Genomic DNA, 144,179 nt, shown 5'->3' with positions numbered 1-144,179 from the left:
GTATGTTTTGACTTGGTTATTTGTCAGCTGGATAGATTTAAAAAGAAGAGAAAAGAAACAATTAAAAGAAGTCCCTTATTTTGAGTGAACTTAAAGGTTGTATGTTTTAGGTATGCAGTGGTGGGGAGTTTCAAATACTAAATATTAACTAAATATTACAGAATATTTAAAGGAAATGAGAAGAGGGCAATAAATATGTTTTAATCTACTTTAGAGTTTACATGCACCATAGCCATCTAGCACACACCTGCGAGCTGTCCTGATATTTCTATAGTCCCATGGCCGGCAAACTGCGACTCTCGAGCCACATGCGGCTCTTTGGCCCCTTCAGTGTGGCTCTTCCACAAAATACCATGGCCTGGGCGAGTCTATTTTGAGGAAGTGGCATTAGAAGAAGTTTAAGTTTAAAATATTTGGCTCTCAAAAGAAATTTCAATCATGGTACTGTTGATATTTGGCTCTGTTGAATAATGAGTGTGCCGACCACTGCATTAATCCATTCCAAAAGGACTGACAGAACTCACAGACTTTCACTTTGGCCCCTGACTTTCTTTTTATTTGGGGGCCTAAAAACAAGTGGCAAGTGCCTCCACTACCAGGGATCCTGCTTTCAGAGGTCTGACCTTCCAAAGGCAGGAGGGTCTGCCTCTCCTTCCCAAAGCCATCTGTCTTGACTTCAGCTTCTGGCCTGTAAAGCACACCACAACCAGGTGACTGAAGCCAGAGCTAACATCAACCTTCAGGTGAGAGGAGCGTGAATGGGCAACAGCATCTGTCATCTCATTGATTGTCAGGGTGGTACTGCTGATCTAGCTGATAAGGTTATCATCTTCCCCATGGCTGCTCACCAAGCTTTCCAAAGCTGTGCACTCAAACAAAATTTAGATGCAAGGGCTTAACAGGGTAACCAGGTCTTAACTGGCATCACAGGTAACCCTGGCAGAGCAGTAATTCATCCCGTGTTTCCCAAACTTGTTTCATAATAAGAATCACTGGGAACGTTTGTTAAAATCCAGTTTGGCAGGCCCCTTGCCTGGAACTACTGTTTTAGGAGCTCAGACACGGTAGGCAATATGCCCAGGTCATGCACTGGCAAATGGCAGAGCCAGGACTCCAGACTGCAAACCTCACTCTTCTATAGTTTTATACCCCAAATTATTAACAATATACAGCAGGGGAAGTCACTTGATTACAATAACTACCACTGGCAGAGGGCTTTACTGTTTATGAAACAATTTCACACACGTTATTATTTAATTCTTACTACCCCATGAAGTTGATAAATTTACTCCCATCTTATAAAGACTCAGATAAGTAAAGTAATTGGCAAAGACGGGGATCACACATTCAAATGCCTCCTAAAACCAGGCAGCATCAGCCTTTTTTTCAATCATTCATTCATCTGTTTAACAAGTAAGCATTGATTCATTCATTATTATTTAACACTGATGACCAAGTACACAGCAGTGAACTGGATACAAACCCTTCTCTTATGGAGCTCATAGAAGGAAAGACAAACAGTAAGCACGTAAAGAATGAATAAAAAAGATAATTTTAGATGATGAGAAGTGCTATGAGAGTAATAATGCAGGCCTTGTGAGTAGGAGGGTACCACTTTGCCTGGGGCTGTCCAATATGGTAGCCTCTAGCCTTCCTGAGCCTTCTGAGTGAGATATGGCTGGTCCACATTGCAATGAGTCTTAGATGTAAAATACAGACTGGATTTTTGAAGACTTAATACAAAAAAGATGTAAAACATCACAATCGTAATTTTGATATTGATTACATCTTGAACTACTTTGGACATTTTGGGTGAAATAAAATATATTATCGAAGTCAGTTCCACCTGTTTCTTGATGGGATTTTTTGAAACTGAAGACCTTATCAGAGATTTGCCAAGAAATGGAAAAGCCTAAATAATTTTCGAGTGATATAAGAAATTCTTGGAAATCTATTTTAGACCAGCGCTTCTCAGTGCTGCCTGCATATGAGAAATGCTTAGAGAACTCTTTGAAATTCTGATAAATAGCACAACCCCTTAAAAAGAGACTAAGTAATATCTTTAAAAATGGCATACGGCTTTTGATGAAGCAATCCCACTTCCAGAATTCAATCTAAAAGATATGATGAAAAAAATTGCCAAAAGAAGGTGAGCACACGGTTAATAATTGCTGCCCTATTTCCATGAGTAAAAACCCAAAACAATCTAAATGTGCGAAGATGAAGGGATTAACGTGCCCAGGCCCGGTCCCTGCAGGCTAGTCTCCCAGACAAGGAGTGGACCTCCTGTGGATCTCCTAGGAAACCACTGAGGCCTTGCGTTGAAGGCAGTCAACTGTAGTCAGCTTAGATGCCAGCATCCCCCTCATCCTGATGATGCCAGGGCTGGGGTAGGGCTGTAACTTCTCAGTGCTGAGCACTCCCATGGAAAATGCTGCCACCAGCACGCCACCTCAATGAGCTGTAACTGCAAGGCTTGGTCTCCAGCTGCCTGAGCACATTCTGAGAGGCCTCAGGAGTCTCCTAACCTGGAAAAAGAACTGCTGTGGCACCCAGTCCTGATGGCAGGAAAGGGGCCAGTACTTCCATCTTTTAGCTTAAATGCCCCCTCATCACTGAAAGAAGGAGTCTGGTGTTCTGCTCCCCCTAGGATCAGATCAATCCTGTGTTCATGAGCTTTTCCTCGTGCAGTGGTCGGCAAACTCATTAGTCAAAAAGCCAAATATCAACAGTACAAGGATTGAAATTTCTTTTGAGAGCTAAATTTTTTAAACTTAAACTTCTTCTAACTCCACTTCTTCGAAATAGACTCGCCAGGCTGTGGTATTTAGTGGAAGAGCCACACTCAAGGGGCCAAAGAGCCGCAGTTTACTGGCCATGTTCCTAGTGAATACTGTGCTAAAAGACCTGCTATCCACACTACTTCCATTTGCCCATATTTACATTCAACTGTGCAGTGAGCAGAGCATCTGGCCAGGCAATCATCATAATTTTCTGGAAGATGATCAACATATTAGGGACCATAGAGAGTAGGACAAATCCCCTTAAGGAAGTATGGCTAATTGTTGAGATGGTTAATTGCTAATTGCTCAGAGGAAACCCATGAAGTCTCAGCAACAGGAGACCTATGGAATAAACCTCCTGAATAGAATTTCTCGGTTGGAAAAAGAGTTTCCCAGGAAGGGAGGGCTCCACTGAAAGAAGGCTGAGTAGCATTGCTGATACTTCCCAGTAATCAATGAAGAATGTGCACCCTCAGCCTGACCACTAGGCCTGGCATAAGGCTAGTCCCAGAAGTATACTCCCTCCTAAATAGGCAACACAAAAGACTTAACTTTGTGCTTTGCCTAGATCCATTATTTCATTGGGAGTTGCAAAATGGTGATAGTCTAATTCTTTTTTCCTTTTTCAATTATTAGATTTTTTTCATAAAAAACTTTTCTTCACCTGTTCCTTGTTTGTCTTGATGTTCCTATAGGAAAGCAAGAACATTCCAGGCTCACTTCATATATTTCCTGCCCCAGACCTGACCCATGTAATTCTCCAATGAGTTTTGGTATTATACTTTTTAATGAGAAATGATGTTTATAAACTATAATATGGGCCCATTGCTCCTAAAATGTTTTTTTTTTTCTTAAACACATTTTAATGTTGAAATTATCATCACCTGACAAATATTCTTGCTAAAAATCCCAGCCTGAATTTGGAATAGATCTAAGTATTGGTTTTCATGAAATCAGGCAACAAAGGAACATGATAGGACTATGTAGTTGCAGTGAGCAAAATCCAAAACATGAGAAACTCTACAGGACAAATGACCAGGTTTATTCAAAAATGAGTGGCAAAGCCGAGACTGGTTTGGCTCAATGGATAGAGCATCGGCTTGGGGACTAAAGTGTCCCGGGTTCGATTCCGGTCAAGGGCATGTACCTTGGTTGCGGGCATATCCCCAGTAGGGGGTGTGCAAGAGGCAGCTGGTTGATGACTCTCTCTCATCGATGTTTCTAACTCTCTATCTCTCTCCCTTCCTCTCTGTACAAAATCAATAAAAATATATTTTAATCTCTCTCTCAAAAATATATTTTAAAAAAAAAAGTGGCAAAAAGGAGGCAAAAGATTGAGGAGGAACTTATAAATTAAAATAAATGTAAGAGGTATATTAACCAAATACAATGTGTAAACATTGCTTGTATTCTAATTCAAACAAACCAACTGCAAAAAGTTGCTTATGAGACAATTGGAAAAATTTAACAACTGAATGGATATTTGATGACATTAAGAAAAGTTATTTGTTGTTTTAGGTGTGATCAGATATTATGTATCTCTAAAATTATTTATAAAGCACATCAAAATAATCAAAGATGAGCTGACAGATAGAATTTTATAGAAAAATTCAGGAGATTTTTCTATAAAATGATCCAATAGTGAGAAGATGTAGGGGAGGTTATGGAAGATAAGATTGACCATTTGTTGATCTGGGTGATACATACTAGTACATGGGGGAAGGGCATCATTATTATTACTCTTGATATCTGTATTTATATGATAGATAAAGTTTTATCTTTAACATTTCCATAATAAAAAGGTTTAAAAAAACACAACTTGATGACCAAACTCTACCTCAAAGACTCTGATGCAATTGGTCCAGGGTTGTGAAATATGGTAGCAATCATACTTGGGTAAAAACTGCTGTTTGAATTTTAACCTTGCTATCTGACTTCGACCTTCGATTACTTGCTTAAACAATAGGGTAGTTACAGGAGATTGACTCCCACTGACTCAGTAGCTTCAGGGGTAGAAACTATAGATAACCTTTAGAGATTAACCTCTGAGTTATGCTTTTGTATTATGGGCAAGATAGGGCCACATTCCAATGTCCAGCAGGGTGTGACTGGGAACCAACCCTGCAGGCTGTCCCCAGTCTTTAGAATTTAGTCTTTAGGATTTAGGAACAGATAAGGACGGCCAGTCCTTTGTCCTGAGGGGCCAATCAGGGTTTGCCGAGGCAGTGACATCACCACCGACCTGAGTAAAACCCCTGGACTGGGCGAAATTCGCTCTCTTCCGCCATGCTGCCGGTGTGAGTGGGACAGAACCCATGCTAGCATGGAAAAGTCTCTTTTGTTTATTGCATCGGACTCGGCTCCCTGGTGGTCCTTGGGGATCACGAATTCGTCTGGGATCCCCAGCCAGGACCATGAGGGACCCCGATCCGGAGAGTCTGACTGGCCACGGTAGATGTGTGTTTGTCTGTGTTTTTGTGTGAGCGCTCTGGAGGGACTGCCCCTCCATTGGGGCTCTTACCTGGGTGTTTGCGGCTGCTGCGTCAGCCACGGTTTGAGCCCGGATTCAAATCTGTAATAAATTCTTGCTGGCTTAATCAAATTCGCTTCGGTAGTCCATCTCTTGGGGACTAGCTCCGTAACAGGTTGGACACTGGGTTATTTTTAAAGTTCCAATTAGTTCTAGCACTGCCTAGAACAGAGTGGCTAGCACTGAGAACTGCTGTTGCACGCTGAATTTTAAGGACAAGAGCTGTGTCATGGCCATTTTTAAACCCCAAGTACATAAAACAGTACCTGGCACACAGCACAGTCTCAGTAAACTTGAATGTTTAATAAAATGATAAGGCTAGCACTCTTTATTGTTATCTGACCTGGGGAGGATAAGGAAAAAACTGAAGAAACATTGAAACCGCAAATGAAGGCAGATAAGACAAATGGATAAACGCATGCCCTGCCCCGCAGGCCACATGCCTCATTCATTTGGCCTGTGTTTGCCTTTGAGTTTGAGCTTGAGATGCTTGATCTACAGCTTGCCTAATGGCCCTGTGCACCAACTTCACTCCCCCCTCCCTCTAGCAACCCAATTTCCTCCTCCAAGAAAAGGGAAAATGGTCTTCATTTTAGGTCCACTATCTTCATCTTCCATGTAGGCTAGATAAACATAATAGACAAGTCTGCCAGGGACAAAAAGTACCAGAAAAAAAGGTTTGTTATGGGAAAAGAGGTTTTAAATTTAGAACCTTTTCTAAGGTCAAAGTTACCAGGTTCGTCCATGAAATTCACTCTTAACTAGCCAACACATCTGCCATTTTGCAGGTGTAGACTGGAGAGCTAGGATGCTGCTGCCAAGGTTAAATCTCATAGAAAGGCTTAGAGCAAATTATCTCCTTCACTTTTTACCCATTCATTGAGGGCTATCCCTGACTGCCACTTGGCACCTTGGAGGGACAGCCAGAGGTAGGTAATTGATGGCCATTACCCAGGACACCTGGAGGGAGGCCCTTTCCTGTTCATATATTTATATCCAGCTGCCTGCTGAACATCCCACAAACACCTACCACTCATCCAAAAGTAAATTCATTATTTTTTCTACCAAGTCTGACCCTCCTCACAGATTCTCCAGCTTTAATGATGGTACCTCTATACACATAATCTAGAATCATATTATCCCTGCTCTCCCTCTTCCTCAAACAGGACAGGTCCTGATGATTTTATTGCCTCTATATTTCCCACCCCCATGCCCATCTCTGTCCTAGTTCAGGTTTTCTACTATGGCAGAAATCTCCTCAAATCCTTCTGCTCATTGTTACTAGAATAATCTACGAAAAAGATAGTATGTCCATGTTACTCCCTGACATGGGAACCATCATCAATAGACCTCATTCATTTTCTAGATTAAGTCCAAAGTCCATAACTGGGTAGACAAGGCCCTCTATGATCTGGACTTTGTCTACTTACACAGTCTCATCTCTCACCATCCTCATTGGACACCCAATGTACTAGCAATATAAAAATGTTCTTCCTTGTTCCTGTGCTTTTGCCAGGAAGACTCCTCAGCCTGAAATGTCCCTTCTCCCTAATCTCTCATCCCCTCATCAATTGTAACAACCTTACCTGCACCATCCTTCTCTAAGTCCCAGCCAAGTCATCTCCTTACAAAAGCCTTCATTAATCAACACACACACACACACACACCACCACCACCACCACCACCACCACCACCACCACCACCTAAACTGGGTTCTGTGCCCTTCTCAATACTGGTATAATGCCCTGCATATATTTCTATCACTACAATTACCAAATGGTCCTCTTGTTCTGAAGTTCATAGTTTACATTTTTTTCAATCTATTCATACTCAGAACAAAACTGCCTGCATTTGATATGAGCTACATATGAGTACATGAAAAGGGTCCATACTACATACCACAATGTATTATACACGATCAGGATTATTACCAGTTAAAAGCTTAAACATATTCTAAACTACTCTTTAAAATTTCCGCTGAACCTTCAAGGAGCTTAGAGTCTAATAATAGTTTGGTCACCTCCATTCTCCTCTTCTTCCATTGTAATACATTGTAATTGGGCACACAGCTGCCCCCAGCTAGACTACATTTCCCAGCCTCACTTGCAACTAACATGACCTAGAAGTGATGTGTCCCACTTCTGAAACTGGCCCAGGATAATCAGTACCCCCTTCCCTGGACCTCTTCTTAAGCTGAAGCATGGAGATGTCCATGACACAACTTCAGCCATGCAAATGAAGACAGTGCCCTACAGAAAGACAGGACAAGATAGAAAGACCTGAACCCCTGAGTGACTATGTGGAACAGAGCCACCATGTTGACTAGAACTGCTCAACTTGAACCTAGTCTCTCAGCCATTTTTTTTAATACAAGGATTGATCAAATTAAGACATGTTCTTCATGGCACAGGTACATGAAATGATAATTCAGCATGGTATGAGAACAAAGATATGCTGTTGGCAACAGAAGGCAAATGATAATTCTTTGACTGGATCTTAATTGGCTTAGCATTAAATGTGTTGCTATTCTATGAGGAAGTGAAGTAACTTCCTACTACACATATACTATAGTCAAATGGCTTTGACTAAGGACACTAAAGCAATTCAATGGAGAAAGGAAAATATTTGGAATAAATATTTAGACATAGTACCTTCTATTGTGTGAAGTGATTGCTTCACACAATAGAAGGTACTATGTCTAAACTGTGCTTTAGTTTTAGGAAATAAAAATGTGATTACCTACAAATATCAAAGACCATTGTTAAAGAGGATGATTGTGATTGGGGAAATACTTATCCCAATTTGTCTGCAAGACTTTTGTTTCCCTTTGCAAACCAATATTGGTACTGGTGTGAAACAAACATTCTGGAGGTATTGCATGTTTAAAGAGAGAGAGAGCGTGAATGGCTGGTAATGAGTGTTCTGTATTTTATTCAACAGTGATCCCTTTTCCATGTTTTTAAGTCAACTTCTGTCTATACTAAATTTTGGGCCTGGTCAGAGAGGGGTATTAAAACATTAAAATGTCTTCATTAAATTTATATTTTCTGTGTAATATTGGTGTTCTGATGTAATGAGATCAATGGCTACTCATTAAGATTACCTACAGGCCATTTAACATATTCCATTGAGAAAGCAAGGAGCTTGAAGGTAGAACCCCCAAAACATTCCCATATCCCTCAAAAAGTTCAGACCTTATCAGCTGCTTCATTCTGCACTTCTACAATCTTTTTCCATACATATATTTCTCCACCTCTCCACTATCTTCCTTTTACTTTTACCCTGGAGCCACTGAAAGGATTAAATGTCACATTTGAGCAAAAACTGGAGTTTAGTCATATAGCCACAGTTCTTCAGACTTAGGAATTAAAATCAAGAACAACTTAACATAGCAGTCTTTAAATATCTCTAAGGAGGGTGAATTTTAATTTTTAAATCTATCAAAACATCATGCCTTTTTTTTTTTTTTTTTTTTTAGATAGTGATACTCTGAGTCTAAAAGTTATACAGAAATGCAAAGGACCTAGGATAGCTGAAATAATCTTGAAAAAAGAGATGCATTTAAAGGAATTATACCATCTGACTTTAAGACTTGTCATAAAGATAGAGTAGTCAAGATACTGCAGTATTAGCCAAAGGGATGGTAATTAGCTCAATAGGACAGAGTCAAATCCAGATATAGAGCTACACATATAGTATAGTCAAATGGCTTTGACTAAGGACACTAAAACAATTCAATGGAGAAAGGAAAACCTTTGGAATAAATATGTATCCAGCATAGAGGGGAAACCCTTAGTCTCTGTCTCACATGATATATAAAAATTATTTCAGGATATATTATAATCACAAGTGTAAGAGCTAAACCTTTAAAGCTTCTGGAACAAAATATAGAAGAATATCTTCACAACGTTTGATAGGCAATATTTATTTTTACAGAGATGACAGAAAACATTAACCATAAAAAGAACTGATAAAATTGGGACTTTATCAAATTTAAAAGCTTCTGCTCATCAAAAGATACCATTTAAAAAATGAATAGACAACCCAAAGACAGGGAGAAAGTATTCATATGAAACTGACAAAGGACTTTTAGCCAGAATAAAGAACTCCTAGGATACAATAATAAAATAACCTATTTTTTTTAAATGGGCAAAAGATGTGAACAAACACTTCCCAAAGAACACATGTGAGTTCTAATAAGTACATAAGAAGGTGCTCAAGGTTATTCAGTTGCTAGAAAAATACAAATCAAAACTAGACGGTTAAAATTTAGAAGATTGAAAACCAAATGTTAGTAAGCATGTTGTGCACGCAAAACTTTTGGCATGGCCGGTGGAAATATAAAATGGTATAACCATGTGACCACTTTGAGAAATTGCTTTGAAGTTTCTTAAAGAATTAAACACATCTAATCTTGACTACTTATGACCCAGTAGTGCCAATCCTAGTGTTTATCCAAAAGAAATGAAAGCATACGTTCACAAAAAGCCTTGTACAAGAATGTTCATAGCAGCTTGATTTATAATCCAAAACTGGAAACAGCCCAGCTGTCCCATCAGTTGAATAAACAAACTGGCATATTCATACAATGAAATATTATTTACAAATAAAGTGATGAGCTACTGATACATGCAACAATATGAATGAATCTCAAAAACTTACTACTGAGTGAGAGAAGCCACACAAAAGGTATATTAAATTCTGTAGCAGAAAAAAAAAATTATGATGCAATTAGGACAGTAATTATTTCTAATAGTGCAGATTGGGAAAGGGTGTGAAGGAACTTTCCGGTTAATGGGAATACATCTCCATCTTGATTATCTTGATAGGGGTGTGAGTTATATGGATATATGCATTTCTCAAAACTGATTCAACTGAATACTTAAGATTTGTGCATTTCACTGTCTGTAAATTATATCTAAATTGAAAACATTTAGGTCCGTTGCCCACTTTTTTTAATTGGATCATTTATCTTCCTTTTATTAAGTTGTATAAGTTTCCTGTAGATGTTGGAGATTAAACCTTTATCAGTGATAACATTTGCAAATACACTCTTCTATAGTGTGGGCTTTCTTGTTGTTTTGTTGATGGTTTCTTTTGCTGTGAAAAAGCTTTTTATTTTTATGTAGTCCCATTTGTTTATTTTCTTTAGCTTCCATTGCCCTAGGAGTGGTATTGGTGAAGAAATTGTGTCTGAGATTTCTCTGCCTGTGGATTCCTCTAGTATTTTTATAGTTTCCATCTTATGTTTAAGTCCTGTATATCCATTTTGAGTTAATTTTTGTCTATGCTGTAAGTTGGTGGTCTAGTTTCATTTTCAAAAGATAGAAGGCCAAGAGACATGAAAACATGCTCAAAGTCACTAATTATCCGAGAGATGCAAATTAAAATGACAATAAGGTACCACCTCACACCTGTCAGAATGGCAACTATCAACAAATCAACAAATGACAAGTACTAGAGAGGATGCAGAGGAAAGGGAACCCTCATGCACTATTGGTGGGAATGCAGACTGGTGCAGCCACCGTGAACAGTATGGAGTTCCCTCAATAAACTAAAAATGGAAATCCCATTTGACCCAGTAATACCACTCCTAGGAATATAGCCTAAGAAACTAGAAACACTAATCAGAAAGGATATATGCACCCCTATGTTCATAGCAGCACAATTCACCATAGCTAAGATTTAGAAACAGCCTAAATGCCCATCAGCAGATGAGTGGATTAGAAAACTGTGGTACATCTACACAATGGAATACTATGCTGCTGTAAAAAAGAAGGAATTCTTACCATTTGCAGCAGCATGGATAGACCTGGAGAGCATTATGTTAAGTAACATAAGCCAGGCAATGAAAAAAAAAATTATCTCACTCATTTATGTAAAACAAAGAACATTATAGCCTGATGAATAAAAAGATACAGAGGCAATAAAGCACCCAACAGACTGTCAAATTACAGCGGGAAGGCTGGGGAGTGTTGGGAAGGGAGGGAAATAGATCAGCCAAAGGACTTGTATGCATGCATATAAGCACACCAATGGACACAAAACACTGGGGAGGTGGGATGAGGGCATGCAACAGGGGACAGGAGAGGCTGGGGGAAGGTCTATGGGGGGAAAAGGAGATATATGTACTAATATATGTAATATTTTAAACAATAGAAATATAAAAAATAAAATAAAAAGGTATTTAATTTTTAAAAATCCACTTCTGGACCTAACCAGTTTGGCTCAGTGAATAAGAATGTCGGCCTACAGACTGAAAGGTCCCAGGTTCGATTCCAGTCAATGGCAGGTACCTTGTTTGCAGGCACATTCCCAGTTGGAGGTGTGCAAGAGGCAGCTGATCGATGTTTCTAACTCTCTTTCCCTCTCCCTTTCTCTCTGCAAAAAATCAATAAAACATATTTTTTAAAATAAATAAATAAATTGAAAAACAGTCCTAACCTATTTGGCTCAGTGGCTAGAGTGTCGGCCTGTGGGCTGAAAGGTCCCAGATTCAATTCCGGTTAAGGGCATGTACCTTGGTTGCAGGCACATCCCCAGTAGGGAGTGTGCAGGAGACAGCTGATCGATGTTTCTCTCTCATCGATGTTTCTAACTCTCTATCCCTCTCCCTTCCTCTCTGTAAAAAATCAATATAATATATTTTAAAAAATAAATTAAAAAACAACTCATTTTCTGCAAATAACCACGTTATGCATTCTCTAGCCCTTTAATCCTTACACTTTCAATAAAGAGTATGTTAAGTTTAAAGTCTACTCCCACACACGTTCACCTCATCTTTTAGCCTTTTGGACCATGATGGAAAGAGTTATGAATATGGTGTGAGAAAATAGGGGTCACTATGTCACTAGTCATAAACCACGGTGGACCAGAATATCAAGTAAAGTAAGCTGAATCACCAATTTCAAATAGAAAGAGGTATAAAATAAGAAGGGAACAGCTCTGCCTGGTGCTGCTCAGTGGTTAGTGTGTTAGCCTGAGCTTAAGGGTTCAGGTTTGATTTCTGGTTAAGGGCATGTACCTGGGTTGCAGGTTTGATCCCTGGCACTGGTTGGGGCAGTTGCAGGAGACAATCAATGAGAGAGAGAGAGAGGGAGGGAGGGAGGGGGGGAGGGAGGGGGACTTACCCTCCTTCCATTCCTCCTCCCTCCTTTTTACTCTCTCTAAAAATCAATAGAAAAAAATATGTTCAGGTGAAGATTAATAAAAAATAAAAAAAATAAGAAGGGAACATTGTACATTTACAAAATTCACATAATAAAGGCTAATGAACTAATATTTAATTGTTGTTAAATGATAAAGCTAGGCATTAGAAAGAAGAGGTCACTTTCCTTTAGTTCTAAGGGAACAGTGTTTTAAATAACAAATCAGTCTGCATGACTATTTCTGTGCTTCATTAGGATCTAGTTCATAGTGTGCAAGATATTTAAACTAAAATACAACTCACAATACTTATTTTTGTTTACCCTAAAAGGGCAGATAAGGATGAAGTAAATGGTTTTTGTGCTTGGATTTTAGCAGTGCACATTATGGACAATATACCTAGTTTTTAGTGGTTAGAATTTTCAGTAGGCAATGTAATTAAAATTACCCTTTATGTGGTTTCTCTATCATTTTCCTCTCTTTGTCTCACAATTTTCTATTGAGATAAGAGTAGACATTTTTTACTTGTTCTTGGTTTTCTTGACCTATTGACAATATTCTCTCCTCAACTAAACTCTAGCCAGGCTTCCATGAGCCGCCCTCTCCATTAGGCCGCAATCTTGGCAAGTCAAGGCTTGAACAAACATTAACATAATTTCTAACAGCTCAAGGCCAAATATCTAGGATGACCGCAGCTCTTATTTAAAGTATCTGTCTGAGAAAACTCAAGGCTGCCCAAAGAATTGGCTGTTTGTTCCAACCAACACCTGAAGATAAGGCAGGCCCTGTGTCCCAATCTCTATTGGAGAGTAGAACCATGACTTCAATAAGTGCCAGTTTGCCTGTAGATGGGATTGGAAATTGCTGCTGCCACTAAGGAAAACAGTCCAGAGGGTCCTCAAAAAATTAACAGAATTACCATATGGATAGTGAGTTATATAGATATATGCATTTTTAAAACTGATTCAACTGTATACGTAAGATTTGTGCAATCTCACTTTTGGGCACTATCTAAAGAAATCCAAAACACTAATCCAAAAAGATACATGCATCCCTATGTTTATTACAGAATTATTTACAACCAGCGGGGTGTGGGGGAGGAGAGGGATGTCCCTCAGCTAGGCCTGTGCCCTCTGTAGTCCTGGAGCCCTCAGGGGATGTCCAACTGCCAGATTAGGCCCGTTCCCCACAGAGAGCAGGCCTAAGCTGGCAGTCAGACATCCTTAGCACTGCTCAGAGGAGGGAGAGGCTCCCACCATTGCTGCTGCACTTGCCAGCCGTGAACCTGGCTTCTGACTGAACAGCGCTCCCCCTGTAGGAGTGCAAAGACCACCAGGGGACAGCTCCTGTGTTAAGCGTTTGCCCCCTGGTGGTCAGTGCCCATTATAGTGGCTGGTCATTCTGCTGTTTGGTCAATTTGCATATTAGCCTTTTATTATATAGGATAGCTGAGATATGAGAACAACCTAAGTGCCTATCGATAGATGAGTGGATAAAAAAGTTGTGGGGCATATATACAATGAATATTACTTGGCCATAAAAAAGAATAAAATGTTCTCATTAAGGACAACATTGAAGAACGAAAGGGCTTCTGTGAGACCCCTTCTCCATAAGGTCCCAATCTTGCTAGGTGAAGGAAGACAGAGAAACACAACTACCACATGATTTTATGTGTGGAATCTAAAAACCAAAATAAATGAACAAAACAGAAACAAACTCATAGACACAGAGAACAAACTGATGGTTGCCAGGTGGAAAAGGGTTGGAGGGCTTGGTGAAAAAGGGGAAGGGATTAAGAAGTACAAACTGGGCCCGGCTGGGATGGCTCAGTGGTTGAACATCAACCTAAGAACAAGGAGGTCATGGTTTGATACCTAGTCAGGCACATGCCCATGTTACAGGTTGATCCTCAGTGAGGGGCATGTAGGAGGCAGCCAATCAATGATTCTGTCACCATTGATATATCTGAAATCAATAAAAATATCTATCTCCCTTCCTCTCTGAAATCAATAAAAATATATTTCTTAAAATTAAAAAAAAATAATAATTTTTTTTAAAGATGTACAAATTGGCCCTGGCCAGTGTGGCTCAATTGGTTGAATATTGTCCCAGGCATGCTGGAAGGGGGCATATAGGAGACAGCCAATCCATGTTTCTCTCTCTCACTTTCCCTCCCTCTCACTCTCTAAAATAAATAAAAACACTTAAAAAAAAAAAAAAAAAAAAAAAAAAAAAAAAAAAAAAAGATGTACAGATTGGCAGTTACAAAATAGTCATGGGATGTAAAGTACAGCACAGGGAATATAAGCAATAATATTGTAATAACTATGTATGAGTCACATGGGTACAAGATTTATTGGGATAGTCATTTAGTAAGTTATATGACGTCTAATCACTGGGTTGTACACCTGAAACTAATATAATATTGTATGTCAACTGTAATTGAAAACTTAAAAAAAAAAAATTAAGTGCCAGTTAGCAAACCCAGATGGGTTTCACAGGGACCATCCCCTTTTCCCACCACTTTTTGTAAGTTTTCATTTTCCTGATTCTATGGGACCCCCACTCACCCTCCTCTGCATCCCTCATTCTCTCTTTAAAACACCCAGTCTCGTCTGTACAAATCACAGTTGAGCTCAGTTCACGCTGTACTCTTTCTACTATTGCAATAGTACCACACTGATTAAAATCTGCCCTTTGCACTTTAACTAGTGTCCAATTTTGTCTGCGTTTGACACTCCTTACTGTCACCAAAAAGAGGTTGATCAGAGAAGAGCTTACAAGGGGCTTATAATCAACTCACAGAGACAGAACACTCTTATAGTAAAAGTAAACACAGTTACTACAGGGCACTGACAAAGAAGGAGGTCAAAGATTGTGTAGTAATGACCGAATTTGATCAAGAATTTTTTTTTTTTTTTGATAGGAGAAATCTTGAGAAAACAACAAGAGGATCTGTATAAGGCGTCCCCAAGAAATGTATACACACACTTTGAATGATTATAAAGGCAGTGTTTATTAAAATACATTTCATTTTCAAAATGGAACTATCAGCTGTAAAAGTGTGTGTACATTTGGGGGGGTCACCCTGTCTGGTTTAGAAAAGAGTAAACAGCACATCCAGCCCAATACAGTCTTGTCGGGATGGAAACCAATGGCGTGCATGGATGTTTCTGAATGACAGGAGCGTGAGAGCGGAGGGGCGAGGGTCAATGGAGCATCCTGCAATAGTGAAGCTGCAACAGCCACTTTTCCAGCCTCCCCAAGGATAGGATCTGCCCTTTCAACAGACCGATTGTGCATGAATGGGAAAAGCTTTCCTGCCTCAGGCAGAGACTAGTCAGAGCACCTTCTGAGAAGGAAAAGGGGGTTGGAGGAGAGGGGAGGAGGGCTCAGGGAAGCATTTCAATGGGCAGTTTTTGTGTTGGGACTCAGAACACAAACATCTTGAGCTACTTGGGGTTGAGGTGAACGCAAGAGATTTACTTGTTTACTTCTTATTATTTTTATTTGTTTGTTTGCTCCTCCCCTAGTGGCTAAGACCACAACCTGAACACCTAGAGCAAGCATGTCAAACTCGCAGCCCAAACAAATATTTTTGTAGCCCAGCCAATATAACGGTATTAAGAAACATTTTAATAAAAATTTTGTAACTGAAGTTTTACAATATCCTATTATACATAATTATTAATAACGAACTACAACATTCGCTAATGACTTATTACTATAATCGTGTTGCATTCATTTCCCTTACGCACCTTACAAGCAGGCGCACAATTTCTCTCCACTAATACTAGCAGTGAATATTTTAGCAGCTGATTGCCACATCATTCGTCTTGTACTGACTTGTTTGGTGTGTGCAACAGGAAAGTTTTCGCTTTCAGAGAACAAGAAAAATAGATTTATTTGCATTATGCTTAATAATTTGTGCAATTATTCAATGCCTGTTAAGTTAATGTTCGAGAAAAAAATATTAATTTTTATTAAAATGTTCTATTATTTTATGTTGATGATGACTCATTTATTTCAGCCCTTTATATTCAGCATGTCTCTATCAAAATAAACCTATGAAAACTGAAGCTTTTGTTTTTTTTGCGGCCCACATAAACTTAAACCTTGTTTATTTGGCCCATGTTAGCCTTTGAGTTTGATATGCTTGACCTAGAGACTCTCCTGACCTTATAGCACAGTTTGCATTTATCTCACCTATAAATCCTCCCAGGATTCTTGTAACTTTTCAAGTCCTTCCACTGGATTTACCTCCAACGCCTCTAAAGCCATCTCTACATCATTTCCAAGGATTCCCTAACTCAGATCTCCACTAACTCATGCTGTAATAATCAACTGCAGAAATTTCTTACATCATTGTTTTTATTTCTCCTCTTCACCTCCTCAGTCCTCTAGACACAGATTCTATCTTGTCACATCCCTGCTGAAAACCCTCAGTGTCTCCCCGTTACCTGACTGATAATGTCCAAACCCTCAGCACAGAGGCACAGTCTGGCCCAAGACCCTCTCCGCCTCACCACCCATCACTCCTCCCCTCTCTGGCCAGCCCTCATCACCTGTATCCCTCTCCTGTGTCTTCTAAAGTGCAGGAGAGTTACTATTTTAAATCAGCCAAGCACTTTCATTTCTCCATACCTTTACTGCCATAGTTCCCTCTGCTTCTAATGCCTTCGTCCCTAGCCGACCCCTGCCACCACCTCTGACAAGCATGTTTTACATACCCTCCAACACCATCTTAAATATTCCTTCCTCCAAGAAACCATCTCGACTTTTTCAAACAAAACAAGTCCGTCCTTCCAGTCTGCTCCCAAAGTTCATTTCCCTGTTGCAATCTTCATTGCTTCTCTCTTTACTCAACGCCGTAAATATATCACTTGTTTAGTCTTTTACGAGATTGTAAAATCCTTTTAAAGGTAGACATGCAATGACACACACAATTTGCCAACTAATGATATATTGCCTCAAATTGTTTACCATTTCCTTGTGTCTTAATCTTCACTTTCCATCTAGATTGTAAATTTCTTGAGGAGTTAAGTACTTTCCTCTGCACCTTCATTTTTCAACGCTTACCATTGTAGGAACCTAAATTATCCTTTTATCTGGAAAAGGATGATTAGATCAGAGGGTCCCTATTGTGGTCTAACATTTGGTCGTTCTAAAAGCGAACAGTAGGAATCATACTGATTCCACAGGGCTGCTTAGGAGTATTTATACTTCGGAAGTGAACAGGAAAGAAAACAAGAAGCCGTGCCGATTCCACCCCCTCCTGCCTGCTCCTGTTTACTGACAACCTGCCTGGTGCTGACGCTGATCTAGGCGCAGTGTACGCAGCAAAACCCCACGGAGGCCCTGCTGCCTGTGGGTCTTGCAGTCCAGGTGGGCAGACAGACAATAAACAAAGGCATACAGCCTGGTCAGGGGACAACAGTGCTAGGAACCAAGAATACTCCACTTCCAGGATTAACAGCAATCACAAAGTTAATATAAAGCTCTGAGAGGCGCTGGAGAGTGATGAAAGGCAATGCTATTTTAAAATGGCAATCAGAGGGGCTCTCTAAGAGGATGCTCACATGCATAGAAAGCACCGCTGGGTGGTCCCCAAGGCCATCCTCCCCATCTTAGGAGGAAAACACTGCAGTGTGGTGAGAGCCCACAAAGAGCTCTGAAGGTCTGTGAAGAAATGAAAGAGTAAATAATGGGTATAGCCACAAGGTAGAATATTATATAGCCCTCATAAATGCTGTCTTATGGTTTTTTTATACCTGGAAAAATGCTGACTCAATAAAATACGAAGTGGCAAACTATACATATATATATATACATATATATATATATATATATATATATATATATATATAATCTCATCCCAATTAAAATTATAATTATGTATGTATGTGCACAGAAAGGAATCACACAAAATATTGTGGCATTGGATTTAGAGATGTAGTACCCTCCTTACACTTATTATTTAATAGCTTCTATCTCAAGCATGTCTCACTTATTCTTTTATTTTATTTTATTTAAAAGTATTTTTTTATTGTGGTAAGAACCCATGAGATCTACCTTATTTAAAAAATTAAGTATATAATACAGTATTGTTAACTATATATACAATGTTTTATTTTACTTTTTCTTTTTCTTTAGAAATACGTGCATTAAAAACAATTCAAATCGTATAGATATGCATAATGTAAAAAGTAAAGCTCTCCCCCTGGTTCCTCTCCTCAGAGCTTTCATGTTAACAATATTTTTCAACAGGCATCTCTATAACCTTAGAGAAATTTTAATGCAGGTACAAGCATACATAGTATTATCTCCCTTCCAAATGGAATCTCAATAACATATATATCCTTCTTTTTAAATTTATTTTAAAAGACAAAAACATTCCTGTGTCAGAACATCAAGAGATGCCTCATTCTTTTTCCAACCCCTGAGTGGAATTTTCTTCTTTGGTGTTCTCTAACTTATCTAAACAGATGGTTTCCAGCTTTTTGCTATTGCAACCAGGCTGCAAACAGCAACTGCCTGCAGTTCTGGGTGTCTCCAGCCAGCAAAGTTACTGATGTTTGGAGCATCTGAGCAGAGACCATGGGGCTTGTTAGCTGCATGCCGGCCAGACTTGGCTGAGGTTCAGTACTCCTAGATGGACTGTGTCTTCACAGATCTGGCTTCTCCACTGAAGTCAAGAGCAACACAATCATGTCTATGGCTGCATTTGCACTGGGTGCAGACCCTGCATGTCTTCTCTGAGTCTCTTAATTGCCTCCTTTTGTTCTTTCTCTAGGCCCATGCTTGGCAAACTGCGGCTTTTGAGCCACATAAGGCTCTTTGGCCCCTTGAGTGTGGCTCTTCCACAAAATACCACCGTCTGGGCAAATCTATTTTGAAGAAGTTTAAAAAATGTGACTCTCAAAAGAAATTTCAATCGTCGTACTGTTGATATTTGGCTCTGTTAACTAATGAGTTTGCCGACCACTGCTCTAGCCTGAAACCACCACCAGGTTGGCCTCCATTTTCAGATTCAAAGCACCAGACTTTGGGGTGTGGGATTTGGCTTTTTGGATAACCATTGGGGAGCCAACCCAGCAGTGAAGGCAGTTCTTGATCAATAAGGACTAGTGGAGAAAACCTTAATAAGAATTGAGATGAGTAGCACTGCTAAGAAAATCCACCCTCCTACCCCCCATGTCTCCTGTGGATTAGACAGTACTCCCTGGAAATTCCTCAAGGTAAGTCCAGCACTGCACATGCCCACCCAGCCCCCGTTTGCCGTGAAATAGCAGCCCATGAGGAACCCCCGCATTGCCTCACAGTTCTTGCCCCGTTTCCCTCTCTCACTCACCCTCAAATCCTGAAACTTGCACATTCCAAATAAAGTATCTGCACTAGATCTCTGCCTTGGGCTCTGCTTTCTAGAGGACCTGAGCTAAGTTATATGTGAAAAGGAAAAACAAGCCCTCCTTTTTTCAAAAAATAAAACTGCCCTATAAGGTGTTTTGGGGGAAGAATTCTCAGATACAGATAAAATCCTGTGTGTGTGTGTGTGTGTGTGTGTGTGTGTATGTGTATGTGTGTGTGTTCATATGCATGTGAGACATTCATTAAATGTAATCAATGTTGGCCATCATTGTTTAAGCAATAAAAGAATCAATGATACAAAAAGAAATCCTTATGCAAACATACATAAATACATACCCTTTTCATGCCTACATATTATAGTTATATACGTATTGAACTTTGTGCGCTCGGTGAATCCCCTGAAGGATCAATTTCTAAAAATGAAATTGGGTCAAGGGATACATGCATTTTGTATTGTGATAGGTATTGACAAATTGCTCTTTCAAGTTTTCACATAATTAACCTAGTACATTCGTGGGTACTACGTCCCCAGATCCCTTGCTAATTTTGAGTACTGTCAAACTCTTTAATCAACTGGGTGGTTTTGAAAATTCTGTTGGCATTTTTATAGGATTCTATTACTATGTAGATTAATTTAGAATTGGAGCTATCTAAGACTAGAATGTATACATTTTTAACATTTTCAGCAGAACTGTAAGTATTCCTTCATATGGAACAGGTATATTTTTGTTATTTTACTTAGTTCTGTTAGACTACTAGGGGTCATTCCTTCCGTTACACTAAGTAGTTTATATTTTATGTATTCACTAGAGGCCCGGTGCATGAAATTTGTGCACCCTCTCCAATCTGGGACCCCTCGAGGGATGTCCAACTGCTGAATGGGCAGTTGTACATCCCTCTCACAATCAGGACTGCTGACTCCCAACTACTCATCTGTCTGTCTGCCTGCCCCTAACTGCTTCTTCCTTCCAGCCTAATCACCTAATCACTCCCATGCTGGCCCAATTGCCGCTAATTGCCCTCACCTACCCCTGCTGACTCAATAATCCCTAACTGCCCTCCTTGCCAGCCTGGTTGCCCCCATTGTCCTCCCCTGCAGGCCTGGGCACCCCCAACTGCCCACCTCTGCCGGCCATCTTGTGTCCACATGGGGGCAGCCATCTTTGACCACATGCGGGTGGCCATCTTATGTGTTGGACTAATGGTCAATTGGCATATTACTCTTTTATTAACTAGGATTCTGAAAGCAATTACCATTTTTTAAATATATTTTATTGACTTTTTACAGAGAGGAAGGGAGAGAGATAGAGAGCTAGAAACGTCAATGAGAGAGAAACATCGACCAGCTGCCTCTTGCACACCCCCTACCGGGGATGTGCCCAAAACCAATGTACATGCCCTTGACCGGAATTGAACCTGGGACCTTTCAGTCCGCGGACCGACGCTCTACCACTGAGCCAAACCAGCTTCAGCGCAATTACCATTCCGAATGTTCCTATTGCTTCTAGTAACCTTTCAGTTGATTCTCTTGGGATAATACTACATTCTCTTGGGATAATACTACATTATCTATAAACAGTGATATTTTTCCTTATTCCAAAACAGAGCCACTTATTTCATCTGTCATTAATTCTTTCATTCAATAAATAATTGAGTTTCTACTGTTTGCCAGACAAGGGGCTAGGCTATGAATGAAATACCTTTGGATACAATTTTCAGTACTGTATTTCTAGTAGAGTGCAATAATACATATTCTTGTCTTTTTTTAGTTAATTTTCATAGAAAAATTGATGTTCTTATGTTTCATTATTAAATGTTATATGGTGTTTTCTTTGGAATATACAAATCTTTGTCAAGTGAAGGATTCATTATTTATCTATACCTTATTATCAAAAGTGGATGTTGATTTTTTTAATGCCTTTTTAGCATTTGTTAGAATGATTAGAATATGTTCCTTAATCTATTAGTATGGCTGATTGTATAATACTAATCTCATTTTACAATTATTTCTGCATTTCTTCTTTGTTGAATTGTGTTTCAAATACCATTGCAATTTTTAAATTGATTTAAGAGAGAAAGGAAGGAAGGAGGGAGCATATGAGAGAGAGAGACAATTTCTTGTATGCACCCTGCCCAGGGATTTAACCCCCAACCTTGGCATACTAGGACAATTCTCTAACCAACTCAACTCCCTGTTCAGGGCCCATTGAGATTTTCATGTAGTCTTTTATTCTATGTACTAATATTTCATTCAGGATTTTAGCATACATGAGATTTACCTATATTGTGTTTAAATTAAATGATAAGAAAAGTATGCACTCCCTGAAACTAAAGGACATCAAATTTTGTGTTTTTGTGCTAGCAGGATCCCAAATCGAGAAGCAAACAGAATTAACAGCAGGAGGAGGCTTACACCCTTTACTTGAAATCTTGACTTAGTGTTGTTCTACGAGATTTTCAATGAGCTTAGTAAAACAGCCTAGCCTTTGATTTGCCAAGATGTAAGGGCTAATCACTAAGAAGTAATGCACAAAGCTTACAGCTGAACAGCATGTGTTTCTAGTCAAGCTGACCTGATTTTCAGTCTTGACACGGTCACTTCTGGCTCCATGACTTTGAGAAAGCCATTAACATCTTTGTGGTCTACAGAATGGAGATCATCAGTCTAACCACCTCATAGGGCGCTGATGAAGGTGAAACACGATAACACATTCCAGTGGTTAACACAGCACCCAGTGTGTTGACATGTTCAATTAATTTAGCTACTACTATTGGTTAATAATTTGTTATCGCCGCTCTCCTTCAGAACCCTCTAAAGTTGAAGAGCTCTGGAATCCATATGCTGTAGGTTCTCCTAAACTGAAAGGCTTACACCTGCATCTTCTAACCTTGGTTAGCCATACCACAAAGTCACAGGTCACAGTTTCAAACTCTAGTAAGGCATTCTGACTCAGAAAATTTACAAATTTAGAAAACAAGGATATTTTCTATTCTTTTTCAGAAATTGAAGCAACTTTGAGCCAACACTACACCGAAAAACAAGTGATGAAAACAAGAAATTTGAAACATATCCATAGGCTTCTCTGCCTAAATTAACTGTGAAAGTACTTTATATCTACAACTGGCAATTGAGTAGGCATGGGGTATGGATTTGGCAATGGTGGTAGCTGACAGTTTCAGCCAGTTAGGCTGTTCTTAAGGACTAGGACAAAAAAGGGAATCTTTTCTGAACTTTCAGATACTTCAGATACAAGGTGGGTCTGTAATGACTAACCCATCTTGCTTAGTAAATTTCACAGAAAGTCAGCAAAGCTCAGAAACATTTCTCTCCTTCCAGCTGAACCTGGCAAGAGCTTATCACAGTGGCTGCTTACAGATACTTTCCAGAAACACAGTTGAGGTTTCAAGTCTGGGCTCCATTGAAGTGGCTGTGTGCAGTTTAAAAAAAGAAAAAATATGGAGATGGTATTTGATTCCTTCTTAATTTATGATTCCTAAATGCTTTATTACTTATAGCCAATCAGGACCCTAGAGACCACTGGGTTTGTAGAAATATGTCTGCAGCAATTAGAAATGCTGAGCTTATGACCAAAGGAAGATAAATTCTCTGGAAATCATTTTTTAAGGCCTGCACAGACGATTGTATGGATATGTTTAAGGAAATGGCTGCAGTAGTATGCTAAACAATGTAACCCAGAAGGACAAATATGAAATTTACACAGCTCCTGGCACAACCTAGGATTGCTCATTCCTATCCTGCTTTGCATAAGAGTAACCAAATTATATATACTAGGCCCCTGGTTGGCAAACTGCAGCTCTCAAGCCACCTGAGGCTATTTGGCCCCTTGAGTGTGGCTCTTCCACAAAATACCATGGCCCAGGTGAATCTATTTTGAAGAAGTGGCATTAGAAGAAGCTTAAGTTTAAAAATTTTGGCTCTCAAAAGAAATTTCAATCATTGTACTGTTGATATTTGGCTCTGTTGACTAATAAGTTTGCCGACCACTGTCATAGGCTGTTAAAATAAAAGCATATGCACTGAGTTACTCTATTGGGAAAGTGGCATAATTGCCCCTCCAGGGCATTTGCTGTTATTAATGAAACTAGAGGCCTGCTGCATGAAATTTGTGCACTAAGATTGGGGTGTTCCTCAGTCCAGCCTGCACCCTCTCCAATCTGGAACCCCTCAGGGGATGTCCGACTGCTGGTTTAGGCCTGATCCCACAGGGGCATCCCTCTCACAATCTAAGACTGCCTGCATGCCAGCCTGATCACCCCCTTACCACTCCCCTGCCAGCCCCATCACCCCCAACTGCCCTCCCCTGCTGGCCCTGTAACCCCCAACTGCCCTTCCCTAATGGCCCTGTCACCCCCAACTGCCCTTCCCTGATGGCCCAGTCATCCCAACTGCCCTCCCCTGCAGGCCTGGTTGCCCCCAATTGCCCCCCTCCCTGCACGCCTGATCACCCACAACTATCCTCCCCTGCCAGCCAACTTGTGGCAGCCATCTTTGACCACATGGGGACAGCCATCTTGTGCAAGGGCGTAAGGGTGAATTTGCATATTACCTCTTTATTAGATAGGATTTGGCCAAAGGTCCCATGATGACCAGACACAAGGGTTTGTTCATTTGTTTGTTTTCTGTCCAGTAAATGTGTAAGAGGGAAACAAAGACAACTCCAAAGGCAGTGACCTGGGTACAAAGGACTTGTTGTCCAAACACAAAAATTACAAAAGTTGTTCATCAAAATTAAAGTAAGAAACTTTAATTTTGTATATATATAAATATATTATATATACAAAATTAAATTTTAATTTTGTATGTATATATAAATATATACACAAAATTAAAGTAAGAAACTTTCATTTTGTATATATAAATATATATACATGTATATATATATTTATACATATATAGATGTGTGTATGTGTATGTATGTGTGTGTATATATACATATACATTCCTAACTAATGTATGTATAAATTGTGTTCTTATAAACAAAAGAGACAGAAAGGCAATAAAACATTAATAGTGAGTTGTGGCATAATGGGTAGTTTGAATTATTCTCATCAAATTTTAGCATTCTACAATTCAAGTTTTTTGCAATAACTCTATATTATCTTTAAAAGCAAAAACACATACAAAAAGACAGTGGGATTTTTTTTTTTTTTTTTTTTTTTACTAAACAGACTGTCTACACAAACAGCTGGAACCATCACACATTTAAAAGCAGATTTAACCTGGAGAGTAGTATGATAAAAGATGTAAACCAGTCCCAGAAAAACAAGTATCACATATGTGGAGTCTAATGAACAAAATAAACTGATGAATAAAATAGATCCAGAGACAAAGAAGCCTGGAATAGACTGAGGAATTTCAGAGTGAAATGGGGACACTTAAGAATGTATATGCATAGATGCATAACCTATGGACACAGGCAATAGATGCATAACCTATGGACACAGGCAATAGAAGGCCTGGAGGAAAGGCAGGTGCAGGGTGGAGGGGATCACTGGGGAGGGTGCGGGGGGAGAAAGAGGGGGATATCTATAATCCTTTCAACAATAAAGATACATTTTTTTTAAAAGCTGATATAACCAGCATCCCTGCTGAAGAGACCTGAGTGTGATCCTCAGCTGAGGCTGCCTCTAGCATCCTACCTGAGACCAGCAAAGCCTTTGGCTGAGAGATCCTGGCAGTCTGCAGGTGGTTCCGATAACTCTCCCAATCCTAAGACAAAAGGCAAGAAAGTACAGGTGTTCCTATTTGGTGGTCAGATAACACTCCAACTGGAAACAATGACTTGAGAGAACACAGAATCACACCTCCGGATCTGTCTCAGGCTGCATTTAAGGATCAGTACCATCTTAAGCCAGCCTCACAGTGATTACATACAACAAAGACTCTGAAAATAAAACAGGTTCATTATCTACAACAAAGAAAAAGTGCAAATGGAATCATGCACAATACTCCTAACTCTCCTGATACTGGAGATATGGAAAATATTGCCCAGCTGGAAGACCAGAAGCAACTAGTTACTATACAAAGCAAAGGGGAAAGTCTACAAAAGGACGAGGAGAAAACGCATACTTTGAAACACATTCCTGCTCAGAAAGAGCAAGAGCTGATGTAATATTTGATAGGCACTGAAGTGTTTGCCTCCTCTGAGGCAACCATTGAATTTTTGTTGTCGCTGTTGTTAATCCTCATCGGAGGATATTTTTGCATTGATTTTTAGAGAGTGTAAGGGGGTGGGGGAGATAAGAGACAGAAACATCTATGTGAGAGAGACACACATCGCTTGGTTGCCTCCCACACACAACCCAACCAGGGCCTGGATCGAACCTGCAACTAAGGTATGTGCCTTGACCAGAATTGAACCCGGGACCCCCAGTCCTCTGGCTGACACTCTATACACTGAGCCAATCTGGCCAGGGCATGTTTGAATATTTTAAGGAAAATTTAAAAAGACACTCTTTGTAACTGTACTGGACTCAACCAGACATGAACTTCCAGAGACACCCACGCATGGGGAAAGAGACAGTTACCAACCAGTTTGTGGCACAACCTGGTTTTCACATACCCCTTACTGAAGGATTTATTGACAGTTTTTGGAAGAAAAGGCATATATGTTTTTATCAAATAAACTCAGGAAAGTAGTACTGAAAAATCTGTGAGCTCCAAAAGTGGTTTCCCCCAAGTGTTTACAAAGACCACTACTGGGCGTAAGAAAGCTGTCCTCATTGGCCAAGTTGCCTGGGAACAGACCGACTGAGAGAAAACCTACACACTCATACTCCAATCCAAGTGTCTGGTAGCAGCAGCAAAAACTCCCCAAAGTGTGCATAGCTCCAGTCTATAAATACATAATACATTAAGTTGGAATATCCCAAACCATCTTTACCAATCTCTTTTTCTTAGCTGATTATAAGGACAGATTTTGTGCCATCCACTTAGAAGAAATTCATTATAATTTTCATAGTTCATTCACTATACTAGAGAGCACATTGAGTTTATATTTATTAGAAGTTTCAGAATTTATTTTAATGGATATTTTTGGCATTCACAAATATTTGTAATTTTAAAAATAGTTTTCCTATCATATTCTAACCATTCCAGCTGACCCCTAAAGGATTATATTCTTTTTATTCTTTGGGTCTTGATACCCCTCTTACAGAATACTGTATTTTGTCTTTCATTATTGTTAGTGTTTGTATTTATTTCCTTCATGAGGCTGAAAGCTATTTAAGGCAGGATTTATCTTACCCATCTTTGTTTGATCTCTTAACAGCTGGGAAGTAGTAGAAACTTTGGAAATATGTATTGAGTTGAATTGAGTGTAATTACTTGGCATAAACAATATGCTGTTCTAGATAAGTGATGCAACATATCAAAAATTGCATTAATTATATAACGTGCACTTCCATCACTCAAAAGCCTGCTCATTGCCCTGCATTTTAACATCAACAGTCTCCCCCTACCTATTACCTTCACGAATTCTCTCCTTCATTGGCCAATGCAGGTCTGTTGTTTCTACTCCTGAAGTTTCACTTTCCTCGTTTTTTCTATCTTACTATAGGTTCAGTATTTTGCAACAGGGTCTGTGTAAGACCCTCCTAACTTGTCTTTCCCCCATCTGGTGCATCCTCACTACTATGAGGGGAACCTTCCTGATACAGGTAAGATGTATTAGGAACCTCAGTTACCCCCAAACGGGCTTCTCCCAAGGCCCTCTACCCTAATCTCGAGCCAACTCTCTGCCTAATTTCTAGCTAACCAGGTCCACAAGCCCCACATTCTGGCCCCATGGGCCATTCACCAGCTCCCAGCATTTTACACACTTTCATAATTCTGCGTCTTTGTCTCGACAGTTCCCTAAAATTTCAAAAATTCTATTTGAAGCTCGGATTTATGCAGAGTCTAGTGCAGTGTTTCCCAAACTTCTCTCATGATGAGAATCACCTGGTGAAGTTGTTAAAACACAGATTCCTGAATCCCAACTAAGAAGTGCTAAACTAGAATTTTTGGGAACATATAGGTAAAACTGTATACTTAACTAGTGCTCTAAGACAGATGTTATATACAGAGCACTAAGTTAGGTATGCAATTTTACCTATATGTTCTCAAAAATTCTAGTTTAGCACTTCTTAGTTGGGATTCAGGAATCTGTGTTTTAACAACTCCACCAGGTGATTCTCATCATGAGAGAAGGTTGGGAAACACTGGTCTACTCTAGTGTAATAGAAAAAAGTAAAAAAAAGGCACCTGAAAGTTCTTTACCTATCAGCAATCATGCATTTCTTTAGCACTAAAAGTACAGACGAACTAAAGCCAAAAGCAGACACGCTCAACATTACCCTAATACATACCTATGCCAGTGGCTGGCAAACTCATTAGTCAACAGAGCCAAATATCAACAGTACAACAATTAAAATTTCTTTTGAGAGCCAAAACCGACTTCTGCGCATGGGCCACAAAGTTTCAATCGCACTGTACATGTGCGCCCGCACGTGGTATTTTGTGGAAGAGCCACACTCAAGGGGCCAACGAGCTGTAATGTTGCTTAGATGATTTTAACCCCTTGTACACCATAAGCGTATGTAGATGCAAGCAGTGGACCTTCCCCATGTGCCATGTGCATCTATAAAACAAACAAAAATTTTTTCCCCCTGAATGGCAGCCCTGACCAACTTTAAAATCATTTTCCATGAGAATTTTCAACTGAAGTATTCAAGAACACCCGAATTGTGAGTAATATATTTATTTTTATAATATTTTTTAATTAAATTAAAAATATCACGGCGTATGGGGATGGTTTCTATTTTGGACGTGTGGTAGTTAACTGGTTAAAATCTGTACTCATTCAGGCAAAGCGATTTGTGGACTTGGGAGTTGCTGAAATCTTCAGAGAACAGAAAAAGCCCCAGGGAAAGGTTTCGGCCCTTCCCACAAACACTTCTAATTAATGATAGTGAGTAAACACCTGCGTGGCTTTAGAAAAATAGATTTGTCAGAGGACAAGGGGACAAGACATAATACAGGACCATAACCATTAAACTCTCAAAACAAACAAAAAAACAAAAACAAAAACAAAAACAATTTTTTGTTTTTGCTACAGTAATTGCTACCACAAATTTAGAACCCAGAAATGTTCACACCACGACAATTTAGCAGGCAGACATCATAATCGCATTAGGTATAACCCCATGTGGTTCTCCCAGAGCCATCCAGAAGATTAAAGAACTTAGATATTTATGTGACATAGGTGTTGCTAGATTACAATATTCAGGTATCTCTTAATCCCTTAGCACCTGAGGCTGAAATGCATTCGCTGGCATTATAAGCAAGAAGAAATGAATCAAGGCGCTTGTTAATTTATAAAATAGTTAAAAGTCTCCAAGTCTTAATAGTTCATCTTGGGCAATTAAAGCATTTCTTAGATGAGCACTTCTTCCCCATACCTCTTCTTTTTCTGAGAATCTGTGCGATGCTCGCATTTCCCAGTGAAGAGGGAAGTTGTGGATACCAGGATCATTATCAAGTCAAGTTAGATCAACTGTTACTTAAGAGATTCAGGCCTAAGTGGATCTTTTTTAATCTCAGAAAACTATCTCTAATTCTTACTTTGTCAATAGCAAGCATAGCCATGGGAGCCTTAGATATTATGGAACCCAGAAATTGCTTTCTTCTCAAAATCCCTTTCTTGACAAAAACGAACAGTTTACTAACTCAATTACTTGAGTTAACTGAAACATTATGCAGCCTTGTGGTGATGTGGCCCTCACAGGAGGAGCTAAGGGGAAAGCCCCACCGAAGATACTGTTTACACCAAGCCTAGGATGAAGGAATTTAGATGGTATTTAAAATCCCATACTCCTTCATCCCACACCAGCAACCATGCTGTAGACAGCTGGTCCAGGAGCTGACTTTTGATAACTATTGGAAGGGTCAGAGGTCAGGCTTTATGGGGATCTTTAAAAAAAAAAAAAAAAAAAAGCAACACCAAGCCACACTGAAATAATCTAAAATAGCAATAAACAGAAATAGACTAAAAACTTATTTGGTGCAAATTTTTTAGCAGTTCTACTGTGCTCCCAATTTCATTTGGGCAGAGAATGTCCCTGCATTTTTTGGTAGAATACTAAACATATTCTGAGTGTGTGTGTGTGTGTGTGTGTGTGTGTGTGTGTGTGTTTTTCCCCCTATGGCGAACTTAGGTGAAGTTTTAATTACGGAAAAGCATAATCATTCTGAGCAGGGTGGACCTGGTTTTCTGGCTCCAGCCTTGACCATTCTTAATCTGAGGCAAGGCCAAAGACATGTCCGTTACCTAGACTGTGTGGAGGGCAGTAAGGATGTGCTGCAGTGGGGGCAGGTGCCCACTGGGGCCCAAATCCCCGAGAACCCACAAAACCAGCCCTGCATCACATATCTCACACTGGCTTCCCTTAGCGACAGACTAAGTTGAATTTGTCTCCCACCATTGTCCCCGTACCTTCTCACATACCTTTGTCCTTGGGCCCAGAGCACGTTCCTGAGCTTGAGTCAGTACCTGCTTGGCTTCTGGCTGGTGGAAAACCTCACAAATAGCAAGACGATGCTGAACACGTGGAGGCAATCGTTCTCCAAGAGCAACATTCTTTAAAGCGATAACGGTGCAATTTTGGAGAAGTGGGTTTCTATAGTTGGATCGGGGAGTCATAACGGAGGAGCCTGTTCTATATAAAAGATAAAATGTGTGGCACTGGTAGAAAGCTTCCCAAAGCTAGAGCTTCCGATGGAAAGCATCGCCACGAACATACTGGAAAATCCCGTCCTTGTGATCAACATTACCTGTGCCTCACCTCTGCCTCTCACCAAACCTGTGCCTCTCATCTCAGATTAGCAGGCTCCTTCACACATGGTACTCATTTGATCCCCCGACAATTAAGGAACACCGTGCTGGGCTTACTGCCAAGGCATCCCATTACAGTAGGGAACACACTATCTCTAGAACATTCTCACTTCAGATGGAAATAAAAGCCCTTCCCAGATTGAATGCTACTGTGCATTCGCCCCTCCCACCCAGGCTTTTCCTTACATGCCTCTTTCTCCAAAAACATATTCCTCCGAATCCTAAATTCTTGGGTTTACCACCATCTGCTACCCTCTTGCCCTCCCAGGGCCACAGACATTAGGGAATTGTCTTCATCACAGACAATTCCTCACCCTCTCCCAGGGTTCCCAGTTGCCCAAACCAGTGCTGTCCAATAGAAATAGAATGAAAAAGCCACATGTATAATTTTAAATTTTTCAGTAGACACAATGGAAAAAAAAAAAAAGATAGTAAGTGGAATTAATTTCTTAAAGAGGCATATTCTGGCCCTGGCCAGTGAGGCTCAATGGTTGGATCCTCGGCTTGCATACCGAAGGGTTTCAGGTTTGATTCCCAGTCAAGGGCATGCATCTAGGTTGTAGGTTCTGTCCTCCAGCCTGATCAGGGTGCGTGCAGGGGGCAATCAATTGACGTGTCTCTTTCATATCAATAGTTTCTCTTTCTCTCTCTCTCTTTCTCTTTCTCTCTCTCTCTCTCTCAAATTCAATGAAAAAATGTATTCTTGAGTGGAAACATACTGTGGTAAAATTTACATAAAATTGACATTTTAACCATTTTTAAGTGTACAGTTCAGTAGCATGAAGTACATTCAGTGCAAGCATCACCATTATCCATTTCCAGAGCTTTTCATCATCCCACACAGAAACTCTGTGCCTATTAAACAATAACTCCCCATTGCTCTCCACTCCCACCGACTCCTGGTAACCTCTATTCTATTTTCCAGTTCTATGAATTTGCCTATACTAGACATTTTATGTAAGTGAAATTATCAATTATTTATCATTTTGTGACTGGCTTAATGTTTTCAAGGTTCATCTATGCCATAGCATGTCAGAATTTCATTCCTTTTTAAGGCTAAATAATGTTTCATTCTATATATACACACCACATTTTGTTGATTGATTCATCTGTTGATGGATACTTGGGTGTTACCACCTTTTGGCTATTGTGAATAATGCTGCTGTGAACATTGGTGTACAAGCAACTGTTTTAGTCCCTGCTTTCAATTCTTTAGGTATAAACCTAGAATTAGTCAAATTATTTCTAAAAATATATTTTACTTTACCCAATATATCCAAAATATTATCATTATATCATGTGATCAATAGAAAAAAAAGGGATATGTTACTTTAAAATCCATTGTACATACAGTACTTCCCAATTCAAATGATATTCACCAAAAATTCTTGATCTGTATATAGATTTCATAAAATTTATAGTTGGAAAAGTAGATTTACATATCAGGTTCCAAATATACTTTAGAATGTGTAAATTAATTTAAATGAAATCAAATTTAAAATTCAGCTCCTTAGTTATGTTTCAAGTGCTCAATGCCCACATGTGGTTAGAGGCTTCCATATTGACCCGTGCAGGGCTAACCGACTGTGTAGAAATGCCTCTCTCTGGCCCTCCAGTCAGGCTCCATCCTCTCTTTCTCAACCCGCTTCCCTCTATTCCCCAACATGTATTCTAGATCGACTGATCCTGACCATCAATTCACCACATCTGTATGGAGCGCTGGCAACGTGCCACCCCTGGATGTAATGGTGGCAAAATTATGTTTGCATGGAGCTCCAAAACGGTGGGGCCAAGAGACTAAAAACAAGTAACTGCACAAGTAAAATATACTAGAGACTGTTATAAGCCCGGTGGTGGGAAAGGGTGCAATAACAGGACAGATGGGTATGAAAAAGATGACCACACAGTGTCTCACAGATACGAGAATATGTGTGTGTGTGGGGGGGGGGGAGGGGGGAGAGGGGGAGCAGAGCTCTGGTAGTGGCCTTTATTTAGAAGGAAAGCTTCCCGGAGGGAGCTGAGGTGGAAGGACAGATGAACTGGGGAAAGGGGGACCGAAGGGGGCAGACATGGTAGTGAAATGACAAGGAGGCAGAAGGGACAGCATGTGCGGAAAGTCTCGGGTGAGAAAACGTGTACCTCTGAGGAGCACAGAGGTGAGCAGTAAATGCCAGTGTAGACGGTGCTGCCGCCGCAGAGGAGTAAGCAGGTCAGCAGGATTGGCTCCTGTAGCTCCTCACATCTTATTAAGGACTTGGGATTTTGTAGCAAGTGCCAGGGGAAAGCTATTAAAAGATGTTTAAGGTGTTGGGTTGGCATTTCTTTTTAAAGACCACTCTGGCTGCCTGGCAGAGAAAAGCCCTGACTCCTCAGCTTGGAGCCTAAAGGGACCTCCTTTCCTGCCTCTGCATCTGGACCAGTGGTTCCCAGCCGTTGTTGTGGCCATGCCCCACCTAAGCATCTCTAAAACCCTGATACCCCTCCCATCCCACCCCCCGTGACATATACTTCTTATTATTCAGAAAGTGGACTATTCGCGTGGAGGAAGCCTAAAAGGCCATTAACTTGGTCTAAACAAGCTTCCAAAGAACATGGCATCATGAAAAATAAAAATAAAAGAACCTAAGGACAATTGAAGTACTGAGGAAGAAATCACTAAGAAATTATTTTAAAAATAATAATAATACGAAGTGATATAAAAAATAGCAAATACAGTTTCAAAACATAATAATGAACTGAAATGTATGAATATGTCACAATATATATATTTATATACTGTATATGAGGCCCCTACAACCATAAGAAATGCAAAAAATTCACTGTTAATAACTTATTTTCAAATTGCCCCCCTTAAAAATAAAATTGCCCCCTGTGGGGGGGGTGCCCCAGCTTGGAAACCACACTGCTGAGTCCAAGTTCATCACATCCACCATCACTCTGGCCTTGTATTTATTGCTATTTCAGGTGCTGCCTTCCTTTGCTGTTCTTCATACCCTTGACTCACTAATGCACTTCACCCCAAATGCAATCTTTTCCAGGGGGCGGGAAAAATTTCTCCCCTATCCTTACGTGCCCACAGCCTGGAACAGATATTCTGGGCCAATCTGTTCAATCGGATTGAGTTAAGTCTGCTTACAGTTTGCTACTTTCTCTCCCCCAAAAGCATTCTGTGACCTAATTAACTCTGTCTTTGATCCAACTCTGCTGTTCTCCGCTTGCCACGAAGACTGAAGTCCTTGAACAGGCCTTGGGCAGCCCTCCAGCACGTGGGTTGCTGATACTGAATTACGAAAAGGGGTTTTGTTTCAGGTTAGGCTAGGGTTGTGGAAGGCGTCAGCCCATAAGTGACCTAGCTTTTCAGAGCTTCAAGGAACTCTCCTCCTACCCTTCAAAGTCCTGGCACGAAAACTATGCACTTCACAGAGTTCTCAAGAAATTCAAACCCGTCTCCAGGAGGTGCTTGCACTTGGCTACTCACCATCCTTAGCGAAGGACTGCAAAAGCATTGGATTCCTTTCCACCTTCCATTCACAGTGGATTGAAATTTCATGATCTGGGGGAGGGGAAGAAGGGTGGAAAGGGCCCAAAGTTTGTCACTTACAAATTGTGACCTCTGAGCCAGTTTTGACATCCAAAACGGGTGATAATGCCTACCTCTGCAGATTGGGTTGGCAGGATTAAAGAAGTGAAAATATCTACGTACCCTGAGTTGTGGTCAAACTGCTTTCTTGGGTGCCTTTGGGCTTCGTGGGGGTGTGGGAGGAAGTGGGGAGTGACCTTTGCAGCCAATAGAAAAGCTACTAGGTTTCCTCTTATTCTTCCTAAAGAATAAGACATTATGAAAATTATCTCGTAAGGGGGGGGGGGGAGGAAGCCCACTTATGAAACATATTAAGATAAATATTTTCAATACCACACAATTTATGATACAAAAAAAGTAAATATAATGTTCACATCCACAGGAGCAGCCTTTTATTTTGCCCTCACTCTCGGCAGCTTGGATGAGCATGAAACAAAATGTACAGTGCAGGGCTAATTCGCGAATTATAAACAACGAAGACTGTGAAAGCTGAGTGAGGATTTAGGGCTTCTCTCCAGAGGCCCTTCTTCCCTAGCAGCAGACTTGGGCCGGGCTGCCCACGGAGACATCATCTCCTGGCTGCCTCCTCTCCACTCGCGCGGCCGGGGACAGACAGTCGAGTCCTGCGCGCGGATCGGGATGCTCTGAGCTCCGGGTCCGAGGGGCGCGGGGCCGCGGCGAGTCAAGGCCACTTCCAATTCCTCCCCGAGGCCGCGGCCACCCTCCGATCCCGGGGCTCCAGCAATCGGGATCACACAGCTCTCCTCTCCCCCGCTGAGCGCCTCCCCCATCCCCATCATCTCCAGGCCCCGGCGGGGTCAGCGCGGGGACGAGGCCGGTCAGTGCCCGGGAATAACCCGGCCCCGCAGCGAGCGCGGGGCGGGGAAGGGCGAGCGCGCCCGCAGGCCCCGCCCCATCGCCAGATGCCGCGTCGCCCGCGCGCGGCGATTGGCGGGTGCGGCCGCGGGATGAATGGGGTGACCGCGGCGGGGAGGAGAGGGAGAGGAGGGGGGTGGACTCAGGCCTGGGGGGGACGCCCCAGGGCTGGGGGAGGCGGCTCCGCAGGTGAAAGGTCCCCCAGCCCCGCTGGTGCAGGAGGGGTCGCTGGGCGGTGTGCAGGCCGAGGAGCGCTGGAGGGGCATCGGTCCAGACTCCGGTGCGAGCGGCCGGGAGGCGAGAGCGAGCCTCACCCATCTCTGAGGATCCCTCCTGGGTGCAAAGATGGCCCCGCTCTTGGGAAGAGCTAGTTAGTATTGGAATCCGCGTCTGGACATTCACGTTTGGACACAGCTTTTTGTTTTTCTCTCTCATCCCTACACCAAGTATTCTTTTAGGACTTAACATTCTATATTCGGTCATTCAAGAAATATCTATTGCGCGTAGACTTCATGCCTGCACACCCAGGGAACCAGGCAGGCTTGTTTGTGCAATCCTGATGTTTAGATGATTGGAGAAGTAGGGGTAAAAATAAGTAAGACAATGACAGATTGTGAGAAGTGCTGTACAATAAGTATAAGCTAGTGGCTGAGGAAGGGGAAGTAGAGAGGAGAAACTGCTTTAAGCGAGCTTGACATATCGGAAAGACCAATACGAAAAGGTGACTTTTAAGTTGAGGCTCAAAAAGGGAGGAGCAGTTTTCTGTAGAGCTAGATCGTTGGCAAAGGCCCTGCTACTTCAATCCCCCTTTCTCATCCTTTACATCTGAATTCCCATAGCACTTTTTTTGGGGGGGAGAGGGACAGGAGAGAGCATTTTTTATGCCAAGTACTACTATAGTTTTATTATCTCAATACCTAGCACATAGCAGGTCTCCAAAAAATATTCAGTAAATATATACTTAGCATCCACTGACTTCTAGATACCCTTCTAGGTGCCCAGGATTAAAAAAAAAAAAAAAAAAAAAAAAGTGAGTGGCCGGGCCTAGTGTGGCTCAGCAATTGAGCGTCCACGCAGAAACCAAGAGGTCACCAGTTCGATTCCTGGTCAGGGCACATGCCCAGGTTGTAGGCTCAATCCCCAGTAGGGGACATGCAGGAGGCAGCCAATCAATCATTGATGTTTCCCTCTCCCTTCTCTGAAATCGATAAAAAAAAATATTTTTAAAAAATAATTTAAAAATTAAAAAGTGAATAGAGCATTCATGAATGTTTCCCGAATATTAATTTTGTCTTTTTATGCTTATCCTAGGCATCCACTGTGTCACTCTTTATCCCCAGACTTTGGGAATTTTTTTTATTATATAACCACAACCCAACTTTTCAGGCTTTTATGCTCTCAGAGCTTAGTTACTTCATAACTGGCTTATCCAGTAAACTAATTGGACCTAGCCATCAGTGAATGAAAGTACAATGCATTATTCTTCCCATGTAATGTTTGTGTTCATTTTTATGTTTGTGTTTTAATAGTATCCTGCAGGGCCTTGATTTAAAGTAATAAATGAAATGAATATTTGAGGTTACTTGACTAGCCCTTTGAGTTGAGAAAATGTTTATTGATGGCTTGGAAATAAGGGTCCCTTTCCTCTAAACCTTCATTCAATTAAACGGAATCTTAATATGTTTTCAGAGTGGCCTGCCTTCTTATCTATTGCCTCCTTTTGAAATTTGACAACTTACTCATATATGTAAATGTTTTCCTGTGATATGAGAAAACTATATTGGGGAAAAACAAATTCTGTAGCTGAAATATTGACATAGTTATCAAAACACTAGGCCTATCTTGATTGTTCTGACAAGTAAAGTAAATAAACTATTTCAATTCTTCTGTCTCTGATTCTGTTTTTAAAAGTAAAACTATCGATGCCATTTGTATTAGTTATGTATTGCTTTGTAACAAATCCCAAAACTTAGTGGCTTGGAACAACATTCTTTATCTCAAATTTCCTGTATTTGAGGAATCCTGACATTGCTTCGCCATTTCTCAGAGACTGCAATCAAAATAGTGGCTGGGTTTGTAGTCATCTCAACGCTTTATTGTGAAGTTCACTTCCAAGTTCACCTGTGTGGTCATTTGCCGGATTTAGTTCCTTATGGCTGTTATATTTCTAGTTGTCTATTAGCCAGAGGCCACCCATAGTTATATGAGCATCTCCAATACAGCACCTTGCTTCATCCAAGTATGGAAGCCAAGAAGCTATACAGAGAGTGCCAGTAAGATAGAAGTCACTTCTTTTCTACCAGATCTTGGCGGGGGGTGGGGGGGAGTCATTCCATTATTTTTGTCAGATTCTTTCTATCCTTTATGAGCAAGTGACTAGGTCCAGCACATCTACATGAGTATCAGGCACCAGAGATCACTTTCAGAAGCTACCTACCCTATTATCAAAACATCAACTAATTAAATAAATTTGAGATTCCAACAGTCTTTCTTGCATATCCTGAAACAGCCTATGTCTTAATTTGCTTTCTTTATCATAAAGAAAATAGTCTTTTGAGAGTCTAGTTCAATAAATATTTGTTGCATGCCTACTAGGTATCTGGCATAGCACAATGTTAAAGCAGCAAAAATAAATGATAAACTTTCTGGCCTTGAGTTGGGAAAAAGTATAAGCAAATAATTATAATATTAATATTATAAATTATAAAACAGAGTGCTTTGATTATGGAGAGAATAGGAAAGAAAGGTTCTGTTCTAGGTCACATTTAGAGAAGTAAAAAGTATAGGGGGAGATGGAAAGAAAAATGAAAAAATTAGGTAGATTAAGACTATAGAAGCAAGGCACTTTATAACACAGTATGCATATAACTAAAACATCCCATGACCCAGAATAACTAAATCTCTACAGCTAATATTTGGAAAGCTTGTTTCATAAATAATAGAATTAGCCAAAGTATATTCTGTATTATATCATCTTTTCCAAAATCATATAGAAAATACTTCTCAACAACAAAAACCGTAATACTACTATGTTTTGCACATACTTTTTGTTAGAAGTTTGGTTTCTACTTCCTAGAAATCTTTAGCCTTTTTTTTTATTTTAATTTTTTTTATTCCTCACCCTTGGACATGCTTAGGGAGAGGTAGGGAGAGAAAGAGAAAGAAACATCAAGGTGAGAGAGAAACATCGATCAGTTGCCTTTCATACATGCCCCAACTGGGAATCAAACTAAAACCCAGGCATGTGCCCTGACCAGGAATCAAACCAACAAGCTTTCATTGATTCGTTGAGCCATTCTGACTGGGCTTTAACTCTTTAATATGTTATAGAATGCAAATCAATTATGAAATTTATCTTTTGATAATCAGCAAATTAAGACACATTGAGAATCTGTCCTGGTTTAATATCTTATATTTAGCATAGCTAAGCTCTGAAGAAGTTGAGAACTGAGACTTGAATTCAATCGTAATTCTGCACTAACTGGCTCTGCAACCTTGGGCATGTCATTTAACTCTTGTCATCTCATTATGTTGCTGAAAGCATAAAATTAGAATGTATTGGGAAAGACCTTAGATATTTCTGAGTAATAAAAAAATAATAAATTAGTACTAAATTTGATTCATCTTGAAATAAATATCATGGCAGTTCTATTGCAAGAGAAAATGCTTAAGATAACTACTACATTTATAGAAGAGTAAGATATGCTACATTCATACCAATTTAAGACAACTATTTCTCCTCCATGATAACTGTATAGCACTTTTAAAATGTTAACTATTCTTTGAACCCTGTTAATTTTTCAAATGTTTACATTTCAAAAAAGTGGCAGGAAAAAAAACTATGATCTTGACTTTAATGAGGTACAGAAAAATAATACCCATAAATAATAATTTTTAAATTATTGTCATTGGTATTTTCTTTCTCTTAGACTGAATTTGTGGCTAAGTGGTTTCTAGTAAAAGCACATCTTACTGATTTGCATTTCAATTTTTCCATTCATGTGTTCATTTTTTTTAGCCATTGGATAAATATCAATATTTTTTTAGCTCTTCCAGGTGCCAGGCAATGTTGCAAGTGCTGGGGCGGTATGTGTGTGCCAGTGTTTCAGTCTGTGCCCTCAGTGAGCTTTAGTTAGTGGTGGTGGTGGTGGGGGGGGGGTGATAAACAAAACTAAACAAACCTATAGGATGTCAGGCAGTGATAAATGCTAAGGAGTAAAATAAAGCAAAGTAAAAGGTTTCCAGAAAGTGGGAGGGAAGAAAGGAGATATTGCAAATTTAGAGAATGATCAAGGAGAACACCCTGAGAGGGTGACATTTATAGAGATCAAAATGAACCACAGATATAAGCCTTGGAGCTTTCTGGATTGATTAATCTATGCATTGTGGGAGATTAAGTGCCAAGGCCTTGAAACAAGTCTAGTGCTTGGTGTACTCAAGGAATAAAAAGGAGGCCATTGTGAGTGGAAGACAGAACAGCTTTAGAAGGTCAGAGAAATGGTAAGGTGCTAAGTCATGAAGATCCTTGTAGGCCACTGTAAGCATTTTGATTTGCACTCTTACTGAGATGAGAGGTTGATATATGGCTTTAAGCCAGCAAGTGACATGATCTGGCTTTGCTTTTAAGAGGATCACTCCAGCTGCTGGGTTGGAGGCAAAAGCAGAAGTAAAGGTTGAGGAAGAGGACTATTTCAAAATTCTGGACAACTGATAGTGACTCAAACTCATGGTTTGCTAAGAACTGTGAAAAGTTAACGGATTCTGGATGTTTTGAAGATTGAGCAGGCAGGATTTGGCTGATGCATGGACGTAGGACATGAGCGAAAGAGGGGAGTTAAACAGAACTCTAAGCTTTAGAGTCTAAAGTGTTTGGTTTGGGAAACTGGGTGAATGTAATTGTCATTTACAGAGCTGGGAAGACCAGGAAAGGAGCAGGTGTGGGGGAAAATTCAAGAGTTCGTGTTTTATTATTCTTATCTTGAGATGCCTTTTGGACATCCAAGAAGGGAAGTATTTAATAGGCAGTAAAGTACAAGTCTGGAATTCAGGAGCAAGGTCTGAGTTGGAGAAATACATTTGGGAATCAGCAGAGTATAGATGGAATCCATAGCCAGGAAAGGGGGTTGATAATATCACCTAGCAAGTAAATTAAAATAGAGAGCACCGAGGTCACAGATTCCTCTCATAGCGCCGTTGTTTCTGGACAGAGTACTAAAGACAGCAGGAGAAAAGACTAGAGAACCCAGAAATAGTTCAAACTGTTCATTCATTCAGCTGATATTGATGAGCTCCTGCTATTTGGCAGAGGTTCTGCTGGCCATTGGGAAAACAACATGGCAGACCAGGCATGCACAGTTCCTTCAAGTAGTTCACATCCACCAACATGAACACTCAAGGACAGCTGCAGAGATAAACCTCAGTACATATTACTGAACAGCAATGGAGAGGAGTGGCAGCAAAGTTACCAGGGGAGCGTGGAATTGACTCCAAGGTCTGAGGAGGAAAGGACTACCTTTACCCTTTATCTGCCTCCAGCAAAGACAAGCCAGCGAATGGGGACCCCTGGCAACAAGATAACAAAAAATACAAACTAGAAAATGAAAAGAAGAAAAAAAAGTGAGATCACAGGAAAGGGAAAAAGAAACCAATAGTAGCATTCTTAGCATAAGCTAGATTGTACTTGCTCAGCTGGAGTAGCTCAGATGGAGGTACACTGAACAGTTGCAGTTTGGTTCCGGTCAGGACACATGCCTGGGTTGTGGGTTTGATCCTAGGAAGGATCAATGTTTCTCTCTCTCCCTTCCTCTCTCTAAGCATGTCCTCAGGTGAAGATTAAACCAACAAACAAAAATATTCACTAGTTTATCCTTTATATGTTAGTCAACTTTCAAATGTCCAGAGGTAAACACAGGCCTATGTCTTCTTCTTTTTTTTTTTTTCAGTTTAAAATTTTTTTCTAAATTTATTTTTTATTGACAGTATTACAGATGTCCCTCATACCTCTCCAGTTTGTCCCCCTCCACTTACCCTCTGCCACACCCAGGCCTTCACAACACTATTATCTGTGTCCTTGGGCTATGCATGTATCCATGTAAGTTCTTTAGTTAATCTCTTCTTGTCCACTCTTCCCTCTGAGATCTGTCTGTCAACACAAGCATATATCTTATCACAAGAGATAGATTTCATCATGTCATGCAAATATGTACTTCTTAAGCACATACAATAGTCACTAATTAGATTACATTCCAATGAAACTTTCGATTGTATTTCTTCATCCACCGACAAATGCAATAGCAGTAGAATAAATTTCCCAGGATGTTAAATACTTTCTTTCCCAAGAGTGACAGTGAAGCAACCTTCTAATATACTTTGAAGTATGTGGTGGGAGGAGATTCGGGACCACTGATGAAAACTAAGAGCATAAGGAAAAACGCTACCAGAGTTTAAATAAAGGACAGCAGGAGGAGAAACAGCAGTAGGAAGAAAATGAAGATGATTCAACAATCACTTCTAGGGGGGCTCTACCATATGGGTGCTATAAAGAAATGGATAAGAGTTACAGGGTTTTGTTACTGCACCCTAACTGGGTTTATTTTCAATAGAGTGCTTATAAGAACTAAGATGACTCCAGCACAGTGTCTAGACCCCAAAAGGCTAAGAATTTAATTCTGATGCCAACTAAAAAACTTTCCTTGAGCATTGGTATTGAGTCCTAGGCAATAAGTCCTAGGCATTTTTTTTATTTATTACAATGGAAATTGAGGAGTCATTTCAGTTCTACTGCTTCTCTTGCAGCTTTATCATGAACGTAATGGTGCTACAATAAGGAGCAATTCAACCAGTGGTCACGATAACTAGTTTACACTGTTGGGTATAAGATGAGTTGGGGAGGGGTGACTCCTCCTAACATATATGTATTGGGAACCCTATGTCTTTTTTATTTTTGGGTGGGGGGGAGAATGAGAACATGATCTTACTAATTTAGGTTTGAGAGGAGTCAATAGTCCTGGGACATGATTATCATGAGAGGGTTGGAATTCTGGAGCAGAAAATGGAAGCACCAGAATGATGATGGTAATGGGGAGGGGAAGTAAGAGTGTACTTATTCAAAACATATTTACTAAGCTCTTATTATAAACGAGGGACTGTACTAAGATCTACAGATAAATAACTAGCAAAATATAACATATCCCCCTCCAATGCTTTACAATTTAAAGCAGTGGTCTTTGAAGTGGGGGTATAAGCACTCCATTGATTGAACAAGAGGTACAGTGCAGGAAACAACTACAGTGTTGAGTGGGAAATGCTATAATGGAAACCAAAATACACAGATCAACTAAGAGCTATCTATCACGGGATATGTGAAAATGTATCCCTTGGGGGACAGGAATAAAATATTAGAACTTTATATTTACTTTTATTTTAAAACAAAAAAAATATTTAAAATTTAAGGTATGTCTTGACAGTTATATAAGCCAGTGATTTTTCAACCTTTTTCATCTTATGGCACACATTAACTAATTACTAAAATTCTGTGGCACAAAAAACAATATATAATATTTTTTGCACATCTGACAAAAATAGGTATAATTTTGATTGATTTACCAAAAAAATTAATAGTAATTACCTACTCTTTTTGCTTCACATTAACTTTTTTTTAGAGTGTTCAACTATTCCACATTTATTTACTTATTTATTTAATCTATCTTAATCCTCAGCCAGGATATTTTTCCATTGATTTTTATTTTTTAATTTTTATTGATTGATTGGTTGATTAATTGATTGATTGATTAAGGTATTACATATGTTTCCTTATCCCCCATGGTCCTCTTCCCCCACTTATGCCCTCACCCCCCTAGTGTCTGTGTCCATTGGTTAGGCTTATATGCATGCATACAAGTCCTTTGGTTGATCTCTCCCCCTTACTCCCACCCTCCCCTACCTTCCCTCTGAGGTTTGAGCATCTGATCAATGCTTCTCTATCTCTGGATCTGTTTCTGTTCATCAGTTTATGTTGTTCATTATATTCCAAAAATGGGTGAGATCATGTGATATTTATCTTTCTCTGACTTACTTATTTTGCTTAGCAAAATGCTCTCCAGGATCACCTATGCTGTTGCAAATGGTAGACGTTCCTTCCTTTTTACAGCAGCTTAATATTCCATTGTGTAGATGTACCACAGTTTTCTAATCCACTCATCTGCTGATGGGCATTTAGGCTGTTTCCAAATCTTAGCTATGGTGAATTGTGCTGCTATATCCTTTCTGATTGGTGTTTCTAGTTTCTTGGGATATATTCCTAAAAGTGGGATCATTGGGTCAAATGGAAGTTCCATTTTTAGTTTTTTGAGGAAACTCCATATTATTCTCCACAGTGACTGCACAAGTTTGCATTCCCACAAGCAGTGCACAAGGGTTCCTTTTTCTTCGAATTCTCTCCAGCACTTGTCATTTTTTTATTTGTTGATAGCCATCCTGACAGGTGTGAGATGGTAACTCATTGTCATTTTTTTTTTCCTCATTGTCATTTTGATTTGCATCTCTTGGATGATTAGTGACTTTGAGCATGTTTTCATATGTCTCTTAGCATTCTGTATGTTTTCTTTCAAAAAGTATCTATTTAGGTCCATTGCCCATTTTTTAAAAACATATTTTATTGATTTTTTGTTTCCCGTCTCCACAGTAACTTTTAAAAATATCAGGTGACTATTCTTGTATATAAAGATTTCTGGTACCAATAATTAACTAATCAGACACATCTTTATTATGCAATGTGACCAATAAGATGCAACTCTATTATATGACCTATATATTTATGGTTCAAGACACGGCATTCACATCCTGGCTGTTATTGTGTTGCCTGTTGTCATTAATTTATTTGACAGTTTAAGGGAAATGAGGTCAGTGCCCCTAACTAAATAGTCAGGTATTGCATGTTAAAAAAAAATTATTGTGCCAAAACCGGTTTGGCTCAGTGGACAGAGCGTAGGCCTGTGGACTGAAAGGTCTCAGGTTCGATTCCAGTCAAGGGCATGTACCTTGGTTGCAGGCATATCCCCAGTAGGGGGTGTGTAAGAGACAGCTGATCGATGACTCTCTCTCATCGATGTTTCTAACTCTCCCTCTCTCTTCCTCTCTGTAAAAAAAAAAAATCAATCAAATATATATTTTTAAAAATTTATTGGAACACATTGGCTGAAAATCACAGAGGTAAGCCCATAATTCGAAATATAGATATTTTGGTTGTAGCAGCTTAAACTTTTGGATGGATGAGCACAATAAAAACAATTGTCACAAAAAACTTGAGATTTTTGCAATATCAAGTTAAATTTGAAAAATTTAAAACCTGGACAGATAGAACTTGGAAGGGCAACTCAGAGCCCTGGCCTTGGGCTATTGGCAAAAAATTCTGTGTGTACCTTGGCTTTCACTGTAGTATTTACCACTCTGCACAGTAGTTGTTTTACAGGGGCGGGGCGGTGGGGGGGCGGGTAGAGGGGGGCGGTCCTTGAGATTTTTTTTTTTTATTTCTAACACCTAGCATAGTATCTAACAAACTAAAGTCACTCGGTGTTTGTGGAGTCAAATGGCAATTGCGTGCTAAAAACCTCATTTGTGTATGTTTAAATGATCTGATTTGTATATAGTCTGTACACCTGCTTTCCTACTGCAAAGGCCCAGTGTCTGAAACACAGCTGGCACACAATAATCATTACATTGCAGATGTAAAAAAACAAAACAACTGTCTACATTAAATGCTTAACTAAGTTGGATCCAAGGACATGGAGAAGCAGAAATATAGCAAGAGGGCACAGGGAGAAAGACTTTTATTTCTGGGACTTAATATGGCAAAAGTGTGGGATACTACTAGGATAATAAAAAACCTCCAATTTTCCAAATATCAGTGAAAAACAGCAAGGATCTGTTTGTGCCCTGAGCACAGAGCATTTTGTCTTAAGTGTTTCAATTTCCATAGCTGGAAAGATGTCATGGTTCTTCCTTTTACAAATCTTTGGGGGTAATTTGTGGCGTAGAAATGGCATCAGAATCCCTGAGGGGGGGAGGGGGAATCAGGGTACATCTATCCACAAGGGAGTGAAGCTATAAACACCCAGTTCTAAGTGGTTTTGGTTATTGCCTTATCTTGCTCAACTGCAGACCTGAATTGCGGTGGTCTCCGATAGCATGTAACCCTTTCAGCTACAACCAAGGAGAACCAGATCCCCTTTCAGAACCGGTACAAGGGATGGCTGCGAGAGGGGGGGTTTCTGTGGTCCGAACGCGACCACCCAACCATGCCACGCCTGGCATGGAGTGCGCATCGAGAGTTCAGGGCATCGAGAACCTCCCAGCCGCTATTGCGCAGGCTCTGCGTCCCACGCAGGCTTATGAGGAAGAAAAGGGATAAAAAATCGCCTCGAGACACGTGAACCAGAGGGGACCGACCTGGCCCCGGGCTCCCCCGCGGGGCTGCACAGTCTGGAATTTACAATCACGAAAGTTCTATTGTCTCCCGATTGGCTCCGGGGCCGCATGACATCATAGCGCTTGATTCCGCCGCGGGGCTCCGATTGGCTGGCCGCGCCATTGTGACGTCACGGTCAGCCCACGCTCCGATGGTAGATACCCGGCGCCTTCCTCTTCCCATCGCCGCGGTCCGGGCGAGCGGAGCCTCCCTCCCACGTCGTCCCCGGCTTCGGGCTGCCACGGGCGCTCCCGCCGCCGCCTCCCCGCCGCTTCTCCGAGCTGCCGTGGCGCCTGGAGCGCAGAGGTAAGCCGGCCGCTCCGGGAAACTTCGCCCGGGGCCGCCTCTCGGCCATGACACCCGCGCGAGCTGGCGGCGGCCGGGACGAGAGGGCTGCGAGCCGCCGTTAGGTCCCGAACCGGGGGCGGAGGGACAGCTGCCGGCGCGGCCCGCGCTCCGCCGGGGGGAAGTAGGGGGGGGGGGACTTAGGCGCCCGCGGCCGCCAGCCCGGCCGGCTCCGGGGGGCCCCAGCCCGCCCCCCCCCCCAGGACGGACGGCGGGCGCCTCGGGGGGTTCCCCGGGGCCCGGGCTCACCTGCTCCGCGCGGGGAAGCAGCCGGCGGGCAGTTTTGTGCACTTAGAGGCGCCGCGGGCACACACACGCTGTGCCCAGCTTGGAGGCGGGATGGATGGATGGGTTGGTGCGCTCCGATCCGCCCGCCCCGGTCGGGGATGAACTCGCGGGAGGGAGGGAGGGAGGTCCAGGGAGGCGCCTTCGGAAATGGAGAGCTTTCTTTGGGGGAAGGACAAAACCTGGGTGAGTGCGGAGAGTCTTCAGGGATCGGGGATCGCCAGTCTGATGGGCACCGAGTCCCAGGGCGTGCCCGCCTTCGCCCCGCGCGGAGCGGGCAGCGCCAGTGCCGGGGACTCTCCTGTCTTGCGTCTGCCCCCACCCCCTCGTGGAGGAAAAAGCCTGCTAGCCCCGGACCACTTGGGTGTTTATTAAAACCAGATCATTCGGGGAGGGATGAGGCCGGTGCGAAAGCGAGGGGGGCGGGGACTCAAGAGGCACCGGGCGGCCCTGTAAGGAGTTGGGCCGCTGGAGAGGCGGGAGCGGGCGGCGAGGAGGGTGGCGCGCGGCCCGGGAGTGGCTCTGGGCCGTGGTGGGGGAAGCCCTTGGGTAACGTCTATTGCGAATTGTAAGTAAGATTCACCAGTCTTGCTTCCCGGACTCCCCCTTGTCCACCCGCCCTCCTTGGTGGGGGGTGGTGGGAGGGAGTCATGCCTGGAGCAAGAGTTGTTCTTTCAAATTGTATCCTGCATCCGTTCTGTCCTATTGCACTTTTAGGGGTGGTGGTTTCCCCTCCCCACGGTCCTCGGGCAGCTTATCTTCCAGCTTCTTGGTTGCAAATTTAAAGAATGCGTTTGGCCAACTTTGGGGTGGGGGGTGCGTATGGATGAATCCCGTGCATGACGCATGAGCTGGGCTGGGGAGCCGGCGGGAGAATGGTGCGGAGCCAGCAGCTTTAATTCTTTCATAGCGGGATCCGCGGCAGGAAGTGCTTTATAGGGTTGCACGGAAGAGCTGGTGTTGCTTGGTTAGGCTGTGTAACTGTTCCCCTGATCGCTCGGTAGATAACCTGTTGGTTTGCACTTGTTTTTTTCTCGACCGTCTCAGCCAACAAGCAGCATTTGGTGCAGAATCTACAGATACGCACGCGGCCGGTTCTGCGCTCCACGCCTGGGGAGAAACTTTTACTTTCCATCTGTGGGAGGTGGGGAGGTGGATTTTGGTCAGCTTTGCACTGCCTCGGAGTCTCCAGGAAAGCTCCACACATGAAAGAGAAATGCCACTCGTGTCCCTTTGAGATTCCTACCCCCAGGTTATAACCTGTCGCTGCCAGGAATTTTTCCTGCGGTGTTTTCTCTTGCATTTCCTTTCCTTTTCCATTTCTAACGGAAGGCAAAAGGGAAAATGATTACAGATGACTAATTTTATGGAATATAGAGGACTTTGCTGAGAAATTTGATAGTCAGATTTTTAAGAAGAAAAAAGAAAACCTCCTAACTTCAGACTATCCTCATCCCCAATTCAGCTTCCTTCTCTGCCTCTAAATGGGGTGTCATATTACAGAATTGTTGATTTCAAGAGATGATAAGAGAAAGAGCCTAACGTGGGTCTGCCAAATGTTACCTTCTCCACTTATTTTTATTCCTTGGGGAAGGGGAAAGTGAGGTTTATGGGATGTAGACATCCGAGAATCTCAAATAACTGGGAAAATATTCAAAACTAGGTTTTTCATGAACACTAATTTCATTATTGCTGTGAAGTCACTTTTGGAAATGAGGTAAGTTATCTCATTCCCTGCGATGAATAGAGGTTTGTTTTTTTTTTATTAGAGACCTTGATTTTTGGATGTTTGACATTTTCAAGGATCTTTCAGGAATTTTTTTTTTTTTTCATCACCACCTGGTTTGCTCTCAGTATAATTATTGGTTGCCCTCTTGCTGCTATAGATGAGTATATCAATCCTTAGATATCTTATTTCCCACTTGAACTATACAAGTCAAGGTAAACCTGGTAACCTTCCTTTAGGGTAACTCTGAGGCCTAAGTAGATAATAAAGAGGTCAAGTAATGATTTTACTTCTTTCTTACTCTGCCATTCTTCCTCTCCCCCGAGAAATTTCTTAATCATTTTGAATTTGAGTTCCTCCTCTGTTGCCTACCAACTCTTCTGTTCCTGATTGGATAATCTTTCCATTAGTTATCCATAACTAAGTTTTTACATGCATTCAGTTTCAGATAATTTTGATGTGAGTACCTTCCTTTAAATAGTTGATTTCAATACATAATTCTTATGCCATCCTGTTAAAAGTGTTATCCCTACCCCCTTTTAAAGAATGAGAACTAAGGCCTAGAAGTGCCAAGTGATTTTTCCAAATTCACATCTCTCTCTCTCTCACTCTCTCACTCTTATTATACCTACCTGCTCCTTTGTCTATCCTTGGACTCCTAGGATTTGTTCAGTGGGCTATGTGCCATTTATATAACTCTGTTACTCTGTAACTTAAAAATCTAACCCCATGTTTAAAGGACCATCTTCAAGCCATCCAAGATTAAGAACTTGTCATCATTCAAATCTGCCTAAAATCTGTTCCCTTCCTTTTAGCCCATATTTTATTCATTAACTTGTCAGTTACTGAATATGGTGTGTGTGTGTGTGTGTGTGATTGTGAGAGAGAGAGAGAGAGAGAGAGAGAGAGAGAGAGAGAGAGAGAGAGAGAGAGAGATTGATTGATTGATTGCGGGAGAGGTTGTATACAAGTTGACTTCAAAGGGCTTTCTGAAATAGTTTACACTTTAATCCTGCTATACCCACACCTTATCTGCACCTTGGGCTGAAAGGAGGTCAGAAGCAGATTTCTGGAGGACTTGTCTAACTATGCCTGATAAAGCATTGTGACAGAGCTATCCATATTAGACACATCAGTGCCTCATACTCTTGAATTGGTTAGGGTGATTTTGTGCAGGAGACAGGAAACCCAATTCAAATGGGCTTAAATGAGCACCTGACTCAAAAAGTCCTAATGGCAGAACTTTTTCTTATTTCTCTGAAGTGTTCTCCAATGTTGTTATAGTCATAGTCTGATTTTGCAAGATGACTTTCAACAACAGTTTAGACCCTCCTGTTACCATATTCTTATGTGGGAACTACCTTCCACTTTCAAAGAAGGTCCTTGACTTAGGCCTTGTTTACCTAAAGAGATTAATAACTAGAAAAAGATAAATATGATAACCTGGGATTATCATCCCAGAACTGAGGAAGTGGATTTAAATATCACCTTGCCATAGGCATTTAGCTCTGTGGATAGAGTGTTGGCTTTCAAACTAAAAGGTCCCAAGTTTGATTCTGGCCAAGGGCACATGCCTGGGTTGCAGGCTCTATCTGCTCCCCAGTGGGGAGTGTGCAGGAGGCAGCCAATCAGTGATTCTCTCTCATCATTGATGTTTCTCTCTATCTCTTTCCCTTCCTCTTTGAAATCAATAAAATTATATTTATATATTGCAACTGAAGTAACATGAGGATTTTGGAAGGCATAGTTGTTGAAGGTAGGATGCCTCACCCTTGTAGAGAACCTAGCTGCCATGGTTTCTTGTTCCAACTTGCCACCAACCATAAGAAAATCAACTCTGGGCATTGGCCTCTTTCTCTTTAAAAATACAACATTTAAACTAAGGTGATTTCCAAGGTCCTTTCAAAAGTAAATTTTTTCTTTTCCCTTTTTCTAAGAGCAAATCCTTTGTTTCTGTTTGACCAAGGATAGGAAATGAAAGTTGAGATCACTCAGGTCTTAGAAAGGTAGATGTCAAAATCACTACAGTTTTCTCTTTAAGTGATCAAATATAACCTTGGGAGATGTTTTGGCCTAGCAAAGTGAATTGTTTAGGAAGATAAACCTTGCCTCATTTTGAATTACTGTAATAGAAACTCCCAACCATCCATTTATACCCCCAACCCCAATTTCAACCCACAAATTTTATTATTACTAAACTATTTGGTTCCTACTGGCCTCCCACTGGCATGTTTTGTCCATGGGAAAACTTTTATTTGACTTGTAGGCATTCACTTTTGGACTTGTGAGCCTGGGGGTGAAATATTCGTGCATGGTGAGTGTTCAGCAAAACCCAATTCCCACCCTTCCTCGTCCTCCTCCCCCGTCATTACTGTTTGAAGTACAGCTGTGTGTAATGTGTTTAGTAGTTCTTATATCTTAAGTTAGACTTGCATCGTCTTGCTAACTGGGATTTAGGAAATAGTTGTTTTCTTTTCAGTTTTTAGTACCAGTAATGCCACCTTTTCTCTTTTAGGGGAATAACCATTTCTTGAAACATAACTGTAATTTCTAACGATAATCCTTATCCTGGGTTAGCACCCTATTGTTAGCACATGCTGGTTACAGGTTTCATCTCTATTAAGTTCTACCTTTGCCCTTTCCTTTCCCCATTGTCAACAACTTCACCCTGTCAGAAAGAATCTTTTATAAGCCAATACTAAACAGACCTCATAAAGTCATGTTGGAGAATTGGCCTTTTTTTTTTATGAGTTAGTCTGACCCCCAGATTACCTATTCCCCTTTTTCTTGGTTCAGCAAACAGTACTACAAAGTAATTGTTATGATTTTTTTCCCCCAAAGAATAGTTCTCATGATACCAAATTCAGTAATTACTAATTTGCTTCCCTGGGGGGTTGGCAGTGTGGTGTCTGTCCCTAGAGGTAGTGTTCAGGGTACCTCTGCTTCAATCTTTGGCAGAAGAAAGAAATTACTTTAATATTTAAATTACTTAAATACTTAAATTTGACATCTCCATCTTGCCAATTTGTGAGCTGATACATGCCTCTGTAAAAATTTGAGTTTACTTTTTATGAAAATTCTGAATATTTATCTCTTCTGTGGATCGGAGGTTCATTGATAAGAACATCTACTGTGCTATTTATTATTTTTACTGTTAATTATTTTTTAATTTAAGCTGTAGGAAGCGGATTGAAGAAAGTGTCTTTCAGGTTAGCAGCTACACATCTGGATAGGGTTCCAAATCTGCCACCTATGGCTCTGTTGGCTCTGGCAAGAAGTTATTCCGTCTCTTTCAGACTTCTCTGTAGAACTTGGAAGTGATTTACCTGTGCCTACTATGGAGGCTATTCAAACCATCAGTATTACACATGAAAGTTATCTAAGGAACTGACTTAATTTGATGATCATGGATTGATCCCTCTATTGTATAGGATGTTCACTGAAGCATTGTCCATAACAGTAAAAGATCAAAAGAGTAGAGTAAATGTCCTAAAGAAAAGTAAATTACACAACAGCTGGGCAATGGAATACTTTGCAATTTATGAGAAGAATGAGGCTGATCTGTGGGTACTGAATACAGCTGCTCAATACCACATACCGGGCACTTTTCTAAGGTCCTCTCTCTATATGTTTATTTTGGCCTCACAAACCCCCTGAGGTAGATACCCCAGTTTAGCAGATGAAGAAACTAAGGCACAGAAAGGTTAAGTGACTTGTTCCAGGGTCTACAGCCAGCAGATAGCAGAGTCTGCTCTTTACCACCGTGGCATGCTGCACGCGGTTAGACCTAAACAGTAATCTTTGCCTTTGCAGCTTTTGATACAGAACTAGAGGAAATGAAGCTGAGCTTCATTTCTCATTACTCATCATTACATTCTAGAGGTTCACAATATATTCAATATGGAACTTTTGACAGTAACTAACCGTTAGGAAAAAGTAAGCTAATAGGGGAATAACCTTTATGATCGGTCCTTGAAAAGGTGACCTTTTTGTTTTTTCCCCTGACTCCTTTTTTAGAGATTTTGCACTTAAGCCCTTTTGGTATAATCAGAAGTGCAAACACAGAAGAGCTCTATAATTATTGGTGTAAGAAATCAGTGTTCAAAGCCCAGTTAACAATTGGCTGGACTAGCATGACTGGCCAAGGACATCTGGCATCGGTTTCTTTCCTGGCCTCACTGGGTTTGATTTACAGAGTGGTAAAACCTGAAAGGTGTGGCCTGGGAGGGACGGGCACCCAAATCCTCTAGAGAGCCTCTGTCTTCAGACCGACTGATTTCACTTGGGTGGAGGTGTAAGTCATGTGTATTTTGAAAACATCTACTAGGTCATCTGACACAGGTCCCACTAAGGGCCACTTGCTCAGACTGAAGATAGACATGTTTCCCACCACCTTCAGTTCTCTTGGGTTATTAGACTCTGTTTTTATTTTATTTCTCGGTGTAGTCTCAGGTCTGACAGCATTATATTGGCTCTAAGTACCATAATTCCTGAAATAAGAGAATCACAAAATGCACAGAATGGCTTATATATTAACATGGAATATGACAGGTGATTAAAAAAAAAAAAAAACTTCTATAGACACATATAGGAAAGAGGTGAATAAATAATTATTAGGTTGTGCTTGCTTTTAAAAATGCTCAGTGGTTGAGCCTTGACCTATGAACCTGGAGATTGTGGTTCGATTCCCAGTCAGGCACGTGCCCAGTTTGCTAGCTTGATCCCTAATATGGGACATGCAGGAGGCAGCCGATCAGTGATTCTCTCTCATCATTGATGTTTCTATCTCTCTCCCTCTCCCTTACTTTCTGAAATAAATAAATGAATATTTTTTTTTAAATGCCACATTTGTAACAGGCCTTTTTTTTTTTATTATTATTTTTAACACATTTAACTCTGCCTCTCCCTCTCCTCATTCACCCCACACTCAACATAAAATGTAGATGTTTAGATTCAGATTTTAAAAGAAATGTGTTTTTATGTCACATGCTTTATTTATATTCCACATGCTTGAATTTATGTTTCTCCACCCTCTTTTACAATAATTTCTGCCAAGGCAACAACACTGTCTTTTATATATTTTGTACAAATGAGCCTGAGGAACATATGTATTTTGAATATTCAGGTAATCACATCAGCTAAGAGATGGCAATCAGATAAGAATTACTAACTGCGTATAGCAGAAAATGTTGCTTAAAAGCCTCTTAAATGTTGCTCTCCCAGCTATCTGTAATTACAGCCTAATTTAATGCTAGGAATATGATTGAAGTGGAGCTCAGCCTCTTTCAGGTCTTCAAGGGACCCGGTAGAGGCATGCTTGGGATCTTGAAGCCCATGACCAGTGCTTTGGCATTGACTGTCTTCTCTGTACGTATGCTTCAACCAAGAAGATGGTTGGTTGCCCTGTGAAACAAGTCAGAGTTTCTCCAAAGGACCCCCTCCTGCAAAAAGGTATCTCAGGACTTCCCTGTTCCCAAGAGAATGCTGTAAATACTGTGTTTCATTTTTCAGAGCAGCTCTTTTTGTTCACTTGGCAAGGAATAGTGGGTTTGGAATAGGCTCAGTGACCCCAAAGGAAGTTGAGTGCATTGCACAGTGGGGGAGGTGCTTTTCTCTGAGCCCTGGCACAGTGCTTCATGCTTGAGTTTCCTATCTTTTTAAGAAATAGGACTGGCATATTTTATTTTATTTTTTTTTCTTTTAAATTGTTTTCTTTTCTTTCTTTTTAAAAAATTTTTCCTCTTTTTCCAGGGCAGCAGGTGGGGGTTTGGGGGTGGAGAGTGGGAATGGGATTGGCATATTTTAAAGGGCTTTCTAGAATTTAAGATTTAGTTGAATAGTATGCAAGGTACTGTTGGAAGACCTATTTCTTTCCCTTTTTTTAATTTAAGATTTTTATTGTTTAAAGTATTACAAAGGTCTCCTCTTTCCCCCATTGACCACTCTCCAGCTGCCCCCAACTCCCAGCACATGCCTTCATCTCCCTTTCCTCTACCCCCTCTCCCATCTGTGTCCATTGGTTATAATTATATGCATGTATATAAGTCCTTTGGTTGATCTCTTACCCCCTCACTCCCCGCCTTCCCTCATAGTTGGACAGTCTGTTCGGTGCTTCTAAGACTCTGGTTCTACTTTTGTTCATCAGTTTATGTTGTTCATTGTATTCCACAAATGAGTGAGATCATGTGATTTTTATCTTTCTCTGACTGGCATATTTCGTTTAGCATAATGCTCTCCAGGACCATCCATGCTGTTGCAAATGGTAAGAATTCTTTCATTTTTACAGCAGCGTAGTATTCCATTGTGTAGATGTACCACAGTTTTCTAATCCACTCATCTGCTGATGGGCATTTAGGCTGTTTCCAAATCTTAGCTATTGTAAATTGTGCTGCTATGAACATAGTGGTACATATATCCTTTCTGATTGATGTTTCTAGTTTCTTGTGATATATTCCTAGAAGTGGGATCACTGGGTCAAATAGAAGTTCTATTATTAATTTTTTGAGGAAACATCATACTGTTCTTCACAGTGGCTGCACCAGTCTGCATTCCCATCAGCAGAGCATGAGGGTTCCTTTTTCTCTGCATCTTCCCCAGCACTTGTCATTTGTTGATTTGTAGATGATAGCCATTCTGACAGGTGTGAGATGGCACCTCATTGTTGTTTTGATTTGCATCTCTTGGACGATTAGTGACTTTAAGCACGTTTTCATATGTCTTGTGGCCTTCTTTATGTTTTCTTTCAAAAAGTGTCTTCTTAGGTACTTTGCCCATTTTTTTATTGGATTGTTTGTCTTCGTTTTGGTAAGTTCCCTATAAATTTTGGAGATTAAACCCTTATCGAAGATAACATTGGCAAATATGTCCCATGCAGTAGGCTTTCTTAATGGTTTCTTTCACTCTGCAGAAGCTTTTTATTTTGATATAATTCCATTTGTTTATTTTCTCCTTAGTTTCCATTGCCCTAGGAGATGTATCAGTAAAGATATTGCTACAACAGTTGTCTGCTATCTTGCTACCTATGGCTTCTTCTAGGATTTTTATGATTTCCCATCTTACATTTAAGTTCTTTATCTATTTTGAGTTTATTTTTGTGTATGGTGTAAGTTGGTGGTCTAGTTTCATTTTTTTTTTTTTTTTTTGCATGTATCTGTCCAATTTTTCCAACACCCTTTATTGAGGAGACTGTCTTGACTCCATTGTATGCTCTTGCCTCCTTTGTCAAACATTACTAGTAATTGAGCATAATGCTTGGGTCAATCTCTGGGTTCTCTGTTCTGTTCCATTGTTCTATATGTCTGTTCATGTACCAGTACCAGAAAGTTTTGAGAACAGTGGCTTTGTAGTAAAGCTTGATATCTGGTATTGTGATCCTTCCAACTTTGTTCTTCTTTCTCAGGATTGCTGCAGCTATTTGGGGTCTTTTTTTAATTCCAAATAAATTTTTGGAGAGTTTATTCTAGATCTGTGAAATATACCGTTGATATTTTAATGGGGATTGCATTGAACCTATAGATTGCTTTGGGTAGTATGGACATTTTAATGATGTTGATTCTTCCAATTCATGAACATGGTATATTCTTCCATTTGTTATTGTGGAAGACCGATTTCAATGGGTGACCTAGTTGGGTTCAAGTATCCGCCCACCCACCCACCCATTACCCATCTCAGATATTTATTTCTAACACTTCTTTCCTCTAAAACTCCAGTCTCATAACTTTCATCAGTGAGGTTCTCCTGGATGCCCTACAAATCTCTTTCTCCTGTTGGCCAACATGGTCAAGAGCACCACCATCCATCACTTTTCCCAAGCCATCAAGCCAGCAGCAGTACTCAGGTCCTTCTCTCTTCCATCATCCACACCCTTCTCCCACTGAACTCTCCACCTGTACTCATCACATGTTGTCCATTCACACTTCTCTGTCCCTCTCTGTCACCCCCTCCCCCTCCTACTGTCTGCTCCTAGAGGCATATCAGTCCCTTCCTTGATGATAGCAGTTTCTCCCTGCACCCTTCTGTTTCCCTGTGTTCTGGTCCCTGTGTTCTGTTGTCACAGTGGTCTTCTGACAGGTTAATAGGATCATTTCACTTCACTCTGTGAACTTCATTTACTCTCTCTTTGGGGCCATTCTTGATCCAGCTTCATTTCTTGCCACTTTCCCACCTGCACTTTTAACTCTGAGCACACCACAGACTTTATTTCCCCGAATGTACCTTGTCTTCTCCCATCTCTGTTCCACACGTATTTGGATGCTTCCTCATCAGTTGCTCCCACCAAAAACAAAAACTCAAAATCAAAGCAAAGTTAATGGGAAAAGTCCTGTTCTTCATAGGTCGAACATACCCTAGGACCTTTGATCCAACTTAGATGTTCTCCCCCTTCCTACTTATGTAGCCTGGTTCAGTACCTAACCTTCTTGTGCCTCAGTTTCATTTTTTCTTAAAGTGAAAATGACTAGTACTTTTCTCTTTGCTCAATGTCTGGCACGTTAATCTCTGCATTCTTGGTACCTATATACCATCTGGCATATAGTAGATATCTAGCAATTATTTGCATGTTTATCTCTCTAAATATGTACCTTTCAAGTGTAATCCATTCAGTAATCTGTGCTAACGGCTCTGTGAAGGTGAGTGTACTTTGATAGCCTGAGAATATATAAATATTTCATGAATGGGGAGTCCACCTGAGCCTGGTACTCTGGAAGGCCAGCTTCTCTGCCCAGTGTTGCAATTCTCCCCTCCAGAGTAGAGCAGCAACAGCCTTCAGGCCATACACATTGCTAGACACCCCACATGCCCAGGAGCAGAGGTGACTCATGCTTTTATTTTAAAGGCTCCTATTTGCATATTTCCTTGTAGAGCATTCAGCTAGACTATGCCAGTAGTACACCACACTGGTAGCACTTGCCCAAGCGAGGAAGAGCATGAACTTTTCCATGATATTTTGGTTGGCCACAACATTAAGTCCAGTTGGAAACAGACCGTATAGGTTGGACAGAGTCTACCTGCTTCATTCGACACGTGGTCACTAATTCATTGATTATTCACACTCCCTGTTAAGGGTTTCTGTGTGCGCTCTCTGCTAAGGAGCACGGATCTTGCAGTGACACTACAACTATTGGCAAAGAGATTATAATCCAGTTGAAGAGGTGAGATACGAACTTGAGTCAACAGATAATTATTGGTACTGTGGATATGATCATGTGTGTTGTACTTAGATTTGGCTGCAAGTGATGGAGATCTCAAAGTAATAATGGCTCCGGTAATGGGATCTTAAAACAAGGTTGACGTTTCTATCTCCTATAAAAGGCTAGGGAGGGGATGGTGGAAGGTCCAGAGCTGGTATGACCAACCATAGGCTCCTTCTAGCTCAATGTATGACAGGGTTAGAGTGTAGTGCCATCCTCCAGGCGGCAGGTGAGAGGAAGAGACAAAGTACAAAGTACAGAGGATTCATTCCTGTATTCTTTTAGGGGAAGTTCCCAGAAACTACCCGCTATACAATCCTGTATGTCTCCTTGGCCAAGACTTAAACATAAGGCTGGGAAATCTCATCTTGATTCTGGGTGGTTGTGAACAACTGAAAAGCCCTGTTACAGACTTGGACGTCAGCCACCAGTTTTTGCTATTGTAATAGTCCACCCACCACCCATGTGGAAGTTGGAGGACAGCTGCAAAAGCCCAGTTGCCAAGGAAGCACGGGGAGCACACCTAAATCAGATGGGGAGGTCAGGAAAGGTTGCCTGGAGAATAAGCAGGAATCTGGTGGAAAGAGGAAAGTTCAAGGAAAGGCTCTGAGGTGAAGGGGGCAGGAAGCTGGGGGTGGAAGGAGTATGTGAGGAACCAAAAGAAAGTCAATGAGGAAAAAAAACATAAGGAGGAAACAGACCCTGATCATATGGGTTCTAGGGGTCACATTGAGGACTTTGGACATTTTCCTAAGAGCCTTTAACTGGTTTTGACGAGGGGAGTAACCTGGAAAGATGCTTTCCAGGGGGTGGGTAGCAACACAAGACTGGAGGCAGGGACGATCCGTTAGGAAGGGAGAGTATTTATTAGTTGACATGAAAGTGGCCTTGGCTAGGTAGTGACTTTCAGGATCAAAAGAAGTGATTAAAAGTCCTCTCAATTCCAGAGAGCTTAAGACCTGGGGAAGAATTTAGCAATTGGTCAGCCTTCTCACTCCACAGATGATGAGGCCAAGGCTGAGATGGGACGTGGCTTGCCCAGGCTCATATAGCCGGCTGTAGAGCAGCACCAGAAACCGCTTTCCTGCCTAAACTCTTTCCTTGTTACTGCTAAATGTGCCAGTTTGGGGAAACGGCATTGTGGGCACTCAGAGAAGGCAGAGATACTGGGGGTGGGTGGCGTTGGAGCTGGGCCTTAAAAGGTAAGTGTGTATAATTTGGACAGGAGCGTGGAGGGGCCTGCTAGATAGAGCAGGCAGTGTGAGAATGGATGTGGAGGAGAAGCCCAGGGGGTCTCTGAGTTCTGCAGCTGGAGTACAGTAAGCACTAGGATGCATCAAGGAAGGTAATGCTACTGAAGGGAGAGCACCCTGGACTATCCGGTGGGCTCACGGTGATCACCAGGGTCCTGAAGTGTGGAAGAGGGAGGAAGAAGAGACTGGAAAGAAGGCAGCATGAAGAGACTTGGCCCAGAGTTGCTGACTTTGAAGGTGGACAGAGGGGCCATAAACCAAGAAAAGCAGGCAACTTCCAGAAGAGGCAAGGAAGAGGATTTTCCTGTAGGGCCTGCAAATAGGAGCACAAGCCCCCTGGCATCTTGATTTCAGTCCAGTGAGACTTGTTTGGGAATTCTGATCTGGACGTAAGATAAAGGTGTTTTCAGCTGCTGGTTTGTGGTAATTCGTTAGAGCAGCCTTAGAGAACTAATGCAGTGGTCAGTATTTGTTTGCAGAGTGAGTAAGAGCTGTGCTTTGAGACATCACAATGGCAGATTCGTTTACGAGTTGGATTGGATAGGAGGAAGTTCTCAAGGCCAAGAAGTCCCAAGAAGGCAAAGTTCTGGCAAAGAGGTGTTGAGGATGAGACTGGAGAGGGTTGGGTGGAGGTAGAAATGGGGGCCACTGACACTGCAGCACCCTCAACAGGACCGGAAACCTCAGTAGCCCTGTGTCCAGTACAGAGCGAGAGGTGGAGCGTGCGTGCTTTCAGGACTGGATTCCTGGGAAGGCTGTGGCGCTAGTCACAGAAATAAGGGAGTCAGAAGGCAGAGAAGGTTGTGAAGGGAGTGTGCTGAATTCAGTTTTTGACTTGTTGAGCTTGAGTTCAGAAGGACCACATGTATGTAGGTGGAGAGAGATTGGGATTGGAGATACGGGATTAGGTGTCATTGCTCATGATGTAGCTATACTCTTCCAATTTCTCCAGCAAAAAGACTTAGCAACCCTTTTCAATCCTTAATATTAAGAAGTTTTTCCTAGTGTTTCACCTAAATTACCTTTGCTGCCATTTGAATTCTGTACACTCTTTTAAAAAAATTTATTGATTGATTGATTTTTGAGAAACATTGATTTTGTTGTTCTACTTATTTATGCATTCATTGACTTTTTTCCTGTATGTGCCTTAACCAAAGATCAAACCCAAAACTTGGTGTATAGAGATAACATTCTAACCAAATGTGCTATCTGACCAGGGCAAATTCTGTATACCCTTAAAAATTATTATAATGAACAATACTAAATAAATAGCATATTTAAATAAACTAAATAACATAATTCTGTAACCCCATCCCTCCTTTGCATATTTTATCTTGTGTTGCAAGTCATGTTCCCAGAAGCCTGTCTGCCTCTGATTGGTCTCTGTCACCGAGCTGGCCAGTCAGGGTCCTATGCACCTCCCTCTCAGTCCTGACACGGTCAGGTCTCGCCCAGTGAGTCAGAGAGGATGGAGCCCTAAACAAAACTTGGCTTGTGCTGGGAAAAGGGAAATGGATGCTGTTTGCTCTAACACTTCCACATCTGTTTTTAAAATACCAATTTGCCATTAAACTATATATGGACTTGTTTTAGACATGGTTACATCCTGGAAGTTCTTGGTTTCTGAATTCCTTTGTTCTTCATAATAAACTTGGTTGTAATGATTGAAACTCTAGTCTATTTCTTGAGAAATGGGAGAGAAACTATTTTCAGAGCAACTGTGTAGAATGTATTGACTTCAGAGGTCCCCCCCCCCCCCCCGTGGCACCACATTGCCAGTCTGTTATGTTGTTTTATCTCTTTTTAGTCACTGCCCTTCTACTTGGTGGTATTATTGAAACTTGCAAGTGAAAAGATTATTTTTTTTTTTCTATTTTAATTCTCACCTGAGGACATGTTTAGAAGGAGGGAGGGAGGAAGAGAGGGAAAGGGTGGGGGGAGAGAAAGAGAGCTAGTGAGCTGTGAGAGAGAAACATTGTGCCTTCTGTTTGTGCCCCAACTGGAGATGGAACCCCTATCTCCCGACCCAAAATTAAACCAGCAACTTTTTGGTGCACAGGATGATGCTCAATCAACTGAGTCACTCCAGCTGGGCTTGAAAAGATTTTTTAATGAAAGACTATACTTTAAATAATTTTAAAGCCAATAGAGATATGCCGTAGGACTAATAAAGTCATGACTTCCATAAACTACACCTGACATTCACTTTCAGTTTCAATGAGTTGCTTATAGTTCCTTCTCCAGGAAAGGAAATAAGACTGAAACAAGAGATCCCATTCATTCTAACTTGACCAGCTAAGCTTTCTGTTCTCCTTTCCCTTTGATTTGATTAAAATAAGATTCATGTGTGCAGAATTCTGGGTTGTCATTTGCATCAATCAGTATCCCTGTAAGACAAAGCCCCCCAAACATCCCGAAAGCATACACTGAGTGTCACATGATTAAACCACGTGAAAAGGAGAGGGAGGAGGTGTTAGCCCTGTACGACAGAGCCCATTATTATATTTCAACTCTACTGTCTGTAGAGAGACCCTGCAGATGCCTCCTCTGTGTCAGTGACCACAAGGTGAGTGCTCTGAGGTCTGGTTTGAAAGCATCGGGTGTCTCCCTGACAGACGGGCCTGTGTAACGTACCTTTATAGTGAGTACATGTTAAGCTTCACACAGGATTTGTTCTCACTGACACAGCTCTCTTTCAAAGGAATTAGCTTCAAAACAGTCGTCCTCGGAGAGAGGGGAAATGTCCCTTAGTTATTTGGGAGGAGGCGGGAGTGTCATGTCATTTTCTCTCTCTTGTATTCATATTCATTCTGTCTTCTCTTTCACTGTCACGTTTGCTGACCTGATTTTCTTCCTCTGCTTTCCAGTGTCAGGGCCAACACCAGCAGCAGGCACCCCAGTTAGAGGAAGGAAGGAGGTGAACCCACAGGCCCCAGCCCCTGATGCTGGGTGTAGATAGTGAGTGCCTGGGGCTGCAGCCTGCAGGGGAAGCTGGCTTTTCGTCAGAGGAGGCTACCTGAGGAATTTTTAAGAAACTTTCTACACATTGTTAGTTAGCCAAATGAGTCAAAGAAACTGGGACCCGATGACAATTGGACAACTGAGACGATCGATGGCAAATGGAAAGTGTGGTTCCTAAGAGGTGCCTTGTTGTGGCAAGTTGAAATCAGGAATATGAATTTTTGACTTTGATTCTGAGCTCGCATGTTCTCTTTCTCTCTGTGTATAAGTAAGCAAACACTTCAGCTTTTGTGTAGGCTTGATGAGCGTGAACACATTTTCTCTGAAGTTCTACCTAATGTGAGTTAGCCACAGGAATCTTGTGTCTCATTATTTATGACTTAAAATTTTAGTTTTTGGTGATTAAATGTTTCCACAAGGAGTAGCCTCATTTGGGAAGAGGGAAGTGTCATGCTTTGACTAAAGGAGCTTTCAGAGTTTTTATGTTCAGTCTACGGCCATACCACCCTGAACGCGCCCGATCTCGTCAGAGTTTTTATGTTCATACTAGAGGCCTGATGCACACAAATTCGTGCAAGTGTAGGCCTTCCTTCCTCCAGCTGCCAGTAACAGCTTCCCTCCGGCGCTTGGGGGGAACAGGGCTGCTTCTGTCCTTTGGCCGCCGGCAGGCAACCGGGATCCGGGCTGCTTCCCTCCTCCGCCTGCCCGCAGACACCTGGAACATGGGCTGGTTTCCCTCCGGCCCTGGCTCTGTCAGGAAGGACTTCCAGAATGATGTCCAGAAGATGTCCGGTCTAATTAGCATATTAAACTCCCCCCCCCTTTTTTTTTTATTATAGGTAGTCATGGGAACAAAGCTCAACCTATTTCATTGTTGTTGAGTTTCTCGTAATAACATACTATATATAAGTTGAGTTTGTGGGGAACCTGGAAGAACTTAATTATTTCATAGAGTAAAATATTTCTTGTAAGTTTTGTTTGTTATTGTTATCTTGATTTCAAAATGACTATATATCAACACATTTCAAGGATTTAAGTGTTCATTTTTTAAACTCTACTCCAAGTAAAATTTAACTTCTAAAGTTAAATATCAAGACACTTCTTTTTGAAGTACTAGTATGTTTGGATATTTGCCTCTAAGTTAGGAAGCTAAATTTATAATGTATTTTTAGAAGTAAAACCCTATGGAGAGGAAGAATTCTGTACATAGTCTTTTTTGTTTGTTTGTTTGGTTTTTTTTTTTGGTTTTTTTTTTTAATGTAGCAGCTCTCAAACTTTTTAGTTTTAAGACAAAAATTGAGAACCTCAGCTTTTGTTTATGTGGATTGGTATTTTTATTAAAAATTGTGTATACATTATTTTAAAATAATAATTTTAAATAATACATCTAAAATAACTAGCCCATTATATGAGAACACAACCTATATGTTTATGAAAAATATATTATCTAAAAAAAAAATTGTGAAAACAGACATTGACATTTTGACCAATCTATTATGTATCTAGCTTAATCCTTCTATCTGCTTCTGCATTCAGTCTTTTGAGATCACATACCATGTAGCCCCTGGGACACTTTACAATGATGAGAGAGATGATACTGAAAAAAGAATCTCTTAGTAGTATTACAAAAATAGTGTTGATCTCATGGAACCTCTGAAAATAGTCCAAGGACCCCTGGTTGTCAAGGCTACACTTTGAGAACCTCTGTTCTAACCAGATTCTATTTATTGTATTTTTAAATAAGGACCACCATTCGGCTTAGCTATGAAAAAATCTTTTTTATTTTTCTTCTTTCTTTTTTCTTCTTTCTTCTATTGTCTTTTGTTTCCTTCTGCCTGAGTAAATATTTGATTTATGCCACAGGATCTCTAATTGCCACCTTCGTACTTAAAATTCATCAAGTGGCTGGTTTTGCCATTGTAACAAGTAAGAGTATTTGCAGGGTACCCTACATAGGTAGGATATTTAAGAGTAAACTCATATCTTCTAACAACACTGGTTATTTGCCTGGATGTTCTATTGGAGGACTGTAGTGATCTGTTTATAAAATAAAAATGCAAACCAGAAAGGAGTGAATGAGTACCAGACTGAGGTCTCGGCATAGCATAAACAGCATTTTAGATTTTTTTTTTTTTTAATCCCATTTTCTTTGCTGGCTATCCATTCTCTTTGGGCCTTCAGATTGGCTGTTTTTAAGAATAGTTTTAAAAATAGCTGCTTCCTTTTTTGTTCATGCCTGTTTGGTAAATACTCCTTGACCTTTTTTTATTGTTGATTTTGGGCAGTGCTTTGCTTTGATAAAATTTTGCTGCATCCTGTCCCATTCTCTGCCTTGTTCTATTTAACTATTTAACCTTTATAATTTCACTAGAGGCCCAGTGCATGAATTCGTGCATGGGTGGGGTCCCTTGGCCTGGCTGGCAATCAAGGCTGATTGGGGCTGCAGGGGGTTGGTTGGCTGCCCCAATCAGGCCCATCGGGGTCAGCTGGCTGAGGCGAGGGGCCATGGAGATTGGCCGATCTTGGGAGGTTGGCTGTGAGAAGTGCACTAACCAGCAGGGGGCAACTCTGGCATTGAGCGTCTGCCAGTGGTCAGTGCATGTTATAGCAACCAGTCAACTGGTCAGTCGGTTGGTTGCTTAGGCTTTTATATATATAGATATGTTACAAAAAGGTTCCTCTGGCCTTTTTTGTACAATGTCTGATCATATGGAGCTGTGCTTTAGAGATTAGTAGATACTCCCCTTTGGTTCATTCTAGGGAATTCTGTCAAGATGTTTAGGTTCTCAGGTTCTGTTATCTGAGTCAGGTACTAATATGCACTGAGCTGCTGTGTTTCTAGATACTGAGATTTTTCTAAGGGACATATTTCGCCCTGTCAAATATAATAGTCACTGGCTGTGGGTAGTTACTGAGCACTTGAAATGTGGTTCTTGCAACTGAGCTTTAGTTTAATTTTAATTAATTTACATTTCAATTAGTCTCATGTGGTTCCTGTCCCTGTTATTGGATACTGCAGCCTTAAGGGTTTCTGGCAGCGTCTAAAAGACTCACTCTCCTTCTTGGCCTGAATTTCATGCGGGTTCACCCATTCACTTTTACAAGAGTCTATCAATTTTAGAAGTGTAGCAGGTAGGTTTCATTATCTCTAGATTTCAGCTTATCACCAGAAATGGAACTAGAATATTGGAGCTGGAAACGTGGAGGCTGTTGATATTGGCTGCTTTTCATGACATAGCTCTTGAGACAGTTCTAGATGAGACTCAGGGGAAAATAGGATTAAGGGAGGATATTTTAGGTTGTGGAGGCTTGAATGGATTTGTTAGCAGGAAAATAGCAGCCTAGCAGGGGTGGGAAACCTTTTTTCTGCCAAGGACCATTTGGATATTTATAACATCATTCACAGGCCATACAAAATTATCAACTTAAAAATTAGCCTGCTGTATTTGTTCGAACATTTAATTAACTCACCTCTAATGCCTTGGCTGGGCCAGACCAAATGATTTCATTGGCCTTACACAGCTGGAGGGCTGGACGTTCCCCACCCCTGCAGAGAGAGGGAATTGAAGATAAATGGGAACTGTTCCAGAGTGAGAAGATGGAAAGCTACTCTCTGAACTGGGAGGGAAAGGTTGACTTTTTAAAAAGTGTTTGAATTGTTTTGAAGTGAAAGTCACATGATATAAAATGTCTTTTAAAGTAGTCACTTCAGTGACTCTTAGTTCATCCACAGTGTTGTGCTGCTATTGCTTCTGTCTAATTCCAAAACATTTTCATCACACTGTGTCCATTCCCAGTTACTCTCTGTTCTCTCCCCTGCAGCCCGGAGGCAACCACTAATCTTTCTGCCTGTGGATTTGCTTGTTCTTCATGCTTCATGTCAATAGAAGTATACATACAGTATGTAACTTTTGTATTTGGTTTCTTCCACTTAGTGTAATGTTTTCAAGGTTTTACTGAATTGTAGCATATTAAAGTTGCATATAAAAAGTGACGTGACATTTTAAGGAGAGGGAGTTTGAAGGCATTCATATTGGCAACCTGACTTCATCCAGCAGGATTTACCTTAGACTACAACTCCACAGAGGTGGAGTATTTGTGACATGGTTGACCAAGAGGCCTAGTCTGAACAGGGGAACATCCCCAGGAGTCAGAACTGGGAGAATAGGGCAGTAAAGGTCTAGATCTGATGCTGGTATCTCCAAGAGCAAATAGACTGCCTGTAAGGGTTTGGGGAGGAGGAGGAGTGGGAGGGGAGGAACTTGTATTGAGAGGTGGAGGAATGTCCTATTTCAAAATAGGGTAAATTGGGGTTTTCACATTATAGTATGAATGTGGAAACATGAGCTCACCTGAAGCCCACGTGAGCCCATTGGTTCTGCTTGTAGATCAGCATCACCCATAGCTGCCCACTGCAGAGGGTCAGACCTGGCTTCCAAGGAGGCAAGAGAGGTGAGAGACTGTAGTCTCACGGTGCTGGGTGGGTGATGCTGTGCTGCTCCTCTGAGGGCTCCTTACTCAGTTGGAAGTAGGGTGGTGGAAAGCAGACCTTGAGTTTCCTTTGGCTTCCTTTGATGAAAGCTGAGTCAGCCATTCCGGTTGATGCCAAGAGCAGTGATGGAGGCCAGCAGTGTCCACAGAAGACCAGTGCTGGGGCTGCCCTCTCCCAACTGCCTACAAAGCAAAGGTCAAAGGACTTGACTGGCTTTCAAGGTTTTCCCCATTTCATGCTTGATTCATTCTCCATTCATTCCTCAGATATGTAATGGGAACCTGTTGTGTGCCAAGGGCTGGGTAGGTGCCACATGACAAACCAGGCAGGCACAGCCCTTCGTCCTCAAGAGCTTAGACACCACCAAATAGCATTGTGTGTTTGGGGTGTGATTAGAGTGTAAACAGAGAGACCTAACCTAGCCTGGGGCTTTGGGGGAGAAATCAGGGAAAATTTCCCTGGAATAAGTAACCTTTCAGCAGAGGTTTACAGCATAAATATGAGGGAAGTGGGAAGTGGGGTAGATGAGTAGGGGAGCTTTCCCTGCTTGGATCTTCCCAGTACTGGGTGCAATGGAGAAGGTGAGAGGAAGCGGGTGTGGTTGGGAGACAGTGAACAGGAGCAGAAGTTGGGGTGGAAGCAAGTGTGAGTCTGTACAAAGGGGGCTCTAGACAAAGTAAGGGATTTTAGGTTGAATCCAAAGAGTAAGGGGACACAGTTTAAAGACTTCAGGTAGGAGTGGCCAGATCACCCTGATGGGTTTCGAAAGATCTCTCTGGTGCAGTATAGAGATAAATAGGAGGGAACAAGAGTGGCTGCTGGAAAGCCAGCTGGGAGTCCATGTGAAAGAAAATGGTGCTCTGGTCTGGGATGGTGGTAGGAAGAAGTGGATATTTATTTTTTTTTAAATTTAATAAATCTTTATTGTTTAGATTATTACAGTTGTTTCTCTCCCTCCCCTCCCCCCCATAGTTATTTACCTATAAGGGAGGTTTTTTTTTTTTTTTCTCTTGCTACTTTTAATATTCTCTCTTTGTCTTTTGCTCTTGGAATTTTAATTATGATATGTCTTGGTGTGGTCCTCTTTGGATTCCTTTTGTTTTGGTTTCTCTGCACTTCCTGGACTTGTAAGTCTATTTCTTTCACCAGGTGGGGGAAGTTTTCTGACATCATTTCTTCAAATAGATTTTCAGTATCTTGCTCCCTCTCTCTTCTTCTGGGACTCCCATAATTCTGGTGTTGGTGTGCTTGAAGTTGTCCCAGAGGCTCCGTACACAATCTTCATATTTTGGATTCTTTTTTCTTTTTTCTTTTCCAGTTGAGTGTTTTTAGCTTCTTTGTATTTCAAATCTTTGACTTGATTTTTGCGATCCTCTAATCTGCTGTTAGATCTCTGTATAATATTTTTTATTTCAGTCAGTGTATGCTTGATTTCTAGTTGGTCCTTTTTCACATCCTTTAGGGTCTTGTGAAATTTATCGGCCTTTTTTTTTAGAAAATTCTTGAAAAACCTTATAACCGTGGTTTTGAACTCTGTATCCAGTCGTTTGTTTTCCTCCATTTCTTTCATTTGTGACCTGTTTGTCTCCACATTTTGGCTGCTTCCCTAAGTTGATAGAGTGGCTTTGTGTGCTCAGTGTCCTATAGGGCCCAGTGGCTCAGCCTCCCCAGTTATCTGAGGTGGACACTCTTGGTGCACCCCTTTGTGGGCTGTAGTTAAGCCTTGGTGGTTGTTGGTATCACTGGGAGGAATTGAACTCTAGGCCAATTGGCTGTGAGGATCAGCTGTGTCTATGCTGGGAGAACTTCTGTGCTCAGCTTGGATGGGGCAGAGTCTCAGGGCGGAGCAGACAGCATTGTTTTCCCATCAGCCCTGCCATGATAGGCCCCTGTCTATCAGTGTCCTGTGGTAATTGCTGCAAGCACATCTGAGAGAAGGCAACCCTCGAGTTCTGCCTGCTGCCAGACAGTCCAGTTTCTTCCCAAATGAGTCTGGGTCCCCAGAGTCTCCCCCAGAATTGGAGTTCAGCGCAGGCAGGAGCTTTTATCTCCCTCTTGCTTGATAAAGCCAGCCGCGCACTCAGTTGCCAGTCTTCTCTGCACACGCACCTCTGTACCTTTGTCTTCTGCAGCTCCTCTGAGTCTCAGTGTGCTTTTCTCTTTCCTTCTAGTTGTAGAATTTCCACTCAGCCAGCCTTTCTGTGGTTCTGGATGATGTCTGTTTTGTCTTTTAGTTGTAGTTTTGAAATTGTTGGGTGAGGCAGCAGTTTAGGTGTTTACCTATGCTGCCATCTTGGTTTCTCCCCAAGAAGTGGATATTTATAAGGTGCTTGGAAGACAGCATCAACAGACTAAGAGATGACTGCATTGCTCTGGTTCCCTGCTGTATTTTTTCATGCCTTCAAGACTTTTTTGTTTTTAAATATATTTTATTGAGTTTTTACAGAGAGGAAGAGAGAGGATAGAGAGCTAGAAACATCAATGAGAGAAAAACATCAATCAGTTGCCTCTTGCACGCCCCCTACTGGGGATGTGCCTGCAACCAAGGCACATGCCTTTGACCAGAATCGAACTGGGGACCTTTCAGTCCTCAGGCCCACGCTCTATCCACTGAGCCAAACCGGTTTTGGCGCCTTCAAGACTTTTTTAATGCTGTACCTTCAGCTTGAAATACTCATCAACATTCCGCTTTGTAAAATCCTTAATAACCTGGCCAAATGTCACTTGTGCAAAGTCTTCCCTGTTACTGCTCAGAATCAATTCATTTAACAAATATTTGCAGAGCTTTCCTGTGTTTTATTGTGCTTCAGATCATTGCTGACTTGGTTTTCTAGTGAAAGTGGAATGGTAATCATGTGCCAATAGATTATATGGTTTCTTGATAAAGTTAAGCGAGAATTTGAAACATTCTGCAGGCCCACCCACCCAGGATCTCAGTTCTTCAGAGAGCATGCAGCCCACTCCCACCTCCACCCTGAGGATTTGGGATACCCTTCCTGCACTCCTTAGCCTCCTCTTTTCCACTAGTCCTTTAGTGTCAGTTCAAGCCCCACTCCTCTGGGGAAATCTCTGGATGTCCCAGCTCCACGTCTCTTCCTCCCTCCACAGCCCTCACCCCTTTGGCTCCCCCTCACTTTTACTGGGTGCTATTATGGTATTGGTAACTTTCTGTTGTTAACAGAGATAACGTCCAAACCTGTAAAGAATTTTTGTAAGAGTTTTATTTGAGCCCAAACAGTTAATAAGATTATGTGCTCTTGATGGTGGTTATTTCAAAGTTGTGTCAACCACCCAGATGCACAGGAACAACAGACAGGATTTGCTTAAGGCAAAGAAACCTGTTACTGAAGAAGGCATGCCTGGGGCATGACTACCCACTATGGCTTGCTCAGATAGAAATGTATGATTAGGTCACCTTGTGAGGTTACCTTCCGCAAGACTCCTTTTTTGTCCACACTACATACTTGTATATGTGATTCCAATTATATTAGACAATTACAGATGCTCTTAGGTCCAGTCCACTCCATCTGAAGAGTGCTTGTAAGTGGTTGGCATGCATAAATATCTACAGATGGCTCGTCATCTTCGTAATTTCCCATAAATGATAGATAAGACATGGGCAACTTAAACAGCATTTGGATAAGTGTCATAATTTGACTTGTGATATAGAAATGGGTATCATAACCTACAATTTGTGTTTTACATTGAAGAATAATGTCGTATTTATCTATAAATTGCCCTTGGATCAGACATCTAAACATGAGAAGTTGGAACAAATGGCATTTTGGAGAATAAGTTGTGAGTTGACTACTGAGAGAACCTAACCATCGGGTAGGATTTTCCCATTAGAAAGTAGGCCTGGAGAGTGGGGCAAAGTCAGGAGACTGGCTGACCTTTAACACAGTGCTTTTCTACCTTTTTCAGTCTACGTGGCATAGGGTTATCAGTGTCCAAAAAGGTCGTTGGCCTCAGGTTAATCTGACCTTCCAGTCATTGAATAGGCGTGGGACTTATTTAGGCAATGAGCCTCAGGCCTTTTCTAGCCTTTGCACATTTCTGAATGTTCTGCCTTAAGTCACACCTCAAGCAAATACTTCTCCTTTGTGATCCTCTTTGGAGATGGGGAAATTCTTACTTTTAATGATAGCTTATTCCTCATCTTTTTGTTTTGATCTAAACTAGATAGTTATCCCAACTCATTACCAGAGGCCCATTTAAAAAAATATTTTTTTTTAATTTTACCTACCCATGTTTTTTTAAATTGTGTATTTTAATTATATAAAATTACATAGTTAATATTGAGAGACACACCTATAACTGATTTTATTATATCCGCACATCCATGGTTTCAGGGAGTCTGATAAAACTCATTACTCTTTCCTGGCTCTGGAAACTGACCGGTACTGGACACAGTAGACATAGTTCTCACCCCATATCATGTTATCCTCCAGTACATGCAAACCAGAAGTTTCCCACTGAGGTGTTTTTCAGTCAGCCTCACCGAAATCACTTTATCACTATTATTTGCTTTTATGTCAATTTCTTAGCAGGCCTGCTACCTGAGAATTAATATGGCCTCATTTATGCTGTTTACGGGACACCAAAGTCTATGTAATGGTTCATTTGAGTGGGGAAGAAAGACGGAGTCACATGTGTGTCACATAGGCACTGTAACCACTGGCAACCATTGACTCACTGGCACTCTATGTTGTACACTCGTTGTCTTGGTGTTAGGTTGCCTGGGGCATAACTTGTTTCTCAGGAAACCTGAGATGATTACTTAGGACTCAGAAGTGTATTACAGGTATTTTGTAGGTTGCTAGTTTGCTTCACTTTTTTATTTTCCTAGCAAAGTTAAACTTAGTGTAATTTCACTACAAGAGGCGATTAGAGCACAGGCTTTGGGGCTAGGCAGCCAGGGTTTGAATCCCCAAGTACAGGCCTAGTGATCGTCTGCAGTAACTTCTAGTATGTGAGCCTTTATTTCCTTCATGAAGTGGAAAAAACAACTCTTTACAGGGTTCCCAAGAAGAATAAATAGTGTATGTGAAGTACATAATATGATGCTTTAGCACATACTAAGTGTTCAATGTTAGTTGTTGTTATGATTATTATTATTATTATTATTATAGGAGTGCTTTCTATTTTGAATGAGGTTATCTTGAAGCTGGGGACTCTGTAAAGGAAGAATACCATGGTTTCATAATGAAATCCTCTTAACTCATAGTGTGGCATCCTGCTATATAATGATGCGAGATTTGTTTGATGCTGGAAAAGTTAGGTCAGAGTTAATGCCATTTCATCCTATTAGACCTTGGGTAGCTTATCCCAGTGCTGCCTAACATTGTGCTACTGGTTCCTCTCTGTGTGACTTAATTCACGGACAGTGGGCCACTTGTCATCATGAAGATTTTTATGACCCACATGGGAGTTGGTTGATTCTAAAGTGAAGCTGCTGGGTCCTATGTCACTGAGCAGGCAAGGGGACTCTGGGATTTCTCATTTGTGTGTCCTGTGAAATACATATAAAATTTCTCTGTGAACAAGACAGATATTTTTCTAATGACTCAATGCGTCCACATGGGATTGGAAAAATCAAGCTGTTTTATGATGCTTTATTGACAATTATACTAACGACATAAACCAAATTTGGCTGACTTGGCTATTGACTAGCAAAACTGACCTATCTTCTGTAAAATATTGTGTACACAGTTAAAAAAAAAACAACTGAAAGAGTCTTCTTACTTCAAGTTCTAAAAGTCATAAAACATTTTTTTTTTTTAAGTCGGTTTTCAGAGCCTCTTTTAACAGAATTGAATTTACTTTTCAGGGCTTGTTTGTGGTTGGGTTTGTAGATTCGGTGTTTTATTTATTTTTTTTTAAATATATTTTATTGATTTTGTACAGAGAGGAAGGGAGAGAGATAGAGAGTTAGAAACATCGATGAGAGAGAGTCATCAATCAGCTGCCTCTTGCACACCCCCTACTGGGGATATGCCCGCAACCAAGGTACTCTATCCATTGAGCCAAACCGGTCTCGGCTGTAGATTCGGTGTTTTAAAAAACAGTCCATGACCCTAGACAAAATAGGTACTTAGCAAATGCTTGAACTGTGCATTTGAAAATCCATACTTGCTCTCAAGGACCATTATTATTTATGTAAAATGTAATGCTTCTGTTAAGTATTTAAAAATTGGTAACTACACTTAGTTCCTTGGTTGGAGGGGGGATTTTTGTGGAATGCAGGCAGTTCCATTTACAGGTTTCCCTCGATATCTGAAAGTGGAGCATTCCTATGAAACCTTTGGTAGTCTGAGATGGGGTGGAGCAAAGAAGCAATCACTGATTTATATGAGAAAAAATTTTTGTTTTTGTTTTTTTGTTCCCAGACCCAACATTCAAAGCTCACACAATGTCTTTATTTCATTCACCATCATGGAAACACTTAATTATGTCCAGTTTTACGCTAAACATAACACCCTTACGAGCTCTCTTAGGCTTCCCTGATGCCATAGGACACATCTTGCTAACAGATGCACAAAGTGAATTGAGACACAGCACAGATGCTCACAGACACAGAGCAAAGCTTCTGCGCCTTAATGCTGAGATGCTGAATGTGGTTCTTTTCGCTGGAAAACAAACCTGGACACTATTTTCACTTCACTTTACTTTTCTTCATAAAAATGTAACTCCTCTTCAGATTTCTCCCGATTAGTGAAATAGATGTACTTCAGAGCCAAGTGACAGAACGCAAACTTTTTAAAAAATATATATTTTATTTTTTACAGAGAGGAAGAGAGAGGGATAGAGAGTTAGAAACATCAATGAGAGAGAATCATCCATCAGCTGCCTCTTGCACACCCCCTACTGGGGATGTGCCCGCAACCAAGGTACATGCCCTTGACCAGAATTGAACCCGGGACCTTTCAGTCCACAGGCTGGTGCTCTATCCACTGAGCCAAACCAGTTTCGGCAGAATGCAAACTTTTTAAAACTGGGGTACACCTATACTAATAACCCAAGTGAAAAAAATGCTCTTAATATAAGTGATCAGTTAACAAATACCAGCTTATATTCATAAATTAATCCTTTAGAAAGTGGAAGATACACAGAATTTATTGCTCATTTTTCTGTTCCATGCATTTGCCACAAATATCAGTTTTAGGTGTGTAGCATAGTGGTTAGACAATTATATCATTTACAAAGTGATCCCCCCCCCAAAATTCATGTACTCACCTGACAGCATACATAGTTATTATCGTATTATTGACTGTACTCCCAATGCTGAACTTTACATCCCTGTGACTGTTTTGTAACTACAAGTCTGTACTTTTCAATCACTTCACCTTTTTCACCTACTCCTCTAATCCCCCAACTTCTACATATAATTGAAACCATATGGTATTTATCTTTCTCTGACTTATTTCATTTAGCATCATACTCTCAAGGTCTATCGCTGTTGTGGCAAATGGTAAAATTTCATTTCTTGTTTATGGCTGAGTAATATTCCATTGTATATATGTACCATAACTTCCTTATCCAATTGCCTGTTGATGGGCATTTGGGTTGTTTCCATATATTGGCTGTTGTAAATAATGCTATAATGAACATAGGGATACATATATCTTTTCAAAATAGTGTTTTGGGTTTCTTGAGATATCTACCCAGAAGTAGGTTCATAAGGCAGTTCCATTTTTAATTTTCTGTGACCTCTCCATACTGTTTTCCATAGTGGCTCACCAGTCTGCATCCCCATGAACAGTGCACGAGGGTTCCCTTTGGTTTACATCCTTGCCAACTTTCTTTGATTTATTGATGATAATCATTCTGACAAGTGTGAGGTGATACCTCATTGTGGTTTTAATTTGCATCTCTCTAATGATTAGTGATGTTGAGCATCTTTTCCATTGACCATATTTGTATATTCTCTTTGGAGAAGTGTCTATTCAGGCCTTCTGCCCATTTTTAAATTGGATTGTTTGATATTTTTTTGGTGTTGAGTTGTATGAGTTCTTTATAAATCTTGAATATTAACCCTGTATTTATACAGATTTTCAGTGTATATATTCAGCCCTTTGCACTCCGCTGTCCCCTCTCAGGGGACATCGGAATTCTAGCATATCACTCGGATGTCCCCTCTCAGGGGACATTGCAGTTTATTAGTGATTACGGGGAATTGAGTTATTTCAACGCACGTTTCCGCCGCAAAGTAGCGTCGAGTAGCTGGTAGCCAATGTCCAGAATGGTTCGGAGTGCAAAGGGCAGTGTTTATTTATTCAGTCATTGGGATTCCTGTATGATTTGTATTTTTAATATACATACTCAAAAGAGCATTTTATATTAAACTAAATTAGAGGAAAACGTTTTTTTTTCTTCATGAGATTACATAATCCTGGCCAGGGTGCAGTTATATTTGTTGCTTGTGTAGGCCCTGCTGGTGGGAACATTAGTAGGTAAAAATGTTGTCGAAGGAAATCTCGCAGTATATATTAAGACCCTTTGACCTAATTGCCCAGTTTCTGGGAATCTCATCCAAAGAAATAATTTAATACACAGCTAAAGTTTTGTATGCAAAGATGTTCATTGCAGTATTATTTAAGATCTAGAGGCCTGGCACACAAAATTCGTGCATGGGTACAGTCCCTAGGCCTGGCCTGAGATCAGAGCCATCTTCCCCAGCTTCTCGGCCCCCACTACCACCCAGTTCCCCGTTCATCATTGGGTGATCAGAGTCTGCCGGATGGAGGGAAGAACCAAGAGGTCTCCCCTCTCACTGGCCCCGCCCCGGCTGCAGGTTGCCCTCTATGCATGGGGCATGGTGGGGTGAGGGCCTTGGTCTGGTGCCACCTGCATCACCCGTCACCCACCCCTGGCTCCCTGTTCACCATCAGGCAATGGGAGCCTGCTGGCTGGGGAAAGGGACCAAGAGGTGGTCAGCTCTCCTCATAGTGACTGGTCGAGCAGTTGTTCTGGTTGTTCCACCATAAGGGTCAATTTGCATATAACCCTTTTATTATTTAGGATAGTAAAATCTTGGAAACAGATTAAATGACTAGTAATGGGGGAATGATTAAAGCATTTTTATAATTATTGCTCCAGAACTCAAATTATTGTCATTCCCATTTCAGGGTGAGGTGGAGACTGAGGTTTTCTTAACTTGCCCGAGATCACTCTGCTTGTACATGGTAGAAGGGGGAATGTGGATTCTGCCGCATTCTTGGTTGCTTTTACTTTAAAATGAAACTCACAGCCCAGCCTGTATGGTTTAGTGGTTGAGTATCAACCTATGAACCAGGAAGTCATGGTTTGATTCCTGGTTAGGGCACATGCCTGGGTTGCAGGCTCGATCCAGAGTAAGGGGCATGCATGAGACAATCTACCAGTTATTCCCTCTCATCATTGATGTTTCTTTCTCTCTCTCTCCCTCTCCCTTTCTCTCTGGGGAAAAAAAAAAAAAAAAAGAAGAAGAAGAAGAAGAAGAAGAAGAAGAAAGAAACTAACCAAAAAAAGCTTTTCTCTACTTTCTAGATGTTTTGTAATAGACATCTTTTTAAAAATTTTTAGGGTAACTTGGGGAAGCAAGTAGGTGTAGTAGTTTAAAGAGCAGGCTCTGGGCCACTCTGCATGCCATTGGTGTGACCTTGGATAAGTGACTTAGTTGCTCTCTGCCTCGGTGTACTTCTGTGTGAAAACGGGATGTGTAGCAGGACTGGCATGAGGATTAAGCAAGATTATCCTTGTAAATTTATAGCAGAAAGACTACTGGCACATATTAAGGACTGTTAGTTATTATAACCATTATGATCTTCAAAGAAAAGGTTTTAAAAATTTTAAATCATTATTTAAAATGGGTTAGATGAGGTTTTTATATTCTCTTGGAGAGATATTAATCTGATAGAATGTCTTTGGAGAGCTTCCCTGTAGCACTCAGCCATTAGCAGCCCATTTAGTGAAGGGAAATAGGAATTTGTTAATAATCCAACCTCTCTAAATATGTAATTCATGGTAGAGCATAGCTGGCTTCATGTTTTCTTAGGACAACAAGAGTACAGAAGTCCTAAATAAATATGTGGCTTAGATCCCAGCTTAGACTTGAACTTCTTATATTTAACAAATTCCCCCTATAAGTGAGCATGTCAATACAGTGAATTTTCACACTAATAATCCTATATAATAAAAGCCTAATATGCTAAGTGTCCGGTCAACTGGTTGTCCATTTAACCAATCAAAGCATAATATGCTAATGATATGCTAAGACTACTCAACTGCTAGCTATAACATGCACTGACCACCAGGGGGCAGATGCTCTGACTGGTAGCTTGCTGCTGGGATCCAGCCGATCGATTGGACTGAGCAAGATGGACCAGACACACCCTGGAGCCCTCCCGTGGTCCCTCCCCAGCTGGCCAACCTTCCACATCCACCTCTGGCCCAAGTTGTGTACCTGTGGGGGTCCCTTGGCATAGCCTGTACCCTCTCACAATCTAGGACCCCTCAGGGAATGTCAGAAAGCTGGTTTTGGCCTGATCCCACAGGCCAGGTCAAAGGACCCCAGTGGTGCACAAATTCGTGCACTGGGCGTCTAGTTCAAAACATATGGCCTACCTCCTGATTCAACAGGCATATTTAAAATTGTGTAACATCTATAATTGATAAGATTAATAGCAGAACAGTTCTTTTCTAGACTCTCTGAACTTTCTTTGTTCCCTTATTCCAGCCCACTTGCCCCTGTGTTCCCTGATTCATCAAATAGCATCCTCTCCAGGGTGCAGAGTGAGAAGCCAGGAGCTTGGACTTCTGTCCCTCACCTGGCCCACCCCTCCCTTGCCATGGCCTTAAAGATATTCTCCATCTTGCATGTGGGCTGTTGCAATAGTTCTCTGACTTGATCTGGTTCAAACTTTCTCTCTGGCTTTCCCCACACCCCACTCTGAGGCCCCTTCCCTGTTTAAAATTGAACACTAGAGCCCTTACCCACTTCTCCAACATTTTTCTCTCCTGTCCAGCCCAGCCCCACTGGCCAGCCTTAACTCAAACATTATTGCTCTTAAGCCCTACTTGAGTTGTCCCTATGTAAAATAGATTGTTCTTTTTTATCCCCCCATTTCCCCTGTACATACTTTGTCAAAGCACCTCACTTTGTTGTAACATTTATCACTTCTCTCTCTCTTGTTAGGCTGTCTTATGGATTTCAGTGCCCCAGCGCCTACCACAGTGGATTAAACCACAAACAGTTGCTGATAGGTGCTGATGATAATTTGAAAAAGAGCAACCGTGAATTGAGGTGCTTATGCATGGTGCTAGGTGTGTTATAGACACACATTTATTTTTTTAAAATATATTTTATTGATTTTTTACAGAGAGGAAGGGAGAGAGATAGAGAGCTAGAAACGTTGATGAGAGAGAAACATAGACCAGCTGCCTCCTGCACACCCCTCGCCGGGGATGTGCCCGCAACCAATGTACATGCCCTTGACCGGAATTGAACCTGGGACTTTTCAGTCCGCAGACCGGCGCTCTACCACTGAGCCAAACCGGGTTCGGCTATAGACACACATTTAATCTTCATCACAACTCTATGTGGTGTAGGCATTATTATGCACATGATTACAGACCAGGAAACTGAGGTCTATACAGGTTTAGCAGCATACCAAAGATTATATTACAGAGTTCTATCAGAGCTCAGGTGAGTGTAGCCCAAATTATATATACAGTAGATTCTGTTTTCTCATATAAAGAATGAGAATCTGTAATCCTATAGGTACCACTTCATTATGAATTAAGTAGTTTAGGGCTCACCTGGAGATCTAACCACATGTAGATATAGTTCTTAATTCGAGGACTGAGGGACTCTAGAATTTTGGGGACTGTAAATGTCAGTTTTAATCCGGCCTCTTTGTCATTTGGGGATAGAGAGGTCTCTTTCGTTTTAATCAATTTTTACAATTAGTGTAGAATCCCCAAGAGGCTAAGAACTAATGTAACAATTTCTATAGAAAACAGAGTCAGAAAACAGAATTTTCCAAAGGCCAGATGACTAGTTTACACAGTAACATCTGGAAACACAACCCTTTTGTAAAGTACAGATTATGTGTTTTGATAATTTGAATGAATGAATGAAAATGATTCACTTTACAGACAAGGTTTTTAAAAAGTAGCAATTTTCTCTAGACTATAAACAGCGATTCATTCCCTCTATATCTTAAATGGAGAACTACCTCTCTGTTATGGACCAAATGTTTGTACATCCCAAATTCATATGTTGAAACCCTGACCCCAGTGTGATGGTATCTGGAGGTGAGGCCTTCGGGAAGCAATTAGGTTTAGATAAGGTCATGAAAATGGTGCTCTCATGAGGTTGAGGATATAGCAAGAAGGTGGCTGTCTTCAAGTCAGGAAGAGAGCCCTCACAAGGAACTGAATCTGCTGGCACCTTATCTTGGACTTCCCAGCCTCCAGAACTGTGAGAAATAAATTTCTGTTGAAACCACCCAGTCCATGGTATTTTGGTAATGCAGTCTGAGCTGACTTAAGACACTCTCCCCTCCCTTCTCTCATCTGGTGGCATATATATTCAGAAAAACCATAATATACTTTAAACATGTAGTCACATTCATTTTCTTCAAGTAATTGTTTTCATTTTGCTTCTGCATAATGGATAGGTTGTGTCATTTTGTGTCTGTTTCCCTCCCCCACCAATAAAACATTCTTACCTTTCAGAGGGGGGATGTGTGTTGAGCTGTTACGGATTTGTGCTGCATTTCTGTGTTCTGAAATGAGCTAAAAATATGGATTCCGACCCTGGCTGGATGGCTCAATGGCTTAGAGTGTTGTCCTGATATGCCAGGGTTATGGGCTTGATCCCTGGTCAGGGCACAAACAAGAATCAACCAAGGGCCGAAACCGGTTTGGCTCAGTGGTAGAGCGTCGGTCTGCGGACTGAAAGGTTCCGGGTTCGATTCTGGTCAAGGGTATGTACCTTGGTTGCGGGCACATCCCCAGTAGGTCGATGTTAGATGTTACTCTCTCATCGATGTTTCTAGCTCTCTCTCTCTCTCTCTCCCTTCCTCTCTGTAAAAAATCAATAAAATATATTTAAAAAAAAAAAAGAATCAACCAAGGAATAAGTAGAACAAAAATTGATCTTTCTTTCCCTTCCTCTCTCCCAAATCAATAAGTAACATTTAAAAAATTATTTTAAAAATTATGGATTCCATCTGCATGATGACCTCCCATAATGCCTTAAGTAAACTTTCTGCTCAGTAAAAGCATGTTGTTAAACAATGATATATGCCATTTACAACCTAACTCTTCCCTAAGATTTTCACCTGATTGACTTCTCCAAGAAAAATTTTTTACAAGGCCTATACACAAGTAGTTAATTTTCTTTTTTGTCTCCTTAACTATGTCCTTCATTTTCATTTTGGGGCCTGTCTTTCCCTTGGTGTTCTGGCTGTAGGTAGGCAGCTAATTGGCTTCATGTTAATTTGATCCCTGGCTTCCCTTTCTTCACTTTGTTACAGCAAGACGGCTTTCCTGACAGCTTGGAGTTGAATATTGTTACTTGGGGAGAATCGAAACGAAGGGAAAATCTTGTTATTTGCCAGTCAGAATATTCAATTACATGAATATGACTTGCTAAAATACTTGCAGTTCCACTAAAATGTAATCACCTTAGGGCCTAATTCACCATATTTCACTTTTAGTAGTTGTCAGGGGGTTAAACACAGTGGCACATTTGTTGAAAGTGGCACTTGGTGAAAAGAAGAAAAAGCATTGCTCAGAGGAGATCTAATCTTGCTGGGCCATTCCCAGCGAGGGTTACAGAAGTCATCATCTCAGCCTTTTCTGGAAACTGTCCACTGTCGTCTGCAGAGCCATGGGAGCTGAGGGGCTCCTTCATGCTGACAGGCAGCAAAGGCCACTGCAGACACATTGCTCGCCCCTGTAAACTGTGGTCGCACAACGACAGGACCCCTCCATATTACAAAAATGCTGCTTCAACCACTGTGTGTGGTTGTCCCAGCAGATTGACAAGAAAATGACCCAAAGGATAGAAGAAAGCACAGTTTTTATATTTTATAGTGCAAATAGCTTTTATTAATATTTTTGTTATCAAAAACATCTCGTGTGGTGAACAAAATGCATTATAGAATTGTACACATGAAACCTATATAATTTTATTAACCAATGTCACCCCCAGTAAATTCAATTAAAAAAATCTCAAATCTCACAACCCAATATTCTCTACCTAAAGTTTTCTTCATGTCATTTAATATGAGAATGGAAAGTGGCAAGGGAACAACTGATTGCAGGAACTTATGATTTAAAGCATAAAAACACAGATTTACAGATTTATCTCAATTATCTATGCCTACTCATCCACAGTTCTGTAAAACAGGACTTGGCATTCATAATTCTGACACTGAAACCCTTCAAGATTCCAAAATATCTCCAAATCATCAAAGATCAAATTTTATTCAGAAAGATGTTATTTGATATATTTAATGATTTTTTTTTGTTTTGTTCTATGAAGACTGGCCTGTGTAAGATATATGATCCCTTGAAGTGAGTCAGAACATTAAATGGATGAAAACATATTCCCCATCACCTGACTAGTCTGGATAACTGTTTACTGGGAATCTAGGTGGTTATGAAAATGTAAGCAGTGAAAACACCAACATGTAGGTGAAGGAAGAGTTAATGTTTCATGAATGGACTCATAGTTTAGATTGTTCCTTTCCAGCCTCGACCTACTTCCTTTACAATATTTACAGATGCCCCAAAATCACAACCATGTATCATTGGGTCGGGGGGGGGGGGGGGGGAGGGGGAACTGGTAGTTGAATTTTTTAAAAATCAAAGGCTTATTTGTGATCATTGATTTGATTTCCTCAATTTTGTAGTTTTTTTTTTAATATAACTTCTCATTTTGAGATAATTCTAGATTCATAAGCAGTAGTGAGAAATAATACAGAGATCCCTAGCACCCTGGCCTAGTTTCTCCTGATGGTAACATTCTGCAGACCGCAGTTTGATATCACCACTAGAATGTGGACATTGTTACAGCTGAGATACAAGATACAGGGTGTTCTATCATCCCATGTGCCCATATATAGCCACATCTACTTTCCTCCTGCCTTCATGCCATCGTTAACCCTGGCAAACATCCATCTCTATAATTTTACCTTTTCAAAAATGTTATCCTATATAATAAAAGCCTGATATGCTAAGTGCCTGACCGTTTGTTTGACTGTTCACCCGTCGCTATAATGCTCACTGACTGAGGGGGCAGACACTTCAGCTTGGCTTGCTGCTAGGTTCTGGCTGATCGGGACTGGGCGAGACGGGCCAGACATGCCCTGGACCCAACCTCCCACAATCCCTCCCTGGCCTCTAAAATATTTCTTCTAATTAATTTCCTTTCAATGTGCACGAATCCATGCACTGGGCCTCTAATCTATACTAATAAAAGAGAAAGATGCAAATTGACCATACCTTTGTGACGCCCACCAGCCAATCAGGAGTGACTATGCAAATTAACCCAAAGCTGGCTGGTTAATTTGCATGCACAGGCACCGAGTGGCCAGGGCAGAGTGGCCAGGGGCAGGACGCAGGCACCCGCACTGCCCCAGTGACTCCAGGCCTCTGGGCAGTGTGGGATGGTGGAAAAGGGAAAAGTGGCTTCGGGCCCCAGCAAAGGCAGAAAGGCAGCTCCAGCCAGAGTGAAGGTGGTGCCGGCAGCCAGAGGAAGGAAGGCCTATTCTTGCATGAATCTTTGTGCATTGGGCCTCTAGTATTATATAAATGGATTGGCTTCTTTCACTCAGCATAATTCTCAGGAGATTCATCCATGTTATTAAGTGTATAGTAGTGTGTTCATTTCATTACTAAACCATGTTCTGTGGTATGGATGTACCACAGTTTAGTCATCACTATTGGTGAACATCTTTGTTGTTTCCAGTTTGGGGCTATTACAAATAAAGCTGCTATGAGCATTCATGTACAAGTGTTTGTGTGAACATTTCTCTGGAATAAATGCCCAACAACTTCAATGATAATATAATATTTAAGTACATGCCTGTACCTAATACCATAATGTATTTTAGCAGATAACTTTTAGATAACTATTTAAAGGTGCCTTCCCCCCTCCCACCACCATTTTCCAGCTGTTGTATCCCTGATGACAATCTTATAGGTCAATTTTTATTGCGCATCTGCTTTTTATCTTCTTAGTATAAGAATTTCTAGAAGTGGACTTCCGCATGCAATATTTTAGCCTTTTAAAAAGTACTTCTCCATTTTTTAAAGTTTATTTTTAAATGTTTTAAGTGGATCTAATTTCAGAACACTTTCATTACCTCAAAATTCCATACACGTCAGTAGTTACTTCCCATCGCCCCTCCCCCCAGCCCTGGGCAACCACTAATGTACTTGCTGTCTGTGTGGATCAGCCTGTTATGGGCATTTCATATAAATGGAATCATATAATATGTGCTTTTTGTGACTGGCTTTGTTTACTTAGCATAATCTTTTCAAGGTCCGTGCATGTCGTAGCCTATAGCCATACTTTATTCCTTTTTGTGGCTGAATAACATTCCATTGTATGGATGTACTACATTTTGTTTATTCATCCGTCAGTTGATAGATAGTTGGTTCGTTTTCACTTTTTGGCAAAGTTTATTTTTCCCCATCACCATTGATCCCTCCTATACCCTTTCCCACCTCCACCCTCCAGCTTTGTTTCACTTTTAGAGGACCCGCCAAACTGTTTCCCCTGGCACGTGTGCCATTTGGCAATCCCACCAGCAATGTATGGGCATTCCAATCCCTCCATAGCCTTGCCAACAGTTGTTGTTGTCTGTCCTCATGATAACCACCATCCTGGTGGGTACTGTGTGGGTCTTTTTAAAAGAGAGAGGGCCAGAGCTCTCTGGGTTGCGCCAGCTTGCTGATAGTTGGCCTTCCTGACCTAGCAGGTATGAAGGCCACTTGTGCACGCTAATGTTGGAGATCCCGGTGGCTTTAGCTGGCTGTCTCTAGGCTTCTGTAGAAGAAAAGATTGTGCATCTGGCTGCCCCTCCTGCGGGAGCCTTTGACATGGTGCGCAGTTCTATAGGGAGCCCACCCCATGGGCTAGCCAGCTGTGCTGGGCAGGCCAGCAGTGGACGCCCAGGGGGCGTACCTGTCTGTGCTTTGTCACTGGATCTCTGTTTTAAAACAGAAGTTTGCAGAGATTCTTACACAGAAAAATGTTCGTGCTAGTTTGTGTCATAACAACAGCAATTGTTTTGCTCTTTCAAAGAAAACCAAAAAAGTTTTTCTTGGATATTTGTGAGATAAAGACTAGAAAAGCTTGTGGTTTTCATTTTCATAGGTGACATTTCAAAATTGATTGCAGATGATAAACTGCCAAAATGATAGCTTTAAAATGTGCTAAAAGAAAAAAAAATCAACTGTGTGGTGATTTTTAAAGAGCACAATATTTGGATGTTGTAGGGTAACCAATGTCCCTGGGACTTTCCTGATTTTTTATTTTCCTTGATTTTTCACATCCTGGGAAACTCCCAAATTCCAATAAACCAAGACGGTTAGTTTATACGTGATATAAACCTGCAGGTAACTCAATGGCTCCATTTGTTTGTTGTTAGACCAAGTTACTTAAAATCTCAACTTCAGTTTCCTCACCTATAAAATGAGAATAATTCCTTAGTGAGCCTTTGAAAAGCTAGGTATACAATAGATGATAAATGTTAGCTCCCTTGTCTGTTAAGCTTCAGGCTAGTAATACGTTATGTTGTTTTCATAACCAAATTCTATACTTTTTATTTCCTCAGTTTCAATTAAATCAAAAAGGGAACGTTTATTTTTTTAGGGCCATGCTTCTAATTGGTGCCTTGATTATGTGCAGTAACCAAAAGGAAAGCTAACAAGGGAAAGGAATCTTGAGTTTTAAGAACCTCTTTCCCCACCCCCACTGACCTCATTAGTTTCTAAGTCTGTAATCCATGGCTGAGTAACAGATTACTGCAAAATTTTAGCAACTTAAAACTATTGTCACACAGGCTCTGGGTTGAGGAAGTCCAGAGAGGTTTTGCACGGTGGTTCTGGCTCAGGGTCCTTATTGAGGTTGCAGTTGTGGCCGAGGTCACCTGAAGCTGAAGGATCTGCTTCTAGGTTCACTCAGGGGGTCATTGGCACAGGGCCTTCTTAAAGGGCCGATCACAACAGGCAGCTGGCTTCCCCCAGAGCTCATGATTTGAGAAACAGAGAAACATACTGCTGACCAAGATGCAAGCCACAATGTCTTAAAAAAATAAAAAAAATACATTTTACTGATTTTTTTATAGAGAGGAAGGGAGAAGAATAGAGAGTTAGAAACATTGATGAGAGAAACATCAACCAGCTGCCTCCTGCACACCTACTGGGGATGTGCCCGCAACCAAGATACATGCCCTTGATTGGAATCGAACCTGGGACCTTTCAGTTCGTAGGCCGATGTTCTATCCACTGAGCCAACCCGGTTAGGGCCACAGTGTCTTTTATAACCTGATCCCAGAAGGGAGATACCATCCTTTGCTATACTCTGTTGGTTGCTCACGCAACTCTGGTTCAGTTTAGGAGAGGATCACTGGGGACCAGCTTAGAGGCTGGCTTCCACAGATACCAAATTCAGTTGAAACCTTGGTCCTCTAATCCAGGTAGTGAAGCTAGTAGAAAGTGGCTCAGTTTGGAACTGATGATAAAAAGGCCTGAGCCAGAGTCCACATCTCAGCCAGTGTCCAGATTTCTGCCCATTGCTCACCTTATCTCCTTCCAAGGAGTACCAGTATGTCCAGTTGGCTGTGGCCACGTGTGTGCCATGATTTCCGGAAGTGACACCTCACATATGGATTTAATTAAATTCCTTCTGTGTGCTAAGAACAGCTGCTGGGGATCACAGGGAACAAGACAGATATGTTCCCCGCCCTCACTCAGCTGTTGCAAAAGTGGCCACTGACACCTGGTTTTGGAAGCAGCCTGTTAGGGATCTCTCCTGCCACAACATGGTATTCTTTCCAACAACATTCCAGAATGGAGAAAGAGCTTGCACTGCTTCATGCATACTGGTTATACTTGGTATGTGTGATGTAACATGGTGTTGATAGATAGGAGAACTGGTCTCTAACTTAATGGGGCTTTATTTCAGCTTGAGAGATGTTTTGAAAGGAAATGATAGTGGAGTTAACACAAACAGGGAATTATAACCAAATTTGTAGGAATGGAATATTTTATCCTTGACCACCAACCCAGTCTAGACTCTGGGGGTGTAGTGCTATCAGTATATGATTACTGTCCAAGTGACATAACTTCAAGAGCTGCGGGGGATTTTATTCGAGTCCCAAAGTGAAATTTACATCTGCAGCAGTGGTTCCCAAAGAAGGCCGCTCATCTGCTTTACCCAAGGAACTTTGCAAAAAGACAGACGTTTCAGTCTCCATATTGTTGAATCACAATTTCTAGAAATCTGTTGTTTGAAGCGCCTCGGTGAGTTGAGTTGCTGACAGATATGAAGCTGAAAGGCACGAAGGCATGCATTCTTACACTCATTCATTCATGGTTCCAACCAGTAATTGGCACCCTGCCAGGCCTAGATCCAGGCTCTGTGGAGATACAAATGGGAACATCAGAGGTTTTGCCCTAGAAGAATTGCTTAGAGCTTAATGGGGATTGTGAACAAATGAGCAGATAATTACAGCATAACTGATAATTATGACATTTAAAAAATAAGCCTATAATTTTATCACTGGTTGAGATAATGGAAGTGATGATGGGCATGAGAAAATGAGGCCAAGGCGGATTGCCACCCTTTTCCGCCGTCTTCCCATATAGGTCTTAATTTCTACGGCCTCTATTACCAAGGTGAATGCACTTGGGCTTTGCTCTTTTTTACCTTGATAGTGTCAATTAAAATTAAGTTACTTCATGGTTAAAGCTGTATGAACTCGCCTAAGCCAGTTTGGCTCAATGGACAGAGCGGTGGCCTTCGGACCAAAGGGTCCCCAGGTTCGATTCTGGTCAAGGGCACCCCCCAAAAAAGAACTGTATGAATTCAAACACTATTAATACATATTGTCACCATCCTCCTAATAATCACGGTGTGAAGATGCTTTCTTGGGAAGCCAAAAATGGGGTATTTTAAGAAAGGTAGGTCATAGAGTAGGAGACCTGGGCTCAAACTTTGTCTCTCTCCACGCTCTGTGACACGCTCTGTGACCTTTGCCAACTCGGCCACCCCTCCAACTGCAGTAAGTGAATAAACTCATTGGGCATCTACTATGTGTTAGGTGCCGGGAGTATAAAAAAGCCATATCTGGTATGAACACTGATCTTCACTTCTACTCACAAAGAAGTCAATGACCAGCACCCCCTTCACGTTCTTGAGTACTGATTTTCAACCGATGTGCCGCAAGAATTTTAAAGCATGCAATATCTGACTAGTCAGGGGCACTGACCTCTGTTCCCTAGATTGCCAAATTAAAAAATGACCACAGCCAACACCAAATAGCTGGTTATATGTGATAACATGTTGTTGGATAGATAAGAAATATATTTTTTGGGGTGCCACAGAATTTTAATAATTGGTTCTGTGTGCTATGAGATGAAAAGGGTTGAAAATCGCTGTTCTAGAGGAATGTATCTAGTGACTCTTAAAAAAATTCCTGATTCACAAGTATTTCTATGTGATTCCATCCAAAGTAGAGAATAACAACTGTGAGGTGTGGGGGTGGGCAAGTTTCATTGCCCGTGGATTTTGCAGTGAACTCAGATTAATGCTTAGCAAAAAACTTCCATAATCACTGGATGGATGGGAAGCTGGTCAATGTCAAAGACCTTTGTAATGATGATAATTATAGGAATAAATATGCTTGCAGCAATTATTGTGTGCCATGCCCTAGTCTACGTATTTTACATCCATCAACTCATTTAATCACACGAGAAAGGTACTTCATTACTTATTTTGCAGGTGAGTAAATTAGGGCAGGAAAAGGCAAAGTAACTTCCTGAGGTTGTTACAGTAAGTTGTGGACCAGCGATTTGAACCCGCCAGGTTAGGGTCACCACAACATGAACTATATTAAAGGGTCGCAACATTAGAAAGGTTGAGAACCACTGTTCTAGAGTGTGTGCTCCTAACCACTGCTACCCAAAAGAGAGTGACCCACAGGTTTTACTGCTTTCCGTAGGTCATGTCTGTCCCTGTCATTGTCGTTTTTCTAATGAGCAGTACATTGCCTGGCACATAGTAGGCACTCATAAGGTCTTTGGTAATTTAGTGAGTCACTGCCTTTCGCATGACTGATAGAGTGAAGGGCAGTGACTCTGAGGATGTCGGGGGAGCATAGAAATAAAACAAGTCAAGGGGATGACATGATGCCAGCACTCGGTGGACCTTTTGCCTTGTCTCACCGGGATTAATTAGTTACTGTCAGCAGGCTGTTTGTGAGAGCTGAGATCTAAGTCCATCTGTGGCAAGCTGGCCTTCATCCACCAGCAAGGAGCATTCTGTGTGTGGATTAACATTGTTGGTTGTTGTTGTTCCCCCCCCCCCCCCCCCCCCAAATGACACTGTGCTTCAACCCGAGCAAAGTCATTACAGCTTCTCTTGTTCTTGTTTCAGATGAAAATTAGGCCATCATCTTTAAGACAATGAAATTCTACAGGGGTAGTTTTCTACAGTGAGCCCCTCTCCAAATGCTTGTTGGTTAAGGGAATGGGGGTGTGGGTTCTCCCGCTGCTGAGAACTGGAGGAAGAATTTTGAATTCGATGGTACATTCTGTTCTTTGGCTGTGAGAATTCCCCAAGAATACAGTCCTAATATCATATTACTCTGCCTCTTCCCGCTGCTGAAAAATTATCTACATCTGAGTTTCTTAGACCACATATATTTATGTATTACCTTCCAAAGTAGAAAAATATGTCTCCCCCTCTCTGAGTACGGAAAGCATAAAGCATTCTTTGGAATGTTTAAAGGGTGTGTGTGTGTTTTTCTTTTGATGTTTCTTTCACCCTTGTAAAATGCCCTTACCGATTATGTCATAGACAGGAGTAGAATATCATTGTTAGAGTTCCACATCGCTAGCGCGGAGGACTTTTTAATTAACTGGTGCAACCAAGGAGTGGGAGGTGGGGGCTGATCTTCTAACCTTGTCCAATCTTATTTTTGCTGCAACATTTAAAAAATGTCCCCCACATGTTCCTTATACCAGAATGAGGTTGGTCGGCCTCCTTTGACCTTGGAGCTATCCCGTAGCAGTACGTTATGGTGCCTATCAGTGCCCAAGTTTTGCAGTTACTTATCTAAGGCCCCAAATAGGGCTGTGTTCTTTCTCTACATATATGATCTATGCAAGGGGAGAAATGACTCTTATCGGGGAATCGTTATTAACAAGAGTTTGTTATGGCCTTAGAATGGAGCAAGAATTCTATGAGGGGGGAAAAATAAGCCTAGATTTCCGGAGTATCAGAATGACCGTACACCGCTATTGATGTGGCAGGTACTTCTCTCCACCCAAGATTTAATCTGGAGCCATCGGGTTAAATGCCCACATTCTAAAGGGATTCTGTTGTCAGTGTGGTTCCATAGCTAAAAGTGTGCCAGCCCTTAGATGTTTCCCTTATGGTCTTTAGGACCGTGTTTTATGTTTTAACATTTCCTTCACTCCCTGAGCTGATTTTCTCCAACCTAGAACAACCCTTTTAAATTCAAGCCTTGTTATGACTGCCAAGTTAAAGTGCCATTTAATTTTTTGTGTTATTGGCAGCCAGTCTGGAGAATGTTCCCATGCCTGCTTAACACAAGCTGACTGTTGAAAAGGATGGATGGTTGGAGAAGACAGAAAAGGGAGGGAAAGTTCATCCTGACCTCTTGTCACTTGCAAGGCCAGCTCAGCTGACTTATCTTTAGATGAACTGCGACAATTCAAAACATAAACACATGAAACAGGATGTGATGAGAAAGTTATGCTAAACAGTAGGTACACGTCTGCAGTAAACACATTTTTAAAACCATAAGCAATGTGTGACTTGACTGATTTCACAGGAAGGAAGCTCTCAAAGCAAACTAACTGCTCCTTACTACCACTGCCTTTAGCAGCAAGAATGGAAAGGTCTCTACTGCTCAGCTTTGAAGTCAGCAAATAGCCTAGTTGTGGGATTAGGAAATTAACTTTCTGTACTATAATGTTCTTCTTTTTTTAAAAAAATATATTTTATTGAGTTTTTACAGAGAGGAAGAGAGAGGGATAGAAAGCTAGAAACATCAATGAGAGAGAAACATTGATCAGCTGCCTCTTGCACACCCCCTACTGGGGATGTGCTCACAATCCAGGTACAAGCCCTTGATCGGAATCGAACCAGGGACCTTTCACTCCGCAGACCAACACTCCACCACTGAGCAAAACCGGTTTCGGCCATAATGTTCTTTTTTAATCTTGATATTCTTTAAAGCAGATTTGCCTTAAAATCCCAGTACTTTTCATTTGCCAAGTAGCTTTCTCCTGCTTCAGATATAAATGGCCAGAATGATTAGCATTAGCATTTTTTGTATTTTTTATTTATTTTAAATCATTATTGTTGAGAGTATTACAGATGTCCCCCATTTCCCTGCCCCATTGACCTCCTCCACCTAGTTCCCATTCTTCCCCAGGCCTTCATCACCCTATTGTCTGTGTCCATAGGTTATGCATATACGATTTTTATTAATCTCTTCCTGCCACCCGCAACTCCCTTTCCTCAGATTTATCAGTCTGTTTCGTATTTCCATGCCTCTGATTCTATTTTATTCATCAGTTTATTTTGTACATTAGATTTCTTGTTCATTTATTTTTATTTGTAGATTCAATTGTTGCTAGATGTGTATTTATTGCCATTTTGTTGTTCATGTTTTTTATCTTTTCTTTTTCTCCTCCTCCTCCTCTTCTTAAAGAATGCCCTTCAAAATTTCATGTAATGCTGGTTTGGTGATGGTGAACACCTGTAGCTTTTTCTTGTTTATGAAACTCATTATCTGTCCTTCAATTCTAAATGATAGCTTTGCTGGGTAGAGTAATCTTGGTTGTAGGTCCTTGCTATTCATCACTGAATTTTTCTTGCCACTCCCTTCTGGCCTGCAAAGTTTCTGTTGAGAAGTCAGCTGACATGTATAGGCACTCCCTTGTATATAACTTTCCTCTTGCTTTTAAGATTCTCTCTTTGTCTTTAACTCTTGGCGTTTTAATTATGATGTGTCTTGGTGTGGGCCTCCTTGGGTTCCTCTTGTTTGGCACTCTTTATGCTTCCTGGATTTGTAAGTCTATTGCCTTTTTATCAAGGCAGATAACTTCATATGTTGCTCCCATCATAATTCTCAACTTCAAGTGACCATCAGTAGATGAGTGGATAAAAAAGCTGTGATATATTTTACCATGGAATACTATGCAGTATTAAAAAAAATATATCCCTAACCCTTTGCTCCATGGAGGGACCTGGAGAGTATTATGCTAAGTAAAATAAACCAGCCAATGCTCTCACATGTGTAATCTAATGAACAAAATAAACTGATAAGCAAAATAGAACCAGAGACACAGAGGCATGGAACAGACTGTGGAATCTCAGAGGGAAAGCAGGGGTGGGTGGGTAGGTAGGACCACATCAACCAAAGAACTTGAACGCATACATGCATAACCCAGTGGTCGGTAAACCGAGGCTCGAGAGCCACATGCGACTCTTTGGCCCCTTGAGTGAACCTCAATCAGACTGAGGACGTTTTAAGCAAAGGCCAGCTTAGAAGTACCCTAATAAAGTTAATAACAATGTACCTACCTATATAGTTTAAGTTTAAAAAACTTTGCTCTCAAAAGAAATTTCAATCGATGTACTGTTGATATTTGGCTCTGTTGACTAATGAGTTTGCCAACCACTGGCATAATCTATGAACACAGACATTAGGGTGGTGAAGGCCTGGGGAAGAGGGTAGAGGCAGGCTAGAAGGGATCAATGGGGCAGGGGCGGGGAAAGGGGGTGGGGAACAAATGTAATTGTAATACTTTCAGCAATAAAGATTTTAAATAATAATAATTCTCTCAACTTCACCTTTTTTAATATATTTTATTGATTTTTTACAGTGAGGAAGAGAGAGGGATAGAGAGCTAGAAACATCGATGAGAGAGAATCATCAATCAGCTGCCTCTTGCACACCCCCCACTGGGGATGTGCCCGCAACCAAGTACATGCCCTTGACCGGAATCGAACCCGGGACCCCTCAGTCCACAGGCCAACGCTCTACCACTGAGCAAAACCGGTTTCGGCTCAATTTCATCTTAAGAAGCAACTGACTATGCCATCTCTCCTTAATTAACCCCAGCAACCTTCTTCCTTTGGTGCCTGCCCCCAATCCTCTCACATTTTGTTGTCCCTTTTGGGAGCCAAATGGAAAGAAAGGAGGAGGGGAATACTATAAAGCTTATTACAGTATCTTTTTCCCCACAAGCCTCCAGCAGACTCCGTTTGATATTGGATCAAACTGAACACTAATGCTTGCTTAACCTCATGCGGATGATTCACCTGGGCATGCCACTCCCGCAGAGAGCTAACTAACAGACAGATGGATTTTCCGCATGAGCACTGCTCCCTTCGGGGTTTTGGTTTTTGCCCTTTTGTGTTCTGCTTGCGTCAGTATTTCCAGGTCTCTGTATCTTTGCTATGGTAGTTCCACTGTTTCTTTTGAATTGAGGCCTGATGCTCACCTCAGCCCTAAAATACTTAGTTCTGTGTCCGGGGCAAGTTCCTAGCACATGTACTAATGCGTGCGTTAGGTGACAGTATGTTGAACTCTCACTCATATCCTCTTTTAATATAGGGAATGAGCAGCCCCAATGAAAGGCTTTTCTTAGTGAGAGATTTACAGTGAGGCACCATTATAGCACAGTTGCATAATTACCAAAACACTCCTGAATTTGATAGTGTGAAGTGGCTTTTGAAAAATGTACATAAAAGAGGATTCTTTTAAAATCAGTTATCATTTACTTACCTGTCTCTGTTTTCTACCCTTATCCTGTTTTCATAGTCATCATTTTCTGTGTGTCGCCCTTGAACTAGTGAGCTAATAGCTTTTGGATACTGATATGATTTGAACTTTTTTTTTTAATGGATCCAATTACTCCCTGTCACCACGTACAGGGCTGGGAAGCCCCGTAGGTTGAGTGGGTGTTAGAGATGGGGACGCCACGCTTGGCTTGGTGTCATCATGATCTGGCTTCTGTGAGGGGCTGACCACCCCTGTTCCTGTCTGCATGTGGGGAACCAGCCAGATCACAGAATGGCTTATTCTTTCTGCTGCATTTCAGACAACAGCTCCTCTGCCATGGTCCCAGCGCCTGGGCTTGGTCCTTGCCGGTACAGTTGCTCAGAGCAGCTGTGTTCCCACTTGGCCCAGGTCGCCGAGCTGCCTGGAGAGCGACACAGGCTATTGAGAAGTGATGTCACTGGTCCCCGTGCAACTAGGGAGATGGGCACTGTAGCAGGCAGGCAGGCAGGCTGCAGCATGTGGTTGACATTTTGTGCAAAGTGGGTCATGCTGTTCCCATGATTCCGGATCAATAGGCAAAGTATCAAGGGTTTTGCAGGGCCCCATGCCTCCCCCATTCCTTTAGAAAAGTAGAAAACAGCGTGGCTCGGCCCACAGGCCGCTCAGCAAGTGCCCCATTCACCCAGCGGGGTGGGCCGGGCCAGCCTGGCAGTGAAGAATTCATTTGCTGACACCTTTTGTGCTGTTCCTATGGCACAGCAGATAGGCTCAGCGAGGGAGACGAGAAGGAAAAGGGCACAGTGCTGTCCGGCAGTCTGCAGCCTGAGCAAGAGGGGATGGTGGCAGTGAGCCCTTAAGGGTTGGCAGTCTTCTGTTCCCGACCTGTGGCCACATGCTCTTTGCAGGTCACGCTGCCGCGTGATTGCTATCTGTGAACCACCTCTGAGCGAGGTCGGGACACCCGGCAGAGAGTGGGGGACAGGCCTCCCAAGTTGCAGCCTGCCCTCTAACCCTGGCCTGGCCTCGGGTCCTTGGACATGCCAAGCAGCCCTGACCTTGGGACCATGCCACCCACCGGTCCCTCTCCTGATAGGTGCTCGCCCTCTGCATCAGGTCCCTGCTCTGTTGTCACCTTCTCTAACTGCGAGAATTTATCCAAAGTAAATTCCCACTCTGTGAGCCCAACCCCTCAGCCTGCTTTATTTTTTCTTGCCGTCAGTTACATTACATAACCTTTTGTATGTGTGTGTTTCCACCCCAGCCTGGACTCTTTGTTCCCTCGGGCCTTAGCAAGGCACCTGGCACCTAGGAGGCACCCAGGAAGTGTGAGATGTGAAGGAAGAAATGTGCACACGGGAGCGAGGGGTGGGAAGTGTGTAGCTGACCAGACAGAAATGGCATCGTGTGGAGTGAAGGATGGAAGAAAACCTTTGGTGCTGATGTCTCTTGGTGACTCGTGTAAAAACAAACCTGTTTAAGACGGTTACCGTGCAGGTTGGCAGTGGGCGTGGTAGGGGCACAGTTTGGGGAAAACCTTTAACACGGCGGAGCCCAGCACAGAAGCAGGCCTGTGAGCCATGGATCAGGACTCTGCTGGTCAGTACGCCCAGCTCTGTGCATCCTCCTTCCTTTCAACACAGACGTTTCAGCCACTCTCTCTCTGAAAACTATATTTCCCACTTAAGTCTTTTCAGAGACTGTTTCACTAGATTTTTTTAAAATTATGTTTTTCTTGATTTTTAGAGAGGAGAAGAATGAGGGAGAGAGAATAAAAACATTAAGGATGGGAGAAATATTCATCGGCTTGCCTCCTGCATGCCCCCTTCTGGGGATCCAGCCCACAACCACTGAGCCACACTGGCCGGGCTCGCTGGCTATTTTATGCGCTCCCAAGTTTGACTGTGACAAGTTCTGCAAGCCTGAGAGAAGCCTTCTCCAGCGGAGAGAAACGCAGTGTGAGAAGATGTGCTGTTGCCGACAACCACCTCTCGAGTGTGCTTTTGTGTGGTGTTCCTTCTGAGAGAGACAGGAGTCTCCTGCGCCTACCCGCTTCCACGGGCCTCTGCTCGAGATGGGTTTAGTTCTGGATTATTCAGGACAGATGGTTGTAACAGAACTCTTCAGTGCCTCCCAGTACTAAGTTCCACACTCTGGCAGCCTGCTGCTGGGCTCAGTACACTTGGACTGAAATTTCGCCGTATGTTTCATCAAGCTGTTTTTCTGTGGCCGTGGTGTTAGCCTAGTTTCTCAAGTTCAGCTTTGTCCTAGGCATTGTCCTGGTAATGACAGGACATTTGTACCGCTTTTTTTCCTTTTTCTTTTTCTTAAGTCTACTCATGTTTTTCCCTCCTCCCCAACTCCACACTACAGGTCTGTTTTTTATCATTTTAAAATATTTCTGTGCTCCTGTTTCCAGCTTTCTGGAAACCTTGTATGGAAACCAAAACTGGTCACACTCTCTGAAAGGCCTCTTAGTTAAAAATCATTATGATCCCCGGACTGCCTTTGTCAGGGATCTTCCGGTGCTAGATCCCAGGATACTGTTACGTAAACCTTATTTTTATAGCGTGGTATCAAACGTGTATATGCATCATTCTAACAGCTGCTCTTTAGCAAACTGGATCTTGTGTTTGGCTCACAGCATCTTGTACGTCTGGTTTGTTTGAGGTCTCCAGGAATGCTCCTTTCTGTTTCTTCCGGTTTGGCAATCATGTACACCTTAGGTGTTTGGTATGTGTGCATCTAATTTGCATGCTCATTTTAGCCCCATCTTTCCTGTTTAGAGAATGTCTTCCGAGGTATTAGCATGCCTCCACCTCTGTTGCTGTGCCCCTGGGGGTGATAGGACTTGATGTGGACATTGTGGGTTATCACAAGAACTGGGGCTTGCTGGTGGCATTTCATGGACGGGCCAGGGACAGAGTGCCAGCAGTGCCACGGAGTTGAGCCTGTGGCAAACACAGTAAGAAGCCTTTATGGTAGGCTTCCGGCACATCAGGCACTGCCCTAAGGCCACTGTTTGACCTTCTTAACCTTAAGAGGCATTACATGTTTCTCCCATCTTATAGATAGGAGGTTAAATAACGTGTCCAAAGTCACATTGCTAGTAAGTGGAAAAATAAGTTTCAAACCCAGATTGTCTGATGAGAGGGCAGCACTGAACCACTTCATCACCTGCAGCCTGGTTGGTGTGCCTGCTCTCAGCTCCTTCACGCTGAGTTCCTGAGTAGTAGGCCCACCAGTATAGCAGGGTTTAGATTTGAAATGTCTTGGAAGGCGGCAAGTCTGTCCCTGATAGACAGTTTGTCCATCAGCAGTTAGTTTCCCAATAGTTGTGGTGTTTATGACCTTGTTCCTCCTTGAGCAGTCTCTATTTGCTTTCGATTGCGGTGCAGGGGACCCTGTGCCTGCACGAAGCTAAATTGCGTGTCAGAGTGAGTTCAATTGCACAAAAACATGATGGTTGTCTTCCAAAACTTGCATTTTCTAGATGATTTTCAATAGATTATGAAAACGTAGATACCGTTATCTTTTTTTTTTTTTTTAAATGGCAATGTTGCTAGCAGCCTTTAATAGATCAAACATTTCTTATTTAAGCATGGAAACGCTTTTAAGAAAAATTCTGCTGAGGAAATGTGAAGTTTAACAGATTCTTCTTAAGATGCTCTAGAATTTTTGTCCCTTGAAGAGGTTCAGTCTGGGGGAGGAATGTGACTCGAGGTAAGAATGGTCTTAGGGATGCAGTATGTTAAAGAGCAGTTTATTTTTTAAATGTCAGAAGTGACCTAGTGGCCTGGGGTATAACGGTTGAGGGACAAAGGTGATATACCTAACTGCTGGCTCTCTGGTGGCTTGTTGGTCTCTAGCCATGGTCAGAGACATGGGTCACCTCCCTGACCAGCACCCTGGTAGCTACTCTTGCAGTGTCATGGTGGCTTCGCCTATCTCTTATCTTTTATCTCTTATCTCTTATCTCACCGCCGGGCTGGAGATAGCCCATTAGGTAACCTCACATCAGCCAAAGCACACAAAGCTCCAGTGTGCTGAGCCAGGAAGAGGGGTAGCATTAAATGATTAACAGCTGGGTTAAATAAAACTGGTGCTTGCCTTTGCTCTTGGAAGGTAAAATGTTTGTGGTTCTATCTGTAAGAGTCGTGGCCAGGAAAGTTGAAAATGTATTAATATAGAAAATCTAGACAATTTGTGTATAAAAAGTTGCTTAGCTGCCCTATAAATGTCAATCTTGAATAAGGGGGAAATGAAGGGAATTATGAAATCTTGGAAGATGGAGTTAGAGATGTAACTATTGATTTGATACTATCCTCAAGATGTTTTATTAAGTGAAAACAAGTAATATATACAGCAAGTCCTCGGATAAAATAATTTCGTTATAATGTTGATGAGATGCCATGAGAAGGTAACTCTTGTTTTTATCAATTAGCCTATGGTAAAAATTGGTTTCATTTTCCCATAGTTCATACTGAGGATGTTAAGTGAGGATTTACTGTATTTACTTCTCAGTATAACAGTATTTTTCTAAGTTTCTTTTTTTTTTTCTGTGACACCCCCCCTCTTAAGAATATATTTTACATCACAGCTGAGTACATCATACCTAGAAATATGATACAATAACATTAAAAATTTAGCCCTAACTGGTTTGGCTCGTGGATAGAGCATCAGCCTGCAGACACAAGGGTCCCAGGTTCGATTATGGTCAAGGGCATGTACCTTGGTTGAGGGCACATATCCAGTGCAGGAGGCAGCTGATCGATGTTTCTCTCTCATCGATGTTTCTAGCTCTCTATCCCTCTCCCTTCCTCTCTGTAAAAAGTCAATAAAATATATTTTAAAGTAATAATAATAATAATAATAATAATAATAATAAAAGTAGCAAGCAGAGAAAATCACCTTTTCACTGTGGCATTCCTTCCTTTAATACAGCACTTCCTGTCTCTGTCCTCTTGACTCCACATTGTTCTTGCCTGGAAGGGAATCCCCTCCTGTCTGCCACCTTCCCCTCCAGTTTCACTCTTCTCCCCACTGAGGTTCCAGCTTCACAGGGTGTTTTCATGGAACTGAGAGTTTAGACTGGCACTTCTAAAGCGAATTCACAGAGTTGTGTCTTTCATTTTCATTTTCAAATTAGAACTAGCATATAAATTACCTTTATGAATTTAAAAAACATTTTCACATAAGGAATTTAACCTTGTCTATAGCATATTCTTGGAAAATTTGTTCTTTTAGGAAATATACTACATAAAACATTTTGAGTGGAGCTTAATCAATGTCTTTTTTTTTTTTTTTCTTAATAGGTTTTAAAATGGAACATTTTGATGCATCACTTAGTACCTATTTCAAGGCATTGCTAGGCCCCCGAGGTAAGGTGGTTTTTGGTTTTGCTTCCTTTCCTCTCCCTACCCTTCCCCCCTTCCTGGATACAGCCACTTGCAAATATTGTGTGATGACATTCTAGAAAACATTAGCATTTTCTATGATAAGACTAATGCCTTGTCCTGGGTAACGAGGGGCTTGGAGAATTCCTCTGATGGTTACTGAAATGGTGCTGTGTCCCGGCTACTGGAGCAGAGGCACAGCTCTTGTGACCCTCTGCTTGTTTTAGCAGGAGATCAAATTATGCTATCAGGCTTGTAGCCTGAAAATGCCAAGATTTCACCATTATCACCTGTATGTTTTCCTCAATTCTTATGAGTCTCCAGCTGAAACTGGCTTCCAAAATGCACTATTGCACTAGGACAGTGTTTCCCAAACTTCTCTCATGATGAGAATCACCTGGTGGAGTTGTTAAACTACAGATTCCTGAATCCCACCTAAGAAGTGCTAAACTAGAATTTTTGTTTTTTGTTCCCAAAAATTCTAGTTTAGCACTTCTTAGGTGGGATTCAGGAATCTGTCTAGTTAAGTATACAATTTTACCTATATGTTCCCAAAATTCTAGTTTAGCTGGGATTCAGGAATCTGTATTTTAACAACTCCACCAGGTGATTCTCACCATGAGAGAAGTTTGGGAAACACTGCACTAGGAGTTTAAAACTCTTTCCCTCTGACCATTGTCAGGTTTTTTAAATGCCCTTCCACATTGTGTCACATCAACAAGTAAAATATACACATGCACTCACATTTTACTGCACTCATATCTCTTCATCTTTTATTATCTCTTAGGAAGTAAATCAGCTTGCATTCCTTTAATGTCATCAAAAATGTTTCTCTGTGTCTGATCTATAAAAAAAGAACTTTTTAGGTTCACATAAATAATTTACAGGGAAACTGCAGTTTTAAAACACAGAAGAAAGCAGTTTATTCGTATGGCAGAGATGAAATCATGTTTGATGCCATTTGTGACAGTGTGAGGATGTGGAGAGAGAGTCTAAGTTGGTGTAATCTCTCTGGAGGGTAGTTGTGTCTTCTATTGAAAATAAAATGTGCATGACCTTTGACTCAGCTGTTTGACTCCTAAGAATTTATCCTACAACTAATCCTGATCAGTTATGCAAAGATGAACATCAGGATGCTCCTTATGTTCATCTTGTCAAAAGTAAAGTAACCTAGATGCCCATAGATAACACCTAGGGGATGCCCATTCATAGGGGGACGGGTTAAATACATTTGTGTACAGCCCCACGGAAAAGAACGAGTTAAATCCCCCTGTATGCTTGTGTTGGGAAGATGCCCCACTTCAGCATTACAGGACCCCAAAATTCCATTTTCACTAGCTGAAACGATAATAAAACTTACTAGGTTGCATTACAAGATCATCAACTCCTGAGTTATTTCAGGGGCTGAATGCTGGTAAGCAGTCCTTGTTCTTGTCATTTTCTACTTTGCATTCTCAGTACAGCAGCAGCTCTGTCCTCAGCTCAGGCCCTCACCTGTCGTGGTGGGATGGCACAGAGGAGTCAGAAATCTCATCTGCATGGGTTTACAAACAAGGAATCCCTTCCTTGAGCCCCTCACCAGCTGTCATCTTCTCAAAGCTCAGTGGCCATCTTCGCTTCACATGCCCATGTCTGTACCAGTCACCAGAGAGTGGGTGAGGATGACCATGATTAGCCAGGTCCCAGCCACCCGGGAAGTACAGGCTCTGAGGAAGGAGGTTGGATGCTTGCTAATGTAAAACGATGAAGATCTGTTATAAAACTTAAAAAGCAAGGTGCAGACAGAGCTTTAAGTAAAAAGAAATGGGAGGTTTCTGTGTGTGCGCTTATTGTGTTTGTGATACATATCGCACACGCAAACATCTGATGTTAGTTTCTAAGTGGAAACTTGTTTTCTCAGAATTGACAGCTGAAAACAAAGGTGTTAAGAATTCCCTTGCTGAGCTCACTGGGGCCGGCCATTTCCCTGAAGGACTTCTGAGAACCACCAGTTCTGAACTGGTGGTAACACCTTCTACCACACAAGCCCAACTCCAGTGGGAAAGGGTAGAGGAGAAAAGCCAGGAAACCTGGGGGAGAACTTAAGATATCTACAGGAAAGCAGACTGACAGTAGATCTTCCCAATACACACAGGCTTGTCCTATGAGGTCAAGGGAAAAGCACTGGAGAGAAGAGCAAGGTGGTGTAGCCAGGAGGTCAGAGAAGGAGCTGAGGCTGTCCCTTTCAGCTGCTGTGACTCAGAAGATCCAGGATGTGAAACCTGTGTGTGCTTCTGAGCTCCAGAGAAGCGGGCCTTGGAGAAGCCACCAGATTTGGGGGCTCTCCAGGGCAGGATACCGAGGGGAACAGGCTGCAGAGGTGGCTTCCTGGGAGTCGGCCAGAAGAGGAAATTGAATCTTGCAGCAGACAGATAACACCTAGGGGATGTGGCTTCCAGGGAGTTGACTCCCATCCCAGGAAAAGGTTGTCACCTTGCTGCAGGCAGCTACTTAGAACTAATTTTCTTTTCTTCCTCATTCCTGCCTAGGAAACAGGGTGGGAGCGAGGGAGTTCTCTCCTAGACCTACTAGCTCCCTGGAAACCATGTAGGTCTTCTTAAGCCTCTACTCTTCACATGGTTCCTTAATACCTTAGTCACTTACTGGTCATTGCTGCTTCACCCTCACTTTAAAAAAAACCATCCTGCCCTGTGCTGGTGACCGTTGCACTCCCAGCAGATGCTGCCTGTCGAATCAGTGACTGTCATTAAGCTGGCTAAGTGGCACGCTGCCTCTGAGTCTGCATGCTGGGAGGGCTTGCTGACTCTTGGCTGAGAAGGAGGACTTCGGAGTTCAAAGACTGCCTTGTCTAGGGTTTCATTACCCCATGCATAATTTAACAAACCAGGTTGATAAATCCAGTTAATGGGCAATTTAGCTTTCTCTCTTTTCTTCTTAAGGTGTTTTGGAAAGGATTTTTTAAATTATCATTTTACTTAGTAAAAATCATGAGTAACATACACATTACTGTTCAGAACATGTACCAGGGAGCTTCATCTTGGATGACACAGACCGAAAACCCAACGCTTCCTCTTGTTGCTCCGTTGGTAATAGGAACATTCATATTAGGGAGCTATTATAAAGTTGTGGTTAGAGAAAAAAAAATTTTTTTTGATATTTGAAAAATGTTGTGGTGATCACTTACTATTGTACCTTTATTATTTTTCAGATACCAGAGTAAAAGGATGGTTTCTTCTGGACAATTATATACCTACTTTCATCTGCTCCACCATATACTTACTAATTGTGTGGCTGGGCCCCAAATACATGAAGAACAGGCAGCCGCTCGCTTGCCGAAGAATTTTAGTGGTGTATAACCTTGGGCTCACCTTGCTGTCTCTCTATATGTTCTGTGAGGTAGGTCTGAGGTTACCACGGGCTTCCTCTCCCTTAACTCTGCTCATATTGCTATCCTGAATTGTGTTCCTAAATGAAGAAGGTAGTAGGTTCATTAGTACACTTTGAGTATGTTTGAAATTGATATTTCAAATGCCAGCATTGTTTGCCCTCTGGAATATGTGAAATAGAAGCCTTTGCTATTGATTCTCATGTTTCCTATTATATTTAGAAGTAAAATAAATATTTCAGAACTACTCTTATGCGAGCAGAATACAGAGTGGAAAATGAACAAAACGTGAAAAACTGATCTGTGAGCATTTTATTATAAGTATTTAATAGATGGTTCTTGTTTGGGGGTGGGGAGGAAGGAAGTGGGTGTTACCAGTGTTTGGTTGTGTTTGTGGTAAGTCAGCCTCCATCCCGATCTGATAACTGTAAACAGGTTTGAGACTTGACAAGTTATTTTTTAAAAGCTAAGAAGAGTGGATAGATCTGTGTTAAGGTTTGAATGGTCTGCATATATTCAGACCCAATTATTTCTTCTATATAACTGGAATGTTGGAGACCACATTGATGATCTCAAAGTCAAATGTAGCTTAAACAAAAATGAAAGACAAACCAGAATCGATACTATGTCCTTCCTATTTTGCAAGGTATAAGGATACAGCCTTTAAAAGCTGCGGGAGGGTGGGGGCAGGGGGGGAAGGGCTGCCCTCCAGTGGTAAGCACAATAGCCCAGTTTTAGGGGAAGGACCACTTTTCAGACTTACAACACAGAACTATTGCTACATCTGTGGGGTGGAGATTTAAGCCATACATAAAACAGACACTTTTAAACAGTCCTGTTCATATTTTTGACCTCTTATTATGACTTTAACTCTCCAAGGAGTAATGAATAAGATAAAGGGGGAAAGGAAGGGAGTGCTGAATACAAATCTTAGAATTAGTGTTTAGAGAAAGAATAAATTTGGGGTCAGCCTCAGGCCGTGATGTCTCCCTGTCTGCGAGTGGCTGACTGTGTATGAGAATGGATATGGGTGTATAAGCTATTGGGAAACATTGCATTTGATCATCAGAGGTTTTGTAGCTGTGGGAGGTCTGTGTCTTGTTCTCCCACACGTATTTCATAAGCCATGGTAACGATTTTGTGACTAGAACGCTAGATGCTACTATCATTACTTTTATGCTTGACTCTCTGTCAGATGCGTGCAACTCCTCGTTTGCTTTGTTTCTGTCCTGTTCTAGAACAGAGGCAGTTTAATTCGCCTGCAAGGTGGAGATGGCAGGACTGGAGGCAGGGCCAGTGCGCAGGAGGGACTCCAGGCCCCAGCACCGCACATCTCTGGGTCCCAGGGACACAACCGCAGCCAGATGGCAGGCTTTTTAGGCTGAACCGTTTACTTCCTCATAATTGATAGATGCATGAGCTATTTCATTAAGAAAGCTCTCACTGGGTTTCTTACTATATACAGCAATCGTCTAGAGAAAATAAATATGTAAGATGATTAAGTCTTATAGAACATAAGCGCCTGGTGCCTTGAATGTTTCTCTGACCCTACGATAGAGCAGTAGCTTCATCATGTAACCTCTCTTAAACAGGTCACTTCTTGATATGGGGGGGGGGGGGGGGGGAGTGCTGCATAAATTGCTGCTTTGTATACATGAGTGAAGCATTATAATAAGTATAGATTTTCTTCTGACCGCTTCATGAGCACAATAGAAGGCATTGAGCGGTACCTGTGCATTGACTATGGAGGTTTAAGAAATATACAGAGACGAAAAATAACAATTTAACTCACAATTTAAAATACATAGAGAAGTCCTAGATAAGGGGGGAAGCAATAATTCCTTAAATCAAATTAAGATTATAAACTGTACCCAGATCAGATATGCCTGAGTTTGAAATCAGCCCTGGTACTGATTTCAGTACCGATAACGATAGTTACACTTGGCTTTTCCCCCCCTCTGTACTAACATAAACTCATCAGAAATACTATAACATATCGTTTGTCAGGTTTTTTCACTTCATTTTCACTACGGTTTTTCCTTTTGTGCTCAGTACTTATATTCTAGGGACTACTAAAGCAGGAGGGCAGCCAGGGAGCTGTAGAACAGAATAAGCTGGTCGAGGAGCCCAGCGGGCCTGGTTTCAGAGAAGTATCTCAAGAGTTAGAGTCATTTGCCTGTGGTCACACAATTGACATGGTCATGATCGTTAATCTTGACCCTTTTGCTTATCTACATATTTGGGTCTGTAAAGAATTTTAAAAATAAATGTTTAGTCATTGATATTTTTGTTTATTTAATCCTGTGGCGTGAATTCACACCTGCTTTTGCAAGTTCTAGGTTAAGACAAAAAGGATTGTCACTAAAGCAGACCAGGAGAAATCTTGAAAGAAAAGAGATAAAAAGGAAATGGTGGGTAATCACAGAAACTGTAAAATTTCTAGAACAAGGTAAATACATGACAGTTTTAAAATCGAGTAACTGAGTTTAAAATGTAGAAAGAAAGGAGACTTGTTCATAGTTTATGCATTTGTTAGGAAGAAAATTAAAAAGAGAATTGTGGCATTACTTTTACTTATCTCATGAATTTAGTGCTTATTTCCAGGAAAAAGGTCATAAGATCCCTGATGAGAAGTATATTTGAACAGCGAGATGTTTTAGATTGAAAGTATAGGAGTTTATGGCAAGACTTTTAGCTTTTACTTGTTAAATTAGGGGTTGTCTAAGATACAATCAATAATGATCTTATTTCTTATTCAGAAATAAAAATTGAAATTATAAAAAATTCCAACAACTTAGTTTGCATTAACTCAGCTTTGTAAAAGTTCCCCCGTAGCAAACATAAAAACCTTGTGTTCCTTTCTATCCTCAGAGAGTCAGAGCATATTTCATGTGAATAAAATATGTATTTGTTTGTTTAACTATCTACTTGTCTTTCCCCTTGTCCCAAACTCTGATTGGGAATCCCCACCTACCCCATGGGGAACTGTGGCTTTTCCAAATTATGAGGCAGCACTTGCATTTCCCGTGGCCCACCCAGCAAGCTGTCTGAGCTACTTCTGACTCCTTTGTGCGCACATATCAAGCATGAGGTTCCCACTTAGGCAGCCGCTCTGTCCTGATGTGGAACCATTCGGTGTGTCTGCTATCTTCTCTTTGCCTCGTCCTCACCACTAAGCAGAGGGGAACTCAGTGCTTGATTTGTTACAGCCTGCTCCCTGCACTGATCCTGGGACTCTTCCATAGCTGCGGGGGTTAGTATTGCACAGCCCACACGACTTTGAACCGAGAGAACTGCCTGCTAATCTCTCCTTAGGAGGAACCATTGAGCTTTCGTAACCTGTCCATTATGCCCAGCTCTACTCGACTGCCCCTGCCCCCTCCAACACCAGGCTCTTTAATTCTTTGGTCCCTACCCCTTAAAAGCCCCCTCCTCCTTTCTGACCTAGGCCCATCTCAGTTTGACAGCCCTATCTCATTTTTGAGAACTCGATTCATTTTTGAGAATGATTCAAGGATCATTTCCTCTGTGAAGCTGTGAGGGGACTTGGCTACAGGCATGATTTTTCAGCGTAGTTTGCTTTCCCATTCCCAAGGAATGTGACACACATTTTTCCATTAAAAGGCTGTGGTGGATGTGCCCATTAGAGTCCTCTCACACAGATCACAGGCTTGCAGGATGACCATCCTGACAATGTTTATTCCACATCTTTTCTTCCCTTGTTGGTATGGTCCACCTGCTGTGTCCTAAGCATTAGGATAGAGCAGTGGTCAGCACACTCATTAGTCAATAGACCGGCGAACCGAGGCTCACGAGCCGCAGTTTGCCAACCACAGGGATAGAGGAAAGCAAATGCCAGAACCACAGTTTACTTTATCTAACAAAGACAAATCACAGATTACAAAAAGATTATTTTTTCAGTATTTATATGTGTTTATTCCCTTGCAGTTAGAAGTGTATGTTGTGAGAATTCTCTGACACACACACATTCAGGCTTTTAAAGTGTAATTTTAAAACAGTGATTGACAGCTATGCATTTAGATTGGCACAGATCCAAAACCTATTCTTTCTTTCTCTTTGCAGTTTTCACATTAATTTGTAATTTTGGAACTACTAAAATAATCTATGCACTTAACAAATATTAACATTTTCTTATTGGTTTGAATTTTTTGTCTGTAAAAGAAAACATTACAAAATGCATTTATCTTTCTTCTAAAGTTTATATGTTTCTTCTCTGGATATATTTTTATGCTTTTACTATATATGTATGTATACATGACAATATATAGTATATTCTGAGATAGTTTTTTTAATTTACATAAATGGTATACTGTTTATATTCTTTTTCAAATAACGTTTTTCATTTGGCATATTTTGAGATAAATCCATGTTGAAGGTTAATATATTTGGTTTAACTTCTCTGTTATTTCAGTGTTAGAATTTCTTATACCATTTTATCTGTGATTTTTTTTTTTTTAATGGACATAAGGTTTCCAATTAAAAGATATGTTGAATATCCTTGGATATGTCTCCTTGTGCAAATGTGATTGTTTTGTTTTGTTTTGTTTTTACCAGATACTCATATGGGAGTTTAATGACCCATTCTGTCAGTCTCTTGACTTTTAGTGGGGAAATTTAGTCCATTTTCATGTAGCATATAAATTATTTGGAATAATTTCTGTCATTTTTGTGTGTGCGTACATATTTTCTTTGCTCTTTTTTTGGTTTGCTTCCTTTTGAATTTTATATTTTTTTATTTTACTGATTTAAAAGCTATTCATCTAATTCTATTAGTTACCCATATTTTTTTATTTTTTGTTAACCCTCATCAAGAATGTTTCTTCCATTGATTTGGGGGGGGGGGGGGTTGTGGGTTTTTTTTATTTTTGTTTGTTTTTTTTGAGAGAGAGAGTGTAAGGAAAATGGAGAGAGAGAGAGAAGTAGACATTGATCAGTTGCCTCCTGCATGCACTCCAACTCGGGCTGGGAATCAAACCTACAACCCAGATACGTGCCCATGTCCAGGAATGGAGCCTGGGATCCTTTGGTATGTGGGCCAGTGCTCTAACCATTGCGTAACATGCATTCTTAAATTAATAAAGTCTAAAGTGATTTTATTTTCCTGAATAATACTAGAAGCTTAGAAAAGTTCATCTCTGATTCCCCATCCTCCATGTTATTGTTAGCAAGTGTTTAGTTCGACCTTTTCCTAAGGTCCTAACCAACCATCATTATCACAATCAATGCTTACTGATTTTTTCCCCTCTGACTATTGATCTGTGAAATCCATTCTTTACTTTGAGGTTCAGTTTCCTTTTGAAGTATTTCTTTTTTTGTAAAGGATACATTCTATGAGTTTCTATTTGACATCATTTTGTTTGTATTTATGCTTTGTATTTATGTATTTAGCAGGGTGTAGAATTCTAAATCATTTTTCCTGAGCACTTTCCAGAGAATTATGCTGCAGTCTCATTTTTGTACATTTGTAGGTCATCTTTTTCTTTCCAGGTATTTTTAAATTGCATTTAAAAGTAAAATAGTGTGCTTAGTCATCTATTTTTATTTACCTCATTTGGGGCTGTGTGTCTGAAGTCTGAGAATGTGTTTCATTAATTTGGGAAAGTACTTGGAATCTTCTCCTTAACCACCTTTCTCCCTCCGTCTCCAGTGCCTCCTCCAGCTCCACGTGTGGGACTCAGACTCCACATGCCCTCTCTTTTGTGTTTTTTTTGTAGCTTTCTATCTCTCTTCTGCATTCTTCTAATTTACTCATACTTTCATTTGTCTAATCTGTTATTTCATTCATCTTTAGTTTCAATGACTATATTTTCTTTCTAAAAGTTCATTTCTCATTCTTTTTTCATTCTATAACATGAAACATTGTTTTTCTACATGATAGAGATGTAAGACAGTGACCTCCAAACTGAACCATTGCTATATTGCTTTTAAAAATACTCTTTAAAAAAGTTTCTTTCAGCTATGTCTGTGATGCCATGCCTCTGGTAATAAATATTAAATCGACATTAAATTTCTTTACCATTTAAATGGTTTGTTGGGCATTCTGTTAAGCATCTCAAACTAGCAATTGCTGGGGTCATCTCAGGTAAATGTGTCCTCCGAAATAAAAGAAAGATTTTGAAAGGACTAACTTCCTCTTTACAGAATAATTTTTTTGGGGGAAAACATCACCTTGTAATTAGGCATCAATGCCGTTGGTGTTTTTTGGTGATTCACGTAGCATTTCTGTGTTTGTCAACAGTGGGGGAGTTGGTTTTGCTTTTGTTCCTTTTGCCGCCTTGCTAGGACCAGACTTCAGGGTTTTCTGAGATCCTTTTGAAGATTTCTGATGCTGCATTATTGGCAAGATGAAAGAAGCTGAGCGTGTGAGGGGCTGAGTGTTCTGCCTGTGCTTCATAGCCTTTGTAATTGGGATGCATGCTGTGAAAGGAGCTCCCCAGGCACCTGACAGGAGTTCCTCCCAGGGCCTGGGCTTTGAGCACCGCGATAGAACCACAGAGCAGTTACTCTGGAAACATTACATTCTGAAGGGTCTTGTTTTTCTTTCCCTTCAGGCTTTCCTAAAATAGATACGTTATTGTGGGAAAATGACATTTGGAAAAACACTGAAGAAACCTTGCAAAATTGATTATTGAGTTTTATAAGAAAAATTTATTTTGTTTGCCAGAATCCTACGAAAAAGATGTTTATTATTCTGCTTTTTTCCCAAGTAAGAGAGGTACAGAAAAGTTGAAACATCTGGTGAGATGAATACTTCCGAGGCCTGATCATTGCCTGAAATACTTCCCACAGTTCCCGTAACAGTTGAAATCCCTTGCTCAGAAAGAACCCTCCCGGGGAGTAGCAGAATCCGCTGTTGCTTGCCCCTTCTCGAGCCTGGGTCTGCCCTGAGGGAATGCCATACCCGCGGGGAGAATGGAAAGAAGGTTGTGGCCCCACAGCTTTCTCCTCACCCCTCACACCCAGGGGAACAGTCAGGAATGCCTTCCCGTAGAGAGCAGCTTGGGGTTGGTCCAAAGCCCATCCAGACTCCTCTAAACTGACCCTGCAAACCTGTGGTAACACAGCTGTGCGGCTGTTGTAACAGGAGCACATCACTCTGCAAACCCTCAGCCGAAGCAAACCCGGCCTGCAAGGCCCGTCATTGGGCTGGAGGTCTCTCTTTAAATTATGCAAAGGATGCTCTGGCTGGGGCTTCTGGCCACGGAAGGAGCAGCCCCACTTCAAACCTCGTCATGGGCTGTTGAGTGTTGAAAGCTATTTTGCTATCATTTGGTTAGACTCTTAGCAAAGACTTCTATAAAGCCTGCCTCAGACCAGGTGCTGGGCTGACTCATTAAATGTTCATCGCGCTATTATTACCCCGTTTCTACAGAGAGAAAGCTCCTGGGTGGACCTGGGACCCAAACCATTGGGCAGCGCTGCCTCAAAAAGTTAAGTCTCCGCTTGAGGTGTTTCTCTCCCCAGCCACTACCACCCCCCATGCCATATAAAATAAGTGCTTCTTGCCATGTATGTGGAAGCAACCTGCCTGAAACCACCTCTCAGGAGGCCCGAGCAGGGAGAAAAGGACTGCCAGCAAAGAGGGCCAGGCCTGGAGTTCAGGGAGAGATGCCAGACATACCTGTTCCAGGTTGGGCTTGAAGACAAGCTGTTTCTTTGTGCTTTGTTCTAAAGAATTCTCCAGTATACAGAGCCTCTCCTTATGACTTAACCAAGAGTATTCCATTCAGCTTTAACCCAGTGGTGTTCCTCGCCATAAGGGGAGTAACACACTTTTGGAGGTCACTGGTATAAAATTATCTTACTGAGCATGCTATGCTCCGGACATGAACAGTTTGAAATTCAAAACCACATGCTTTGACCTGACCCTCTTCCGTAGGCACTGCCGAGATTGGCCAGCTAAACCCTAGAGGGAATAGGTACATTTAATTTTTGGAGGAGCTGGTGGTTAATTTTAAACCAAGCATCTGCTGAAGATAAAGATGCAGCTAAAGGTCTACTTTTCCACAGAATTGTTCATGGATGGAGTAGCCACACTGTGCATGAAGGGTTCCCATTCAGACAGAGAAAGGCAAGGGAGCTAGGAACCACTGTGTGACGTTGCATCTGTGCTGAGAATCAGGATTCCTGGGTGCTGGTCCCAGCAGTGCTTCCATGAAGCTGTCTAACTTCAGGCCACCCCTTTCTTGCCTCCGTTTCCTTATGAAAAACATGAGCTTCTACTAGGTCTAAAAATATACCCTTGGAAGTTCGCATAGAAACCAGTTGTCAACCCCACACACATGGTGGTATTGCTTAGGAATGTCCCTCGATACATTTGAATGCCAGTGTGGATTGTCTCATTGCCTCTTGTTGCATTTCTATGTAGGGGATAATCCCCACACAGCTCACTAAGCCTTATCACCTAAGGAGTTATCTTGTTGCTCTGGCATCTTGGGGTGTTGTGGGGAATGACTGATAAGGGCCACCCAGGACGACATTTTCCTGCTGATTTTTTAAGTGTCTCAAATGACCTTGTTCCTGGAGCTGCTTTGGTAGCATTCCGGAAGGGACCATAGAAATGGATATCTATCATGCTAAAGGTTATACCTCCTTTGTGGTTAAATGTGGTGTCCGTTGAGAAAAGTCAACTCTCAGCAGTAGAAATGACTCACTCCATGAACTGCGTCATCCCAGACCCAGCTGTGGTACCCGCCTAACTTCTTTAATTGACAAGGTGCATGAAACCACCTTTGGTTACCGAGTGTTTCTCACAAAGAGAAGAAAGCTTCTCGCCGGGTGTTAATCATAGCTCTCCGCATGCTTGTGGCCTGATTCATGCTTGCTTTATTTACTCTGAGGAAGGAGAGAGCACATGTGGATGGCGTGATGCTGTGTATCTCAGTTACCTGGGAGAAGCCAGGGAGAGTGGGGTGCTCCCCTGGAGTGGTCAGCGGTATCCAGGGACCTGGGCAGGTAGTGGGAGCTGCTCCCTGTGGCCTCTTCCATGGGAGCTCGGTCCTGCCCTCTCTGAGCTGATTCCCAGAAGCCTCACCTTTGTGCAGCCTCCTGGCCCTCTCCCCCCTGCGGTGAATTTCCAGCGACCCACCAAGGCAGCTCTTTGGAAAGAAGCCTGGCCTGGGCCCTGGAGGGAAAGAGTGGCCGAGAGATGAGATGTTGTCTGGAGCATTGTCTGCTCGCAGGGCTGGAGGGAAGGCCAGCTCTTTGCTTGGGAAAGCCTCTGGGGTCTGTTACTCACAGTCATGAGTCACCACTGGGTCTTAAAGCCCTGAACTGTGTGGTTTCCTTCTGACAGGAATGGGGGGAGAGGACCCTGTACCGGCCACTTTATGGAGGATGCTCTGAGACTCTTAGATGAGTAAAATTTAACTCAGGTGTTGGTCCTCGGGTGTTGCTATTCTAACCCTTCTGAAGCCACAGATACTTAAGAATTGAACTTTCCACTGGTCTTCATCTTGTGAACAGAATTCAGAAATTTGTCACGTTCAGACCTCATTGAGACACATTCTTGTATTCCAGTTCCTCCATTTGCAGAGCAAAAACAAAGCCTTTTTTTTTTTTCTCCTATAAATTAAACATGAGACCTGGATCTGGGGGACAAGAGCAGCACCTTGAACTGCTGCCAGTAGGTCCGCTAATACTTGTTGGGCACCTCAGTCACAGTGCCCACGCTGCGCTGGGTTCCATGGAGGCAGGAGCCACAGGCACTGCTGAGCTCTTGCACAGCTGCTTCAAACAGACCCATGAACTAGAGCTTAAAAGGGAGCATGTGAGCAAGTAAGTACGAGTCACGCAGAGTGAGCTTGGAGGAAGAATGGACAGCAGCCTGGAGGGCTGAAGGGAGTAGTCAGGAAGCAAACAGTTTTAACTGAACTTTGATGGGTAGAAAGGATTTTGAGAGCTACAGATGGGGTACGTGGTTGCAGAGCATCCCAGCTGAAAGGAAGAAAGGAAAGGTCACCCTACCTGGTTTGGCTCAGTGGATAGTGTCGGCGGCCTGCGGACTCAAAGGTCCTAGGTTCGATTCTGGTCAAGGGCATGTACCTTGGTTCCGGGCACATCCGCAGTGGGTAGTGTGCAGGAGGCAGCTGATCAATATCTCTCTCTCATCAATGTTTCTAACTTTCTATCCCTCTCCCTTCCTCTCTGTAAAAAAATCAATAATATATATATATATATTAAAGAAAGAAAGGAAAGGTCGTTGCTTACATTGATTGTGCTTACCCTGCATTCCAGGTGGGATAAGAGAAGCATTGCTCACTCCATCCCCTTAACTTCTCAGCCTTAAGAGGCGGGACTATTATTTTTATCCTCTTTGAACAGTGAGGAAACTGAGGCCTAAAGAGATTAAAATACCTTCAAGCTAAACGGAGTTGCTCAGCGAGGAGTTAGCCTTGTTCTGGCTAGTGCCCACACCTGCGCTCTTTCCCTTGGTCCAGTGCAATGGCTAAGGAGAGACAGGCTTGGAAGAGGGAGGTGGGTCCGGCCTGCTGTTGGCCAGGGAGAAGGATTAACGTGGAGGATCACTGTGGAAGAACATGTATTTCTGAACACTGTGCGTAGGATTTAGGGTTTCATTCTGAAGTCCGTGGGGAGTCACCAGTGGGTTATGAGACAGAATCCTCTGGTTTGAGTGGCAGCAATGATCGGTCCAGGGAGTGTTGCAGTGAAGCCTGGTGGAGTGCCTGCAGGAGCCTCCGAGATAGAAGCGTGGTGTGCTCGGCAGTGAGGTGGCCTGTGAGAAGCTTCTGGTTTGTGTACTTGCATTATGCTCAGTTCACCACCCAAGACCTAAGTTTGAGTTCTTTAGCCTCCTACAGGTGTTTTAGGTGGATTTGTTGTCATTTATGAGGGGAGCAAATAGGATTTTAGGTTAATTAGCTTAGAGTTGAGGCAGTCCCACCTGGATTCCTTGTGAAAGACTTTTTAAAAGAAGGCATGTGACAGAGAGTGCCTTCTGCTCGAGTTAACAGACCCCTCAAATGACCTGTGTCCACACTTGAGGTTGGGATGTCAGTGGGATTATGGGGAATAAGTTAAGGTAGAAGAGGCAGTAGGAGAGAGACAGAGAAAAAGGGGGGCCTTGGAGATAGGTTCAGGGAGTAAGCCTGGATGAGGTGCTGCTGCCCACTGCTCTCCTGACTGCAAGTCTCATGGGGTACCTTCGAGTCTAGGAGAAAAAGAACAGAGATATGAGGGTCCTGCAAATGGCTGCCACTTTTCTCAGATTTGCAGGGGAGGCCTAGCTGCAAATCAAGGCTGGCTGCTGCTAGTGCTGGGCCTGTGGCCACTTAGCAAGAGGTCCTGGACACACCAAGGCCAGATATTTGCTTGAGAGATTTTAGGAAAGTCTGAAGCATGAGCCAACACAGGCCATTTGTATGAAAAAGCCACTGGAAACAGCTTGAGTGGGTGGGGTCTCGGGGAATCACCAGGGTGGGCAAACAGTGTGAGCCAGGTTGGAGACTCAGAAATGGTACCTGCCTACCAGCTCTGTGGGGAAAGAGCTCAGCAAAGGAGCAACAGACTCTATCTGCACTTCTGTCTGGGGAAAAAGCTGCCCATCTGCTTCTCACCCTGAAGCCAGACAATTCACTTCCTCCCTGTCTGTCTCCAGTGCCTTTCAAGCTGCTCTCCAGAGCTGGAGCTCAGAGGGAGTTGAGTCTAAGTAAGTCCGTGGGCAGGTCCTTTAAGAGGAACTGCCTGGGACTCCAGAAGCCTTCCGTCTCACTCAGCCTCAATCCCTGCTGGTTTTTACATCCCAAAGTTATGGGGACTTCTCTTCCCAGCTCTGAAGCCTTGGGATGGGGGTGGGGAGGGTGGGGGGTGGGGGAGTGGACTGTTGTGGGGCTGGGACCCTTGCTCCTCTGGGGGACCTCTGCAGCCAAGCTATCCCTCCTGATTTTTATCTACCACACATGGGTGTGAGACCAACCCATTCGATGCCTCTGCCCCTCCTGTCAGTCTTGATGTGGCTTCTTCTTTCTATCCTTAGTTGTAAAACCTCTCCCAACTGCACTTTGGACTCAGGCTTTTTATCTTGATTCCTGGGACTTCTGATAGGGCTGAATGTAGTATGCTTACCTGGCCATAACTTTAGAGAGTTGTATAAGATCAAAAAGATAATATACCTTCTAATAAATTACCTCGTGGGTGCTAGTCTTTCAAAGATCAGATGAAGAAATCTTAACATAGAGATTGTAGAAAATTAGAACGGGACCTTTAGAGATATTTAGTCCAACCTTGCCTTTTTACAGTAAAAAAACAACCAAGGACTAGCTGTCCTGGGATGCCTGGATGGAGAAGGTTGCTTTCCAGGCCCTGGCACTCTTCTTCTGCCTCCTGATCACAGTGCTCCCATCACAGAATGATGCCTCCCCTCCGGTGATGCCTCTTAAGTCTGTGTTGACCTATGTCCATGGAACACTGTGTTAACTCTTAATGCTTTTTTATGTATAGAAGATGACAACGTAGAAGGAAGCCACGAAAAAGAAGTGAATAGAACAGTCACATTCTAAGCAGGGGGTTCAGTGGGTACACCCACTGCCAGGATTTACTGCTGAGGTCAGACTGGGGAAGGTTTAGCAATGTGTCTTTAGACCCTTGCAATCCTTTGTTCCCTGAGGGAGCTGCTCCCCCAGTTAAATTCTGCTCAAAGGCAGGGGCATGGGGGAGTCTCTGGAGTCCTGTGTTCTCAGTTGCATCTTTCTCAAGGCACTGAGATGTGAATCCTTTCTTATTTGAAGTTAAGGAGCTCGAAACCAGTGGTCCTAGTTACATATCAGAATTAACAAGAGCTGTGTAAAAGGCTCTTCAAAACTCTAGTTTAATGGTCTGGAGGAGGCTAGAGGTTAGCAACTGTTACAAGCTCCCAGGTGATCCAGTTATGCAGCTACAATAGAATGGGAACTATAGCTTCCTCCTAGTGGTCCTTACCCCTAACTGCATCCGATCACATGGGAAGCAGCCAACCTATTACTGCACCGCCGGGCTTCACACCCAGAAATTTCTGATTCAGTAGGAAGTGTGGTGTGAGGCTTGTGATTTCTAACTAATTCCTGGGTGATGCTGCTGCTGCTGGCTTGGAACTGCACTTTTTATTTATTTATTTATTTATTTATTTATTTATTTATTTATTTTAATATATTTTATTGATTTTGTACAGAGAGGAAGGGAGAGAGATAGAGAGTTAGAAACATCGATGAGAGAGAGTCATCGACCAGCTGCCTCCTGCACAGCCCCTACTGGGGATATGCCCTTGACCGGAATCGAACCCGGGTCCCTTCAGTCCCCAAGCCGACGCTCTATCCATTGAGCCAAACCGGTTTTGGCAAACCACAGTATTATATTTTCAAAGGTTCTGTGACCCAGGACTTGGAGGCCCTGCCTTCATGGTCCATCCCCAGAGATTTCGTTCTGAAGTTCTGGGGTGGGCTCAGGAATTTGCGTGTCTTATAACTTCCCATGTGATGCTTATGCAGCGGACTGGGGGACACACTTTGAGCACCAGGGCCAGTCCTTGGGTTGGACCCTGGGATGAGATCAGGCACAAGGCAGGCCACCTCAAATCTCTTCCCTCTGGTCAGCAAACTGTAGCTCAAGAGCCCCATGCAACTCACAAGCCGTGGTTTGCTGCTATGTTGACTAATAAGTTTGCTGACCACTGACCTAGACTCTCGATTCCAATAATTACAGGCTGTTGTTGTTCCTTGTGATTAAGCCCCTATCCCAGTGGTTTGCAAACTCGTTAGTCAACAGAGCGGCAAACTGCGGCTCGAGAGCCAAAGTTTGCCTACCACTGCCCTAGGCTTTAGGAGGAAGCAGGGACCTGCAGTTTACCTGGACAAAGAGGAGCATCTCAAGAGTGTTTGTCTAGAACGTAGCGGACAGTGGACATGCACAGGGTGGGCAAATCAGGCCTTTCCTCTGGAACACTGGAGTGGGTCTGTGGGTCTCGTCTAGGCCAGGTGTCCTCGTTGTGTGCACAAGAGGACACTGAGGCCCCCACAGTAAGCTGCCGTGGAGCGTGCAGCCCAATTCTGGGGTGCTTGCCCACTGTGCTGAGGTGAATTCTGAGGAATGGGCACAGCTTCCTCCGTCTGTAGAGGTCTAATGCATGGATCCAGCAGATGACACGGCCACAGGAAACAATGATGAGGCTGGACTAAATGACCCCTAGACTTCTAGCAGTGGTTCCCAAAGTGCGAGCACTTGTTAGAAATCAGAATTCTTAGAGCTACTGGATCAGAAACCCTGCCAGCGATATGCCCTTGGGTGACTCTGGTTGGACGCAGAGAAGCAGCTTGGAGAACTGCAGCCAGGAGCGCTCCCGGGTACACTCCTCCTCTCACCCCGTCCACCCCTTGTGAAATCGAGGCTCAAGTCGTTTCAACTTAAGCTTTATTCACACTCCCCTGTCATTATGTGTTTTGCTCAGAGCAAACTTGCCTCAGCCAGCCCAAGGTCAATTTTCAGTGATTCTGAAACTAATGAACTTTCATTGATTAGGGCTTTAATGTTCTGATAGTGTTGGTAATTGGTTTTTCTTCTTTTTTTTTTTTTAGTTAGTGACAGGAGTATGGGAAGGCCAATACAACTTCTTCTGTCAGGGTACACGGAGTGCGGGCGAAGCAGATATGAAGGTACTGTCCGTCTTTTTTTATTTTAAATCATTTTTCAAATTTAAAAAAAAAAAATTGCACAAAAGACAAAACAGCTTATAACCTCACTGTCCAGGTCTTCCCTGTTGACATTTTTTTTTTTTTAAATATATTTTATTTATTTTGTACAGAGAGGAAGGGAGAGAGATAGAGAGCTAGAAACATCGATGAGAGAGAGTCATCGATCAGCTGCCTCTTGCACACCCCCCACTGGGGATGTGCCCGCAACCAAGGTACATGCCCTTGACCGGAATCGAACCCGGGTCCCTTCAGTCCCCAAGCCGACGCTCTATCCATTGAGCCAAACCGGTTTCGGCCCCTGTTGACATTTTTAAGAGACCCTTAAAAAGCAGCGTGTACACATAATAATGAAATGTGAACAACATGTAAAGGTACAGAATGAAAACTAAAGTTTCCTTCTCTGCAAAAGGAAGTCCTATTAACACTTTCCAGGAGGGAAATGCATGCATTTACCCATAGTTATACATTATTTCTGTAAATGGGATCATAGAATAACGGCTATTCCTCTGAGCGAGCGTCCTCTGCGTGGTGGCCGGCAGATTCTGACTCTTTCGCTGCGTGTTTGTTCTGATATAAAAGGCTGGTTCCACCTCCTTAGAGCACCCTGTGACACTCAAGTGGGCGGGGACCTGACACTGGAAGTCCCAGTTCCTTTTTTTTTCTTGGCCTCGTGCCCTGTCCCCTGCCCCACAACAGCCCCTGAAATCAGGAGCCCCTCTCAGGTGGCTTTTCTGTCCCGATGGCTCTGCAGGCTCCAAAGACAACGGGCCAACTCCAGTGTTTCGAACTATGAAGCCTCCTGTTTTTGAGTCTTGAAGGGTGTCAGTGGCCCTTTTAAAACCTCCCCCGCTTTACTTCAAATCTGCCCACGCCGTGCTCTTTGGTTAAAGCCACTTCTGAGAGACCGGCAAGTGGCTTTAACCAAAGGTCTGTAGGGGCCAGCAGGGCGCTCGGGCTTCTTCCAGCCAACATGGGGTTCTGGGGCGACGGGAAAGGTGTCAGGGGAGATGTCCCAGAGAAACACTGACGGCCTTCCTCCTAGATTATCCGTGTCCTCTGGTGGTACTACTTCTCCAAACTCATCGAGTTCATGGACACCTTCTTCTTCATCCTGCGCAAGAACAACCACCAGATCACGGTCCTGCACGTCTACCACCACGCCTCCATGCTGAACATCTGGTGGTTCGTGATGAACTGGGTCCCCTGCGGCCACTGTGAGTCTCACGTGGGGGGGGGAGGGGGAGGGCTTGGGGACAGGTGTGAGCAGAAACTCCCGGTTGAAACGAAGGCTCGTACACAAGGAGCCGTTTCCGTAGATTTCTAGGTCAAGCACTCGAGTGTTGTGTCCGGGATGCTTCTCACGAGAGTCTGTGTGGCCTGTGCGCTCAGTATGCGGACATGAGCTTTTCCTGGCTCAGTGAATGGTCTGTGCTGATCTGGGTAGAAGGAGCGAAATAATGAATCCCCAGCCTGGGGCATGTTAAGAGACAGAGACAGTGTTCTCTGCCAAGCAGGGCTGCCGTTCCAGGTTATTTCTAGTATCTCTCTGCCTCGTGGAAGATGTTTGACTGGCGGGCAGGCCAGGAGGATGCAGTCACACCTTGGAGTGAGCGCCAGAGAGCAAGGCTAGTTATGAAATAGAGCTTTTGCTATGCGTTGCATCAGGGAATCCGCACATTTTCTAATGTCACGACCCTCACAGTCTATGAAACACGTTGAGCAGGGTGTGGGTGGCTTTGGACAGTTTTTGATGGAACTCTCCTATTACTGTCAGAGAGTAAGTTGTCACCTTCGGGCTCAGCATGGGAGTTCTCACAAATGTCCCAATTCCTGTCATCCGTCACTGACAGATTTGACTGAGAACCTTTAAGCTGATTCTCTCTCTCTTTTTTTTTTCCTCCTGGGATAGCACTGCCCTTAATTCAGTCGGCTTACCAAGAGTCACACAGTCATAGAATTTTAATACTGCACAGGGCTTTCCACATACAGCTCCTTCCAGCTGAAGAGAAAACTGAGACGGTAGGAGGGTTGGTACAGAACCCTCGCTAGTCTTGTTGCTTTTCTCACCATCGATACTCTGTGGCTGAGGATAAACTGACTTAACTTTCTCGCAGAAACAGCACCTCATTACCTTTGAAGAGTGTTTTACATTTTCAAAGAACTTACAGGATGACAGATTTTAAGCTGGCCCAGGAGATACAACCAGAGAACGAATGTGACTTGTCCAGGGTCACACAGCCAGGTGCTGTCGTAGCCAGGGATACAAACTCATTCCCTGATTCCAGCTTTGTTCACCTCCGACTGCACAAGGAAAAGCCAGGCGGCTCTGTTGGTTGCCTGCTGTGGAGGAGAACAGAGAGTCTTAAAAAAAAAAAAAAAAAAGTGAATCCTACTGGAAATTAAAAATCATGCGATAAAGGCGGGCCTTTCATCTCTAAGGAACTAGACTCTTATCTGCATTAGCAATAAAAATATATGGCCTCAGTGCTGCAGTCCTGGGGAGTAATTAGGAAGCGACTTCAAAGGCCTCCACAACGCTCAGCCATGTGCAGGGACAGCCAGCTTTGAGCACAGCGCCCTCACTGTCTTCCCCAGCCCTCAGCGCAGCAGCCTGGGGCCCTGGGCTCACAGAGAGCAGCAGCTCCCTCGGGCAGTGGGCAGTGGGCAGTGGGCAGTGGGTGAGGCTCTGGAGGCAAAGCCTTCTGGTATCTTAGCAGGGCAGGTGCTTTCATGGCAGCTGTTAGATGCCTACCTGGAAGCGACAGCTGAGCCTGTGCTTGGAGCCCCTGATGGCTGCCTGGCCACGTGGAAGGTGAATTCCGATTGCACCTCTGAGGAGTGCTGCTGCAGTGTTTGCTGGCCCCTGTTCAGAATCCTCTGATTTCCAGATTTAAAAAGAACCTTGGGTTTTGATGTATTGCTTGTTATGTATAAAACACTGATGCATCCTCCCCTCCAAACCCTCTCTGTCCCTGCAGCTTATTTTGGTGCCACACTTAACAGCTTCATCCACGTCCTCATGTACTCATACTACGGTCTGTCTTCTGTCCCTTCCATGCGCCCGTACCTCTGGTGGAAGAAGTACATCACGCAGGGGCAGCTGGTGAGTGACCCTCTGTCCCCAGCGCTCGCTGCCGGGGTCACAGAGCTCTTCCTTTGCTCTTGCTGCCTTCCTGGCCTGATTGATGTTAATAGCACCCTCCCTATGCCTTTCCCACCCTTCCTCATTTGTTCCAATTAAACATGGGCAGAGCAGGTGTACAGCCAGTTGAGTTGCATAATAAGGACCAGAAGCTAATTTTCTGACTTCAAGTTCAGTCCTGTGTTCTCAGTTTGTGCACAAAGCATGTGTGTGTGTGTGTGTGTCTAGGTATTTTCTAAATATAACCCGGAATCCAAAGTGAAAGCTGTCTGTCTGTGTTCCCAGGAGTTTGAGAAGGAGCCATGGAGTGGCATGAATGCAGGGTGCTTGCAGCTTAGTAGGCAGCGAGGGTATTTGCTAAGGCAGGTGCGGTGACCTCTCAGCTCCTGGGTGATGGAGCGCCTGGGGTGAGAATGACACCCGCTGTGCTCTGAAGCCCCTCCCTGGGTTCACTGTGCCCAGGACACCAGCAGCTGTCACACCTGCTGCTTATTTCTCACCGTCCTTTCCTTAAGCTTTCCCGAGTTGTCAGTATCTTATAGATCCCTATTCCTGTCCCCTCCTGAATTCTTCCACAATCTCATCATTAATGCTATCGCTACTAAGGATACACGCTGCCATTTGTGGAATCGACTACGTCGGGCACTCATACTAAGTCTGAGTAAGCAGTTTGACATGGATTGTTCCAGTAGTCTGATGTCACGTTAATACCCCCATTTTGCAGATAAGGGCCCTGAAGCAATAACTAGCTGGGGGGAGGTGATGAGGGGGGTGGACTTAGACATTATACCCGCAGCCCTGCCTGTTAATTTTCTAAAGAAACCAAGCGGATTCAGATCCCTCCAAAAACTGAGATTTTTCAGTACGTGTATTTAAAAATAACAATCTGGGAAAACAAATCAGAGAGCTGAGCCCTTGATGTGTGTGGCATTTCATTATCACCTCCTGCCGGTGGCTCTGCAGTCCTTGTGAGCTCTTCCTCTCCCCACCCCCTGCCCAGGAGAGATAATTGTTCTTTCATCTTCATCTTCTCGTTAAACTCGAAGAGCAGTGAGGAGGAGATTGGTGTGCACCACACAGCCACAGGCCCGCAGAAGCAGAATGTAAAAGAACCAACGGGATCCGGGAAGCGGCCTCCTAGGAGGCTCTGCCCTTTGGGCAGAAGGTCACATGCAGTTTGCTGAGGTTTATTTTGAGCACCTCTCCTAGTTATGACTCAGCCTAGAGTTCTTACCTTAAAAAGGAGAAGAAGAAAAAGAAGGAGCCAGCTTTTATTTAGGAACACCGGTAGCTGGACCCGAAATCCAGCGGGCAGAGCCCCGCCCTCTGTGTTACTCCTCCTGAAGATGCCTCCTCCAGCAGCCACACTTCATTCTAACACTCCTGCCTCCGTTTCCCAAGCACTCCTACATGTTTTTCCAGATTTACTCATCAAAAACATGCTATGGACTTCCCATTGTGTCCTGATAAGAGTTTAAATCTTCTTGTCAGCCTTCAAACCTACAGGGAACAGAGACAAGGAATAGGATCGTGTCCAGCGGGATGGGACATTCTGCAGTGACATCACTGGTTTCTTTAAGCATGCGCCCCACTCCTTCCTCCCTTAAAGAAGCAACCTGCATCGCTCTCTATTTGTCCCTCCAGTTTCCGTGTGTGTTTTGGTGGTGGTGGTTGTTTTAACATTTTCTTTTTGTCTCCAGCTTCATTGAGACATAAAATATTGTATACATTAAAGATGTACAGCAAGCATGTCAAACTCAAAGACTAACACAGGCCAAATAACTGAGACATGCAGCCCACAGGCCACGAGTTTGACATATAATGATTTGATAATATGTGTGTTTTATGAAATGATCATGATAGTGTGTCCAGTTAACATCCTTCACCTCGTGTAGTTACAAGGTTTTTTTTCTTGTGATGAGAACTTTAAGAAGTACTCTGAGCAACTTTCAAATACACAAGACAGTGTTGTTAACTATCCCCTGAATTGCAGGAAAGGTGGTTTAAGTGTAGCTTGGAGGGGAGGAAGAATGTACATAAGACAGAAAGGCAGTAGTTTGGGTAGTTTGGGATGAGTTTGATATCTGCTTCGTGTTTGTGGTCCCTACAGAAAGGCAGATAAGTGTAATTGGCAAGTGGGGGGTGCCTGGGAGGGAGCCAGGCTGGCATGGCCCCGTGTCCACAGCTGTGCCCCAGGCTCAGCTGTGTCCCCTCTCCCCCCAGATTCAGTTTGTGCTGACAATCATCCAGACCACCTGCGGGGTCATCTGGCCATGTTCGTTCCCTCTTGGTTGGTTATATTTCCAAATCGGATACATGATTTCCCTGATTACTCTCTTCACAAACTTCTACATTCAGGTAAGTCTCCCTCCTCGGTGGCAGTGGGGCTGTGGGCTTTATCAGCAGAGGCCATCGCCTGTTTATCTAAAGGGGCGGGTAGACTCTGGGCAGTGGGCACTAACAGTCACAGTGGCAGGGCAGCCCCTGCCTTTGGGAGCGGAGGGTCCCTGCTAATGTAGAAGACGCTAAATCTGTCCCGGACCTCCCGAGTTCTAGATTTGGGCAAGGGAGGTTTGGGATTTATGTGGGAAAGCAAAACTGTTCAGCAGGTTCCTGTGTCGCTTCCCTTAAGACCTGCGGTAGACACGTGGTAGGTGATTTTCAGCCAGAAGTCTCACAGCCCCGCTGCTCTGAACCTCGCCGCTAAATTAAATGTCCGAAGAAATCTCCATCTCAGTCCATCAGCTATAGATAGAAATCTGCCCTTTGTCCCAGTTTTCTTGCACATCCACTTCTCGTTTGCAGCTCAGCTCATTTCCAAGGGCATGAGGTAATGCAGGTCCTTGCTCACAGAGGGGTCCACTTAGGGCCAATTATCTCCGGTGGAGTCTGACCACTTTACAGCCACTGCCGTCCTCCTGCCTCCCATTACCCGCTCCCGGAGGCAGTATCTGGTTCCAGGGCAGGCACAGGAGATCAGGAGCAAGGGCAGAGGCCACAGATGCCCGGGCAGTAGCGCCTGGTCGTGTCTAGCAGCCACCTGGCAGCTCAGCCATGATTCCGCCTCCCTGTGCTCCCCTGTACCTTGGTTCGCACATACTTGGAGGGGAACGAGGTCAGTGTTAGGGTGCCGGCCTCGCATAGCACGGACACATGCTGCTATCTGCCCTGTGTCTTTCAGACTTACAACAAGCAGGGAGCCTCCCGGCGGAAAGAGCACCTGAAGGACCACCAGAACGGGTCCCTGACCGCTGCCAACGGACACACCAACAGCTTTTCATCCCTGGAAAACAATGTGAAGCCAAGGAAGCAACGGAAGGATTGAGGCCGAAGAGTTGCAAACCTCCCCACCACGTCGTCTGATTGTAAGCACAGTATGAGTTGTGCCCGATGCTCGTTAACAGCTGCTGTAACTAGTCCGGCCTACAATAGTGTGATTCACGTAGGACCTCTTTCACCACTTCAAAACCCCTAGGAAATGTATACAGATTTAGACAAGTAGGCATAAGATTTTTAACATTTCTGGGCTCTCGCCGACCCCTGCGCCACGCCGCGGAGGGAGTGTTATTGTAGTATATGACACTGCTGTTGCCTTATTAGTTATAACATGATAGGTGCTGAATTGTGATTCACAATTTGAAAACACTGTAATCCAAACTGTCGTGTTTTTATTTTTACTGTAGATCATGCATGTGATTGTAAATTTGTACAATGTTACAGTAGAGAAACACACATGCCTTAAAATTTAAAAAGCAGGGCCCAAAGCTTACTAGTTTAAATTAGGATACGTTTCAAGTTTTGATTCATTTTCCATAGCTCTGATTAGAAAAAATCAAAGACCGTGATTGATGAAATTAGCGTGTGACACATTTTCAGGTGACTTGTGTGTGTGAAATCAGAAACGGCACCTTTTGTAATACTGGCTTTAAATCAGGCAGACTCAAATCTAGTGGAACAGTCAGTTTAACTTTTTAACAGATCTTATTTTTTTATTTTGAGTGCCACTATTAATAATGTAAAAAGGGGGCGGGGGGCTAAAGCAGCCTTGATGAAACGTAAATATATATTCTTTATCTTCAAGATTTTCGGGAGTGTGTAGGATGAGTAGGCCGTGTGTCATTTCTGAAGTGCTAAGTGTTTTCATGTGGGAAACAGAGCCCATTTTGCTTTCCACTCGTGAGAGCGAGGAGATCAGCTTTTCCAGCGGGAGGACTGGTTGTGTACCATTTGACAGCCTCCCACAGGTGAGCAATGGCTGCCAGGGTCCAGACGCAGATTGATTTCTGTACCGCTATCTGTTTTGACACAAACTTCCTTTTAAAATGTGCCTCGCTTACCAAAATTAATAAAGGAGTGGGAGAGGGAGGACTTCCATAAAAAAAGAAAAATGTAAGATAAAATTAAACAGATATTTATATTATAGCACAAGAGAACTGGGAAATTGGCTAGAGATCATTTGTTTAATGTAAATCTAACAGCACCTGTTGTTTTTTTCTGCTTGGAATCTGAAGGTTTGTTCAGAACCGCTTGTTTAAAAAAGAATCGAGTGCTTGTAAAGTCATGTCTCACTTCTGAGAGGGGGCAGTGGTCAAACAGATACGGACTATTGTGTGTGTCATTTTAAAGTGTTGGGATTCAGTCTTCTCCATTGGAGGAAAAAATATTCCTTGAACCACTCGTGACCATCTTAGAAAGTCATTGACAATGTATAAACGAATTGTTGGTTTGGTATTTATGTAAATATCATGCTTTAATTTTGCACATTCGTATTTTAGGGAGCCGCGTGGTTCTCTTATTAGTCTTGTGGGTTTTCTGTTTGGAAGGAGTCACAGCATCTGTTTACATTTACCTGATCAAATCTAGAATGTGTATATTTGTAAATGTATGTCCTCCTAGGTACTAGTTTGCGAAAGTCTTTACATATTTCAAACAGAAACTATAACATTCGGTAGTGTGCTGTCAAAGTGTGCTTAGCTCATCTGGATATTCCCACACTGTTGCAAAAGGTCCGAACATTAATCATTAAAACATTTTTGATTACCTGTGTTTGCGTTCTACGTCGTTTTTGTGCTGCCAATTATGAAGCCTGGAGAAAAGACCACTTTCTTCACCTTCTCAGATTCACACAGAGAAATGTCAGTCATTTGGTGTGAAAGGTTACGTTGCCCAGCTCACATGATGAGGAGGGATGGCCACATAGAAAGGCATGGTGGTGGTCCCTCCCTAACTCCTTCCTCTCTGCCTCTTCCCACAAAGGTCCTGGCTCTGAGAATACTCCTTTTTCCTTCCTTCCTTCTCTTCCCACTCCCTCTCCTCACACTTAAAGTTACTTTCCTAAGTCAAGACCAGAGCTTCACATGTTTTTAGTGTAGAGAGCCAGATAGTATACCTGGTGTGCTGATCCCCTACTCTAAAGTACTGAGGTCCCATCTTGGTCCCAAAGTTGTATCACTTTCTTTGCCAAAGACCATTTCTTGTCCCAGATCCTGGGCCCTCCCAGCCCACCCCACTGTGGACTTCCACGTCCATCCATGTCCCCCGAGGGAGTAATGACATGAGGGGCCCCTCTTCCTTCCATCCACTTCATACCACACAGACTCCTGTGTAGGCTTGACCCAGGCTCCTGAGTGGCTTTTAGTTTGTCAGCATCACCTTTAACCTTTTGTGCTCCGTAAGCATGTTATAGATGCACGCGGGATGGTTTCTGTTTTGGACGCATGGCAGTTAACTGGTTAAAATCAGAAACTGCACTTGGTATTTGGGATATTATCTGAAAAGTACAAAGGACAATTGGAGGTTTGCTGGTGATGATTAATCATATCCTGTCTTTCCCCTCTGTACGCCCAGAACAAATTTAAAAAACAGGACATAGAAGTCAAACTAATGGAAATCAAAATAGCTCATCTCTTACTGAGACAACTGGATTGATGAAGCTGAGATCACAATAGGGCTAAGTACCCTGACTCACAGCCCTGTTTGCATAAGCTTACCAGGACTGGACCAGCCACATCGGTGGTTCATGTCCTGCCTCTCTTCTGCTTGCTGGTCTGGTGATGAACTGGTAATGAAAATATTTTGACTATCAGCCCTGGAATTGACGCACTTAAACTACAAGCTCCCCTTGTAGCCAAATTCTGCCCCGGTAACCTTGCCATGCCGAGAGTGTGCGCTCAGTGGCCTCTCCCAGTCTTAGCAATCAGAACATCGCCCTCCTCCCCTCAGGGAAGTGAGTGGGTAAGAGGGCAGAGAAAGGCAACATGTGCGCCCACATTTTTCCCTCTCCTGTGTGCAAGAGAGAGGGCAAGTTCGCTCACCTGTACGGAAAAGGGATATTCCTGTTTCCCCTCTTTATCGGCCTTGCCATTCATGTGGAAAGGCAGGATCGCCTGATGTGAGAAGCGGGATCTGGGGGTCACATTGCCTGATTTTGGAATCCTACCTGTATGACCTTGAGACCCATTGCTTTTACTTTGCCGCAGTGTTCTCGTCAGCCAAATGAGAATAATGTTAGTACCTGCATCATGGGGGATTGAATAGATAAAGGATACAAAAAGCCCTTGGAATCATCTCCTCTAGCACAGAGTAAACTATTGAAAGTGTTATCTGTTACCTTCAAGATTGTGTTCTGCTCGATCCACCTCACTGGTCTCTGCACTCTCTGCTAGTGTTTTACTGGTATTTCCTTGGCCGGTTGCTCTAGCGATCCTATCAGAGAGGGAAGGAAGTTAGCTTGGTATGACACTTTCTTTGTTGAATCAGGATCTGGAAAGAAACCAGCAGTCGTTAGGAGTCAAAATGCTCACCCTCTATTTGGCCAGAGTTTACCATTAACTCACCATTCTGGAGTGTCCGGAATCTACTTCATTTCCCCTTTGGAAAACAGGGTGGTGTCTTCAGTCCCTGGTCTTCTTTTCATTATTTCTCCCCGAGTTCCGACAGCGATACAGCCGCCACCCACAGGTTGTTTCCGTGTCTGGATGTGTTTCCTCTGAACTCATTTTCAAACACATGCCTCCTACTGTCCCCTCCTCAGCCTGAGACTTCAGATGCTAACCTGGTTATTCTCTGCACTCTCTATTTGGAGAAGAGTGTCTGATGGGGAAGAAGGTGTTTGCCTTTGTTCTCACCAGCCACTAGTTCTCATTCCGAACATTTAAAATGCATTTCTGTCATCCTTGACATTATTAGGAGGTCGTCTTCTCTCTCTTCCAATCTACTTATGGCACTCACCCAAGGGGAGAAGGTTCGTTCCTAGGCTGATTTTTGCCATAATTTGTGTGAGATTCCTGTACCGGGCTTGTGGTCCAAGGTCCTGGGAGACGTGTTGGGCTCCCAACTGGAAGCTGCAGGAACAAGCAGAGAGGAGCCCAGTAACGGAAGATGCAATGGAGGCAGAGGTCTGAGCACACAGTTACCCCCTTTTCCAGATCATCCAGACTCTCCTGAACAGGGCTTACTGTCCCCTCTGTTGCCCATATATGTTCTTGAGTTGACCAGACCTTTGAAGAATGTGCCTGCTCCCCTGGGAGAGCGCTTGGAACCAGATGTATGGAGCAAACCCGGGTCTGTGAGAAATGACTTCAGTCCCCGCAGGAGCCTTTGCTACATTGGGATCAAACATGCCCACAGGCACCATCAGCACCGGATGGTTTGTGGCGAGTGCCATGCAATGGACAGAAGCCAACTAGAAGGGTCCAGGAGAGAGAACTCTGCCAGCAAGGTACGAAGAAGAGCTCTGTGAAGGCTGTGGGCTTGATCTGAACCTGCAAAGCCAGTCTGGGTTCCCGTAGTTGGTGACAGAAGGTTGCTTGGGAAACAGCATTGCAGGCCTGAGTGAAGGAGCTGAAGGCTGAGTCAGTGCGAGCACATATCACTGAACTATTGAGTGTATGGGGAAAGTGCTTATTTTTAAAACGAGGTAAAGAGGAAGAGGGTGAAATCCGGGTGTTCTCATTGATGAAACGAGGAGAATGTTGCTCAGAGTCCCCAGGGGAAGTAGTCATTATGCCTTGCAGACTCATCCTTAACAACGCCTCCTGCTAAGGAGGAGCAGGAAGGTGACTTGCCAAGACGTGGGGCTCACATCTGAGTTATGAATCGACGGGAATCCTCTGCCCAACAGGCAAATGCAAAGGGGGCCTGAGCCCTTCTGAAAATCCCTCCTCACATGGCATCTGAAGTCTGAAAACTTGGAACACTTTGTTATCACTTATCACCACTGGCATTCTTGGTTCACATAATGGGCATATACACAGTGGAATACTACTCATCATGAAGGACAAAATACTGCCATTTGCAACAACATGGATGGAGCTTGAGAATATTATGCTAAGGGAAAATAAGTCAGAAAAAGCTAAGAACCATATGATTTCACTCATGTGGGATATAAAACTGAAACTCATGAACACAAGCAGAAGTGCGGTGGTTGAAGACGGTAGCGGGGAAGGGGTCCTAATATGAGGTGACAGGAGAAGATTGGACTCTGGGTGGTGGGAACACAATGGAATTCATAGAAACCCACTCCTGAATCCTGTATGACCATACTAACCAGTGTCACCCTAATAAATTTAATAAAGAAGGGAAAACATAAAACACCCTAAAAATGGGCATAGAGATGGATTTCCCTGGTCAATGAATTTGACAGTGTTTTTTAATCAAGGCAAATTGTATGCCTTCCCCTTGACTATGTTTCCAATCCGACAAGTGCCTATTGTAGCAAACCATCAAGGCCCGGTCCCGCCAACCACATGCCTTCCCATACTCCCTCATGAAGTGTTAAGGTTGCCAGGCATGTGGAAGGCCACGTGACCACTGGCTGCTCACTGCACTGTTCACATAGAGCTCCGGCCCTCTGCCCTAGGAGTCCTGGTAACTGTTGCTGGGGAAACAACAATGAAAAAATAACCTCATTCTGAAAGACAAACAAAATAATTATAAATTCTAGGAACTATTCCGAAGGAAACAACCAGGATACTAACACTGAGAATAATCCTAGTGATTATTTTGAGGCATAAAGAAGGACATTGGAAATTTCACGAATGTGTTTAAGTTGCTAGTTCATCTTTTTGAACTGAGTAAGATATTGGAAGTGCCATATCTTCTCTGGAAAGTCATCGGGAAGCTGTGTATAGACTGTTTTCCACCCAAAGGACAGCCCCTCGCCATGCATGAGTGGGTCCTGCACTTGGCTCTGGTGACTCTGGGCACTCAGGGACATGTCGATTGCTGCTACCCTTGATTGCACGGCCCATGCATGACGGGCAGGCCTGGACATTCATAACCTGTCATGTTAACGTGTCATCATAGAGTTATCTCTTAGATGATTTTTTAAAATGACAAGGATCCAAATGTAAGTGAAATTCAACTGTGAATGTTAGCACCAATGTCAGCCGAGGACAAGTAGGTCAATGGATGCTTTTCATGCATGGCGATGGCACACCCTGCCTGGCAGCTGGCAAAGTTCTTTCATGAGAATAAGGCAAATCTCCATTTCAGAAAGTCTAAAACAATGTGTGTGTGTTGGGAGGGTGTGTCTGCATTATAACCTCACGCCATTCTGGGAGATGTAGTAGGACTAGGCAGCCCACTCAAGGCTAAGACACTTGAGGGCAGGAACTGCCTCTTATTTGTGTCTACATCCCTAATGTGTGCCCAGCAGCTGATCCATAAATGTTTTGATGAATGAATGGAAGTCCTCAGAAAGGATTATATAATTTGGTGCAAGGAAAACAGGTTTTCCAGCCAGTTAGATCTGAGTTTAAACCCCACCATCACCTAATAACCATGTGTCCTGTACTGAATGTATGTGTCCCCTTCAAATTTATATGTTGAAACACTGCCCCCCAATGTGATGATATTAAAAGATGGGCTTGGGGAGGCGATAAGGGTTAGAGGAGGCCAGGAGGGTGGAGTAGGGTCCTTATGAGTCACAGGAGCTCGAGATCGCTGCTGTGAGGATTCAATGAGAGTCAGACACCTGCAACCCAGAAGAGAGCCCCACCAGGGCTTGCACCTGTTCTCAGATTCAGCCAGAATTGTGAGAAATAAATGTCCATGCTTGATAAGCCAGTAGTCTATGGTACTTTGTTACTGCAGCCCAATCTGACTACAGCACAGTATGACCTTGTCAGATTTCCTCACCTAAAACTCAGCATGGTTCTCTGGGATTGGAGAAAATACATATAGATCTCATGGCAGAAGGGATAGTGATCCCCACATCACAGTTGATGGTGATGTGAGGTGGTGTATGGCAGGGATAAAGTCAGCTGCCATTAAAAGTCTCATCCTATATATGCACCCCTATGTTCATAGCAGCACAATCTACAATAGCCAGAATTTGGAAACAGCCTAGGTGCCCGTCAGCAGATGATTGGATCCAAAAACTATGGTACAGCTACACAATGGAATACTATGCTGCCATAAAAAAGAAGGAATTCTCATCATTTGCAGCAACCTGGATGGAATTGGAGAACATCATGCTGAGTGAAATAAGCCAATCAATGAAAGAGAAACACCACATGACCTCACTCATTTGTGGAAGATAAAGAACATTATAAACGGATGAACCAAGAGACAGATATAGAGACAGTAAAGCAACAGGCAGACTGTCAAATTACAGTGGGGAGGGGAGGAAGATCTGGGGGAGATAATAGATCAACCAAAGGACTTGTGTACATGCATATAAGTACAACCAATGGACATAAAACTCTGGGGAGGGAGGGTATGTATGGGAGGGAAGGAGGGGACAAAAAAATCAAAATATTAAAAATAAAATAAAAAATAAAATTTTTAATTAAAAAAAAATAAAATAAAAGTCTCATCCTAGTACACCTAGGAAGCCAGAACGGCTTATCCGAATTGTAAAACCTCCAAGAGTGGGGGACTGCAGCTGTGTGACCATTTTATAGGACCCAGAGACTCACCCCAAAGCCCTAAATACTTCCAGCTTGTTGTGAGGGGTACTTGGGAAAGGGCATGGACCCTTTGGGGCCACTAGCTTCTCTCTGCCTTGGGGTCACCTCTAGATAATTGCTTCACCGCAAATAATGTCCTACATCTTTCCATGACCTATCGCCCTCCCACGGCTGGCCCCAGACCCCCTCAGGTCTGCCTCCCTGTCCCTCGATTGCTTAGTGCATTCAGCCGCCCTCGCCTCTGCTGGACCTCTCCCGGGCCCTTCCAGTCTAGGGGCCTCTGTCCTGCTGCTCCTCCCAGATGGTGTTCCCCATGGAGGGGCAGGCTGTAATGTGGTCACACACAAGAAGGGCACTGTTTTTCAATAGCCCTGAGTGTATCAATAAGACATCTCAGTAGTCTCAGAAAAGCGGACCCAGCTGTATTTCGGAAAGGAGGGTATGATGGTGAGCAGTGACATCCCACCGATGTTAAGGATTAATGAGCTGTCTGTTCTCTGATGAGCAGTGTATAAATGCTGCCTCTCTGTGCCGTTCAAATTTAGAAGAAAACGTCTGACTGGTTGCAGGATTCTAAGAAAGCTTTCACAATGGAGCCCAGGGAGAGGAACAGAGTGAGAGCGCAGTGGGAGGAAGCGACCTTTGCAGAGGAGACGCTTGAAATCGCAGCCTCACCCCTCTCCCTTCCACAGACAAGTCACACCAATGCCCATGCGTTTTCTCTGTTTCTTCCCCTACTTTTAATTTTCCTCAAACCAAGGCCCAGACAACTGACTTAGAAGCATCACAAAGCACACCCAGTGTGGTGGTGTTTACCATTGAAACATTGGTAACAACTGGAAAGTCCCAGTGGGTGAAGTACATTGGGCCATCATTCACAGGATATGTGAACAATCATGCACATGGAGCCACTTGATAACAGAGCCAGAGCTGCCAGCCCGAGGAACCGCCTTGCACGTCTTAGGCCTGAAAACATAGGAATGTTAAAAATGACAAAATAACCTTTAGACAGGGTTTGCAAGGATAGCATGAAAGCAGATATTTTGACTACTGGACTGATGACTACTAGACAGGAAAATGTAAAACATTCTTTAGAATTAGCGTCACTGTGTTGGCTTATCTGCAACTATAGAAATGCCTTCCTTCTACTGATATTCTTATTCCCCTTCCCTTTCCCATCAGCACCCTGGCCCTGCCTCCTCATTGGAACAGGAATTGGGCTCCTGCTTGAGTCAATGCTTCCTGGAATGTCTCAGCTGCATGTGGCCTTCCCCTTTGGCCTCTTACATTTAGGTTAACAGACAGTATGCTGTGGATCAAACATGCCATGGAAACTTTTACTGATGTGAGAAAATGGAAACACCGTTACATGGAAAAGCAAGTTATCAATCCATTCATACCACATTTTTTCCCCAATCTGTTAAAACATGTACATATATGTCTGCAAAAGATAGGAAGGAAGGAAACATATCAAAATGTCAACAGCAGTTATATCAGTGGGAGAATTACAGGTGACTTCTATATTCCCTTTTGTGTTATTCTAACTTTTCCAAAGTTTCTGCAATAAACGTTATTTTATATAGTGGGGAGGGGAGTTGTTAACTTATTTTAAAGGATCAAAATTATCCACTGGTTCAATCTCCCTTTCATGAGTTCTTTTCAAAAAAGGGGAGGAACCTTTTCCCCTTGTAGATACTGCTGCTCCTGGTTTCTAAACAATGCTTTTATAGGAAATATTTTCATTTTAGAGGGAAGCAGGTAGCCGTGGGGTCTTGCACAAGTCATTAAATAATTTTTAAAATATATTTTTATTGATTTCACACTCAAAGCGAGAGGGAGAGAGAGAAACATCAATGATGAGAGAGAATCATTGATTGACTGCCACTTGCATTCTCCATATTGGGGATTTAGCCCAAAACCCAGGCATGTGCCCTGACAGAATCAAACCATGACCTCCTGGTTCATAGGCTGACGCTCAACCACTGAGCCACACCGGCCGGGCAAATAATTTTGAAATGAATTAACAAGTCAAAGGTCCAAGTTCATGCTCTGCCCCTCGGAACCTGAGCGAGGCAGCCCCCTCACGGTCAGTTCCCCCACCTATAACAGGATTCGTATTGGGTCCAAAGACCCCCACATTGCATGGAAAGTAAGGTAGGGCGTTCTCTCAGAAATACAGTCAAGGCTCTTTTTGACATAGGGAATCTTTTACTAGAAAGCTGAGGGCAGGCTGCTTCTGGCAGATGAATCCTTGCAAGGAGCAAACTGCTGGAGACGAGCAGTGAGTCACTGTGAGTCACGGGGGCGATGGCACAGGAGCCAAACGTTATCAGAAAGGAGCCCGCTGAGGTCTGCGGCCGGGAACGCAAGTTCAGCCTCTTCCCAAACACAGCGTGGGCTTTGCAGCTAAATATTTTGACTGCTCTGCCATCTGGCAGTATCATTTTGCAGCCAGCCTGGTTCTGAATCTCTCTTCCATGAGAGATTCCTGGCCATCTCAACACAGAAACGGGGGAGGACCGTTTTTTTGTTGAGCCAACATTCAGCTTTAGGGTCACAACTAGGCAAACTCCTCAAGTTGCCAACACTTGGCATCAGCACCCCAAATTAACCTTTTTTAATTGTCCCATCTTCCCTTGACCCACATGCTCTCTTCTTCCTCACTTTGAAAAATACTGCCTGGTAGTCATTTACACACTAGTAAGAACTGGAATCCCTAAGTCTCCTCTCCCAGAAGCATTGTAAGCTCGTTTCTTTTGGTACAATGAAAATGGCTCTGTTTAGTGCTAGGAAAACAGAAGATAACAGTGAGTCAGGTGGAAGGAGGTGAGGAAAATCAGGTAAATTTAGAGGAAACACTGTTCATAGCCCCCCAGGGCAGGGGCCCCTACCCGCCCATCCTCATCTGGTCTTAAAGCAACGATAATGGTACCTGCTTTGGCGGAGCCAATACTAAACTAGAATATCCATGGAAATGAGTGATTGTAGTGCAGGTGCGCCATAAGTTCCCCCGGGCAGAATAAAAAGCAAACTCTCAACACTGGCCCGGGGCCTCACGTGATCTAGCCACTACCCACCTCTGTGGGGTCATATCTATGCCCTCCCGCCTCCCTCTAGTGCTGCCACGCGGGGCTCTTCCTGAATAAGCCGAGCTCTTTCTGCTGGGGAAGCGTGGCACGTTCCGCCTCCGCTCCTGGAACACGCTGCCTCTCGCCCCACAGGAGGCCCAGGACCAGGTCAGAGCACCCGTGATATTTGAATTCCAGATAAGTGACAGTTTTTAGTACTTATGTGTTCCAAATATTGCCTGGAACACACGCATATTGAAAACGTATTCATCGTTTATCTGGAACTCAAATTCACCTGGGCCCCGTATTTTTATTTGCTAAATCTGTGAGCCCTGCCTGGGAAGTCCTTCCTAATCACCTCATCCACACACTCCCCACCCCAACGGCCTTTCTCTTTCTTCACTCTGCTCTCTTATCTCCTTACCCTGTTTCTTTTCTTTTTTTTCCCCAGAAAACCAACAACCACATGAAGAGATATATTTCTTTTTAAAATATATATTTTATTGATTTTTTTTTCAGAGAGGAAGGAAGGATAGAGAGCTAGAAACATCGATGAGAGAGAAACATCGATCAGCTGCCTCCTGCACACCTCCTACTGGGGATGTGCCCACAACCAAGGTACATGCTCTTGACCGGAATCGAACCTGGGACACCCCAGTCCGCAGGCCGATGCTCTAACCACTGAGCCAAACCAGTCAGGGCGGTATATATTTCTTGTTAGCCTCACTCACTAGTCAAATAGAAAGTTCCATGGTTCTACGCACAGAGAAACGTTAGAGGCTTGTTCCTAGCTATCTCTCTGGTACCAGGAATATGATCATTAAAATTTCATTTGGGTGGATGGATGGATGGTGGCTGGAAGTATAAGTGTGTTTTGCATACATGCTTCCTTTTCTTGAATCTTTTACTTGAGGGAAAAGGCAGATAACTTCCAACATGAGTTTTCAGTTCGGGGTTTTCTGCTTGCTGCCTCCTTAACTCCAGTGCTTCCCTCACCCGCCACTAGGCCTTTCTCCTGACTCTGCCTCTTTCTGAATGCCCAGCCTGCTTTCCCCCCGGACTTTCCTGCCCAGCCCCTGACATCCTTGCCCCCCAGGGCAGGTCCATCCCACCCCTCTCACCTAACTTTGCTGGCATCTGAGCATGCACAGAGACCCATTACTTCTCCTGTAAGTCTTCAAGATGCAAAGGCTCCCGGAAAGAGATTTGTCCATTCTTGATGTGAGTGAAAGATCCCAGGAGCAGGTTTTGGTTTAGAGAAATGAGATGGGGAGCTCCAAGGGCCCCTGGACTGTGGACAGGAAACAGCGAAATCGGGGCAAACTTCCACTTTCCGAGGCCAGCCTTCTGCCTGCATTAACCCTTCTCGGCCCCGGGCCGCCTTGAGGACTGGCAGCAGCCCCGCCGTCCTGCACCTTCCCCTTCAGTCCCGAAGAGAAAAGAAGATGCTTTTGGTCCTGGTTTCCAACCTTGCTCACTGTCATTGGCCAGCACAGTACACAGCCCTCTTTGTGAGCGAGGTGAGATCCGCATCTCTTTCCTGCTCTGGAAGCCTGGGGGACAGAGAGAACAATGCCCCCGGGTCAGTCCGAAGGCCTGGCCCTGGCCTCAGGTCAGCGGGCAGTGCCCCAACTGGAACAGCACAGGAGTCCCGAGTGAAGCAGCCTCGCTGTAGCTGAGAAAATGAGGCTTGCAGTCCCTTAATCAACCGAGTTGCCTGGAGGGCCTCCTGACCGATTCTGGACTTCTTTGTGAGCTACTTTGAATTCCTGTGTCATATTTGGGTCAGAGCAACAGGAGGGTCACATGACTTGCTTTAAAAGTAGCCTCCAAACTCATTGTGTAACAGCCCTGATTTCCACTCAATGGACTGGTGCTTTGAGCGGCAGGCACAGCATTCGTAATGAAGTCTGCCCGGTGAGCTCTCCTGAAGAAAACCCTTCCGATTCACCAAGGCTCAATGTTTCCACCTGTAAAATGGGTTAGTTTTGTTTGAAAGAAAAAAATTAAAGGCTAGAAAAATAGAAGTAACCAATACATCCAGCCTAGACCCCAACCCACACACAGAGTTTTGGGGCTTGTCAGCATATAAAAACAAGCCCTTGTAGATTAAGAAGTTACAGAATAGTCACAGCATGTAAAGTACAACCTGGGGAATATTGTCAATAATATTATAATAGCTATATACGGTGCCAGGTGGGCACTAGACTTATGGGGAGATCACTTCTAAGTTATAATATATAATGTCTAACCACTATACTATACACCTGAAACTATTATAATATTGAATGTCAACTGTAATTGGGGATAAGGTTATAAATAAATAGTCCAGCTGGCAAGGCTCAGTGGTTGAGTGCTGACCTATGAACTGGGAGGTTCCAGTCAGGGCACATGACCAGGTTCCTTGCTTGACCCCCAGTGTGGGGCATGCAAGACGCAGCTGATCAATGATTCTCTTTCATCATTGATGTTTCTAGTTCTCTCTCTCTTTTCCTTCCTCTCTGAAGTATATATATATATATATATATATATATATATATATATATATATATATATAACAAAATAATTATAAACAAATTAATAGACCAAGCCCTTCTAATCTCCAAGAGATAGGGCCATCGCCAGCATCCAGTTGATGTTCTGATAACATAGTGAGCTCAGAGAACGGATTTTAAGTCTTGAGAAAACAAACGTTTCCTTCTCTTTCTCCCAGGACAGTGAGCTAGTCTTCACACAAATTCAAAATCCGCAGAAGCGAAACCCCATCCTGACCGCTGTCCTTCCCCAAGGACACAGTTTCTCCAGATTTCTGACTCATCTTGACAGCATCTGCAAATAAGACCAAATGTCCCAGAGGCCGAGCAGACGCGAAGAAGAATGTGTGGTTGTGTGTGCCAAAAATGTTCCTTCCGACAGAAGCGTGTTCCCCGGACCTACTGAGTCAGTCAGAGGAATGTCCGATTGTAACATATCTCACTTCAGAGGTGGTGGAAACTGCTTAAGACCAGGAGAGAAGTTGCTGAAGGAAGTGGGCCTCTTTTTAAGTAAAGGGGACAAAGAACGTGTAACAGCTAGAAACCACCAACATGGAGTTGGTCTCTGTGGAGCTGGGTGTATAACTGTGCAGAAGGCTTCTGGTGCTTAAAGGAGATCTTCGAGTCAGGCAGACCTGAGTTCAAATTCCAGCTACCTAGCCATGGCCTGGGGTAAGCGACGTGGCTTGTTTGAACCACACTTTGTTCACCTATAAAACGGGGATAAGAACAGTACCTCGTTCATGAGGCTGTTGTGAGGTTTAAAGGATATACTACTTATCAAAAGGGCTTCGCAGGGTGCCTGACACATAGTCATGTTCAATAAGTGCTTAACATTATTACTAATTATTGTAATTGGCCCTGGTTTCCCAAGGCTGACATCACAAATGACCCCAAATTTGGTGGCTTAGAGCAACAGAAATGGATTCTGTCACAGTTCTGGGGACCGGAAGTCTGAAATCAAGGTGTCAACAGGCAATGCTCCCTCTGAAGGCTGAGTTCTTGCCTCTTCCAGCCTCCGAGGTGGCCAGCATTCCTTGGTTTGTGGCTACAGAACTCCACTCTCTGCCTCCACGTTCCCACAGCCTTCTCCACTTCTCCTTTTGTCTCTCCTCCATCTCTTAAAAGGACACTTGTCATTGTATTCAGGGCCCACCCGAATGATCCAGAATGACCTTTACTCAAGATTCCTAATGTAACACAATTGCAAAGACCCCTTTTCCAAACAAGGTCACACTCACAGGTTCTGGGGATTAGGAGCTGGGAGTATCTGTTAGGGGGGCGCCATTCAACCACAGACTATGCACTATATACATGCTTATTTGATCAACAGCGCTGAACTGGCTGCAGACGGCACAGGGGTTCTGGGCCCACTTTAGAAGGCCCTCGGGCACACACGGCTTGCAGCCCTGAGTGTCCATCTGCAGCGACTAACATCTTTCAGATTCCAAGGACTCCTCTGCCTTTTGCCCTGTGTTCTCTAAACAAAAGGTAACCAAGGTGTGAAGGGTGTGCTAGAGCTGACATGAGGTATAGACACCTCCTTGGAGAGGGAGGAAGCTGTGGCAGCTGAAGCTCCTGGGAGGGAGGAGAGAATTAGTGCTCCAAACCCATCCCCCCACTCTCTACACCCCCTCCCCCACCCCGCCTATAGGCAATAGATTCTGGTTTCTCTTCAAGTTCCAGTGTATGGTTTGGAATTATTCATGAATTACCACAGTATTTACAACAGTTCATGTCCTCCCCCCACCCCCTCTTTTTTTTTTTTTTTTTTTGTCAGATTTAAAAAAAAATTTTTTTTTAATTAAATTTTTGAGAGAGAGGGAGGGAAAGGAGAGAGAGAAAAATTTCTATGTAAAAGCAAAACATGGATTGGCTGCCTCCTGCATGCCCCCTCACCCCATCCCACCAGGGATCAAGCTCAAAACCCAGAGATGTGCCCTGACTAGGAATCGAACCAGCAACCTTTCAGTGCACAAGATGATGTCCAACCAACTGAGCTACACTGGCCAGGGCTCATGGTTCTCTTAAATGTTTGTACGTGTAGGTACACACATAATACGCATGAAACATGACATCACCTCATTACAATACTATGTGGATCTAGATTTTTTTTAAATATAGTGTGAAGAGATTTTGAAGATCTTGATATACATTATAGTGATTTAGGATGAAATTAAAATATTTGTAACAGTGTCTGTGATGGCAGTATGTCCTATGAGATCTAATTACAATGTCTGATATATAAAATTCATGGTCCTTTTCCCCAAATTAAAGTTTTACTTTAAGAATTTTATTGAGCCCTAGCCGGTTTGGCTCAGTGGATGGAGGGCTGGCCTGTGGACCAAAGGGTCTGTTCAACATGCAGGAGGCACCCAAGCCACGGTTCTCACTCATCACTGATGTTTCAATCTTTCTCTTCCTCTTCCTTCCTCTCTGAAATCAATAAAAATATTTTTTAAATAATAGTATTGATAATTTCAACTACTGCTGCCTCTACAGAACAGTATTTCTCCAAACTGAAATTTAAAAAATTAAACTAAGATTTAAGAAGGGTAATCTTGTTTGGCCTTAACATCAATAGGACCCAATGTTTGTGAAAATATAACAACATAAGTAGTGATTTTGCTGAAATTAAAACAAGGAACATTAATTTTATGGATAAGTATATAATTATACATGAATTGTGTAGGTATTTATTTCATTACTCATTTAAACATGTCAGCCAGTTAATAGAATGCCCCACAAACATACAATAATAGTGAAATCCAGTTATTTCAAAATTTTTGCCAACTTTCAGTTACATAAAGCCATAGCTTTCACTTTTTCCCCCAGCTTTGTTGCTATGAAGATATATTTACCCAAGTACAAGGATGAGGAAATTGTATTTGGATATTGGACATCAGAATGTGGGCCTCCAATCATACTCTTGCCCAGGCCTGCAAATGTCAGGGGTGGCTGCTGCTGCAGGGTCTCCATCTGTAACAGGGAACGCCTGCACTTCACGAGAGTTTTTGTTTGTTTGTTTTATTGATTTGAGAGAGAGAGAGACGTGTTAGTGGAACAACTAATGGATTTATGCATTCATTGGTTGATTTTTTTTTAATTTCTTTATTGATTAAGGTATCACATATTTGTCCTCAACCCCCCATTCCAATCCCCCACCCCTCCCCACTCATGCCCCCACCCCCTATTGTCCTTGACCACTGGTTAGGCTCATATGTGTGCACACAAGTCCTTTGGTTGATCTCTCTCTTTTATCCCCACCCTCCCTCTGAGGTCCAACAGTCTGACCCATGGCTCCTTATCTCTGTGTCTGTTCTTTTTCATCAGTCTATGTTGTTCATCATTGGTTGGTTCTTGTATGTGCCCTGACCAGAGATTAAACCGTAACCTTGGCGCATCAGGACAGCACTCTAACCCACTGAGCTGGGGCCAGAGCCTAATGGGAGTTTTCTTGATTTGGAATCTCATTCTCTGTCCCTTGGCAGGATGACATCCAAGTCACCTGGGAAGAGGGTCAGCATCGCTGGTGTTCCCGTGTCACCGGAAAGCACGCAGCAAATCAGGACTTGCCTTGGGGAGCAGCATGTCCTGAACGGGAGCCCCGGCTGGCTGGGACCATTGGTGCTGGAAATGGGAACACTCTCAGAGGTCCGCCCTCCCTCCCCGGAGTGCAGCTCTCTTCTTTATCCCTGCACCTGCCTCACCACCCAGATCCTCAGGTTATAAATGCATACACAGGCTCCTCCGGCCAGTCACACCGAGGCAGCTCGGCACGGGCTCTCCTAGCTGTCCATTTTGTCTCTTCCTCCCTTGGAATTCGCTAAACCACCTCCTACTCATTCCTACCGAACTTGCTGCCTTTGTTTCTGACCACGTGTTGTATTGAAATGGAAACTTCGCTGGTGAGAAAGCTGAGGACCTCTCCCAGCTCGGGGGCTCTCCAGTGGCACCTCTGACCCCCAAGGTTTGCAGGTGGAAGCCTCTGTCGTGCAAGATGCAGTGTGGCCGCCCCTGGGAGCTCACAGCGCCCAGCTGAGCAGGGCCCGGGCTGCAGGTGAGTGCCCTCTGCTCTCCTAGCCCCGCACCCTGACCACACACCCCTGAACCCCACCGGCAGGGGCACCTTTTCTAATTCATCCACCAGGCGTGCCCTTTGTCTAATTTGCATACACCGGCCTGTATAGGCTGGTGGAGGCATGTCTTTCCTCCCTCCTCTGCAAATCAGTGTTCAGCGCTGGCAGTTAACCTAGATGAAGTGGAACAAGATATAGGACCCAAGCTGTTGATCCTGCAAACAAGCATATCACCTACCCAGGTGAGCTGCCTTCCAGAGCCTTGCATAACAACTGGACAATAGACAGGGTGCAAGCCCTGAACAAACTGTGCCTGAGCTCTGCTGACCTGGAGGCTGCCACAGCCAAGTCAGAGGCCAGTAGGCAAACGGGCCAGCCCATCCTGCCAGCCCAGAGCTCCAGCAAAAGGCCCCACAAAAGGGTCCCTCCTGCCCTGCCCTTGCTGCCGAGACTCTCTGCAGGCTCCTGGGCTCCACCTGCTGGCTCAGGGATTCCCAGCGGTTTTCAACCGGGACGATTTTGCCCCTCACCTCAAGGGACATTGTGTTTGTCACAAGGGGGAAGGGATGCTACTGGCCTCAGGTGGGAAGAGGGCAGGGATGCTGCTAACCTGTCCACCATGCATGGGACAGCTCCCCACAGCAAAACTCGATCTGGTCCAAAATGCAGAGAGAGTGCTGAGGCTGCGACAGTTCAGGGTGCACTCGCTTGGACCCCTGTACCTTGGTCAGGTTCTTCTGCGTTACTGGCCCTGGGACGGATGCTCCGGCCTCTCCTGGACCCAAGCCCACTCTCGGCAAGAATACAAATGCCCTGTTCTTTTTGCTTTTCAACCAGGAGCCATCAAACAGGCGAGGGTGCCCTCCATTCCTGCCACATCTTCTGGGGCTCTGCAAGGAACCAGGCTCCCACCACCACCTTCCACCCCCAAACGAGGAGAGAGGCCCTACAGGACCAACTTAGTCGATGCTAATACTATCTTGCTTTTTAAATGGTGTGCGTTACATTTTTAGTTTGGTTTTGAGAAGGTCTGATATATAACAAAAAAACCAACAACAAACACCCTAGTCAGCCTCTGCTCTTTGCAAAGGATCAATGTGCTTCTAGCACTGTTAACTAGTGTTGTGCTATTTTTGTTGTAACTTATCTCCTTTCTTAGATTTTTTTTTTTTCATATCCACCCTCCCTACCTCCTTGTACCTCATGAATTGTTAAGGCTAATTTCAATTTTTCATCACATCCTTTCATTTCTCCACACCTGCACTTATTTTTTTATTTTTTAAAAAAATATGATTTTATTGATTTCAGAGAGAAAGGGAGAGCTGGAGACAGAGACAGAAGCATCAATGATGAGAGAGAATCATTGATTGGCTGCCTCCTGCACACCCTCTACGGGGACCGAGCCCACAACCCAGGCATATGCCCTTTACCGGAATCAAATTCATGACTCTTCAGTCCGCAGGTCGACTCTCTATCTACCAAGCCAAGCCGGCTAAGGCACACCTGCACTTCTCTTTTATTTTATTTTTTTATTAAATTATTATATGTGTACATATCTTACATTACACCTGCACTTCTTTTAACAATAGAATTCATCATATGGTAACAGGATGATGCCCCCACTCCCAGTGTTATCGCCATATTTGTAAATATGCTGCTTTACATGGCAAAGGGGACCCTGTAGATGTGGTTAAATTAAGGCCCTTGAGAGGGGGAGTAATCCTGGATTATTTGGTTGGCCCCAATCTAACCACATGCTTCCTTAAAAAGGGAGGACCTCGCAGCACAATCTACAATAGCTAAGATTTGGAAACAGACCAAGTGCCCATCAGCAGGTGAGAGGATAAAAAAGCTATGGTACTTTTCCACAATGGAATACTATGCAGCTGTAAAAAAGAAAAACTCTTACCATTTGCAACAGCATGGATGGATTTGGAGAGTATTATGCTAAGCGAAATAAGCCAGTCAGAGAAAGACAAGTATCACACGATTTCACTCATACATAGAATCTAATGAACAAAATAAACTGATAAACAAAATAGATCCAGAGACAGAGGCAAGGAACGAGCTGTGGAACCGCAGAAGGAAGGCAGGGGAGGGTAGGTGGATGGGAAGAGAACAACCAAAGAATTTGTGTGCGTATATGCACACAAATGGGCAGACAATAGGATGCTGAAGGCTTGAGGTGGGAGGCAGAGGTGGGCTAGAAGGGGTCAATGAGTGAAAAAAAATGGGACATATGTAATACTTTCAACAATAAAGATTTTTTTGAAAAGGGAGGACTGCCATGGCAGTGTTGCTCCATGATTAGAGCATCGACCTGCACACTGAAGGGTTATGGGTTCAATTCCTGGGTCAAGGGCATGTATCTGGGTTGCAGATTCAAGCCCCTTGCAGGAGGCAACCAATTGATGTGTCTCTTTCACATTGATATTTCTTTCTCTCTCTCTGTTTGTTCTTCCCTCACTTACACTGTCTCAAAAAAATCAAAGGAAAAAATATCCTTGGGTTGTTTTTTTTTTAAGTGAGGGAGGACCTTTCCCATCTGTGGTCAGAGAGGTAGACATGACAGGAAAGGAAAGTCAGTGAGATGCAATGTTACTGGTTTGTAAAGCAGAGGAAGGGAACGGAATGGTGATCCAAGGAATGTATAGCCATTAGAAATTGGGAAAGGCGTTCTTGGCTGGGTCGCTCAGTTGGTTAGAGCTTCATCCTTATACCCTAAGGTTCTGGGTTCAATCCCTGGTCAGGACACATACAAGAAGCAGCCAGTGAACACATGAATTAGTAGAACAACAAACTGAATTTCCTCTCTCACACACTCTCTCCCTTGCTAAAATCAATCTATATATATATATATATATATATATATATATATATATATATATATTTTTTTTTTTTTTTTTTTTTAAGAAAAGAAATTTGAAAAGGCAAGCAAGTAGATTCTTCCCTGGAGCCTCCAGAATAAATTTGGCTTGCCGAAGCCTTGGTTGAGCCCGATGACACCCATGTTGGACCTCTGGCCTCCACAACTTAACATACTATGTGTTGTTGTTTTTTTAAGCCACCCTGTTTGTGGTATTTTGTTAAGGTAGCCGGAGGAAATTAATACAATCCCATATTTCCCATCCCCCATACTCATTAAGATATTTTTTCCCCTTAAGACTGTTCTTGACTTCTAAAAGCTTTTTTTAAAAGTCTTAAACATCCTTTTTTATTTCCTTTGTTTTGCTTTCCATTAGCAAAGATTTACTCAGACATCCCTTCTTGTTGCTTCTAGGAGCTGAGAAGTTGCAGGCTGTTAGTCCGTCGGGATGCAGCCTGGTGACCTACCAGCCTCATTCTGCAAACGAGAATGGGAAACTCAGGGGAGGCCGAGGGCTTGTCAAGTTCACGCTGTTACCCAACAGCAGGCAGGCACCGCGCCCCATGTCCTGACTCATCAGCTGCTCCCATGCTCACTTCCTTCCTCAGAAAATATAATAACAAGACCAGCCCGTTGACTCGCAGAGAGTGTGCTTGCATTGCCCACGTATGGGGCTCAGGAACCATACTGATCGTTGATACTGAACAGACCATGGTTTCCTGGCAAAAGTCTCATGGAGCTACTCATACAGAATAATATTGAATTAAACTGTAATTAAAAAAAAATTTTTTTTGAAATAAATAAAATGACATTGATGATTCAAAATAAAGCAATTGCCGAAACAGGTTTAGCTCAGTGGTAGACCGGTTCGATTCCGGTCAAGGGCATGTACATTGGTTGTGGGCACATCCCCGGTAGGGGGTGTGCAAGAGGCAGCTGGTTGATGTTTCTCTTTCATCGATGTTTCTAGCTCTCTATCTCTCTCCCTTCCTCTCTGTAAAAAATCAATAAAATATATTTAACAAAAATAAAATAAAATTAAATTAAGCATCTTTATTCATTTGTGCGGAAGAAAGAAGTCCCATGGAACTGAGTCTGGGGAGATACTCCAGGGAAGGTTCTGAAAGCTCTGCTTGGCAGGCAGCACGGCTGCCCCTGCCCGGGAACGTCCTGGCGCACCTACGCATGATAAGCTCCTCGGAAGCCCTGCAGAAGGACACGCGTCCTAGCCCAGAGCTTGGCCTTGGCGTGTGACACCCATCAGCAGGCAACAGAAATGCTATTGCCGAGGGCCTTTCCATTCCTTCTGGGCCCTGCACCTGTGCTGTGGTGGGTTTAGCACCTGAACTCACCGCATGGGATCCTCGGGAGTCCAGCATGTGAATGCTGAGACTGAGCTCCTACCGTCCACTCTCCCTCTCAGAGCCCCACCAGCCACCCTGCCCGGATCAGCCCATGGCCAGGAGCCAGACAACTAGGGACAGGCCCTGGGCTGCAGAGCCCACGGACATTATTCAAACTACCCAACCCCTACGCCTGCTCACCATGCCCCCTGCCCCCTGGCCCCTGCCTCCTGCCCCCGTCCCTTCTTAATGAAGAAACAGCAGAGGCATTTACCCACATTGTTCCCTGCTCCCTCTGCCTCCTGACCACCCGATGCTTCCCCGTGTGGCCTTGGGATCTGTGAGGGTAACAGCCTTTTCATTGGTGGTCCTCTCCTGATCCGCTGGCTTGTCTTACCTAAATAATAATAAAACCTTTATTTAGAACAGAGCAGCCCGTGGAGAAGCCCAGGTGGAAGGAGCACCTGCGAGGCAGACCCAGCCCCGCCACGCCTTCCCTGACGGCAGCCCAGCCCACACCTGTGCGCCAGCTCACGGGGAGAATCCAAGCCCGAAAGGCCCGTCTGAGCCAGCCCAATGTGCAGCCCCCGGAAATGAGAGGTGGTGCATGGTGGTGTTTGCTGTTTCAGTCACTAAGTTCCAGAGGAAGTTCATCCTCTGCAACAACCCCCAGGTGGAGGCCTGGGATTTGGAACCAGGCCCTGTACTCCTGAGGCCCAGGGGCCTCCTCCTCGCCTCTCCCGTGGGCCCCCAGGCACCGTATTCAGTGGCTGTGGACTTCCGGCTCAAACGGTAGGAAAAAAATTATCTCGC

The 144,179-nt window shown here is 42.8% G+C and overlaps 1 protein-coding gene and 1 long non-coding RNA gene across 2 annotated transcripts; both read left to right on the top strand.

The window, feature by feature from the left end:
- The first annotated feature begins 44,993 nt into the window (after positions 1-44,993).
- ELOVL5 (ELOVL fatty acid elongase 5) lies at positions 44,994-123,609 on the top strand. Its single transcript, XM_084889474.1, has 8 exons — positions 44,994-45,949; positions 97,254-97,319; positions 100,543-100,730; positions 115,305-115,382; positions 116,464-116,635; positions 118,400-118,524; positions 120,787-120,921; positions 121,745-123,609. Exons 2-8 carry the CDS (start codon positions 97,262-97,264, stop codon positions 121,886-121,888), a joined length of 900 nt encoding a protein of 299 aa, XP_084745600.1. The 5' UTR covers positions 44,994-45,949; positions 97,254-97,261; the 3' UTR covers positions 121,889-123,609.
- An 11,562-nt stretch (positions 123,610-135,171) lies between these two features.
- On the top strand, positions 135,172-141,059 carry LOC311625326. The gene is made up of 2 exons (XR_014795476.1): positions 135,172-135,750; positions 138,570-141,059. It is a non-coding gene; the product is annotated as an uncharacterized lncRNA (long non-coding RNA).
- Positions 141,060-144,179: the final 3,120 nt, after the last annotated feature.

Source organism: Pipistrellus hanaki (assembly GCF_964339955.1).
Source record: "Pipistrellus hanaki genome assembly, chromosome: 7".
Classification (NCBI taxonomy): Eukaryota; Metazoa; Chordata; class Mammalia; order Chiroptera; family Vespertilionidae; genus Pipistrellus; species Pipistrellus hanaki.
Note: the sequence above shows the minus strand (reverse complement) of the source record. Positions and strands in the feature narration are given on the sequence as shown.

Excerpts from the sequence above, each read along its gene's own strand:
- ELOVL5 (XM_084889474.1), top strand. The coding sequence starts at position 97,262 with ATGGAACATTTTGATGCATCACTTAGTACCTATTTCAAGGCATTGCTA. Across the intron at positions 116,636-118,399 it reads CTGGGTCCCCTGCGGCCACT|CTTATTTTGGTGCCACACTT; the intron begins GTGAGTCTCACG and ends CTGTCCCTGCAG. Across the intron at positions 120,922-121,744 it reads TCACAAACTTCTACATTCAG|ACTTACAACAAGCAGGGAGC; the intron begins GTAAGTCTCCCT and ends TGTGTCTTTCAG.